General features: G+C 48.7%; 3 protein-coding genes, 1 long non-coding RNA gene and 1 pseudogene across 7 annotated transcripts; 3 read left to right on the plus strand and 2 right to left on the minus strand.

The window, feature by feature from the left end:
* Window positions 1-17,518: 17,518 nt before the first annotated feature.
* AGT (angiotensinogen) lies at window positions 17,519-25,049 on the plus strand. The gene is made up of 4 exons (XM_042907872.1): window positions 17,519-18,350; window positions 21,919-22,186; window positions 23,786-23,930; window positions 24,696-25,049. The coding sequence occupies exons 1-4, from the start codon at window positions 17,519-17,521 to the stop codon at window positions 24,885-24,887; spliced, it is 1,437 nt and encodes a 478-aa protein (XP_042763806.1). The 3' UTR covers window positions 24,888-25,049.
* A 131-nt stretch (window positions 25,050-25,180) lies between these two features.
* COG2 (component of oligomeric golgi complex 2) lies at window positions 25,181-80,460 on the minus strand. Of its 4 annotated transcripts, none has more exons than XM_042907869.1 (18): window positions 80,268-80,460; window positions 67,484-67,645; window positions 66,300-66,365; window positions 63,973-64,053; window positions 61,946-62,049; window positions 59,310-59,418; window positions 58,582-58,761; window positions 56,792-56,916; window positions 52,129-52,255; window positions 50,100-50,239; window positions 45,562-45,623; window positions 43,956-44,107; window positions 40,907-41,104; window positions 40,010-40,082; window positions 39,568-39,707; window positions 37,657-37,796; window positions 35,931-36,111; window positions 25,181-25,484 (listed from the first exon to the last, which is right to left on the minus strand). In XM_042907869.1, the coding sequence occupies exons 1-18, from the start codon at window positions 80,337-80,339 to the stop codon at window positions 25,320-25,322; spliced, it is 2,277 nt and encodes a 758-aa protein (XP_042763803.1). In that variant the 5' UTR covers window positions 80,340-80,460; the 3' UTR covers window positions 25,181-25,319. The 4 variants fall into 4 exon arrangements, with proteins under 4 accessions (XP_042763803.1, XP_042763802.1, XP_042763805.1 ...); XM_042907868.1 differs by having other exon boundaries at window positions 39,568-39,710; XM_042907871.1 differs by lacking the exon at window positions 25,181-25,484 and adding an exon at window positions 33,777-34,489.
* Window positions 71,615-76,160, plus strand: LOC122201887 (annotated as a pseudogene).
* Window positions 80,461-102,810: 22,350 nt separating the features above from the next.
* On the plus strand, window positions 102,811-103,296 carry LOC122202616 (60S ribosomal protein L21-like). The gene has a single exon (XM_042909039.1). It carries the CDS (start codon window positions 102,814-102,816, stop codon window positions 103,294-103,296), a length of 483 nt encoding a protein of 160 aa, XP_042764973.1. The 5' UTR covers window positions 102,811-102,813.
* A 33,585-nt stretch (window positions 103,297-136,881) lies between these two features.
* On the minus strand, window positions 136,882-142,403 carry LOC122202100. The gene is made up of 3 exons (XR_006194464.1): window positions 142,102-142,403; window positions 138,507-139,037; window positions 136,882-137,761 (listed from the first exon to the last, which is right to left on the minus strand). It is a non-coding gene; the product is annotated as an uncharacterized LOC122202100 (long non-coding RNA).
* Between the last annotated feature and the right edge of the window lie 168 nt (window positions 142,404-142,571).

Genomic DNA, 142,571 nt, shown 5'->3' on the forward strand with positions numbered 1-142,571 from the left:
ATAGCGGGCCATATATGGTTTCCGTGTCCAGGGGTTCAGGAATGAGGTCAGAGTGGTTGGAGCCCAGAGGACAAGGTGGGGCATGTAGTGGGGCTCAGAGAGGAAGGCAGAAGTCAGGTTGTGTGAATGGCTCCGCGTGGCAAGGATTCTGATTTGTCACTAAATGCAAGGGCTGCCATTGGAGAGTCTTGCTCCTCGAGCGAATACGATGTGATTTACACGGAAGAAAGAACTCACTGCGTGCCGTGTGAATAACAGATGGCAGGAAGCAGGGAGTCTAGGAAGGTGGCCGGTGGGACCTCCGGGGGAGCCATGCATGCATTCGACCAGCGGTGATGGGGCACCACTGGGGACACTGAATCAGAAACAGGGTCTGCTCCCAACCCAGAAATTCTCTCTGCAGAGCAGTGGAGAAAGAAAATACTTTGATGAGAGAATAGGCATTAAGCCCGAATGTGATGGGCATCGCAGGGAATCCACGAAAAGATTGCCGAGCAGACATGACCATTTACACACATGTTCTCAAGACAGACGATAACTGGTCCTCAAGTAAGAGGACTTGGCACTGTTGGTCACGCAGAGTTCATCTAACTTTCCCTGGTAACTGGGGTGACCATCTGTGCTAGCTAAGTGGCTTTATCCAAAGGAAAGACACGCTTCTCACGTCTGTATGACGGGAGGTAATTTCATAACGTGGAGCCAGGCGCCACACACGTTAGTCTCTGACTGCACACAGGGCCTGGGAGACCAGGGCTCTGTGGCCCTTAATGTTTGCATTTCAAAAAGAAGAGAAAGTGTTGGCAATGACAAGCTTTCTAGAAAACAGATGGTGGGGAGATCTCTTCTCCCATTCTCAACAGGGAGAATGGGGTCTCTTATTTATAATCTGAATTTGCCCTTACAGGGCCCCCGGTGTGTGGAGCGCAGGGCGGCTGGGCTGCGGACTAGTTGGGCGCCATCAGGCTCTTGCTGGCTATGGACGAAAGTCCAGGGACAGATGGAAAATAGAGGTCAGAGGGCAGTGTGGGAGCCCAGCGAGGTAGATGGTGGGCAAAGTGCACGAGACAGAAGCCCTATAGGGCTCCGGGTCGGGTAGAGGGTCAGGTTGGCTTTGCGTTTCTGTTTGCAGCCAGCCCAGCCAAGTTAGCTCCTTCTCCAGCCTATTGGCTTAAAAACCACATCCCCAGCTGCCCTTTCATGATTGGTAGCACACTGCGTGCCTAACACTCACATATGTTAGCCCATTTCATCCTCATTACGACTCTTGAGATAGGAATTTTTCTACTGGGGACGGCAGAGGATGTAAAAATCAGCCTGCTATGTTCCCTAACCTTAAGTAAAGAGTATATGACACGAGAGCAAGAATAATGCAGGTGCCCAAAGCGCCATAGCACGTATTATATGGTCTATCCTTTTACCATGTGCCCTGTTATGGATCATGGAAATGAACTGGCAGATGTGAAGTCTTAGAAGGGTGACCTGTACATTAAAAGTGCTTAGCAAGCAGCAACATCTTACAGTTGTTGCTATGATTCACGGGTGACATCTTTGTGCATAAATAGGACCTCGCCAGCCTGACATAAGACCCTTGAAGGCTGAAGAACTTCCTGTATTGTGCCTCCCAGTGGCAGGTCAGGACCTCATACAGAATACGTGCTCAATAGTTGTTCACAAAGGATGAGGGTTATTGGTCCCTTAGAAATGGCTAGAACTTGCCATTCCTCGCCCACACCCCCCACCCCCCACCCCCCCACCCCCCCGCCGCCCTGCCAAAGCATGGTGTCTTTCTGGAGGATAAAAGTTCAACAGAACTTTGTATGTCCTCCTCAGTTATTTGCTTAAGGTTTCTCTTACTTCTCGAGCCTGTATTGATTATTTGAATTTTGCTAGAGAATTGTCATTATCACTTAGGTTTTTATGCTTCTGGGCATAAACCCTTGTACAGTATTCTCTCTCAATTTCCTAATGTCCTTTGTAACTGGAGTCTGTTTATATGTGTTCAGTCAATATTTACTGACAGTCTGATCGATAGTTTTGGCTTATGATCATGGAAGAACCCAGCAAGCGTAGTTGGGTATTTGTCTCCGGGGGAAGATATCTGGGATTCACAGCTTGGATGCTTGGTGTTATGTGATGGTCTTTCTGCTCTGGCCTGGGAAATCACTGAAACCGGTTCAGGTATGAGAAGCAGTTCTTGGAACAGGAGATCATGAAGACTGGCACAAGGAGTTGAAGAGAATTGTATTTTTCTCTGGCCTACCATCTTGAGGAAGAGAGATCATCCTCTTCTGGGCATCAGAGTCATACCTGAGCACCACGGTGGGATTTTAGGGCCCTCCAAGGCCTACAGGGGTGCCGATTTCATGCAACTTTGCCGGAAAGTCTGACCGTTCATCAGTCACAATGCCACCTTGACTCCAGAAGGCCGCCACTGTCATGACCATCTAGGAGAAAGGGAGAAGGGAGGACTTCCGGATGCCTGATCCAAATTCCTTATTCCTTACTTGGACAGCCATGGCGTCTTCTGGGAAAACGCCTTGAGATCCAAGGGAATGACATGAGGTGGAAAAACAACAAGGATGGGGGAGAGAGAGTGGCTGAGTTCCCTCAGTAAGGCTCTGTGGAATGGGCAGGGGAGAAAACTGAAGACAAGAGGGAAAACGAGATGGCTGGTCCTGGGGACTGCTTGGAGCTCTGTGATTCCTTCAGTCTGAAGAACAGACACAGATGACTCTTGACTGAGTTATGGAGCAGGGATGTTTGGAAAGGGTGTGAGAAGAGATTCATGCACCTGTCAGACTCCCTTCTGTTGACTAAGGATACAACAAAGTAACGGAAATGGTCCGCCCAGCAAAATGTTTTTGTTTGTTTGTTTGTAAACATTGTAAGGACAAACCAGATCGAACCCTCTTCTTCTTTGGCTCATCGCATGACATCTTATACCCAGCCCTTATGTCCAGACAGCTTGACCACTTGCCAGGGAGCTATTTTTACAAGGCCACTGGCCCCGCTGTTGGTGAGATGGGCAGAGCAATTGTGGTGGGTACGTCTCTTCCTAAGGAGGTTTAGCTCTCTCCACGACAGCTGGGGGGAGGCCCCAGTGGTGACCCAGGGGTCCCGGCCTCCACTGTAGGGCTGGCTCTGGCCAGCAGCCTTTGCCCACGCTCCTCCAGTGCCTGACTCCCCCGCCACCACCACCCCCCCCCCACACACACACACTCTGACTTCTCCCCTCCTTCCTGTCTGCAGCTGGAAGTCGCTCCCTAATCGTTCTCTTCCCAAATTTCTTTGCAAAGTTTTCCATGGCAGAAAAGCTGATCATTAAGCAAATACTATTTCTGGCACTCGGTTTTCGCAAGAGATACGTCTCAGGCCCAGAAGGACAGCATTTCTGTCATCATAGCTCTGGCGCTTTGGTGGGAAAAGGGTGACAACATTTTTCCATTGGACAGCCATTCGTTATCTAAACTTATTAAATGGGGAGCAGTACTGGGTTCTGTAGACTTTTCCCAGCCACACGGGTGCCAAAAGAAACACTGGAGTCCGGCCACATCGCTGCAGTAACATAGGCGCAAGACGGTCTGCAGGGAGAAAATAGACTTAGAAAGTAATACCATCTGTATGTTCGTTCATGGTACCTCCGTCTACTGACACAGAAACGGAGCCTGTCCAGAACCATCTCCGAAACGCAGAGGAGCCCACAAAACAAACTTAGGACACCCGAGAATGTTCCCTCTTCAATAAGAATACTGTAGTCAAACTGCCGTGACTACTGGCGACTTTTCATTGAAAACATATTTTCTGGAATAAAAGCCATTAATTTTATTCCATTAATCATTTTATTCCATTATTCCATTAATGGCTTTATTCCATTAAGCCATTAATTTTAATTCATTAATCAATTTCTATTATATAGCGTCGTTAAATCATCTTTATTTTTCTTAAGTTAATGAAACATTTTCCATTTTTATTTCTCAAAAGGGATTTTCATCAGGATAAATTCTTTTCCATTTAAAATTTATCGTGAAGAGCGGATTAATCAATTCGCTCTGGTCCTCATCAAATTGTCTTGATTACGGCAGCTGCTACCCAGAGTTCCCTTTTGTTTTTCTCTCCCCTACTCACCCTTTGGTCAAGTCCAATGTCTCAGGCAGATCTGAATTTGCCAATGGTATTTTTTAAAAATTTTCTGTCGATGACAAAGTTTGTAATGGGGAGTTCTAGCCATCGTCTGGATAGGTTTTGTAAATCCTTTCTACCTGTCCTTTTCGTCATGGGGTGGATAAAATAGGTCATCCAACTTTTTTTGAGTCATTTTGTTCGGAATTTTCTGGATAGTCCTCCATTCATGCCGGCATAAAATAATAAAATTATACACAAAATAGGTGCTGTAAGCACAGTAGATGTTTCCAACGCTAATATTCAAAGAAAAGGATGACAGACAAGTATAGATCTATTACCTTTGTCACTGACGATCTGAATTAACGACATAGATTAGGTTCCGCAAACTTTTTCTGCAAAGGGCCAGGTAATAAATATTTTAGGGCCATCCATACGTTCTCTGTTGCAGCCACTCCACTCCGCGGTTGCAGCCTGAAAGCAGCCATAGACTGCATGCAAACTAATGAGCGTGACTGGGCTCAATTAAAACTTTGTTATTTATATTTTTTTTTATGGAAGTGTAATTAACATACAATGTTATGTTGGTTTCAGGTGCCTGACATCGATTCAGCAACTCTCTACATTACTCAGCGTTCACCACCGTAAAGTCACCCGTTTGTTCTCTGTGTTTAAGAGTCTGGTTTTTGTCTTGTTGTATTTTTTCCATTCCTCACATAAGTGAAATCGCACGGTATTTGTCTGCTTCTGCCGCACTTATTTCACTTCGCGCGATACTGTCCAGATCCATCCATGTTGTCACAAATGGCAAGATCTCATTCTGTGCCTAATACTCCATTGTGTGGATACACCCCATCTTCTTCACGCACTCATCTCATCAATGAACACTCGAGTTGCTTCCATAATTTAGCTATTGTAAATAATGCCGCCGTAAACATAGGGGTGCATGCATCCTTTTGAATTAGAAAGAAGTGTTTTCCTTCTTTTCAGGTACATACCCAGTAGTGGAAACCCTGCCTCAGATGACATCTCTAGGTTTAATTTTTTTTTAATGTTTATTTACTTTGAGAGAGAGAAAGAGCGTGTGCGAGCGAGGGAGGGAGGGAGGGGCAGAGAGAGAGAGGGAGACAGAAGATCCGAAGCAGGCTTTGTGCTGAGGGCGCAGAGCCTGATGCGAGAGGCTCAGATCCACGAACCGTGAAATCATGACCTGAGCCGGTCAGATGCTTAACGAATGAGCCACCCAGGCTCCCCTCTATTTTTAATTTTTTTGAGGAATGTCCATACTGTTTTCCACAGGGGCCGCGTGAATTGACATTCCCACCGACAGTGCACGAGGGTTCTCTTCTCTCCACATCCGTGCCACCACTTGCTAGATTTTGTATTTTGATTCTAGCCCTTGTGACACTTCACTAGCCTTGTGAAGTGACAGTGCACTGTCCTCCAACAAAACTTTATCTATAGAGCTGCACTCCAGATTTGGCCCGTGTGCCATTGCCTGCCAATCCCTGGAACAGGTTAATGTTGTTCTGTTACTTACTTTATCAAAGGATCCTTGACTTGCTGGGGTTGACCGTAGACTACGATGGATAGAGAGCTCCTGGAATGCACATTAGAAATGGTTTCTCTTCGCCCAGCCTCTCAGGATCAAAGCCTTGCACACCAGCAATATGTGTATCAGCACGGTCATACCCAGTTTTCTTAGAGGAGCTCATCACCCTGTGGAATTAAGTCAAGAACCGTAAAACCTCCTGGGGAGGGATAAAGGGAAGATAATCGTATTTCCATCGTACTGAAAATGGAGGCAGGGGCACCCGGCTGGCTCAGTCGGTTAAGTGTCTGACTCTTGATTGCAGCTCAGGTCATGATCTCACAGTTGTGAGATCGAGCCCCGCGTTGCTCGCGGAGCCTGTTTAAGGTTCTCTTTCTCCCTCTCTCTCTGCGCCGCATCCCCCCCCCAAAAAAAATGGAGGCAGAATGACCCTCCAGACCTTCATCACAGGGTTAATTACAAATGGAGCATATTGTACGACAAAATAAAAACTAATTGCAAAGCACAGCATGATGCTAGCCTTGTTATTCATCCCAGGCTTAGAGTTTTCATGAACCTCATCTGGGCACAACAGATGAGGTTCTGAATTTAACTGGGAAATTGTTACACTCTAGACTTAGGTTATTCCCTTAAATACAAAAACTCCATGTGCAACGCGGGCCTTGATCATAACCCTGAGATCAAGAGTCGCGAGCTCTACTCAACCGGGCCAGCCAGGTGCCCCGTGTGTCAACTGTACTTAAAAAAAAGAAAGAAAGAAAGAAAGAAAGAAAGAAAGAAAGAAAGAAAGAAAGAGAGAAAGACCAAATATTCAACTCAAACAAATGTGAAAAGGAAACCCCATTACAAAGAGGCTAAAGTTTGATGGGAAATTTACTGCACTCGGCAGAATTAAAGTTTTTGGCCTCTCGGTGGGAATGAAGGTTATGTTATTAGGGATCAAGTCCCTATTACTAGCTGAACAACTACACATTGTCATCTACAAACGCTACTATTGTGCTCAAACAAGCAGAGGTCCAGAGACAGACAATTGTTGGCGCTGGCTGGGCAGCTCTGGGCCAATCAAAAGCTCAGGTTTTCTCTAACATTCTTAGTTTGTCGGCCTTTGGTCTCTATGTTTGTTGTGTCGCAGCTGCAAGATGGCCGGCCTGTCCGCGGACATTACCCAACATTTGAGGGAGGAAGAAGGGGTAAAGTCTGAGCCACCGACTCTGCTTACACAAGGAAAGCAAAAAGACTCCCAGAAGCAAGCCCTCACATTTCTGTTCATGTCTTACCAGCCAGAACCATTTTACTTGACCATTGATGGAATTAGTGGTTATCGAGGAGGCTACAAAAGTGGCTCATTACTTTTCCCAATTTCCACGCGGATGTGGACAAAGGACAAAGGTGGAAGGGGAGAGGAGAGGTCCACATCCAACAGCATTTGGCATAAATTTCATTGCTACTTTTTACAACAACCCGGAACTGGATTCACTTGCTGTGTCACTTAATATTGAACCGGGTAGGAATAAATAACCCACTTCTTATGCATACAACAGTCATCGGTGACCAGGAAAAGCTGTTGGGCTGTCATCTCTGAAATACGCTCCAGTCCCAAGATTTCCCAGACTTTTGTTATCTCAAATCCACACCTCCTCCAGCCCGATCTTTGCTGCATCTAAATCAGCAGCCGCACCCACCATGCAAAGGCTGCATACGGAGGTGTGCGGGGCAGGGTCCAGGGCATCCTGTGATGTCTGGGAGACCTAACAAGGAGAGCAGATGCCTCCTGGTGAGGTGGGGGAGGGGGACTATTTTGTTTTATTTACCAGGAGTCGAAAGCCCATGTGAGCTGAGAAACCCGTCTTCGCGTTTGAGTACTCTTTATTGGAAGGAGATGGACTTCTCCCTAATGAGCCCATTTTACAAACTGAGAGCCCAGAGAGCTGGTCTCCTGGAGTGGAGGAGCAGCGAGGAGGACTCACAAGTCGTGGAACGTGTCCTTGTCATAAAAAGAAAAACTTGGACGCGGGACAGGGCCCGCCTCCCTGCTCCCTCCCTGGTTCCAGTAAATGACGTGCTGTGTAGTCATGTGTCCCAGACCAGGCACATCCGTGGGACAAGAGCTCTGATGCAGGCAGAGGCAAGGCCCCCGTGAAATCATTAGTTTTGTCCGAGAAGCAAAAACAGAAACCCAGTTCCTGTGTTTACCCCACATTCTTTCCTTACTTCGTTCTACCTGGTTCAGAGTTCGATTGCATCACGGACATAAAGAAAGCATCTCCTACTTTCCCGGTTTGGCTTTGTTTTGCTTTAGAGTAGGAGTTTGTTTGTGTTTGTTCCTTGGCTAGCTGGTTGGTCAGGAGCGGGGAGAGGGGGAGTTTTAACTCAGACTGATCCTCAGCTCAGTCCTCACCACAGTCCTCACCACAGAGTGGCCTTGACCCCCAGATGTCACCAGCCTGAGTGCATTGCTGCGGCCCAACGCTGCCTGCTATCCATGGCTCCCTTCATGGACCCAGTTCTGAGGGATGGCTTACTCAATTTCATGGCCAGTATTCCCTCTTTGTTCAACAGCTTTCCTGGAGCCACAGATAAACTGTACCTAACTTCCACTGATGGAGTGAACACACGAGAAATTGTACCTGTTATTAAAAGAAAGAAAAAGAGAGGGAAAAAGAAGGAAAGGAAGAAAGAAAGAAAGAAAGAAAGAAAGAAAGAAAGAAAGAGGAAAGGAAAAAAGAAAGAAAATAAAAGAAAGAAAGAAAGAAAGAAAGAAAGAAAGAAAGAAAGAAAGAAAAGGGAAAGGAAAAAAGAAAGAAAATAAAAGAAAGAAAGAAAGAAAGAAAGAGAAAGAAAAAGAAAGAAAAGAAACAGGAAGAAAGAAAGAAAAGAAAGAGAGAAAGAAAGAAAAGGGAAAGGAAAAAAGAAAGAAAATAAAACAAAGAAAATAAAACAAAGAAAGAAAAAGAAAAAGAAACAAGAGGAAGAAAGAAAGAAAAGAAAGAGAAAGGAAAAAAAGAAAGAATAAAAGGAAGAAAGAAAGAAAGAAAGAAAGAGAAAGAAAGAAGAAAGAAAAGAAAGAGAAAGGAAGAAAGAAAGAAAAGAAAAGAAAGAAAGAGAGAAATCGTACTATTAAAAAGAAATTGTTCTAAATCTGAACCAGGTCAAAAGTTGATAGCCTGTTTGAGTGGCTACTTCTTCTGGGAATAATTTACGGTCTGGATAAAATGCTCTAGCAATTTTCTGATTTATTTTAATGAGCTTAAAAGCCCGGCATCGAAAATTCACCCAGCCGATGGTCACCCTTAGGAGCTGATTAATGGCCTTTAACCAATCTCGAAAAAAATTGACGCAGACATCCTTTACTGTGTCCAACTTAACAATGATTGCTTCCTTATTTTTTCCCCAATAACCTGTCATTACCAAGAGCAAAATTTCTGCTGAGAGACCTCTCTCCACCTTGCAACAAGTCTGAAATGAACTTTGACGTGTGTTGGAACCTCTGAGACACTGCTTTCAAATACACTAAAGCCTGTAATTGTGTGGCAGGGTCTCTCAGGACTGAAGAAATTGCGAGAAGGGGGGAATCGCTCCAAGGGACTCAAGGGCATGGTTTGCAGAAGCTAGCCGATGGGGGGGGGGGGGGGGGAGGTGGCCCGGGTCTAGGGAGCCTGTGAGCACTCAGAGGCGGGACGCTTTGGATGTTCCCTTGAGGCCAGGCCACCACCGAGCCATGTGGGGCCACAGACAAGTCACTTTTGAGGGGGACTTATCTATACAAGCAAATTAATTTTAAAATTATGTGATAGAATTACATCCCAGAATTCATGGGCCACCGTGAGAGGTAGTGACTTTTTTTTAATGCAGACTTAGCACGGTGGTTACAGAAGAGGCACTTATGGCTCTATTGTCTAATCAGTGAATGCAAAGGTTCTTCGTGTTCTTTATTGTCAAGTGTGACATTACTGGATAACTTCCTACCCGCCGCAGCACATCGGTAGCGCCTCAAGCCTGTTTGTGTTGAGGCAGCACAGACCTTCCCGCCTCTGTAGTTCCCCGACACCACGTCGTCACTCTGGAAGCTGTGTCCTCAGTGGCACCATCTGGGGATGCTGGCTCCCAACGACTCACCAAGGTTGCCCTGTACTTGGTTGATGATGACAAATGCAAGGGGGCAGTCTGAATTAGAATCCTTTTTCTGGTCATGTGAACTTCACTGCTTGCAATTTCTTTTTTAGTTTATTTATTTTAAGAGAGAGAAAGAGAGAGAGAGCATTCAGGAGGGGCAGGGAGAGAGAGAATCCAGGCAGGCTCCCCACCGTCAGCGTGGAGCCCTCTGCAGGGCTTGAACTCACGACTCACGAGATCATGACCTGGCCTGGTATCGGGAATCAGACGCTGAACCAACTGAGCCTCCCAGGCACCCCAACTGTTTGGGATTTTTATGGCATAAACAGAATAACACGTCTTCTAATCGTGTCCCCTCCTGAGCTCCATGGGCCAGGCAGGAAGGGTGCGTTCCTAGAGCATCATCTCTTCCAGCGTTGACCTGCCTTCTGCACCCAACACCCGCAGGGAGGATGGGCGATGAGCCGTGGTATGAGGGCAAAGGGGGGTCTCATTGTCCCAAGGAATGTCCCTCCCTCGTCTGGCATGGCTGGAGACCACCCTGGAGGGCACAACGTCACTGCACTGATTTGAGGTGCATCGGTCAGATGGATCAGTTAGCAAGCCTGACTGGTCCAGAGCCTGTGGAGCATGTAGGGGGTGCATTCTGAGGGCCAGAGGCAGGGGGTCCACAAGAAGAAGGATGCCCGCAGTCACCCTGAGAAGGATACATGGGACATAGGTGGATGAGAGCAGATACATGGACCCACACATGGCTCAAGCCCAGGGTTTGGCAGTAGCTCTTGGTAGCTCAGAGCCCTGAAGTCCCATGTGTGATTTGAGAGTTCTCCAAAGAGGAGCATGTCAGTACCATTCTGGCAGCCCAATCTTACGGGACCCTGCTCTTTAATGTCAGTGAAAGAAACTCGTGCCCGTCGGCAAGAGTGAGCTGATTAGCAGACTGCCCTCCGAGACCTGGGATGCTCCATAGGCAGGAGTCTGAGAGCTACTCAAACATCTGGTCACCTCCTGATGCAACGTGGGGGATGAGTAGAAGGGGGGGGAGGTTGCATTAAAGGGGAGAGCCAGGACAGAGACCACACAGGCTGTGGTCCTGTCGCCCTACCAGTCCAGGCACCAGAGGACTTAAGAAGGTTAAAAGAAGGTGCTCTAGGGCATAGTTGGCAGGACCTAAGGGTGGTAGTCTTGGGAGACCCCTTCCGGTTCTATGGTCCCATGATTCAGCTCTTCATGCCTTAATTTACCCACTGTTCGGGGCCATTTTGAAATAATACAGTAAAACGTATTTTATACATATTTTGGGTTCAGGGACCCTTCCCCAGACTTCACGAGTTTAATAAAAATGTGCGCACTATGGTTTGTCTAGACAGCAGATGTCCTCCTGCCCCTTAATACTGTGAAATAGTTGCTGTCCTTTGGAGAGCTGGGCTAAGACTCATGATCAGAAATTGAACTTCAGGGGCGCCTGGGTGGCTCAGTCGGTTAACTGCCCAACTCTTGAATTAGGCTCAGGTCATGATCTCAGGGTCATGAAATCAAGCACGGAGCCTGCTTGGGATTCTCTCTCTCTCTCTCTCTCTCTCTCGCTCTCGCTCTCGCTCTCTGCCCCTCCCCCCCCAATAAAAAGAAAATAAATTGAACACAAGAATGACTGTGGTAGGAAAAGAGTAGCCATTGATGTCAGACAGACCTGGATTCACCACCTTCTTTCTGGGTGACATTTCGCAGATGGCTGAACCTCTTGGGGCCTCCGTGTTCTCTCCTTGGATGGTGGGCATGCTAACATTTGTATTGCAGACCTCTAAGAAGATGTATGCACCTGGCATGTAGCAGCATGTTAAAAAGAAAACCACGGGCCCCAAATGGTATCGCTTAGGCTAACTCGGCAAACCAAGACTGAATAGCTAACCTAACTGCAGTTTCAGCCTCCCAAGGACGCAACCTTTCGTTGGTCAACGTGGAGTTTTCTGGTCGACCCTAGGAAATTTACTCATAGACCCTTCCGCTCCCCTTCGGAGGGCAATGTTGTCTAAACAGTGAACTCCTTGCTAATAAATGCCTTTATTAGTTGTCTGTATGCCCTCTCTCTGCCTTCAAGATCTTTTGTTTGGCTCAGTGGGGCTCCCCTCTCTTTGCTGGATGGGATGCTGCCCGGCTCACGAATCATTGGGTCTTCACATTTACTTGGTAGAATTTTGATTTTTAACCAGCTGCTCAATCTAACCTTGTCCTTGTTTTGGTTATTGGTTTCATCATTCTCTCCGGGGCCTGAGCTTGGAAATTTGACTGATACCTGGCACGTGGATGCTTGTTGCAGTTAGAGGACATTTGTAAAAGCGGAAGTCTGGGGGCACCTGGGTGACTCAATCGGTTGAGCATCAGACTTGGGCTCAGGTCATGGTCTTGTGGTTGGTGAGTTCAAGCCCCCCATCAGGCTTTCTGCTGTCAGCGCAGAGCCTGCTTCAGATCTTCTGTCTCCCTCTCTGTGCCCCTCCCCTGCTTGTGTTTCTCAAAAATAAATAAACATTAAAAATAGAAGAAGGAGAAAAAGAAGTCCACGGGTGCCTGGGTGCCTCAGTCGGTTAAGCGTCCAACTTCGGCTCAGGTTATGACCTCGTAGTTCGTGAGTTCGAGCCCTGCATTGGGCTCTGTGCTGACAGCTCAGAGCCTGGATCCTGCTTTGGATTCTGTGTCTCCCTCTCTCTCTGCCCCTTCCCCACTCGCACTCTGTATCTCTCTGTCTCTCAAAAATAAACAAGCATTAAAAAAAATTTTTTTTAAAAGTCCGGCTTCATGGCACTCCTCTGCTTAGACATCTTCAGTCCCTCCCTCTTGTGGCATCGACTTTGATCTCTGAGCTGGTGTGCAGGCTCCAACCAGTGTCCTTTCTTTCCACATCACTCGGTCACACGCCCCAGACCTAGGGGTGCATGTGTGTTTCATCTTGGGCAGTTGGCTCCGATCCTGGAGAGTTTGGCCTGAAGCCCTGCATCCGGGGACACCCACGAAAGACTCGGCACCCTCGTGGTCCCTGGGGACAAGCACAGGAAGCAGCGGCAATTTTCTGTCACCCCTGCCCTCCCCTGTAGCACCTTAGGGGTGCAGGCGTCCCCCAAACAGGCTCCACGCTTCCCCACCTCTGTTCCCATCGTATAAACCTCTAAAATCCCTTCCTCAGCTTCTAAGTCCAGCTTATTTACCCTTCAAGGCGTGACTGAAATGACATTTCTGCCTGAAACCTTCCCCAGTTTGAATGGATTGTTCCCTCCCGTGATCTGAAAGCTCTTTGTTGGTGCCTTTCCATCTGGCTGTATCATTGCTGGTGTCTAACCATCTCCCCAGCTAAACCATGAGTCTCTAGAAGGTGCTTCTGCTTGGTCGTGTGTTCCTCCCCCTGCCCGTCAGAGGGCCTCTCATGGAGCAGGTGCTAAAGGCTGCCTGAGCTGCTCAAGGCCATGGGGTCAGATGTCACCCCCGGGCTGCCCCTCCTTCCCCTGCCCTCGGGGCTTCCAAGAGCACTCTTGGGGCCTCTTTGAAGCACACCCCAAACAGGGCTCCGTCAGAAGGCTTGGGTTAGGGGCGCCTGGGTGGCTCGGTCAGTTGGGTGTCCGACTCTTGGTTTTGGCTCAGGTCACGAGCTCATGGTTTCGTGGGTTCGGTCCCCACTTGGGACTCTGCGGACAATGCGTAGCCTGCTTGGGATTCTTTGTCTCTCCCTCTCTCTCTGCCCTCTCCCACTCGCGCTGTCTCTGTCTCTCTCAAAATAAATGAACTTAAAAAAAAAGAGAGAGAGAGAGAGAAGGCTTGGGTGGCTGGCCTGGGGTTGCCAAGCCTCAGGGCAGAGACACATCACACCCCTACGTGGGATATTCCTGTGTTCCGGACCTGTGGCCCCAGTGCAGGAAAACTTCAGTAAATGTGTAACTCGACGGCATTCCAGCTCATCCTGTTCAGCAGTGAAAGTGTGTTATCGATCACCCTGACTTCCTGGAAGGAGTCCCTGCATGAGAGTCACTCTGGCGCCTGTCCCCCGGCCCGGCCTGGCTGCCTGAGGCCCCCCACCCCCACCGCTGGGCCAAGTGATGTCACCCCCCCTCCTCCCCAGCCTGGGCACAGAACGCTCTGGGAACGGCGCCGTCCCCACCCCTCCCGTATAAATAGGGCCTCCGCGGCCCTGCCAGGGGAAGAGGCTGCCTCTGTTTGGGGGAACCAAAGGCGGAAGGTAAGCTGGGAGGCCCTCTCCTTACACACCCCTCCCTGTCTCTCTCAGGGCAGCTGAGTCACATGCAGGGAGGAGAAGCCGGTGGGGGGCCTCTGTGGGGAGGTGAAAAGAGCTGCTGAGGGCCAGAAGCCAGGGGTCCCTGCAGCACGGGGACATCACCATGGGAGACTCACAGGCTGCCTTTCCTCTCCTGTCACAGCAGACATCCAGACATGGGGGCTGTCCTCTCCCACAGCACAACCCAGCTCCCATCAGAGGAGCCGTCCCTCCCCAGCAGAAGGGAAGAGAGTGGCCGGGTCCTCCTGCCGCCCATGAGCGGGGCTGGGGCCTCAGGGGCTGGCACAGGAGCAGAGTCATGGTGGCCTAGAGTCCCCTGGGTCCCCTGCCAGCAGAAGGAAGAGCAAACTTGCGGTGTAGGTGGCGGAGCTGGGGGAGGTGACTCCCCCAGCTGGGGGAGGCTGACTCAGTTGGCCCCCGGGGCCACGTCCCCACGGGGCTCGGATGAGGAGTGGCCAGCGTCTGACTCCCCGCCCCTCCCTCGAGGCAGCGCTGTCTCTGCGTTCAAGGCTGTGTTCTGTGCACTCATCACGCTGTACCCCCGAGCCTCGGGTGGCTCAGCCGTAAAATGGGACAAATGGCAATGCCTGGCCTTCCTTGCTCCTGAACCAGGGTGTATGTAAATCAAAAGAGCTAATCTAACGTGAGAGTGCTTTCTAAACTTTAGGATAAACTAGAAAGACAAAGTCTTATTGTTTTGTTCAAGAGGCACTACAGATCGGTGCTGAAGCGTGTGGACTATGGCGTCTGGGAGTGGGGGGTGGGGGGAGGGCCTGGGTTTGAATCCTAGTTCTGTCTCTCTGACAGAACTGCGTGACCTGTGTGGCCTAGAGCAAATCACCGGACCTCCTCTGCAAACCCGCGGTAAGTGCTCCATTGACAATTATGTACCAAGTACCTACGAGGTCCCAGGCGCATTTCTGGGACCGCGGTGTCCATGCATCAGCGAACAAAACCGAGCGAGGACCCCGCTCTCATGGGGTTTGCTTTCATGTGCAAAGGGACAGAACTGAAAATGAAAAAATAAACAGATACATGCTGCAGAAGGTTACAGGGTGATCGGCACTAAGGGAAAAGGAAGTAAAAGCAGGATCGGTGAGCCCAGAGTGTCAGGCGTGGCGGGGGACAGTTGTGGTGTGAAACGCGGGGTCAAGGAAGCCCCAGCAGGATGAGATGAGTCTATGGAAAGCCCTAGAACACCGCCCGGCAATGATAAGCATTGTATTAGGGTCGGTTGCCGATCTCACCATTTCATCAGGCCACGGAACCATGAGGAGTCGGGATACCTGGAGGAGGGGAGGGGAGAGAGGGAGGCTGAGGGGGAGGGTGGTGGAGGAGGGGAGAATCACAGGCTCCTGCTGCGTGCTGACTTAGGACCAGCCGGGGCAGCAGCAACTGATCCCAGCTGAGAGCAACGACAGTGATCCATGAAATTGCTCCCCACCCCCCCCCCCCACCCCCCCCCCCCCCCCCCCCCCCCCCCCCCCCCGCCCCAGACGGTGCCGAGACGAGGCGGTGCAGGAGGGGTGGAGCAGGGAGGGGGCTGTGCTTACCTGCCTGGCCCCAACCCTGGACGGGGTGCCTGTTACTGCAAGATTTCTCCGGCACTCTGCTTCCACTATCTTTCCTAATAACTCAGTGTGGTCCAGCTTTTCTTTTTTTTTTTTTAATTTATTTTTTTTGAAGGGGTGGGGAGGGGCAGAGAGAGAGAATCCCAAGCAGATTCCATGTTGTCAGCGTGGAGCCCGACTCGGGGCTCGATCCTACGAGCCGTGAGATGGTGACCTGAGCCGAGACCGAGAGTCGGACGCTTGACTGACTGAGCCGCTGGCAGGCTGACAGCCCCGACGCGGGGCTCGAACTCACGAACCTCGAGATCCCGCCCTGAGCCGATGTGGGACGCTCAACCAACTGAGCCACCCAGGTGCCCCTGTGTGTGCTAGTTTTGTATTCCAAACTGGTTTTACCGCCTCCCCTGGGGCCAAGAGGCCTCCAAGAGACCGGCAGTCTGGTCCACGTTTGGTTTTCAAGGGGAAAACTTACAGCCAGGGGCGCGTGAATGTATGAGTTTGCTTAGGGGCCATATCGAAGCCCCACAGACTGGGTCACTTAATAGACATGTTATCTCACGATTCTGGCGGCTACCCACCTGAGATGAAGGTGTCAGCGGGGCTGGCTTCTTCGGAGCCTCTCTCCTTGGCTTCTAGATAGGTGGCCATCCTCAGTCTGTACAGTGTCTTCCCTCTGGATGTGTCTGTGTCTTAATCTCCTCTCTCTTTTTTTTAAAGTTTATTTATTTATTTTTGATGGCGGGGGGAGAGTGCACAAGCAGAGGGTGGGGCATAGAGAGAGACAGAGAGAGTGGGAATCCCAAACAGGCTCCACACTGTCACCATGGAGCCCAATGTGGGGCTCAAACTCACGAACCGTGAGGTCATAACCTGAGACGAGATCAAGAGTCGGACTTAACCGACTGAGCCACCCAGGCGCCCCTGAATCTCCCCTTCTTAGAAGGACACCAGTCAGATTGGAGTAGGTCCCACCCCGATTACCTCATTTCACCTAAATTACCTCTTTATGTCTCCAGATATAGTACATTTTGAGGGACTGGGATTTCAACAAATAGCTTAAAACATTTTTTGCCTTAATATCATGATACGTTATTGCCAAAAATGGTCCCTTAAACATCAGCTTGAGTGTTTCCATATTATTCTCTATTAAACATATAATTATTGATGGAAGCAGAAGATCACTGATTAACATAACGTAAAAGTAATATCAGCCACTCATATATCCTTGGAGAGAAGGGCTTCCACTATTTTGTGAAAACATTTGTGAACATTTTTACTTGATTTCACGGACGACTTCCTATTTCTGTTTAAACTCTCCAGAGGTCTTAATCCCAAGACATCCCCACCGCTATAAAAATTAGACAAAACAACCGGGGCACGCCTGGGTGGCTCAGTCGGTCGGGCGTCCGACTTTGGCTCGGGTCACGATCTCGTGGTCCGTGAGTTTGAGCCCCGCGTCGGGCTCTGTGCTGACAGCTCGGAGCCTGGAGCCTGCTTCCGATTCTGTGTCTCCCTCTCTCTCTGCCCCTCCCCCGTTCATGCTCTGTCTCTCTCTGTCTCAAAAATAAATAGACGTTAAAAGAAAAATTTAAACATTAGACACAACAAAACACAAAGCCCACCCCAAAATAAGCCCCGTGAGAGCGCAGCCCAGCCCACAGCGGCGTTTTGCACCTGCGCGGTGTCTTCCCCAGAGCTTTGAAATTTACCACTTCTCTTCGACGTGTGTAGACTTCGATAGATTTCTCCTGGACTGAACGATTGCAGGGAATATTGGAACGGCTAAAAGTCTGGCTAGAGGGCCCCTCCACACCGAGTAGAACTGTCACCCTTGACAAGAGGACATTTTTGCAGGGTCCGCGGAAGTGAGCGCCCCCGTCAGCGATGGCTCCTGGTGGTGCGAGCCTGAGGGCTGCCGTCCTCTGCCTCCTGGCCTGGGCCGGCCTCGCCGCTGCCGACCGGGTGTACATACACCCCTTTCACCTCCTCGTCTACAGCGAGAGCAGCTGTGAGCAGCTGGAGAAGTCCAACGCGGAGGCGCCCAAAGAGCCGACCTTCACACCGGTCCCCATTCAGGCCAAGACAACCCCTGTGGACGAGGAGGCCCTCCGAGAGCAGCTCGTGCTGGCCACCGAGGGGCTGGAGGAGGAAGACAGGCTGAGGGCGGCGAAGGTGGGGATGATGCTCAACTTCTTGGGCTTCCACATGTACAGGATGCTGAGTGAGTCGTGGAGCATGGCCAGCGGGGCGGCCATCCTGTCCCCAACGGCTCTCTTTGGCACCCTGGCCTCTTTCTATTTGGGCGCCCTGGACCCCACGGCCAGCAGACTACAGGCGTTCCTGGGCGTCCCTGGGGAGGATCAGGGCTGCACGTCCCGGCTGGATGGCCACAAGGTCCTCTCTGCCCTGCACACCATCCAGGGCCTTCTGGTCGCCCAGGGTGGGGCCAGCGGCCAGCCCAGACTGCTCCTCTCCACGGTGGTGGGCCTGTTCACAGCCCCCGGCCTGCGCCTGAAGGAGCCATTTGTGCGGGGCCTGGCTCCCTTTGCCCCCATCACCCTCGAGCGCTCTCTGGACTTGTCCACGGACCCAGATCTTGCTGCCGAGAAGATCAACGCGTTCACGCAGGCAGTGACGGGGTGGAAAATGAACAGCCCCCTGTCAGGAGTCAGCCCAGACAGCACCCTACTTTTCAACACCTATGTCCGTTTCCAAGGTAAGACAGACCCTGCGGGTGGGGTGGGCTCTACCCCCGGGCCGGTTCCAAAGGGTGACAGTTCCCTGCGACTGTGGCTGTAATGCCCAACATTTCAGCTCAGCAAGGGCCAGGCCTTGGAGAAGGGCAGGGTGGCGCATGTGAGGGAGCACCCAGGAGTCACTCTCGAGGAGGCGGAACTATCGGCCCACCTACCTGCTGCCCTACTCTGTGCAGTTACTAAAGTACATCCTTCTACTTTTCTCATTCAATCCCCTGGCGGTGTGGTGGAGAGGTGTTGCTGTCCCTAGAGGAAAAAACAACAACGCAGTGGCCTCCTCAAGAAAGCACAGGCACGAGCGGGTGTCCCAGGACCCAAGCCCCCACTTCCTGGCCCTGGGGCCCAGCTCTACGCTCAGGAAGGAGGGGTTCCTGTCTCTTGAGAAGGTCAACGTCCATGCAAACATAGCCCGTTTGTTTGCTTAAATCCCTTTCATGTTGGGAGGGGCCATTACTCCCTCCTCCCCCGCAAAAAAATCCCTACGAAGACAGTTCGCTCATTCAATATATAATCACGGAAGAGGTTCGCATGCAAGCTCCCCGAGTTGGGCGTCTCCGGGGGGCCAGGCGGGAAGAACGCACAGGTCCCGACCCCAGGTTGCCTATTTGAGCCTCAGCAGGGCAGCTAGGTCCCACAGGCGAATGCCCAGGGTACAGAGCTGCAGGTAAAAGTCCCCGAGGAAGGGACCTGGGGGGCTGAGCACCCAGAGGAGGGAGGGTCACTGGGGAAGAGGACAGAGGCCTGGGGGCGGCTCGGGGAGCGGGGCTGCAGTGGAGAAGAGCAAACATGTGAGCAAAGGCTAGCGAGTTCGGGGCCAGGAACCAGGGCAAGGGCGGCTCTGTTTGGCCGGAGCTGGGAGTGAGCGAGTGTGGCTGGTGCAAGGCGGGGCCGGAAAGACGGGCCGGGTTCTGACTTGGAATCTGACGTTGAGAAGGCTGGCGGGTGTTGGAGCGGGCAAAGGGTTCTGTTCAGAGGTCGCCCAGGCGGCCTGTGCCATGTGCACTGAAGGCAGGGTGGGGGGGGGAGGGGGACTCCCGGGAAGGCTGCTCAACGGGGCAGGCAAACCCTCCCGGGAGCATATGCTAAGGTAGTGGCTCTGCAAACTGAGGGGCCGGGGACGGTGCGTTTGCGAGCCAAGCGAGCAAGCAGCCAAACCGGAGCCAGAGAGAGAGAGAGAGAGAGGTTTAACAGAGCATGGCTGCTTTCTTACTCTGAAAACATTCTGGAAGCCTGTAAACCGCAAGGGGGAAGGACCTCCAGCCTGTTCTGGGTGCAGGAGGAAGCTGGCAGACCCGGGAATGCTCAGGTCCCAGTGCTCACAGGTCGTGGGAACAGAGTCCAGCACTGGGGCCATCCAGCTGAGCGGGGGGGGGAGGGGGGGCGCCACAACCCACGGAGGACAGAGGGGACTCGTGGGCTCAGCTCGCCATTCCTAAGAGGAGCCCCAGGAGGAGAGCTCACTGAGGAAGTCGTGCCCCCAAAAGGCGAAGCTAGGGAGCCATAGGTGCCAGAAACGGGGACTCATTCTGGAAAAGCCCCTGTGCACACGTTCACATGATGGGGCTGGACAAGAGGGGAGCGAGGAAAGCCACGAAGAGAAAAGCAGAACCGCGCTCAGGACTCTGACGCCCTGGATGGTCACCCAGCCCCACCACATCCCCGCTTCTGATCTCCCTCCCTGACCTTTCTGTGCCTCAGTTTCCATCCAACAGAGACGCACCTGTCCGCCGCGGCACGTCCACTTACGTCTTGGGAGCTCTGTGTTCCCCTTTGGCAATGACGTTCTATTACCGTGACCTGAGCGGAGGTCAGGTGCACGTTCCCAACTGGCGAGCACTTGGGGGCTGGGAGCCTGAGAGCTCTAGGGCGCCATTTGCCCAGGCCCTGCTGTCATCCCAAGCTGGGTGCTGGCCCTGACAGGTTCCACGACGCCAGCTGACTTAACCTTGAGGGATTTACTTAACCTCTGGACGAGGACGGTGTGCTGTGCTTTTCAGATGAGCAGACAGGACCGGGCAGCCGCCTCCGGTGCAGAGTCTCACGTCTTTCTGTCTTGGTGGGAAAAGAGTCAGTCCTTTCTTCCCCTGAACTAACGAGTCCCCTGCCAGACCTGGGGGATCCTGGGAGGAAGGACACCACGGCTTGTCGCTCCTGTCTCCCCAAGGCCCGACTACAAAGGGGGAGGGAGAGGCTGGGTCTGGCGGTCCCTTCTTGCCAGACCCAGGCCCTGGGAAGGCACCCTTGTCCTTCCAGCCCCCGCCCCTCCACTTCAGAGACCTCTGTTCCCAGAAAAGGGAGCCGTGGCTTTTGAAGCTGCCTTTACTCAGACCCCCAGCTGCTCTGTGACAGACTCACCCTTACCCTCCCCTCATTCCCCCAGAAACAACCCCGACGTGGGCCACTCACGGTGACCGAGGAGACTGCAGGGGGGAGGGGCTGTGCCAGGGGCTCCGGTCACAGGGAGGCCCCCAGGGACAGGGCCTTCAGCAGGCGTCTGTCCTGTCTCCGAGGGCAGCTGAGCCGGGTGGCAGCTCGGTTCTGCCACCACGTGCACAGCCCTGCGGGAGCGAGGGCACCAGAGAGGGTTCACCGCCCGCCGGCGAGGCCCAGTGCCAGCTTGCACGGAGCGCCTCTGCTCAGAGCCACTGGTCGCGCCGGGTCGTAGGGGTGTCCCTGGCAGCACAGGGGCCCGAGACGTGGAGCCTTCATGACAGGAGGTGTGTGCTCAGCTCCGCGTCCTAGGACTTGAGAAAGGGAGTCTCTGTCACCGCCGGCCCTGCTCGCGGGCTGGAGAGCGAGCGTGCACTGGGGGCGTGTCGGGCCGTGACTCTATTCTGGATGACGCGGTGATGGTGGATACAGGTCACTGCACGTCTGTCCAGACCCGGAGAATGTACGGCCCTGATGTCAACCACGGGTTCTGGGTCATGACGATGTGTCCGTGTCGCTTCATCGGCGTCAACAGACGTCCCGCCCTGGTGGGGGTGTCCGTGGGGCGGGAGGCTGTGCGTGTCGGGGGAGTGGGGGGGGGGACACACAGGAAATCTCTATACCTTCCTCTACCTTTTGCTGTGAACCCAACAATTGAATTTGTCAAAAAAACAAAAGAAAAAGAAAAAGAAAGTGAGCACGGCAGCCCACAGGCTTTGGGCCAGGGCAGATCTGGGGTGAGTTAGTCACTCAGTCGTGGTGGAAGGTGCCTAAATTCTCCGCCTTCCTTTGTGGGCCTTAAGGCGACAGGTGTAAAGTCCCAGGGTGGCACCTGGCGGGTGCAATGTCTTCACCGCTGGCGGCTGGCGGCACCGCGGTGATCTTGCAGGAGGAGGACTTGAATGGGCCCCTGGGGCCGTGGGGCTGGTGATGCGCTGGGCGGGGAGAATGCCCCCCTGCCCGGGCTGCACTTCCGGGATCTGCCCTCCAGGCCTCGCCCCGCCCCACCCCTGCTCAGTGGCGCCCTCGGCCCGAGCCCACCCGCCTGCCCCTGCCCCAGCTGACCCTTCCCCTCTTGTCTCCCGTCCGGGTCCGCAGGAAAGCTGAAGGGGTTCTCCCTGCTGGAGGGGCTCCAGGAGTTCTGGGTGGACAACACCACGGCAGTGCCCGTCCCCATGCTTTCGGGCACGGGCACCTTCCAGCACTGGAGCGACGCCCAGAACAACCTCTCCATGACCCGCGTGCCCCTGGGCAGGAGCGCCTGCCTGCTGTTGGTGCAGCCGCAATGCATGTCGGGCCTGCAGCAGGTGGAAACCCTCAGCTTCCAGCACAACTTCTTGACGTGGCTGAAGAATCTCTCTCCCCGGTATGGCTCCCGGGAAACCGCCGGCACCTCTGGGGCTGCTCCCCCTGGAAGCCGGGCGGGGCGGGGGGGAAGGCGAGGCGGGAGTGGGGGGGGTGAGCAGGGGCAGGCCGGGCGGCCCGTGCTGTTCTGGGCCGGAGGGCCTGGGCATCCCCCCATCACCCCTCCAGCCATCCACTGACGTGGCTCTCGGTTTACCAGCTTCTTCCGGGAGCACGAGAGGTAATGGAACCGGGGAGCACGCCTTCCTCGGGCTTGTGCTCACCCGCTGGTTTTGGATGCCCGCGTTTCAATCTGCCCCTTTTGATGCCAGCCCCCCAGCCCCGTCCCCCCCCAACACACACAATCTGCTGCAATCCAAGAGCTTGTGGGGGGCCGACTTCCCAGAAGGGTTTGTACCCTTCCGAGAGACCCGGGGGAGGGGCTTTTTCTCGAAGATGACCTTGACCCCATAGGCCCCCTGGTTTGCTCCACTCCTGCGGCGAGGAAGAAAGCAATTCTCCGCTGGGGGCGCTACACTTGACCTACCACCCAGGCGCAGGGCAGTGGGGTCCGGAAATCTGACAGGCACTCGGGGGAGGGGGCGGGGCCTAGTGGCCTCCTGAGGTCTCCTTTCTAGATCATTTTTGGTTGTGGTGGGTGGTAAACACCTAACACTTACCACGTGACCCATCTTTTAGGTACACGGCTCAGGGGCACGGAGCACATCCACACTGTTGCGTGGCCCTTACCGCCACCCATCCCCAGGATCTTTCCCTCTTCCCAGACTGGAACTCTGACCCCGTTAAACACTAACTCTCCATTCCCCCTCCCCCCGCCCCTGGCCGCCACCTTTCTACTTCCGGTCTCTGAATGTGTCTATTCTAGGACCTCAGAGGCGTGAAGGCATAGGGTATTTGTCCTTTTGTGACTGGCTTATTTCCCTTAGCATCTTGTCCCCAGGGTTCACCCACGTTGCAGCCTGCGTCAGAATTTCCTTCCTCCTTGAGGCTAACATTCCATTATATGGATGGACCGTGCTTTGTGTATCTTTTCATCCATCAGCGGACACTTGGGCCGCTTCCACCTTTTGGCTATCGTGAATAATGCTACTAGGGACATGGGTCCACTGTCACCTCTTGTGAGGGTTTGGTACGTCACTGGAAACATCCATGGGCTCTCAGGGATGCCAAAGGAAGGTCAACTGAGCTGATGTAAGGAACGTGCCCACCGCTGAGAGTGACAGGACATCCCTCCTATCTCTCTCTCTCTCCCCCCACCCCCCCCCACGGTGGGGGGTTTCTATGTCAAGGACACCACTGAAAGGTAGCTAGTAAGACAGGATGCATTATTTCAGAGAATAGCATTTTAAAGTTCTCCAGGTGATACACCTTCAGTGCAGCCAACCTAAACCCAGAATGGAAGCATAGACTGTCCACAAACACCCAGAGAGCACCGCTGTTAAATGTATGCCCTTCTCACCGTATTCCCAAGGACATGGAAGTTTTTTGTTATGTTTGCTGCTGACAAACTTTCCCCAAGATGGCCTAGCCGGGTGAGGGGGGCCCAGGGCCTCACGGTGGGGGCCACCGGGACCTCCCTAAGTGTGTGTCACCCTCCCAGGACCATCCGCCTGACCATGCCCCAGCTGACACTACAAGGCTCCTATGACCTTCAGGACCTGCTGGCCCAGGCCCGGCTGCCCACCCTGCTGGGTGCAGAGGCGAACCTGGGCAAAATCAGCGACGACCAGCTCAGAGTCGGAAAGGTACCGTGCGGGAGGTGTCTGTCTGTGTCGGAGTGGATTCCGTGGGTTCGCAGAGTGGGAGGCGTGGACAGGAGGGACACAGGGGGAGCTCCCGGGAGGCGGGCGGGGTAGGAGAGGAGAGCATGGCCAGGTAAGTGTGCACGCAGGGTAGGAGAGAAGTGACCAGAGCCTTCTAGGGCTTTCTGGGGACAGGTGGAGAGCAGCGAACCCTTCCCCACCATGTGTTCTATGGCTCTGCCCAGCCTGGCCTAGCCTCAGGGTCCCTCCCAGATCCTACAGCAGGGCCAGGACTTGGGCCACGACAGTGAGTGCCCCTAGGCCCAGTGCCGGCCCAGTGCCAGCCCTGCCAGAGGGCCACCTGCTTCAGGGAAACGCTTGGTGGTAGGCAGACTGTGGCTCTGCTGCCTGGAATGATGCACCTCTGCAGCGGGGCCGCCTGGACGCTCTGCTGGGGAGAAGAAGGGCTGCGGTTCTGGCCTCGGAGACCACTGTTTGGGGGGCATGAACCCCTGTGCTACGTGAGTGGGATGAACCGAGCACAGGGGCCCGCAGCCGAGGGCCCGGGGTTTTGCCGTGGATGGCAACAGCAAGGTGGGGAGTGGAGGGACTCTGGGGAGGAGCTGTCAGGTGGGTTGGGCCGAGTGGGGGTCGTCTACACCGAGGGGCGGGGCGTGCACGGTCTGGAGAAATGCCCTCCAGCGACAGCACTACATAGCTGGGCCCCGAGGGCCTTCGGGAGCCGTCCCAACACCTGCTGCCTTGCAGGTGCTGAACAGCGTCCTTTTCGAACTAAAAGCAGACGAGGGAGAAGAGCCCACAGAGTCCGCCCAGCAGCCTGACAGGCCCGAGGCCTTGGAGGTGACCCTCAACAGCCCGTTCCTGTTCGCCATTTATGAGCAAGACTCCACCGCCCTCCACTTCCTGGGCCGCGTGGCCAACCCGCTGAGCGCGGCGTGAGGCCTGGGCCGCCACCGAGCCGCGGCTGTCACCGTGAGCGACAGGCACACAGTAACGCCGATTTGTCACCCGTCTTCCACTTTTCCTTCCAGTGAGTCAGTGCGGAACGGGAAGGAAGCTGTTTCTCCCTGGTAAACGTGGCACTGTGTATCACGAGCAGCGGAACCTTTGGGAAGAAGGCCTCCCGGGTTCTTAGGTTTATCTTGGGCCACGTGAAGGGGGGGCGGTGCCAAGAACCAGAGTTTATTAGCACAGGACGACTGTTCAGGACAAAATGTGAACAGACTTAAAACCGGTTCGTGAAACCAAAAACTGCTTTCCTTTTTATCAGAGAACAGAAATCGGGCTTTAAAATTATAGTTTTCACGGCCCTGGGTTTATACTCGGTTACGGAATACGAACGCACGAACTGCATACGGTCTCCACGATGCCTTAGTTTTTTGTTGGTTTCTTGGTTGTCTTCCCCAGGATGCTGTGATCTTGGAAAAACACAAGCGTCTGAATTAATGTTAGAATGTTAATACCACGGCTGGTCATCCCTTGTGTTCTTAATAAACGTCTTGCAACAATACGCAAAAGAGGAAAATTCTTTTCACTCTGCAGCAAAACAAATACATGCCATTTAGCTTAACAGACTGTACAAATGCTAAGTGCATTCAAGGGCTTTGAGCCATATTTTGGATGGCACTTCCCTGGAAGGTGCGGGCCGGTACTTGGCCGTCATTTGGAGAGGTTTTAGATGATGCTTTATTCTGGACGCTTCCATCCCTAAATGGCAGATGGGCATGGGGGGGGAGGGGGGGAGAGGCCCCATGCCGCGACAGGCAGCTGCGAAGGAACGGGGCAGGTGGGCACCTCTTCCTTTCTGGGGACACAGGGTCGGATCGCTGCTCCCATCGCCCAGGGACTGGAAGACAGAGAAACGAATCCTTCCATCTGCTGAGTGTCTCTGAGCAGGTTAGACGCCCGCGTTCCTAAGCTCGGGCGGGGACTGGGGAGGAGGTGGGCACCCGGAGGCCCACGCTGTTGCTGGAACAGTGAAGAGTGAAGATGCTTCCTGATGTGCACAAAGCCCCGTCTCCTCCTCCCTCCCACAGCTGCTGAAGTAACCAGGCAGGCTCCGTAATACGGTAACCACTGACGACAGCTGCTGGACAGTCACCGGGGGGTAAGAGTGGGGATGACGATTTCAAAGTCGACCCAGTTCTTGCCGGTATGCGCTTTCAGAGGCGTAAGCAGAAGCATCCCGTGTTCTGCTTGAGCGGTGACTGCACTGCCCACTGGTGCCCAGGCCTTGCCCACCCCCCTTCCTGGGCTTCGTAGCCACAGCCCAGGGCACCGTAGCCACAGTCCGGGGTGCTGGGGCCAACTGAGCACGTGCTATGAGACGCAGGCCTGCTCCTCTGATTGAGGCTCGGACCGAACAGGAACACAGAACAGGAACGATGCCCTCCACGCCCCAGTGTCCCCCTCATGTTCCCAAGCGCCCTGCCAGACTGGAACGCAGCTCCCTGCTCTGACGTCAAGGTCAAGGGGACAGCTGGTCCCCCCCCAACCCCCTCCGCCCTTCTGTGGCAGTGGCAGGCACATGAGAGGCAGCATTGGTGGGTGCTCGGGAACGTGGGTGCCAGAGATGGGTGGGCTGAGCAGGAAGCCCAGATCCAACACGTGCTGGGAGCCGGAGCAGGGGACATCACCCCTCTGGGCTGCGCTGCCCTTCTGTGTAAAGTGGGGAATGCCCGAACGAATAAAAGAATAACAGCAACCATGTCAACGGCAGTCAGTCCACAGTGAAGTCAGGACCTCTACCCTGTCTGAAGTCCTGTTCCATAAACGTACAGCAGGCAAAGCGTCCTCCCCTAGAGCCTCCGGAGGGAGCACTGCCTGGCCAATAACCTTGATTTCGGCCAGTGACAACCATCGTTGACTTCTGGCCTTAGAGCGGTCAGGGAATAAACTGGTGGCAATGTGCTATGGCGGGGAAAGGAAACACTCAGGCACGTCTCCTATCCGGCACTGCTGGGGGACCCTCAAGGCTCTCCCCCCACATTCCAACCCCTTCAAGAGCTGATGGTCCCCCCATCCATTAAAGAGGATCACTGGCCACACAGGGACCAGCTGGGACCTGGGGGGCGGAGGAGGTGAAATGTCCCAGGGGAAGCTTCTGGGAGGGGCCTCGAGTTCGCAAACCCCTCCCTGTCTTTGAAGCTGCGGGTGAAGATCTCAGTGCCTGGAGACCTGCCTCCCCTTCCCCAGATCAGCCTCTGCTCCCTGACCGCACAGGGGCCCCCGCCGCATGGCACACAGCTATGGACGGCTGCTTTGAGGCTCTAACGCGCAGCGAATGAGCCCGGGTAAGAGTTTCCCCGCAAATATCAGTACCTCACCCGGTGTCAGGCTGAGCGACAAGGGCCCTGGCGGGACAGGCACAGCAACAGCACCCGTGCTTTGTTTGGTCGCTTGGAATAGGCAGCAGTCCAGGAGCCCTGTCGAACTGTGGGTGTCGCTGGGGGTCCCCCTGTTCACTGCTGGCAGGGACTCTGTCCCCCCAGCCCCCCGGCCCAGCCCCGCTTTCACCTGGGTTTACTTCCCATCACGCTCTGCCCTCCCTGGGTCTCTCTTCTCAGAGGTCCAGCGGGGGGGGCAGCAGCTGGCATCCAATTTCTCGCTGGTTTGGGCTTTTGGAAACGGCCACTGGATGCCAGGTCTCTGGGGGGGGGAACTGGAAGTTGAGGAAGCAGGAGCGCGTTAGAGAGTCACGACCCAGGGCGCCGGGATGGCTCAGTGGGTTGAGCGTCCCACTCTTGATTTTGACTTGGGCCATGATCCCAGGGTCGTGGGATCGAGCTCCACATTGAGCATGGAGCCTGCTTGGGATCCTCTCCCTCTGCTCCTCTTGCCCACACGCTCTCTCTCTCTCTCACTCTCTCAAGAAGTAATAAGCACAGAGTCTCATGACTCCATGTGGCCCTTGGTGCAGAATCTACAGCCCCACCCAGACCCCGTCCTCAGCATCTGCACCGTCACCGGGAGCCCAGGAACGCACACTAGACTTTCGGGTTAGGGTTGAGGCCGGCCCGGAATCTGTGCTCCCAGCCACAGGCTTCGAGAAGAGCCGGGGCCACAACCGGCAGCGCCCCCTCTTGGATTCCCGCTCTCAGGGGGATGCCACGTCTTCGATCTGAACCGGAGCCGTGGCGGTTCGCCCCGTGAGTCCTAACACAACCGCAAACGAGAAACGGTCCATCTGTGTGCGCGCCATGGGTTCAGAGCCGTTCCTCCGACCCCGTCCCAGCACCTCCCTCTCCGCGCGGACACACACTTGTGAGGCGCCCAGGGCCAGCACGGAGCCCCAGGCGCCACCACCGACGTCCTCCTGATTCGTGCACTGTGGTTTTGAAGTCGTCCCCAGTGACCTGAGGCAGCACCGTCCCGCTGCGGCTGGGGGAACAGAACAACTTTGTTTTAGAAAGCGACTGGCCGGGGCGAGCACATTTCTCCCATTTCTCCCACCGAGCAGGCTGCTGGGGCTGGAGCAGTTGCTAGGAGTACCCAGTACCCGGTTGCCAACGACCCCCTGCTGTTCTTTGTCCTCGGCTCTTTTATAAACTGGGAAGTGGGTCAGGATGTTACCAGGATACAAAACACCACCGTTTGGCAGATTACTTGACGCCAATATGTTAATTATGGGGGGCGGGGGGGGGGGTGTCTGTTTCTCCAAAATCTTTCGTCACTAAGTTCCAAGTCGTCCTGGGCTTGCAAAGCGCTTCCCCGGAAGGCCGGGGAATGATTCGGCAGCTCCCGTCCCCTCCGGCCTCAGGTTTCTGCTCAGGACCTAGAGCTTCCCACGGCCCACCCACCCAGGACGCTCACCAGATCCCGAGCCTGTACTGAGTTCAGGACCTGAACACGATTTTTGCCGGATCCGTGCGGCGACCCCCAACCCGAACAGACACGAGGCTGCCGAAGACAATCCCGCTTCCGAAGCTTCGAGTGTGAAGCGTCCTCTCCTTGCTGCAGAGACACCGACGTCGGTGACCCCCAGGTGCTGTTCCGGAGCCCGCTGGGACGCCACATGGCACGCAGGATGCAAACCACTTTGCCTTTCTAAAATCTGAAAAATTCTAGGCACCGAAACACGTACTGAAGGTCTGGGACAGGTTTTGGACTTGAGGACCATCCCGTGTGGGTTGGTTTGTCTGTTTGGTTCCTGATAGAATTCACTTTTTTTAGTGCAGTTTTAGGCTCCCAGTAAAACCGAGCACACAGTAGTTCCCATATGCTAATGATAGGTTAGATGTCCGGTGTCCTAAAAATCCTGTGTGCCCCACCTGTTCATCCCCCACAACTCCTGCCACCACTCGTCTTTCTCGATCTCCGTAATTTTGCCTCTTCCAGAAGGCCGTAGAGCTAGGATCTACACGTAGCCTTTTTGGATTGGCCTCTCTCACTTAGCAATATGCGTTTAAGATTCCCCCAGATGTTTTCATTTCTTCTCAGGACGGAACGACATCCCATTGTCCGGATGGACCGTTTATTTATCCGTCCATGAAAGACAACTTGGTTGTTTCCAATTTGGGGCGGGGGGGGGGGGTGGTGGGCAGTGATCTGTGTGCAGGTTTTTGTGTGGACACAGGCTCGCCATGTGGTTTTTAAAGCTGCAGGACGAGCAGACGTTCTGGGTGCCTCTGAGAGGCTCTCACAAACACCGCGGGTGGTGAATGTCAGTGACTCGCAACACTTCGGGGGGGGGGGGGCGGGTCCCACAGCCCACCTCCCTACATTCCATGTTACTCTACGCTTCCGTGGAGTTACCTGCAAAGTTACCCTCTGAGGCTCGCTGTGAAGCTTTGTTAAGCGGGTCCAGACCAGCCTTTGGTTTAGGCCAATCTGGTGCCGCTCCTGAGGCCGATCCTTCTGAGGGCGCCGCTTGTGGCCACTGTCAGAGCCTTTCCATCCTGCCAGCGGGAACACGCCGGGGTCCCCCGAGCCTGGAGGATGATTCTAGCCGCTCCTTTCTAGGACCGCTTTCCTTGCCTTGATAGCCTCCTGCCCCACCAGCGGCTAACCAGCACCCGGCTATACAAAGTGAGCCACCTTCCTCTCCATACTCTGCCCCCCAAGGTCTAGACTCCTTCCCCCCCTCCCCCCCCCCCCCCCCCCCCCCCCCGCCGCCTCCCCACTCCAGACTCTCTCACATCAGAGTCACCGGCTCCGGGTCCCCCTGTGCCTGGGCCTGGACCCTGGGCTGTCCACACACAGCCCACCTTGTTTCCCTTCTCTCTGGGATCCTACGCTGCTCTTGTCCAGCGTCTGCACGGTGCCGTTTCAGACGCTTGCCTTGGCGTTCAGTTGTTTAAGGGGGGACAGAGATTCAGGTCCTCGTTACTGGGTTACTTCACAATCAAAACGCCACCCCAAAGATCAAGAACACGTTTCAGTCCAACACTGACGAGAGCGAGGGAAAGAGGAGAGGAGAATCTGGATTGTTCTGGGACTCTGTGTGACAGGGGCGACGGGGCGGGTGGCACGTGGAGGCATTTCTCAAAGTCACGGGAAGGTGTGACTTCCCGTGGTCCAGACCGGCCTTTGCCGCCAACCGACAGGACGCCCGGCGGCTCTTCAAGAGGGGTGGGCAGTGCCGGGAAAGGCTCGCCCGGGGCCAAAGACAGCGTCTCCTTCACAGCTGCCTAACCTGAGGTGGTGGGAGGACGACCAGGGGAGGCCGGCGTCCTCTCAGATGGTGGAGGCTCCACCTGGGATGTCTGGTGGCTGACGAGGAGAGGTCTCTCTCACGGGTGAGGATGCCACGCGCTGACAACGTGAACGGTGCCTTCAGGTAAGAACCCCCAACAGGCCTTGCTTCAGAATCCCCCGTTCGCTCGGGGCGCCTGGGTGGCTCCGTCGGTTGAGCGTCCGACTTCCGCTCAGGTCACGATCTCACGGTTCGCGGGCTCGAGCCCCGCGTCGGGCTCTGTGCTGACAGCTCGGAGCCCGGGGCCCGCTTCGGATTCTGTGTCTCCCTCTCTCTCTGTGCCTCCCCTGTTCCTGCTCTCTCAAAATAAATAAAAACATTAAAAAAACAAAAACAAAAAACTCTACCGTTAGCTCGACATCTGAAGTTCGGCACCATTCTCCGGTTCTGAAACATGAACTTGAGCGGGAAGGTCAACGGGAGGGTCACGTGGACGCCCATTATTGCACCGCCAGGGCGGCTGCTGTCCTTAAAGCTTGACGCTGGCCTCCTCCATGCCGGAGGTCCGGGGCTGCCCTGCTTTAGCCCGCGAGGCATGCAGACCCAGGGGCCCCCTTTTCCACAGGCAGGTTCGTGGCTGAGTGGCTCTCACAGGGCAACTCCACAGAGTAGTTCCAGGGAGCTGCAAAGAAATACTGGCAAAGACCCCCAACAGGACACCGGGGTGTGTAACTGAAGAAGCTCTAAAATTTGCTTTTTTTCTCTTCTTCCTGGACACACAGCTAGACCCATTTCCAGCCCCTGGACCGTGCGGAGCTCTCCCCGCCAGGGCCGCGGGCCCCCCCCTGCCCCCGGGTGGCCCTCATGTGCTTTTCCTTTCCTGGTTGGCTGCAGCAGAGGCCAAAATGGTGGGCCCCCAAAAAGGTCCGCACACATGCTGGCCCCTGGAATCTGTGCATGTGACCTTACTGGGCAAAAGGACCTTTGCAAATGCGATTAAGTTGGGGATCTCACGACGAGAGCCTCCCGGACTACGCAGGTGGGTCCTAAATCCAACGGCACAGCTCCTGTAGGAGACAGAGGAGGAGACACAGAGAAGAGCAGGAGGCTGCGTGAAGGCCGAGGCCGAGGCCGAGTTGTGCCATCATGAGCCGAGGGACACCTCGAGCCATGAGAAGTGGGACGGGCAAGGGGGAGAGGAAGTGTGGCCCAGCCGACACCTGATTTGGACTCTACCTCCAGAACCAGGAGGGAAGAGAATTCTGTTGTTTTCAGCCATCCCGTTTGCAGTAATTTGTTACAACAGCCACAGGGAACTAACAGGAAGTGACCCCCGGTGGGGGGGGGGGGGGGGGGACACGGAAGCCACAGGATGGAGGTGGTGCCTTGCAGGCAGCCTGGGTCCCTGAGGACTGTGTGGAGCACCCCCACCCACTCATCCCCTGCCTCCCTGGTACCACATGACCAGTTGGCCAGAAAGACTCCTCTGCTTGAGACTTTTAGATTCTGTAGGATATAAAGTAAAACACTATTATAGTTTTACTGTAAAAATGTATCATTCATCTTTATAAACTTTGTTCCATTATGACTCTTCAAGCCAAAGCTCAGAAAACACACATTAAATGAAGGAGACGTTCTGGGGAGCCAGGGATGTGTTCTGGAACGTTCTGCTTTTTACTAAAGGTTCTTGTTTCTTCAGCCTAGACACAGGAGTGGGACAACACGGGCGTCGCCCAGAACGAGCCCAGAAATGTGGTTACTACTGAACCCAGGCTGAGCCTGGGGCTTGACAGGTGTCCGGGAAATGGACGCCTTGGGCCCCAACCCTGCCCGATCAGCCCCTCTGTTCTGATGCTCATATCAAGGGGGGAGAATTACCCGCTGCTGAGCAACCTGGACTCTGGAACCATCTTCCCTGGATTTAAATTCCATTTAACTATTTTAACTCCTTAATTTCCGTTTCCTTGCCTCCATAATGGGGATAAGCCGGCTGGAGTTGGAGGGGCTAATACACTGTATCCTTGTCAACCACGTTTTGAAACAAACGAGAAAGAGCAGTCAAGGAGAAAGGAAACACTGGGGCTACTGTTGACCAGCGTCGGGCTGGAGGGAGGCGCTCAGCCATGTGGCTAACCCGGGGGACCACCGGCAGGTAGGCAGGTCTCGTCACCCTGGCAGGGCTGGGTCTCCACTCCCAGAGCTCCCAGAGCTCCCCACTGGGCAAGGTGGGAGGTCTGCCTTGCCCACAAGGGCATGTCTGCACTCAGAAGCTCCCGCAGGCCCAGCCACCGGGTGGCTCACACGGCTCCCGGCACGACGCGCGGGCCCTGCTGGACCTCCCTCAAATCCTGGGCCGGGCGCACGAGCTCAACTTCTGCAGGCCCATCGCTGAACTTGGGGGACGCGGGTGGGGGCGGCAAGAGACAAACGTGGGTGCCAATCTATCCCCACTGGCTCCAGGTCGGCCTTGCCCTCTCTCACTTCACGTCCAGCTTCCTTCCCAGCTGCCCCCTGCCCCTTGCTGCCTACGAGCCCAGCACCGCGAGGTCCAAGCCTGATGCCAAATCCCTTCTGCTCTCGCACCCACGGGCCGGGGTCTGACTGGACTCCCAGTACCGACCCGTCAGTCCCGCTCCAGCCGGGGCAGGGCTCAGTGCTGAGGCTGGGGCACTGGCTCTCCAGGGGAGCACAGGCAGGCCCAGCGTGCAAGCCCCGAACACTCGCGGGGCCGCACGGCCGCAGAGGCGGGGAGGACACGCACCCGAAGCCGCTGCTCTCACCACTTTTATGGGGGTTCCTTTCACGCTCCCTATTTCCCCGCGCTGCCTCATCACTGCGCTCACACACATACAGACAAAATCTCTGCTAGCGCCCGGATCTGCTTTCTTGATTGCCGATCACTTACTTTTCCTTGCTCTCCCTGGAGCTGACCTCCGGGCCAGGAGACGGAGATGCAATGAAACGCAGGCTAGAGGGAGAAGCGCCCCTGCCTCGGGCGCCTACCTGTTCCCAACATCCCCGCGGCCTCTCCCTCCCGACACGAGGGCCGCGGCCTTGTCGCCTCCCACACCTGCAGGAGGAGGACCCGCTGAGGAGAGCGAGAGGCAGGTGCCCTCGAGGAAACATGCCCAACACGCCACCCCCCGGCCAGAGCACTCAACCCGCACCGGATTCACAAACACGAGCCCACGTGCTTCTGGCAGACACTTCTTTTATTCAGGAAATGCATCTTCCTACAGGTTCCAGCTCCTGCCGGGACAGCATGACCAGGAGCACTCTCGCTGAGCACCCAGGGGGAGAACGGAGGGGGCGCCCCTTGCCGCCTCTCTCAGGGCGTCACGAGGCGTCACCGCGCGCACCGGCTTTCCCGGCGGAGGAGGGGGAGCCATCCGACACGGTCGCCCCCCACCCCCGGCGGGCGGGCGCTTCCGACAGCGGGGTCGGGGCCCGGGCCCAGCTTTCCAGAGTCCTATGTATATATTCACTTTAGTCGTATTTTAGAAATCAGCTCTTCCGCGCTAAGATTTACAATAAAAATAAAATAATTTGCTCTGTAAACTAGAGTAGAAAGTTTCAAGTGTCTTAAAAACTATCTTCCATACAACGGAAAAAGGCTTCTGTGTTCTGTCCTGGGCGAAAGGAGACCCCAGTGTGCGGAGAGAAGCTGCCCTGGCATGTTTCTCGAGACGCCGGGCGCCGTGGAAGCACTTCTTGGCCGCGGAGACTGGGCCCGAGGACAGAGCCACTGTCTTCCCCTCGGGCTCCACGTCCAGCTTTCCCCTCCCCGCGGGCTCTTCCAAGATGCTCACGGCTGCTCTGCCGTTGCCTGGTCCTTGGTGGCGGCAACCAGCTCGGCGAGGGCCGGGAAGCTCTTTATGTCCTTTGTCGCCAGGCCCATCTTTTGTATCTGCAAAGGCCACGAGAGCAGATAAAGGCACCGCGGTGTGAGCTGAGCGCGAACAAAAGAGCCTCATAAAGAACACACGGGATGTCACCCCGATCCTCTCTGGAATCTGAAAAGGGCAGCTCCCCAAAGGCTGGCAGAGCCTTCTCCCTTCACAGGAAGGATTTGCTTATTGCAGAGCTTCGCTTTTGGGGGTTAAACATTGCGCCTTCAAAGACGCCAGTATGTTCATTTATCTCAGTCCATCAGATCAGGCTCTTGCCAGGGGAAGAGCCTCTTTTGTGGACTGCAAAGGAGGCGCACGAAAAGAAATCACCAAGCGAACTATTTTTTAAGTGGAGAGTTTTCACAAAGTGCCTGAGCACTTAATGTCTTCACGGGTCATCGACAGATTTTCTTAGAATCTGAGGGACTGTGGTTGCTGTGGCAGAGCAACTACCGTGGATTGCCGTGGTAACCGAATGGTGACAAACCACGTGCCCGCTTTTGTTAACGGCAACACACACGCGCACAGGAAAATCTGGAAAAACCCACACCAAGCATTTAGCATCTGTCGGCGTGCTGCCGTTCATTCTGGGGGCTGGCGACCAAGGAGTGCCGTCTCTTTTCCTGCACCCCCACCCCCCTCTTTCTCTGGCTTCTTTGTTCCTCATATTTCTTTACCAGATTGTCTGGTTTGTAAAAGGACTGCAAGTTTCTCTTATGAGAGAGAGAAATAGGGCAACGGACTTCCGCCGGGATAGATCTCTAAATTCACATCAAAACAGCAGAATTTAGATCTCCAGGGAGGACCCTGACGTGCAAGAGTCCTCAGTCAGCTAGAAAAGCAAGCGCTTCTGGATGGAAATTCTCCTCCAGCTGCAAGATCTTCCTGGAGGGTGTGTGCTATATGGGGACCCTAAACAGTTTAGAAAGCCAGCTTCTCAAGAACGAGAGAAGTTTCCTGATCCTTGAATGAGTCACCTGTGTGAAGAGAGGCCTGGCACGCAACCCACGTCTGCCTCCTAAGTGACACCACGTCCAGCAATGCTCCTGCGCCTGCTGGGACTCCAAAACCTGTGCTTTATGGGAACAGAGGAGACTCGGCCAGGGAAGCAAAGAGGTCAGGCTTAGACGACCTCTCAGGGGCCACACTGAGAGATCCACGGGCTAATGCTTCTCTACTTATTCTAACCGCCTGACTACGTGTCAGGCACTTCCCTGGCGGTGGACAGAAAGGACGCTGCCTCCGTCTGGGAGCTGCCCCTCCAGTGGGCTCCGTGAGCCAAGCGGATGCCAACTGCACCAAAGACCAGTTGGTCAATTTCCGGTATTCGTTACGCACATCCCTTCCCCTCAAGTATTCTGGGGCCCTGACCCCTCCCTCCAGCCCCGGGAGGACACGCTCGCCCTCGGCAGCACGTCCGGGCTCACGTGAGGCACCTGACGACGGCTCGGCGGTTACCTGCTCTCCCAAGTACTCAACGTCCAAGGCCAGCTGCAGCCTGATTTTGTCGTCGTCACTCATGCCGCCACCGGGACCGATGGGGTTGGCGGGAGTGGTTTTCCTGGCTTGTTTCAGCCGCTTCAGGCTCTCCTCCATTTTCTTCACCGAGTTCAGAACGTCGGACACAGTTTCGTAGTACCTTGGGCACAAGACACGCTTACTGGTGAGACCGAGGGGCTAGCGTGCATCCCCAGACCGACTGGCTTGGTGGGCCAACACAAGAGATTCGTAAGACCAACACTCATTTCCAATAAAAGAAATCGGCCATGGTGAACTGACCAATGTTTCTTAAGACTGAAAAAAAGGAGCCTTGACACCCTAGCATCACAATCCCTCAGAACTTATGAAATACATACGTGAACTCTGTTTACAATTTTCATCCCGGACACCAACAAGAGAACATCGAAGGCCAAATGATCTTTCCTACTCGAAGGGGGCAACAGCTGGAGCTCATTCCCCAAGTGCAAGTAACAGATTCATTTACGGTCAGTTCTAGGAACAGTTCATCTTAAGAACGGAAAGCTTTCAAATCTTTAAATAACACTAATTACCTTCACAGTGCTCTCAATATAATTTGCAAATTATAAAGGAGTTGTATTTCAAAACTTTGTTTACAAGCTGGCTACTTGGCGCTTGGTATATACTTGCCCACAAAAACAAGACTCTAATTCACTGTTATGTTCTAAATTAAGCCACAAATGTTCCTGAACTCAGAAGTAATTGAAATAAATCAAGTACCATCAGAAAATAATTAAACAAAATCCAATAGCAAAATTGAGTAAGATGCTTTTGACATAACTCAATGCCGGCATTTGGGGAAAAGTCTATTAAATGAGAAACGAAGAGGGGCGCCTGGGTGGCGCAGTCGGTTGAGCGTCCGACTTCAGCCAGGTCACGATCTCGCGGTCCGTGAGTTCGAGCCCCGCGTCGGGCTCTGGGCTGATGGCTCGGAGCCTGGAGCCTGTTTCCGATTCTGTGTCTCCCTCTCTCTGCCCCTCCCCCGTTCATGCTCTGTCTCTCTCTGTCCCAAAAATAAATAAAAAACGTTGGAAACAAAAAAATTAAAAAAAAAAAAAAAAAAAAAAAATGAGAAACGAAGAGGCATTCGACCAAAGGGATCCCAAAGACCTCCTGAGATTTTCACGGGTTGCAGGGTTTTGGATACTGAACGTTTATCCGTTACAATCAGGCTTCAGAACGTGTGTTTTCTCTTCCTTGGCCACAGTGGTCTCGCCAGTCTGCGCTTTCGGTTATCTGGCGCGAGCAGAGCCACTGTGGACACAGGGGAGAGCGGATCTTATGGGAAAACGTGTGCCTGGCCTTGCAGAAAGAGGGCCGCGTGAAACGCACCCTGCACACCAAAAGCTGGGCGTGCCGGGGGAGTGGGATGTGCCTGCGCCTCCAAGAAGTCCTTGACCCAGGAGGTGCGGGGCCAGGGGAACCCCGGGCGGCTGGGGGGCAGGTGGCCCATCGCACTCCAGGTGCGGGGGGGGGGGGGCGGGGGGGGTGGGGCCAGAGCAGCTCAGCCACCAACTCAGGTGTGAGCGCCTGCACCCGACCCGTCCAGCGACGCGGCCATCTGACGTCGTCAACAAGCCATGTGCCACCCTCCGATGGCCTCCGCAGTCTCTGACTCGGGGCTTCCCTAAGCAAGTCCGGGATGGCCTACTTCTAAGGTACTTACTTATGAGTGCTCTCAGAGAGGGCGCCTTCTAACCACTGTCGGATTACTGCCTGTCTCAGCTTATCCTTGTGCCCACTCTGAAGCTGGCGAAATGGCTTCAGGGCACTGTCCACGTAAGAGGAGGCTGTGGTTGGCACTTCCTGGAGTAATGATGGTAGGGGTTGAAAAAAAACGTATAGAAAAAAAAAAAAAAGAGTTATTCAAACTTCGGAAGGATGTTACTAATGTGCCAGTTTGGAGACATGAACGAACCCCATCCCTCCCCAATAGTGACACTAAGGTTGTCTCCCGAAAGATATCTGAGAACAGGAGGGGTCAGGAAGAGTACAGCAAGGGAAAATAATGTTTAGAGCCAGAGAGAGAGAGGGAGAGAGAGAGAAAAGGACAGAGAGAACAAGTTCTGCAGTGCGCGGTTACGGGGGCCGGGAGAGCAGTGTTTGAGGCCATGCATTTCTAACGGGCTCCCGCCAGGTCATGCTAATGCTGCTGGTCGACAGAGTGAGACGCAAGGATCTAGGGCGAGTAATTGGTTCTGTTTTAGCTTCTTCGTCTGCAAACAAGGACACTGGTGCCTACTCTGGAGAAGAGCAAACGACAGCATCTGACCGCCAGCGCACCGGATCTGACCCGCAAGCACTTGGTCAATACCCCAGACGGGAAAGCTGGTAGCTTCCGCAAAGAAAATGAAATGTATCTAGGAATACAGAGGAGGTCTCTCTCTCCCGCTCTGAAGTGGGAGCTTCAGGGCAGACCAGACAGGGAAAATCAGGTGGCAAAGTCCTCTTGCTGGAAGCGGTAATCCTACTGCACGCCCCAGATTTTGGGAAAAGGAAAAGAAGAGCCACGAGGGAGACTCTGTCCACCTCCGCTGAGCACTCACTGCCTCCAGAGCACCGAGTCACGCAGGCGGGGGGCGGTCAAGACGCCCGTGCTCGGCACACAGAGACCGCCCCAAACCAGGGACACATAGGAACTCCGGGGACGCTCCAAAACAACAGGTCCTAAAAATCACTTTGGTGCTAAACTGCCTGACACCCAATTCTACAACTGGAGAAAAAAGAAAATTCGATGGAAAATTAAGCGAGATGTAGCAAGAAGGAAAGGTGCGTATAATGCACAGAAAGAAGAGCTCAGGAACGGAAACGACAGCTCTGGTCGAAACGAATTCCCCAAGGCGCCTTTCTGCCAAATGAGACAACGGGGGAATTCGATTTTAAACCCCAGTGTGCCCGCACCCTTTTCATCTCAGAGATGCTTTTCATATTCCTGATGCAGCTTTTTGAATCTTTTCGAGTTACAGAACAGCAGAAAGCAGGTACTTGCTAGAACGATATGAAGGGAGCAAGGTCGATTCATTTTTTTCCAAATACAAGAATCAAAGTATAGGAGTTAAAAATATTTTGTTAAGGGGTCCCTGGGTGGCTCAGTCGGCTGAGTGTCCGAGTTCGGCTCAGGTCACGATCTCTTGGTTTGTGAGTTCGAGCCCCGCGTCGGGCTCTGTGCTGACAGCTCGGAGCCTGGAGCCTGTTTCGGATTCTGTGTCTCCCTCTCTCTCTCTCTCTCTCTGCCCCTCCCCTGCTCACGCTCTCTCTCTCTCAGAAATAAATAAAAAACATTAAAAATATATATCTGTTAAAAAGCTTTCTTTTCAAATTACTACCATCTTTCCTTAAGGCCAAGGGAATCCGGGAAGAGGCCGTGCTGTGTGAGTCCAATTACCAAAGCAGCTGACCATCCACCTGCAGAGTCCCCTTCTCACAAATAAGGCTTCTCGGGAGGAGGCCGGGCAGGCCTGCCTTGGGCTACCCCTGTGCACTCATTTCTGGGTCTCGCTCAACAACCCACTGCCTCTGTGGCTTTCCTGTCATGTATTTCCCCACCTCAAAAGGCTTTCCAGGGAACAGTGCTGACCTTATTGGTTCTTCGGTAGAGCCTGGGGACCTCTAGGGCACTCTTCAGGTAGCCAAAGCAAGACTCACTTAAGTCTTGGATGATCCTGTCACTCAAGGCAGGAGCACAGGCGGACAGAGACGTCTGGGAGTCCTCCAGGGCTGCTGTCCAGACACAGAGACTGAGTTTAGCCACTTACTGAAGCCCGGGTGCGAATTTTATTTTAGACACTGTCACAGTATTTAGAGAGTGTACAACAATAAGCCGAATCAAATCAACTTATTAGAATTAAACAAAATATCTCATCTGGAGAAGTTATCATCACAGAACAGAATATAGAAACAACCAAGGATTGACAACTAGAAAAGAAAATGGTAGTTTAAATATATGCTACAGGCTCTAAAGTTTTATTTTAAATTATTTCTTATTCAGAGATGTGCTGAGTCTAAAGATTCATTTTTACCTGAGATAGAAGAAAAATTCTTAAAGCCAATCATTTCAAGTTTTGGCTTGATTGTTTCCAAGAGTTCTGGAAGCTGAAATAAATACATGCACTTTACATATTCGGTTACTTTTTTATAAATCAAAGGAAGAGGCAATTCAACTTGCACCTATAAACTCTAAAATACTATTAATGAAAAATGAAACTAAACTCAAGACTTCCTACAATTTTCATCAGAAGAAAGCAAAATTCTTAACGCTTTCACTAAAACAGAATCCAGCAACACGGGAAACAGCAGTCCCCGGCTATTAACAGGCCCAGGGAAGAAGCAAAACCATTTTCTATTCTGTGGCTTTCACCGATACCAAACAAAGACCAGCGGAAAACAGACTCATGTATCAGAGCACTCAAACACAAATTTGGCCCACAAAGCCCTGTTAATGATAAAGGCCCCAAACATGGACATCCCCAGAGAAAACAGGGGGAGCAGTTTTCACAGTTCACTTTCAAAGTACACGCGAAGGTTAAGTGTTGCCAGGAAATACGTGGTCAAGTGGGGGTACAACCCGTTAAAATCCAACCCACCAGCGATCATGCCAAAACGCGGAGCTAGTGAACAGTGGGGCATGGCTCACTCGTCACTTGTGTCGGGAACACTGAACAGGCAGCAGAGACCCCCCCCCCCCCCCCCCCCCCCCCCAGGTTCACAAAATATGAGACTAGACTGACAAGCAAGGAGGCAGAGAGGGAAAGCTGGAGAGATCGCTCGGAGCGCGGGCGAACCTGTGCTCTCCGGGAGGCCCTGGGCCCCACGATTCCAAGCCCCATGAGGCCAGATGGGGTCAGACCCTCGCACATGTCACTTTCGACGAAAACACCGAACCGAGCCCCCGGACTTGTCCTGGGACACAGGCCTACCTGCTCCTGAAGCTTGTCCAGGTCGGCGACCACATATATAAGCTGCGTACTGGAAATGGAAGCCACGGGCCTTGTTTCCGCGGGGCCGCTTGCTTGGTCTTCACTGTTTCCCTGGGTAACTGAAGGGTCTTTGCCACCAGTTACCAAAGGCTTTTTAATATCCTTGGCACTTTCATTAGAGATGGGCCTGAGTAAAAGCTGAGAAACCGTTTCAACGATCAACTACTTTTCCACCTGCCACATACCTGAGCATTAAGTTTTGTGGCCCACCATCTGCAAAGTATTCAGTAAAAGTTTACCAACGAAAGAACAACAAGGAGAAACAAAGCCAAACTACAACCCCACGGACATTTGTCCTCCTTAAGCTCGCGTCTACTTTCTGGTGATTAAAAGTAACAGGCAAAAAACAAAACAGGTCCCTGAACGAAACGAAAATTAATTTCTAGAATATCACAGTTAAAGAAAAATTCATTAGCTCAACTAGGTAAATCATTTACCAGGTTTGCTCGGTAAATTTACCTAATGTCAATTATAATTAATTAATAAGGATAAAAAAAGCACAATCCAAACCTCACCATGTTTCAAATAGTATCAACAAAAGTGTTACTTGCATAATGATTTGTTACAAGGGAAAAATCAAAGAGAAGTACCCCCGGCATAAGGAAAAAACGGAATAATGAACATGGGAGGCAAAATAATTTATTGGAGACCTGAGAATTACTGGCTGGTAAGAATGCAGGACCCAGCCTACTCAGGCCTAACCGAAGAATCGCATCAACCCCGCTGCCTCCCCGGAATCAACTGCACAGGGGTCTTCAGAAACCGCTTGGTGGACAGGGGGGGTCTGTTAAGAACCCTTCTGCTCTCAAAGTAAATAAACTTAAAAAATTAAAAAAAAAAGGGGGGGGGGCGGCTGGGTGGCTCAGTCGGTTGAGCGTCCGACTCTCAGTTTCAGCTCAGGTCATGACCTCACATTTCGTTGAGTTTCAGCCCCACATTGGGCTCTAAGCTGACACCACGGAGCCTGCTTGGGTTTCTCTCTCACTCTCTCTCTGCCTCGCCTCCTCCCCGACTTGTGCTGTCTCTGTCTCTCTCAAAATAAGTAAATAAACTTAAAAAAATTAAAAAAAAAAAAAAAAAAGAACCCTTCTGAGCAGAGGAAGGCAGAAGGGAAAAAGAGAACTAGCTTCCACCGAGCTCCCAGAATCTGCCAGGCACTTCCGTCAACAATCTGCTGGTCAACAGATCCCTTTTTACTCCTCACGGATGGAAACCGTTTTGCCATTTCACAGGTGAAGAATCCGGGACCCCTAGAGCTAAGTCTCCCAAGGCCACAAAATTTCAAAGTGGCAGAACCTGGGGGCGCCTGGGTGGCTCAGGAGGTTAGGTGGCCACCTCTATTTCAGCTCAGGTCCTGATCTCACGGTTCATGAGTTCGAGCCCCGTGTCGGTGCAGAGCCTGCTTGGGATTCTCTCTCTCTCTCTACCCCTCCCCTACTTGTGTTCTTTCTCAGAATAAACTTAAAAAAAAACAAAAAAAAAAGTGGCAGAACCTCAGTCTGTCTGCCGTGAAAGCCTGTGCTCCTTCTGTTAGAAGACCCTGCAAGACAAGCCGGGCTCTCCTCTCCAACTCAAGATTGCATTCCTTCTTTTTTTCAACGTTTCTTATTTATTTTTGGGACAGAGAGAGACAGAGCATGAACGGGGGAGGGGCAGAGAGAGAGGGAGACACAGAATCGGAAACAGGCTCCAGGCTCCGAGCCATCAGCCCAGAGCCTGACGCGGGGCTCGAACTCACGGACCGCGAGATCGTGACCTGGCTGAAGTCGGACGCTTAACCGACTGCGCCACCCAGGCGCCCCAAGATTGCATTCCTTCTGATAGCTGAGGCTTTGTCACGCCGTCCTTCCTGACAACTTATGCACGCCTAGGCCCATTTTCATACTCATCACGCACAGTGAACAGGCTGCACGTCTGTCTGTCCCCTGCGACTGTCCAGGAGGGGCCAGGGCCTCTCTAAGCACGAGACGCTGGCTCGGGGCCTGCCTGGGTGCTCAGGGCTGACCCGTACGATCACCGCTACGGCTGTGTGCGCGACACCTAATCCATCTTCACAGGGATGTGGATACTTAAGAGAGTTAACTACTCGACAAGGAGAAAAGGAGGGTATTCTGAAATGAAGGGAAGGTTAATTAATTTTATTACCTTTTAGTCCAGATGATCATACGATTTTTTAAAACTTCCAAATATGATTAAAATGCGTATGTTTTTATTTCTACTCATTTTCATTAAAATGAGCATCTCTGTCTTAATTTCGAGGCATCTCGAAGATTCTGGCTTTGAGATGGGAAAATGAGCTTGTCGGGACAGTGCTTTTCCACAAGAGGAAGCACGGACAATGGGACAATAGACACCCATACAGGCAACGGTGGCAAGAAAAAGGAAACAAATACTGGATACAGACTTGAGAAATGAGTCGATTGTTGTCCTCCAGATGACCTCTCATGACAGCCTGGCCTTTAAGAGTCTTAGCGTATTTAGCCTACGGTATCTTTAATTTTTTTTTTTTTTTTAATATTTATTTTTGAGAGAAAATGTGCACATGAGCGAGGGCAGGCAGAGAGAGAGAGGGAGAGAATCTCAAGCAGGCTCTGTGCCATCAGAGCAGAGCTTGACTGACGGGGCTTGAACCTACCAACTGTGAGATCATGACCTGAGCCGAAATCAAGGGTCAGATGCTTACCTAACTGAGCCACCCACATGTCCCTCTTTAATTCTTTTTTAATATTTTTTAACAATGTTTACTTATTTTTAAAAGGGAGACAGAGTGCAAGGGGGGGAGGGGCAGAGAGAGAGAGAGACTCCGGAGCAGGTTTCAGGCTCCGAGCTGTCAGCACGGAGCCCGACGCAGGGCTCGGACCCACAAACCGCGAGATTGTGACCTGAGCCAGAGTCGGGACGCTCCACCGAATGAGCCACCGAGATGCCCCCCCCCCCCCCCAATTCCCAACGGTCGTGATTCTGGACGAGCTATGCGGCCAGCCCTCACCTCGCTGACAAACACGGAGTAGCGAGCCAAAATCTGCAGTGTGAGCCTCCACAGACGATGCGCCAGCACCGGCAAGAACATCTCGTCCGACCAGCACCTCTGAAGGCTGCTCCATGTTCTGTGAGAAGCCAAAAGGCAAAACGAACTGCCAGCTAGAGAAACAGACAGACACGTAAAGAATCTCAGGCAATTCCCAGCTAAATTCTAATAGTTCCGACGCATAATTCAAGAGTGAAGAACACGGCCATAATCCATGCTGTGTCATCTTTTGAGGCAGTGCGTTTTTCTAATTTTACACAATTCCCCCTCCCGGATGTTTGAGACTGAACATCTATGGCATTCGGCAATCACTTGTCAACAGGTATTTTGTACCAAGTCCACAAACCCAAGCTGGAGTGGTCCCCTGCAGGCGTCTCAACTACAATTCTGAGTTTGTCCAGTTTCGTTTGTCTGCTCTTCCGTTCCTCTATCGGAACTCGCTACATACAGGAAGTCAATCACTAGGACCATGTTTTGCAAAGACAGACGAAAAACCACCTTGGAGCCTAAAATGGTGCAGTCAGGCTGACTTAGCTACATAGAAGGGAGCAGAAACTTAAGTGGGAGTGGCCTAGAGACCTGTGTGGCTATCGAAACAGCCGTGCGTTACGCGAGCGGCCACTGGGAGTGACTACAAGACACAAGATCAATGAGGCTGTTAAGGAAACCAAACCTGTCTGCAACCCACCACCCACTGTCACCTGCCCAGTGTCCCAGGACTGGGGCCGAGGGCTCAGGAGGCCTGAGGCAGGAGCCCCAGTTGTAAATCATCCCCCAGGAGGGAAGGGCCATCCTGACGCTTTACCTTAGCCTGGGAGGAAAACGGATGGAATCCAGTTTTCTATAAAAAGCGCTGATCACCAGGGGCTAATCCCCTGTGACAGGTTATATTCAGAGACAAAACTGAGGTCTGTTTCTTACGTTCTTAAAGCATTTATTTTCAATCTTATTTTAATTCCAGTGGAGTCAACATACAGTGTTGGCCTAGTCTCAGGTGTACAACATAGTGATTCAACGCTTCCATACATCGCTCGGTGCTCGAGATACGTGTGCTCTTTGTCTCCATCCCCTACTTCACCCCTGCTCTGCCCCACCCCCCCTCCCCTCCGGTGACCACCAGTTTGTTCTATCTGAGAGTCTGTGTTTTTTGGTTTGTTTCGTTTTTTTCTTTGTCCATTTGTCTCGTTTCTAAAATTCCACCCTATGAGTGAAATTACATTGTATTTCTCTTTGTCCAAGTGCCTTATTTCACTTAGGATTACGCTCTCTAGCTCCCTCCATGTCGTTGCAAACGGCAAGATTTTGTTCTTTTTTTTATGGCTGCATAATAGTCCGTTCTTTTGATCCTCTCTATAAGGAAAGAAGCTCTATGGACCAAAAAATATACTTTTAGCCTTTTAGGGAAAAAAAAAAAAAAAAAAAGAGGTTGAGCCGTGTTTTTAAGCTACGTTTTCACCTACTGCGTGACAAAAGAAGGTGAAAGTACCCTCAGAAAACGAAGGCTTAGGTAAGCGCTGAGCTTAACCCCTTGCGTGACATCCGCCATTGATCGCTTTACGGAAATTACCTGGAGCGTCCTCCAACCCAGCTGTAAGTGCTGCTTCTAAAGATCCTGCGATCTCTCTAAATCTGAGAGAAAAACAAGAGCACAGATTAGGGTTTATGCTGCTGCTGCATGCCTTTACCTACCTGTTCTCCCTTCCTCCTGAGCCACAGGAACTTCCTCCGCTGGCTTGTCTCGAAGAGCGTCCCAAAGACACCCTTACAGATGCCCGGCCGGCCCCAGGAGGCCCATTCTCCCACTGTTTTCAACTGAGCAAGGAATAAATTTCTCCCGATTAAGCCACCGTCAGGCAGGGCTTCTCTGTTATCTGCGGCTGATTGGAATCACAACCAACCCCGTGTTTTTCAAACTAAACAAACCACCCGGTTAGACCGCCATCAAGGAGCCCGTGTCAGGCCAGGCCCACGTGGCTGTACTCGGTGTCGTCGCCTCGTGGCCACAAGACAGCGGGATCTCCGATCCACCTCGACTCACGCTGCCGTAGGGAAAAAAGGAAACGTCTCTAAAGTAAGGAATGGGAAGGCTGGACTCCAGATCTGTTTGCAGTTTGAGAAAAGTCACCGCGAGCAGCCGGTGAACACTACAAAAGCCCGCTGCGTGTGCTGTTCACACTGCTGCCCAGCCTCCCGTGCTGTCCGGCCCCCGCCTCCCGGGTCAGTCCTCCTGGGTGGTCAGCTGGCCCACCAGGCAGCGCCTTCTCCCATCACAGAATTCCGTTTTAGTAACTGCGTGGGCACGTTTTCAGGGCTGTGTGACATTAAAACGCTGTGTTTTGGAAACAAGCTGTGCACGTGGCATCGGGTCCCAACTACGGAACCTCCGCCGTCGGACCTTCCCCAGCACACCCGTCACCTGCCAGTTCCCTTGCTGGCAACACATGCTGACACCCGCTCAAGATTAATTTCCCTGAGCCTTTCGGGTTTTTTATAGTACACATTTTTTTTAAAGCAGATCAGAGCCTGAACTTAAGGAATCTGTCTGGAGGGTGAAAGGAACAGCACGTCAGACCAAGAGCAGCGGCCGTGCCCTCCATGAACGTGCAACACGGCCCAGAGCCCCAGGCCCCGGGCCACCCCGAACCACGAGAGCTGGCTGCTTTCCCGTGGGAAAGGAAGCCCCCTCCTAGTGCCCAGGGGAACCTGCCAGTGAGAGGCACGGGTGCTATGTCGCGGCCTCGACACAGCCATCTGACCGTGCAACCACGCTGAAAGACCCATGGAAGTAAAACTGCCCAGGTCACTTGGCAGAGCTGTGCCTCCCCAGCCGGGAGCCCAGCAGCAGCCCCTCGCACAGCTCTGCTGGGCAGTTAACTTCCAGGACTGAGGTGAGGTGCTGTCATTCTTGGAAAACGGCAAAAAGGGAGAGGCCACCTTGGGGACCCTTGAGAAGCCGCGCTGGAGTTGGTCCACGCGCGTGTGATGCCCACGGCGCTTGCTAGGGTATCTGTAACAGAGGCGACCCCAGACAGGACGTTTCTACATTCTGAAATCTGGGTTTGGGAGAGGCCTCTAGACCTATCCCTCCACGCATGCCACAGGTATGCAATCATCGCAAAGCGCTTCCGTAAAAATAAAAGCGGCAAAGGTAACACTGCTGGGCGTTGAAATCTCTGCCCCGTAGTATCCAAAGCGTCGCGGGGCACACGTCTACTCCACACACACGCGTACTCGGGGCAAAGGGAAAGCACGTCGATGCTGCAGAAAGCCCACGTTGCTAGGAGGAGATATATTATGTTCAGCATGTACTGAATGCAATACATCTACAGTGAATGTTCCGGGAGTATACAATATTCTAGAAAGACTTCAATTAAAGATGGCGGAGAACTTAGCCTAGGGCATTTCAGGGACTGAGCCCAGTCTCTGCGGAGCCACCGGCTCACTGCACTGGAGACCACTGGGTCATATTTGCATTTACTTTCTTCCTGTGAGAAACTGAATCGTAAACCTTTTTCTTGTTTTTGAAGTTTGTTCATTCATTCTGAGAGCGAGCGTGAGCAGAGGAGGGGCAGAGAGAGAGGAAGAGAGAGAATCCCAAGCAGGCTCCGTGCTGTCATCTCATGAACGGCGAGATCATGACCTGAGCTTAAATCAATAGTGGGATGCTTAACCGACTGAGCCCCCCACCCCCGCAGGCGCCCCTAAACCTGCTTTCTACTACACCTACGGGAACAAGTGACATGAAGGCCAGGCAGGGCATCGGGAACAGTGAGGGGTTCAAGTGCACCCCCGGATGGCGCTGGCTGGAAGGGCCACCTCGGTTCCTAGGATGACGGGATACAGGTTTACCGTCAGACCAGTGGCGTAAGCCTGTTCCCAAGAGAGCAATGTTCACGTTCCTCCCTACGAACATGTCAAAGTATACCACCCCATGGGTTTTGGGCCTCCTTTAAATGGCCCTGAAGTGAATCCCCTCACAATGTAACTCTGACCCTAGTCATGTTTGTGAAACTTCTGGTCATCACTCAGAGTAAACAATGTGACGCCTGGTAAAAATCAATAGGGCAGTCCTACAAAGTATTATTTGAACTTATTTTTTTTTTTAATGGAAAAACAAACATAAGTGAATACAAGTTCCACACTTCGTAACTCAGATGTGATGTTTTACAAATTTCACAAATTTTAAGTAAAATGGTTTACAGAGAAAGGCTCACCGATCCTTTTGATTGCTTACTGTTAAAATCTGGTAACGTACAAAATCATTCAGGGAACTGGCTGACTTTAAACCCAGCTCGGCTGCGGGCCCCGTGAGAGGCGGCTGAGGGGAGGCTGTGCTGTGGCTGTGGCGTCCGGCCTGGCGAGCCCAGAGCACGCCCCGAAACAGCCACCAGAGCTCCAGGGGGGGCAAGTCCGGGGGGGGGGGGGGGGACGGGCGGCGAGGGGGACAACAGTGCAGGATCTCCAAGGGTGGGGTCACGGGATCTGGGGAAATGACTAGGAAGAGGAGTTTGGAGGCAGCAGGCAGGACTACGTGATGTCACAGTATTGGACGTCTAAAGCAATCTAACTTCAAACCCGGACCACAGAAGAAATGCTAGACATTTCTTCTCCACTGCGGTCATATATATACACACACGTACATACATACATATATACATACGTGTTAGTCCCCAATTTTATTTTTTTTATTTTTATTTTTAGAAAGAAAGGGCACAAGCAGGGGAGAAGGGCAGAGAGGCAGAGAGAGTGAGAGTGAGAGTGAGTCAGAGAGAGTCAGAGAGAGTGAGAGAGAGAGAGAGAGAGAGAGAGAGAGAGAATCTTAAGCCGGCTCCATGCTCACCGCTGAGCCTGATGAGGGGCTCGATCCCATGACCCTGGAATCACGACCTAAGCTGGTATTAAGAGTTGGGCCTGAACCGACTGAGCCACGCAGGCGCTCCTCTACTGCAGTCTTATACTGTGAAAGAATACTTCACTGTTTTAAATTCCGCTCCTGCATCTAAAGGGCTTCCTGCCCTGGGCTGATCTTCATTACCCTGCAACAACCACTCCCAGTGCAGTCCATGAATACCTTAGAAGAACAAATCCTTCATATCCTACTGAGAGACGAGCTACGTGGTGATGTCACGCTGGCAAAATTAAGCATAAAATACAGTGTGGTACGAGCAAGAGCGCCTCACTAACATTCTGGTAGCTGTGATTTCATTATCAGAAGATGATTACATACATTCTCAATCACGGCAAGCAATTACAATCAAGGGACCTAATCCTTAATGTATTCCCCCCTCTGTAATTTCCCCCCAGAACTCTAGGGAAAAGGACTGCATCCTAATGAATGAAAGCACTCACGATTTCAACAAAAAGCTTGCAACTCTTTCCAGACCTTCCTAACTAAAACGCTCCAGTTAATGTCATTCGATGAAGGAACTCACCATGACCTCGTTCAAGACACTCTGCAAAAATGGCTGTTTTCGTCTGTTTTTCTAACAGAACATATGTTGCTAAGAGTTATCCTAAATGTCCCCAGTTTATGAAAGCACTTATTTACGTACGTGGTATCGTCACGACATCTGTTAGAAGTGTCACCATTTTCCAGAACAGAGAGAACAAATGTCACAGATGTCAAAGACATCCAAAAGATGTCAGAGACGGCCAAAATAATAACTAGGATTCTCATAAACCGACTGACGGAACCAGCTGCGAAGAATACGCTTCTCCCCACTCTCAGGGAAAAACCAGCACAGAGAAGCCAACAACAGACCCACGTGGGCCGGGCCTGCTGCCTGACGAAGGCGTGTGGGGAGAAGGGCAAAACGGACAGGCTGCCGCGGACGGAGCGCAGGAGGACGGAGCTGGGCGCGGGGCCCACCTCGGTCCGAGGCCGGGGTCCTCAGCCCTTTAATTACCAAATGGTTTTTCTGTCATGCCAACCGGAACGCCGGCAATGACACTTCTTGCACATTCCCACTTTCGATCTTGTTTCCCAAGGAACGGCACGATCATCTCCGAGGACTGTTTCCTGGAGGCAACACCCTGACCTGGTATTCTAGTCCCATTTCAGAAGGCTGGAGGTGGGGGGGGGGGGGGGGGGAATAAATCACTGACCTTATTTGAAAATAAACAGGCAAGTTCCACTTATTACTGAAGCTGTGATAGGCGGGATGTGCTCTTAATCTCCTCACGCTGGCCTGTGTTCCACACTGCTGTTCAAATGCTCTTACAAAATCCATGCTTACGGTGTATTTCTAAAATAAGAACAGGCGGAATTTTCACTGTGAGCAAACTAACCAGGAACGAGCACATACAGGGAAAACTGTAATCAAGATAAAGAAGGAGAACACTCTGACTCGTAGCTTCCGGAACTGACAGAGACCTGAAAGGGGTCGCCCGTCCGAGGTCCTGACTTGAAAATTCGGTACTGCCCAAAGCGGGTCGGTGACACGCTCGAGGTTTTACGTGGCAAGCCTCCCTGGAAACCCAGTGCTCTGCAAACGACAGCTCTCGTATTCTCGGCACCCCTAACCTCGTCCACTGGAACTGGCAGAGCCAGTAAATTAAGTGGTATAATTGTCACTGCCACTCCAGAGGAAGGAGTAGAACATTTTTAAAAGGAAAGAACCAAAGCAGGTGAGCCATCACATGATCTCCATAGACAAGACAGCACAAAAACGGACGGGGAGCTACCAACACCATGAAAAGCCGTGGCTGAAACTTACTTAACGTTCATCACCCACGCGCTGTGCCTAAAACTGTATTCTTTAACGTGACCCACAAAAGTACTCTCCCAGGTTAACTACTGTTATTATCATTTGAAGGATGACGCTTCCTCTTCTATTCAGGCTCACAGAGAATTTACCCAAAGACAAAGCTGAGAAATAGAGCAAACAGCACCCTGGTTGGTCAGCAGAGAACCGCAGCTGTTGGAAATGCGCATTCCTCCGTGGGTCCCCTGGTCCCCACCCCCCCCCCCCCCAGGGCCCAGGCTCTACGGGGAACATGTAGGGACACTCCATATCCTTCTGGGTCACCCAACCATTCACCGAAACTTCCTCACGTCTGCGCTTGGGCAGGAATTTTAGTTCACTCCACACTACAGGCTTTTCATTTCTTTCAACTGGTTGGGCGAGGTGTTGAGGAGTTGAGACCAAGGTATTATTCATCCTTTGGGGATAAAACTAGACAGACCTCTGCACACAACGAGATGCTAAAGGAACACGAGATATTTCTCTCCTCACGAGAAGCACGTCACAGCCAGACTGAAAGCTGAAAGCATTTTGTGAAAGGAACTGACCGACGCTGTGCTCACTGGAAACAGACCCAGCCACGTTAAGGACTGGCTTAGAATTCCAAAGTCAAAGTTCTGCGAGAAAGTTTCCTTTCTGAGCTGAAACATCTCCTGAGCATAACGTGATCAGCACAACTCCAGAGGACAGCAAAACATAAAGGGTCTTAAATGGTGAATGCTTAAGACCGCTGTATCATTCTGCTTCTGGGGTCTATTTTTAAAAGCCCTACTGTTTTCAAATAATAAAAATCACTGTCACACGATTCACTGAAAACGATACCACGTGATCACATGATTCAGCATACTGTCACGTCGCACAATTAGTCGGAACAGGGAAGTGGTATTTCTGTGACACTATGGCTCCAAATGTGTCTTCTCGTCTGTTTTGAAGGCCAGCAGGCCCCAGGCTCACCACACCTTACCGTCTGCCTCTATACACTACAAATTAATGAGGATTTTAAAATCCAATCGAGACCTTGTTTTCCTTTAAAATTATACCGTACACATTTGCAAACCTAATTTTCCATAGAAAACCACTGCAAAGGGACTGGCTTTTAATGGTCTCGAGGATCTTTTTGAAAAACTGAGAAAATGATGTGCATACACATCTTGTCACATTGGTACCTAGGCTGAACCTTACTCTGCATTTTAAAATTATAGTATATGCTCCCAACAGTATCAGAGACTACTACTTGGATGAAACATTTTGTGTATTTTAAGGAAATGCTCACTCACAAACTCAGATTTTTATTTTTAACAAAGCACAGAACGAAGTCTGTGCAGAAAGCATGATTTTTCTCAAGCCTCTGATTAATATCTTCAAGAATCAGGATGATGGAGGAAAAGTACCTCGTGAAATGCATCAGGATTTCCAGGATTAAAAAGCGAAGGCAGTTTTTCTTCTAATCCTCGTACAATTTCTGGCCAGACAGAATTCACCAAAAAATCATATCCAGGAACACTGTTGCCTTTTTCACTGTAAGAAACAGCAACACTTCAGTCAGATACACTGCAACCTCCTATTTACAAAGGGCAAAATTCTACAGTGGTATTTTAACTCAAAGTTCCTCAGCCTAAAACTTACTTCCACCTTTTTAAAAAACTGTACGTCAGTTAGCTTGTTTATAGCCTTCAACTTCTATTTTACTCCTTGATCCCAGTCTCACCTTGAACCTGAACGCCCTCTGTATTCTGACTCCTGTATTTATCACATAGGAGAGCAAGCTAGTGTCAAGGATAAGGCAAAATTACTACATCGAATTGCCTTGGCAGGATTTCTCCCTGGAAGCAGGCTATCGTATTTACACTCTATCTTGGAAAAGAAGTAGTCTAATAACACAAGAAAAGCGATCTTCGCGTGCAGTCTTTTTTTAATGTTTACTCATCTTTTTTTTTTTGAGAGCAGAGACAGAACATGAGTGGGGGGGCGCAGAGAGAGAGAGAGAGGGAGACGCGGAATCCAAAGCAGGCTCCAGGCTCTGAGCTGTCAGCACAGAGCCTGACATGGGCTTGGACCCACAAAGTACGAGATCATGACCTGTGCTGAAGTCAGACACTTAACTGAGCCACCCAGGCGCCCCTCTTTGCATTGAATCTTAATACCACTAAGCTCTAAAGCCCTGGAAATCATGCTAATTTGCCAGTTACTAACAGCTTCGTTGAAGATTAAGCTATCTCTAAGATTACCTTCAGTTCTCAAATTCTATGACTATTCCATGTAAAATCTTGATTCCAAATCCTGATGCAAAAAAACTTGTCACAGTCGTGTTTTTTTGTGTATCCATGCTTTATTTTGCCTTTTTTTTTTTTTTTTTTTTTTTTTTTTTAAGCAAAAGTCTAGACTCTGGATTTCTAATTCAGACTCAGATGAGAGGCAACACTGAGATGAAAGCATTCACTCAGGAGCCAGAGTACCTGGGTTCAAATGGTGGGCCTTTTACCCTGTTTTGTTTTCTTCATCTTTAAATTGAGATGACAGGATGGAGATCATAGCATCTTCAAATGGGTTAATATTTGTAAAGCATTTAGGCTTGTGCCTAGCATACAGGAAGTGCTGTGATAGTAGGGCTTAAATATATAAGTAAATAAATAAGTAAGGCAGATTGCTCAAGTTTTCTCTTGCACTTAAAGACACAAAAATAACTTCTAGGTAAATACCATCTCACTGAATGCTCAGTTTTAAGATAACTTTCTTTAACAATGGCCAGCAATTCAATATATAGTCTTTTTTTAAGTCTTTATTTAGGTAATCTTCACAACCAACGAGGGGCTCAAACTCATGACCCCGAGACCAAGAGTCGCACGCTCCTCTGACTGAGCCAGCCAGGTGCCCCAATATACGATCTTATTTCGGCAAAACTGGGAGTTTTGTAGCTAAGTTGCAATATGAAATTGGGTATTGAAAATAAAGAAAAAAGGGGCGCCTGGGCGGCTCCGTCGCTTAAGCGTCCGATTTCAGCTCAGGTCATGATCTTGCGGTTTGTGAGTTCGAGCCCTGCGTCGGGCGCTGTGCTGACAGCTCAGAGCCTGGAGCCTGCTTCGGATTCTGTGCCTCCCACTCTCTCAAAAATAAACAAACACTTAAAAAATTAAAAAAAAAAAAAAAATGAAAACAGAGATAAAAGCTTTCCTAATTTTCCTCCTTAGCAAAAATTGCCAGGAAAGATAGGTTATCCAGGAAGCCATGCCTTACTGGCCAGCAAGGGCTACCAAACAATCTTACTATAGTTAAGTACTGGTAAGAAATCACTGGCCGGTTGGAGGAGGGCTGGGGAGGGCCAACAATATGTCTATTTCCCACATACCCAATTCCACACCTCGCAGTCTATACTTTCAGCCACGCTAAGAACGAGCTCTATTAAGGTACCTGGAGAAGAGAAGAATAAAACTGGGAATTTTAAAACTACAGATGCACAGAATATAAGCAATATCAAATGACAAGATCCCCTCATCCCCAAAGCAAATTATCTACTTAAAGCCCCAAAGAGAAAACTTACATCTACAAGATTAACAGCTGAAACAGATGGCTAATGAGAAAAACGAATCCACATTCTCTGGAAGACAGATCCTGCATGCTGCTGGCACTACAGATATAAAAGGCATATACAGAGGGCGACACGAGGGAAAAAGAACAGAACGTGCGAGGGAAGCACCGAGAGTGGGGAATCCTGGAGGCCGGAGCCGAGCGAGGGCAGGTCAGGGCCAGCAGGACAAAGGTGCCTGAAGCAAATGACGACCTACCAACGCACAGATTAGATTCCCCAACCCTCCGAGGCTTCGACGTGAATTCTGCCACGCTGAAAACTATGGAAAGGCCTTCGCAAAGCTTTGAAACTCGGCATTTTCAGGACCAAGACTGCCCTTGTCGAATCTAATGACTGTTTTGTTTCAGAATTGCAGCTTCCTTAGTTTTACATCACGACTTCTACTGAATTCTCACCCCAAATCCAAATCCAACTAAATCTTCACGATGACTAAACACAAGCGGCAAAACCAGGCCGAAATCATGCGGTGGGAATAGAGAGGGTACTTCAAAGGTCAGGTGGCATATAGTTTTTCTTCTTCTTGTCTTTCCAAAGAACAAAAATTCCTTTTCTTTCCAAAGAACAAAAATTCAAGACCAAATGCACTGATCGCCTACTTCATAAAGATCTGAGACCTCCTCTGCCTTTCTGACGATGAAAATGGACCAAGTCTTTCATTTTGCAAACACGGGGAAGTCGCTAACTTCAAGACACGGTGACAGGTGAGGAAGGTGTGGGCAGCGCGGAAGGAGAGCACACCCTCAGCCTCTGGGAATGACCCCTCCACAGAGGTTAAGAGCCAACATGTACTGGAACCGAGGACATGGTGAATGCTGAACACCAGGGGAAAGCGGTCTCTTGAAGGAAGTGGTATCTGAGCGGGAGCTCAGATGGAGTTGACAGGTTAACCAAAAGCCACAGGCAACGGGAAGCGCAGGAGACAACGAGGAAAACCACAGAAGCCCCCAGTACAGATCTTCCTTGACTTACGACGGAGTTACATCCCAATAAACCCCACGTAAGTTAAAAATATCATGAGCTGAAAATGAAAATACACCCAACCTACTGAACATCAGAGCTCGGCACACCCTACCTAAAATGTGCTCAGAACGCTCACAGCAGCCTGCAGGCGGGCAACATCACCTAACACAAAGCCTATTTTACAACACAGTGTTGGCTACCTCACGTAACTTGCTGAAGCCTATACTCAAAGTGAGAATCCGGATGGTTTCAGTGTGTCGGTTGTGGACCCTCGTGATGGCGTGGGTGCCTGGGAGCTGTGCTCGCTGCCACTGCGCGGCATCACAAGAGGGGATCCTACTGCGTATTGCTAGCCCGGGAAAAGATCCAGATTCGAAGTCTGCGATATGGTTTCCGCTGAATGCGTATCGCTTTTGCATCATCGTAAAGTCAAAAAGTCCTAAGTTGAACCGCTGTGAAGTCAGGGATCTTCTGTACAAGTTGTGTTAGGGAAGGTCAAGTGCTATAGTTTGGCCAGGGACCATAGTGGTACGGGGTGGGGTTGCGGGGGCGGGGGTGGGGGGTGGAGTTCCACAGTAGAAAGGTCTACAGTGTCGAGAACCACCAGGACCAGAGCATCAAGGACCTCACGGGCTGTGCCAAGAAGACTGGATGTTCCTCTATAAGCAACGAGAAGCCATTAAAGACTTACGAAGGTGGCAGAGCTCTGGGCGGATATGACAACCAAGGGCTGCAATGAAGGGGGACAGGTGGAGCCAGGGAGGCCAGGAGGGGAGAGCCTGTTATTCCAGAAAACATGACAAAGGCCCGGACCAGGGCGATGGTGAAGTGGAATGGGATATTTATGAAGCAGAACTGGAAAGTCATGGAAATTAAGTAAAAGGAGGGGAAACTGAAGACAACCTTAATCACTATTAATATAAAACTTATTGAATCAAGCTGAGGGGCGCTTGGGTGGTTCAGTCAGTTAAGCGTCAGACTCTCGGTTTCAGCTCACGTCATGATCTCGCAATTCCTGAGTTCAAGCCCCGCATGGGGCTTGCTCTGACAGAGCACAGAGCGGAGCCTGCTTGGGATTCTCTCTCTCTCTGCCTCTGCTCATGCTCGCTCACTCGCTCGTTCTCCCCCTCTCTCCTTCCCTTAAAATAAACTTAAAAAAAAAAAAAAAACCCAACTTGTTGACTTAAAGCTGAATTGATATTTATAGATATCAGAATAATGGAAGGAAACCAATTTTGATTTCAAACCCGATTAAGGAAGAAGTATAGAGAAGGTAAAAGGGGTTTTGGATTCAGAGAAATGCAACCTTCAAGATTAGCTCCTACTATTAGTTCCATTACCTAGAAGCCGAGGCTAACGACACCCGCCTCATGGCATTGGTAACAATTAAATAGGAAAGCGCACTCGTTCCCAGTTCAGACAAGACAGCCAGTAAGCAGTACGCACTGGGAGCCACCAAATGCAATCGCCGAGCTGAGCTGACCGGGAAGCTCAGCAGTTTCAGTTACCTGGAGATGGCCCCTCCCGTGACTTCTCGAAGAAGGCGGCAATGGTGAGGAACAAACTCCAGGAGCTTATCATACATGATCTGAAGGCCGTTCGGATCAGACTCAACAATCTGCTCTACAATCACCTATCAAAAGGAGCATCATTTGTTTTAAAGCACCTAAAAGAGAAGTATGAACTATATACTACAGAGGAAAGAACAGAGAAAACCTTAAAAACACAATTCCTCTCTGCCCACCCTCCTCCCCAGCTGACATGCCTTCGAAACAGAAGGTAAAGCACACCTTCACTCAACATCGGCTCCTAGGGTTAAGGGACACAGCTCTGACCCGGGGGAGACACAGGCTGGGTGACAGAGACTGGCCTAGAGCCGAAACACCACACACACTCATCTGCTTCCCGTCTTGAGCTTGAAAGCAAAATACTGTGTGTCCCGACAACAGTTCTGTACTGCCTTGACCTTGGCCTAGCCGACCACCACCAGATTAGGGAAAGGGTTGGGACAGAGAATGATGGAAGAAAACACATTTTATTTTACTTTATTATTTTATTTTCTGTGGGAAGGTTGAGAGTCAAGAGGTAAAGAAAGGACAAGCACACAAACTTAAAATACAAACGTGGCCATCGTCCCTTTAATATGCCATTGAAACTTAAAATATTTTCTTAATTTGGCACATTAGATGCGGCTCAATGAAAAAAGCATACATTAGGAACTACCCTACTTTCACTTACGGATAAAGCATAACGTAGTTAATCGGTCTTTTTCATCCCCACAGAAATAGCCATGAAATATAACAGGATACACACAGGGAACTGGCAGATCATTTATTTTTAGTGATCCTAATGAAGTTGAGAGGCTTACTGAAATTAAGCCTTAAATTTCACTTTTACCAACAGGATTCACTGTCCCATTTTAAAAATGGAAGGCTTTCCTCCTGAAGTCACAGGGCTTGGAAGCTTTGTACTTACTGGGACAGGAAGAACATTCACACTGACAGGTGACTGCAAGAGGGTCTTCAAACACTGAGGACTGGCTTTATGGCTTCTATCGGTTTGAACCAGACGAAACTGCCATTTTCTAAGCCGGAAATTGTTGAATGTTGGCAACCTTGTATGATACGACCTATATTCTGGCTCCTCAAAGGCAGGATATACTCCCTGCCTGTAACTTAACTATACCCCGACAGGTGAAGGGTCCTGGACAACCAAGTTCGGGTTTAAGGTACTAATCTGCCCACAAAAGCCCTTCATCTTTGAACATTCCCTCCTTCCCACTTCCTGGCCTGGCAGACTCCCCCGTGGTTTTCAACACTTAGGTCCAATCTATTCTGGGAAGACACCTCCCTCGCGGACTTTCCAAGCTCACGGGGCTGTCCACACCCTCCGCCACCAGGCACGTGCTGCGGAGCGGTCATCGGCCTAACTGTTCTACTCCTCTACCCTGGCAGTGCAAAAATGCTTTTTCACAACCTCACTGACGTAGAACTGACACAACTTAAAACTGACCTGAAAATGTTCGGATCCAGACCTTCTCCCTAGGCAAGACCCTCACCCCTATGGTATTAGGATGATCCCTGGGTTATGACATCACTAGAGAATACTGGAGAGCATGCTCGGTTCCTGGCACTCTGACTGTAACCAACGGGGGGACCGAGCTTTTCCTACAACTGAGAGTGCGGTAACTATGAGACTGTACAGAAAGATCTCTGATCTATCCCCCCACAGCCAGTGAAGAATCCAAGTCCGAGTAGATGCTCTAGGAGCGTCTGAACGAAGACACGAGTGCACACACCTCATCCACGTAGGGTTTCACTAGAACTTGACCGACTAAGGCCTCGGCATCCCGTGTCTTGTCAATTGTGGCATAGGTCCGTAGGCAGTGCCGTATTATATCAACGTTGGAAGTCTGGAGACCTTCTAAGAGCAGGCCTTCCAGTGACTGCTGTAACATGGCTGTAATGCCGGCTATCCGCTGCAAGCAAAAACAGCTGTAAGGAAAGTTCCAGGTAGACCAATTGCTAAAAATTCAAATATGTATATAACAGACCTCCTATTCTACTAGAATATATGTAAGATTAAAAGATTAACATTTTCTGGAGAGTTAACAGTGAAATCTCTTCTCCCCACGATTTCTTTACAAGTAAATCTTTGCTTCATCTAAGAAATGACAAAGTTATTTTCTTCTTAAGCTACAGAGTAAATCCGACAAGTGTGTTTAAACCCAGTCAAGGGCTTTGGGTAAATTAATTCTGACTACCTCGTACAATGTGTCGAGTTACATGAAATTCAGAATTCATTTTACTCGTGTAATTTGGAGAATATGCTTGTGACTTTACGCAAAATCTCTCCAACATGACATGAGAGAAGCAGGGTCCCCAGAAACCAAAACTGAAAGAAAAAATTCAACGTTGGTTTCAAAGTCCTCTACAGCAACAATTATCAGGGGCAATACGAGATTTAACGAAAATCATCCAGCAAATTCCCAAACAGCAAACTGTGAAAATCTAAACCAACACTTACCGGTCTTACTTTGTCCAAAAGAGGCATGCCTTTGCTTTGAACAGCATGAAACTGTAGCTGGTTAAATTCTGTGGCAATTCTCTCCAAAATCTGTCCAGTCAAAAGCGGGCTAGTAGAGACAGTTACAGAAATTTAGTTCCCAGAGTTATTTAATTTCCAAGAGACGATATCACCCAATTAACAACAGTGAGGCTTTAGCACCCACGGTGTCGTAACTTTTCTTCAGGGTGTTTTCTCCCACAGACCCCTTGTCACAAGGTGAAAGCTAACGTACCTTCCGTGCTGTGGATTTTCACTACGAGCCATAAGCATAGCATGTTCTAGGTGTGGTGGGGAGGTCGTCACGTATAAGCAAGCCACTGACACTGCCTGGCCCCAGCCACAGGGCCCACACGAGCAGCAGGAGCTGGACCGGGGGAGTGTGGGTGCAACTGCGTGTTTCCACCACGTTCCTCAGGCTCTCCCATTCACGAGTCTTCATCTCTAACCCCCTTCTCTCTCTTGCCCTATCCCATCATTCATAGCCGAATCCTCCTCTTCTCTACCTGCCTCATTCTCCCTCCTTCCAAAAGACCTCATACGTCTCAGGCACCAAATCCTGTTGTCCCTTCAATAAAATCAAACTGGCCCTCTAGCAGCAATAAATGCAACACCTCAAAGCAGCTTCCTTTAAATTTGCGTCTACCAAAGAGCAGAAAGAGCAATCTACATGCTCCGGGTCCTACCGAGAAAACATGCATTTGTATCGGCTACCACGTGTCATAAATGTACTCCCCTCCCTCCAAACACATTATAAAGCATCAACATCACTTAAGAGGAAGCTGAATAGTGAAAGATGAAAACCATAAAGGCACTGAAAGTACCTGCTGGGCTTTTCTAAGGCATCCCACATCTCTCGAGGCACAAGCAGGCAGTGAGGGGAAAACCCACACCATCAGGAAATACAAAATGCTACATGCAGACCAGCAGTGATCCACCCGGCCCTGTTTCCGCAGCATCCAAACGAGCGTAGAGGGAAAGTGCCCAGCGTGACCAACCCCGAAGCTGAACCTCTAACTTGAATAACCTAGCGTGGACGTGTTGTTTACCAATTATCTCAACGTCTCCTGGCCTAGGAAGCATGATCTATTTACTATTCACCAACGTGGCTCTGGCTTTCCTTTGTCTACAGCTCAAAGCTGCTGTTCAAAAGGAAAGAAAAAAGCCTCAAAGGTGATTCTGAGCAAGAAAGAGCATAATATCTATTACATTAAAGGCAGAATTGCCAAAGGAACAGTATTACAGAAACAGAAACCACTGAGGGATTTCTATCAAAGGAACACAGCAGGAACGAGCAAAAACAAAGAAAACTGGAAGGCGTGCATCGGAACAACAGAGAGGCCGAATGAGGATGCGGCTAGAGGGACCGTCAGCAGAGAGCAGAGCAGCTGAAGACGAGCCGGTTCCACCAGACGGATGGGAACGGACGTTCCCGGGGTCTCTGATAAGTGACGAAGGGGTCAGGGGCACAAGGGCAGTGGGCCGAAGAAACACACCCGGCGGGCAGCGAGTACCCATTTCCACGTCTGGATTATGAAAGGAGGCAGAAACGGAGGACCCGAGAACCCCCTTCCTTTGGGATGTCTCCTTTCTTTACTCCATAATGAGAGATGTGGAGCGTGGGGTCTCTGGGGACCCTTCCGAATCTAAAACATCAGTTCCTAAAACTAAGAAATCCCCATGCCTTCTTGGTGGGACCAAGCCTTTGAACTCTAGGTATAGTCAGTTTGGCTGTGGGTGGCGCTGCCTCAATGATCCAGTATTCCTCGTGGAAAAACGCTATAGCTATCAGGGTGATTTCAAAAAGACAGCTCACGTTAAACCCAGATTTCCTAAGGGGGAGGGCTTGTGTATGCCAGGTATGGCTGACAGTCCTTCACTGGTTGAGACAACCTCGCATGTGGGGTTGCTGTCAGCCTTACACTCCAGGGGACACAGGGCAGCGAAGGACCTGGACTCGGGCTCCCCAAGCCTGTGTTCTTCCCACTGTTCCACAGCGCATCCCGCTGGTGCCGCCGTGCTCTGGCAACTCATTTTCCGAGTCCCTCATCTACCCGGCTGATTGAAAATTCACACTAAGAAGGCGGTAAGTCGCGGCGTAACACAGAGAGCGGTCATCTTTTTCTGATCTCAGAAGCTTTTTCTTCCTCGTTCGTGCATTTCACCTAGACGTGCCCTATACTGTTTCCGTTAACGATATAATGCTGGTGCAAAACACATCAATGGTTAATACTCTGGGCAGGTCTAGAGAAAATCTGAGAAAGATGAAGGCTATACCTTGAAGATCAACAAGGATTTTGCTAGCTCTTTAGGGAAGGGGATTCCAAGTGTAAAAACTTTCCACGGGAGGCACACTGCCTCTGACCCCCAGTGTTGGAACTACATGGCCTAGGACCACAAAGGGTTTAAAATGACGTATAATAAGCTTTACCATCTCGTGCGCTCTACTCTCTGGAGCTACGTTCGAAAACGCTAAGCTACAGACTTGGGTTTTCTCCTTATTCAGAAATGAATTCTAACTAAAACGAAACCAAACAATACTTAAACTGGATGTGAGGTATTAATTTACGTGCTGTTTAGTAAAAAAAAATACTTACCTGCTTGCTTCTAGTACAGATGTTTCTTTAGAACTTTGAGAATTTAAGATTTTTTCAATTTTTTCAACTGATCGAATAACTTGTATAAGCCTCAACACGCACATCTATAAAGATAAAAATTAAGCAAACAAAAAAAGTTATTATAATGTTTAACCTTAATCATCTTGTTTTCCATGCTAAGTGCCAGAAAATATAAAACCAGAAAGAAGTCAAGTTTGAATATATAGAGCATCCTACATTTTGAATATTTCTATAAAACACTGAATTGCCAAGAATGGAAATCTTAATTTTGGCTTTCTGGAACAAGCATATTTCAATATTCTACTGCAAATTAATAGTAAAAAAAAAAACACACACACAAACGAAAAACCCCTAGACTTTTGCTTTCTCACGCTCTGTACTCTTATTTCTTCTTTTTCCCATCCTGAATCTCTCTATGGGCAGTCCATTTATTTTCTTATGGCCCTTTCTTCACCTTTTCAGTTTCTGAACGTACTTATCCTCTCGGTTTACATGTACATGATGTACACCTATATGCCCCAGTCTCGATTCATTGAAGGCATTTTATGCTACAAATATTGCCAAGAGGTTGCGGGACGTTATAAAAAACGCTCACCCTTAAAAGAACGAAAAATACAAAGTCATCCGTTAAACAAACAGTACCTGAGAACCCCTCCTGGGAGCTAGACATTCTTCCAGACAGTGGGGACAGCAGTGAATAAAACTAGAAAAATGTCTGCTTTCACGAAGCTTACAGTCTTGTCTAGAAACACACCACATGAATTCTTCGGACAAAAGCTGGGAGAAGATGTAAAGGAGAAATAGTCTCTAAAATAAGCTTCTTTCTCCCCCGTGAGATTTAAGAAAATATGCTAATAAGGGGGCACCTGGGTGGCTCAGTCAGTTAAGCATCTCACGGTTCGTGAGTTCGAGCCCCACATCGGGTGAGCACGAGCCCCGCTCTGGGTAAGCTCGAGACCCACTTCGGGTAAGCCCCACTTCTCTCTCTCTCCCCCTCATTTGCTCCCTCTCTCTCTCAAAAAATACTAAAAATAATAATAATAAAATGTGCTAATAAATACACGTACAAAACACTGGATAGAGTCAGAAGTCTGGAATCCCAATTCCAACTCTGCCCTGACATCCTTATGATCACGAATACAACCAGGGCTGTGTGGAACAGGTGTCGAGGATGAAGGCGTGCCCTTGCTGTGATGAGCACCGGCTGACCTAGGGAAGCGCTGAATGACTACACTGTACACCTGAAACTAATATAACCCTGTATGTTGACTAACTGGGATTCAAAAACTAATAAGAAGAGCTAAAACCAGAGCATAAACAAAAAAATCAGGAAATAAAATTAAAATCCAGGGCCACTAAACAGTAAAGGCAGTGCACGCAGACGTGTATTTAAAGAAGGGAAACGTGGGGCGCCTGGGTGGCTCAGTCGGTTAAGCGGCCAACTTCGGCTCAGGTCATGATCTCGCAGCTAGTGAGTTCCAGCCCCGCATCGGGCTCTGTGCTGACAGCTCAGAGCCTGGAGCCTGTTTCAGATTCTGTGTCTCCCTCTCTCTCTGACCCTCCCCCATTCATACTCTGTCTCTCTCTGTCTCAAAAATAAATAAACGTTAAAAAAAAAAAAATAAAAAATAAATAAAGAAGGGAAACGAAAAAAGAAACAAACATGGCCGAGCATGAGATAGCAATACTCCGCCTTTTCTAGAACAACTAACCTGCAGAATACAGGGGTGGAGAACATTTACGTGGCTGTTAAACCACCAAGTGCTCCACTGACATCAGTTATTATTATTTCTTGTTCTGGAAAAAGTGAGGGACCTTGAGACCATGTGGGTACCTCTAAAATTCCGTCTTACTATTTCAAGTAGATAACGTGACATTATAATGCGAAATATGCACATGCAAAAGAGCTTTGAAAACAAAGCTGCATAGTACTGACTGACAAGCATGAGCGGACACGAGGAGGGGACACAACCGGCACGTAACGTGGGAAATCTACTGAGGGATACCTTTTTCTTCCTGATGTCCTCTTGCTTACACATCCGTTCATCCACTGCCCGAATGCCTTCACTGACAGATGACCTGAGGCTCTTTAAAAGCATAAACAAAGTATACTGCAGAAACTGTTCTGTAACATGATCAGGTTTATACATTTAATTCAACCTCACAGAACTTAATACCTGCAGACCAGTATTATGCAGACACTGACAATAACACGAAATATCAGACACAAATGTTGTTGAGGGTACTCATGATTTAGGGGCAAAATGACATAAAGCCAGGGTCGCACTGTATTAACGGCCAGAAGAATAATAATACATATACAGTGAATGTCATGGGTGGTCAGAGTGGAGAACAGGTAGTCTGAAGCAAAGTACAGAAGAGTCTGGAAAAGGGGTGGGACTCAAATCCGGCTCTGAAACCGTGCATGGGCGGAGACAGCATCTTTAGAAGACAAGAGGTAAGAAGGTGTAGACACGTCCACACTCAGGGTCACAGCCATGCACCCGGGTGCGCTGTTGGCTTCGTTTTGGAGAGAAGCAGAAATAAGGGAGGGGTCAACTCAGGAGGACTTCACTCAGATAAGGGCTTTAGACGGGATTCCACACATTCTGGAGAACTAGAGAATGTTGACGCACTGACCTATCGTAGGTCCTAATATTTTGGAAATATTAGGAATCAAGGAGTAAGAACAGAATGGCCAGGAAAAGGGAGAGCTCACAGGTGGAGAAAGAGGGCCGGAAGCTGAGGAACGAAACCAAGTAGAAGACAGGAATTAGAGCCAAAACAAAGGTTCACGGAAACAGCTGGGATAAACTGGACACATCACAAAAATTCTACAGAAAGGTGAATTATTTCACTCAGAAAACATCATGAAATACCTACTAGATGTCAGCTGTCGTGACAGCACATGAGGATACAACAACGAAGACAGAAACAGTCTTATCTGTTAAAGATCTTAGAATCTCTTAGAATCTTAGATCTGGTCCCTGAGTCGGGACCAGAAAGGAAGGTCAGGTCTGTGGCTCATTAGGACAAAAGCAGCTATAAAGACGGCTGTGGAAAAGGAAGGGGACACGGTGCTCGCGGGGACGAGGCAGGACGGGAACCTGTGTGCAAGGCGAGAGCAGGAGTCAGCGGAGCAAATCTACCTTTGGGGAGAGGGGTTTCAGAGAAGAGCGGAAGGCCAAACAAAGGCTGGGCTCAGGGGACACCACGGCTATGGGGCTGGGGGAGGAAGGGGCACACCAAGGAGGAGGCAGGAGAGACACGCGGCAGCAGGCGTGGAATCCAATAGTGGACCACAAAAATCACTCTTCCCTTCCGGGGGAAAGCACCTCAATAAGATTTTGTAACATTCAAACGGGACATAAACAAGGAAGAGTATTAGCTAGCTCGAGGCACGGCTCCAAATTTCCCTCTTCTATGAATTCTTTCCTGCCTACCCCTCCTCTGGGCTTCTCAGCACGGACATTGCTGGTACTCCACGTTTTTTCCAGCTCTGTCCATGCACCGGGCCTTCCCTTGGATCATCTTCCACTTCTAGTATCTCCTCAGGTTCCAGGCACTGTCTTATGGGCTGATGCACGAGGCCACTCAAGCTAGGGGTGACATACCCAGGACAGGACGGTGCAGAGCACCAAGTTCACAACAGTGCATCCAAACGGAGGGGTCAGGGGGGTGGGGGGGGACGAGTCAGGGCATCGACACAGACTGGGGGGTGGGGGAGGACAGGATGGCACAGTTTTCTGTTGGAAGTGATGCCCTAAGTTCCCCTCCGCTGTTCACCAGGTGGAGTTCCCATTCCCAACGTCTGGGAGTGGGGAGTTCTATTCCCACAGCAGGGATTTTCTCAGAGAAACATTATTAGATATTACATCTATATCATCTTTCGGTTACATGAATGATTTCATAGCTTTTGTGGACCAGTCTGGGAACCTGACCGCATGTACATTACTGTCTGGGCGGGGAGGGGATACTTACAAATTAGGAACTGTTCAAATGAGCCATTCAGAAGCTGGAAACCACTTACATAGGAGTAAGGTGGCATTAATAAGTTGAATTTGGAAATATTCTTCCTCTCCCCTGACATTTTAAGGCTGTCTACTCTGAGAATCTGTCTTCTTCAGATCGAACATGTTTTTTAGGTCATAATACCACATGCAAAAATAGAAAATCATTTACAACTTTTCTGAAGGCAAATACAATAATCATGAAACCATGAGAAAACAACCACCGCACCACGAGCTAACAGATGAAAGGAATTCTTCTTGGAGAAGGCAAACGAGGACCACATGCTTTCCAGCAGCTTGTTTTATACTATGTAGGGACTTACCAGAACTTCTTCTCTTAACTGTCCCAAAGGCACAGAAAGCTGATTGAGGGCCTTGTCCATGCCAACCTAAAGGCAAAATCACGTTGGCACACACACATCACAATCAGGAATAACAGTGAAGTATCTTTTAATGATCAAAGCAGTACTAGACTTAAGTTATTTTTTTGGTATGACTGTATTTTGCTGAGTAACTAGTTAAATAACGGAAATGTTACTGTGCCATCAATGTTCATAGAATATGAAAAAAATCTGTTGGTATACATGAAACTATACAAACAAGGGAAGTCCTAATAAATGAAACCTTCAAACAATTTGCCTTTAGATGCCATTTTAAATGAATGTGAAAAACTGTAACGGAAGGGGCACAGCTATGTGTCCGTAATTTATGATACCCAGCCAGTTGATGTGAAAGGCCAACGGGCTATGTCTCTCCTAAACATCATTATAACCCTTGAGAAAAATCTAAATTAAACAGAACATAAATCAAATTTTCTGGGTTTCTAATCCCACTGGAACATTTATGTTAGGGGTATATTTCCCAAAAGCAAATATGCCTCATTATTTTAATGCTTCTTGAAATCCCCACGGAGCTGCCGACTTTCGGCAGATTTAAAACAAAATGAAGTAAGAACAAGGGGACTTTTCTGCAAATATTATAACCCAAGCATTTCTAAACAGCTTCACAAACACTTGACACGCTCACTACAAATCATTCTTATGTTTTTATAAAACCACGCCTTCTAAATATCAATACTGGCCCACGTCCCCTCAACCTAGCTCTGCCTAACGCATCCACCTGAAAGTAAATTCAACACTTCCTTCAGAATAGTTGGTATCTGCTCTTGCAAATTAGCCTCAACCAAGTAAGACTTCAGGGTAATCACTTAGCAACTACCAAAAAACGACGACTCCGATGTTCTTATCCTCTGCTGTTGACTTATTTACTAACGATTTCAAAAAAATAATCAAGCTAGAGCGGCCTGAAATGAATTTAAACACTAAAACCAAACAAATGCACACCAAACAGTTTAGTTATTTTACTCGTGAGCTTAGTAATCTCTTTAGGTTTTTTTTTGGGGGGGGGGCGGCGCAGGGGGAATCGACTGAAAGCTTTCTTTTAGAAATCTACACTCCACTCTGAAGAATAAATATGGATGAGAGGGCCTTGCGGATTTCCGGCTTACCAAGTTTGTGGACAGGTTGACAAAATCCGCGTAGTCTTTGTTGATGAGCTCCACCATGGCTGTTTTGAGGAGTCGGTAATAGAGTTCCAGGTCACCTCTCAGTTCCTCCAGCTGCACGCGCTTCCGGCAGTCGGACACGAAGTGATCCACGTCGAAATCTTCCTGAAAAATCAAACCGCAAAGAAAAAATGACCGCCAGTGATACCACATTTTACGCATAAAAATCAAATCGGAGACAGAGAGAGAAACGCCATTCTACTCATTTAGAAGGGGCTCTGCGGCTGCGCGGGGCGGGGGCGGGGGGGGGGGGGGAGTGTCTAGGGACACACAGTGACACCAGGGCGCCTGCTCACGTCACAGAGGTGCGGGAAAGGGGGCCCCACCAAGAGCATTCTCTCCTGCTGCCTAAGTTCCACAAGGGATTTTTTTTTTTTTATTATACATTTCAGAGGCTTGTCTCAAAACAGAAACAGCCTTTGCTTCTTTGTTTTAAATGTGACAAATGCTCATGGCAAACTTTCAACCAATAAGGAAATAATTATATTAAAGAGTGTAAAAAATCATCTGCTCTCTGAAGCTCTACGGATAAGCACTGTTCACGTCGCCCGCCCACCTACTATTTAACATTGTGATTCACATCCTCCCAGACTTGTTGTATTTTGGTCTTTTCTCTTTAAAATGTTAAGTTACTTTTTCAAAAGTTGAGATACAACGGACACATAATCTTTCAGGTGTCCAAGATAATGATTTCATGGTTTCATCTACTGTGAAATGATCACAGCAAGACTAGTTAACATCCACCACCACACACACATTTTTTCTTGTGGTAAGAACATTTCGGAGTTATTCTTAGCAACCTTCAAATGTACCATATGGTATTTCCTAGAAGTACATGCTGTATATCACATCCCCAAAACTTACCTTACTAACTGGAAGTTTGTACCATTTGACCCCTTCACACACCCCTCCCCACCACCTCTGGCAACCACCAATCGGTTCTCTAGGACTTCATTTTTTGTTTTTGTTTATAGATTCCACACATAAGGGAGATGATACGATATGTGTCTTTCTCTGACTTGTTTCACTTAGCATAATATCCTCAAGGTCCATCCATGTTGTCGCAAATGGCGAGACTTCCTTCTTTTTATGGCTGATACTATTCCACTGCCTATACACACATTTTCTTCATCCATTCACTCGCTGATGGACACTTAAGTTGTTTCCAAGTCTTGGCTGTTGTAAAGACTGCAATGAACACGAGGGGCCTGTGAGCGTAAGCCTTGCCGGTCACTGGAGCCACATGACCTAGAGGAATCCCTTAGGTGGCGACTGCAAAACATGGACACCAGATGAGCATTCAAGCTCCTTTTCCGGAGATACCAGTGAGCAGGGGTGAGGCAGAGAGACGGCACAAAGGTAACACCTGCCAGTTCCGTCTTTGCAGACTACAGAGTGGGCCCCAGATGAGTGTTAAATTAGATGCTGGCCCCTCAGTGCTCTATGATAAGCAAATGGGCCTCTTTTACAGAAAGTCCGAACCTTTTTCAATCGGCTACTTCTGTGCTGAGTCCTGGAGTTGGGGGACTCCACTCACGTGACTGCTTTAAGAGCTGTTTCTCTGTTCCCCACAGCCTTGTGGGTCTCACGGATGCAAGCCTTGTTGGCTTTCAAAGCTAGATGTTCTGGGGGCTTGTCTCTGAAGTGCAGATCTTAAAAGTTGGGGTGCTGGATGTGGGGTTCAAACCATTCATTGCTCCTAGGGGTGAAGTCTGGATTGTGAGCTCCCTCCCAATTGTGGGTCACTGTGCCAGGGGTGGGATTTATGGCAGGACTGCATCTCACTTCAGTGTAGGTTGTTTCCTTATTCACCTAATGTGTAGGAGTCACTCAGCTAGTTTTGGGTATTTTTCAGAGGAAACTGTTCCATATGTAGCTGTAGGTTCAGGGTATCCGTGGGAAGAGAGGAGTTCAAGATCCTCCTATACCGCCATCATGAACTGAAACCCAGACCTTCTTTATGTGTCTACACAGACACACACAGACACACACAGACACACAGACACACACACACACACACGGCAGCTTAATATTCATGTTCTTCTCAACTGTTATTTCCCATTTAAAAATGTAACTTCAATGTCTTTTCATAAAACGTATACATTTGTATTAATATTTTACATGGATGTTAAGTGTTCCATTGAACAGATGTTCAGAACCTTTCATAATCAATTTCCAAGTACTGGTCTCACAGATTAGTTACACGCTTGTTTCCCCTTTACTACATTTTGGTGCCCCTGGCATAAATGTTAACATAAATGCTAAGAACCATGTGCACCATTCCTTAAGAGTACTTGTTTCAACTGACTTTCTTAATCAGCCAAACACCCACCCTGATAGTGTCAGAGGAGAGGAATTCATACCAAATCATAATTTCACAGCCATCTACTGAAAAACCACCTGCTTCTTAAACTGGGGCCAGAATTAGCCTGGACTTTTGCCTCTTGAGACCACCTCAGACAACACCTTACGTTCATGGCTATGAAGTACATCAGAGAAGGAATGCAGAGGCACAACTCAGCTCAGAATCCTGGCCGTGCTACTAACCAGCTGTATGCCTTTAGGTAGATCATTTTTCCTGCCTCATTACGTATTCTCTGAAGTTCTGAACTTGACGATGGCATTCTAAATCATGTAACTCAGACCCTTGAACAAATGCTACCAGGTAGCATCAGTTCTCAACCTGCCATTTATGTATTTGTTCTCAGATAAACAAATGTTGCTCAACACAAGACTAAATCACTTCCCAGTAATCTGTGAATACTGAATTAGGCAGCTTTTGCTGTGACAACAAGCCCAAACTCACAGCAGCATCGAGCAACAGACACATTTCACTTACCAGGAATGGTTTTACTCTATAGTGTAAATCTGCTAAACATTTAAAAGGAAGACTTTGCAACCCATAGACTTATGGTCAATTGATTTTTCAAAGGATGCCAAGACCAATGACTGGGGGAAGAAACAGTCTTTTCAAGTGCCCACCACAGGGACAATAATCTACACACAAAAGAATGAATTTGGAACACCAACCTCACACATGCACAAAAAAGTAACTCAAAGTGGATCAAAAGCTTAAATAAAAAAGCAAAGACTATAACACTCTTAGAGAAAACAGAGGTGAAAATCTGTGTGACTCTGAATTACATAATGCTTTCTTAGACATGACACAAAAAGCATAAAAAATAATCAGTAAACTGAACTTGATCAAAATAAAAACTTGTGTGTCAAAGGATACTACTGAGAGAGTAAAAAAGACGACCCACAGAATGGGAGAAAATATCTGCAAATCGTATATCTGACAAGGATCTAATGACCTGAATATGCAAAAGCCCTTATAGCTCAACAATAAAAAGAGAAATAATCTAATTTAAAAACAAGCAACAGACTTCAAACTGATATTTTCCCAAAGAAGACGCACAGATGGCCAAGAGCACATGTAAAGATGTTCAACATCATTAGTCTTTAGGGAAAATGCAAATCAAAACCACACTGACCTACCACTTCCCACCCACCAGGATCCAATAAAATAAGAAAAAAAAAAAAATAAAAATAAAAACAAAAAAAAAACCCAGAAGACAAGCGTTGGCAAGAAGGCAAAGGAACTGGAACCTCCTGTATTGCTGGCGAGAATGGAAAATGGTGCAGCTAATGTGGAAAACAGCTCAGCGATTCCTCAAAAAGTGAAACATACAACTACCCAGTGATTCTACATCTAGGCATATACCTGATAGAACTGACAACAGATGCTCACACACAAAAAACACTCACAGCATCATTCATAACCGCCAAAAAGTATCAACAACCCAATGTCCATCCATTGATGAGGATACTTTAAAGGTGGCAAAGCCTATCACGCAGCCAAAAAAAAAAAAGGGGGGCGGGGGGAGAATAAAGTACTGTTACGTGCTGCAACATCGATGAACCCTGAAAACATTCTACTCTAAGGTTAAAGGAAGCCAGATACAAAAGGTTGCATATCATATGATTCCGTTTATAGGAGATGTTCTAGAACAGGCAAATCCATAAAAACAGAAAGTAGATTAGTGGTTGCCAAGGAACGGGGGGAGGGGAGAATCAGAGCTGATAGGTTTCTTTTTGGGGGGAAGGACATGTTGTAGAATTAGACAGTGGTGATGGATGCACCATGGAGTAACGTACTAAAAACCAGTGAAGAATACAGTTTAAAACGGTAAATTTTATATCACGTGAATTACATCTCAAGGAAAAATGAAATAACTTAAGCATCAACAAGTCAAATGTGCAGATACTTTAAAAAATCTAAAGTAACGCTACTTTAGGGGCGCCTGGGTGGCTCAGTCGGTTGAGCATCTGACTTCGACTCAGGTCATGATCTCATGATTCATGAGTTCTAGCCCCACATCAGGCACTGTGCTGACAGCTCAGAGCCTGGAGCCTGCTAGAGATTCTGTGTCTCCCTCTCTCTTTGTCCCTCCCCAGCTTATGCTCCCGCTCTCTCGCTCTCTCTCTCTCTCTCAAAAGTAAATAAACATTAAAACCTCCCATGTCTGAAAAGCTGGAAGGAGTCAAGACTTGTTGTCTGTAAGCCCCGAAGTAAGAAGAAAAATAGTTTCTCTTTATACTCAGCGGTATTTCCTACTTGAACCCAGGTAAAGTACAAATGCCCCAAAAGGCCAGAAGTTGTGAAATCACAAGACATGCTAGAACACAGGATATTAAATCAGCAAAACAGACCAGTTGCAGACAATTTAAGAACCATTAACCACTAGAGTAGCGGTGACATCACTCAAATTTAAAACGAAATAGAGTTTAAAAGTTGAGCTACTTTAATGCCTTTGCATTCCGGGACGGCAAACAAAGACGAATACAAAATAACCAGGGAATTAAGCATTTAAAACTCACCAAAGACCCAAATATTAGTATCCTTAACACGGGGATAACTGCGCAAAACTGTGGAAAGGTCAAAATGCTCTAAGCTGCCAAGCAGTATAACGTTCCCCCAAATACATGGAAATGTAAAGTCACTACCTACCACATCCACAACAGAACCAGAGACACCCCCCCGCCCCAGGCACTATCATTCTGAATCTACAAATTATGGGAGGTATGAAGAAGGCACACAAAATTTATGATCTCTGCCCTGAAACAGATTCCGTTTCGAGACACAAATACAAAATAAATGCTAACCCACACATTACATAAAATACAGCTCAAAAGACCTAAGAAATTAGTGTGAGCCCATGTGTGTGTTACCAACCTTCTTGAAGACCAGAGGACAACAGAGACGAATAAAAGTCCTTGTATATCCCCAAAATATTACTTAAATATTGGCCACGCAACTCGAGCTCTGCTCTAAAACCTGGGGACACAGCCATGAGAAGGTCTCCGCTCTTAAGGAACATATATTCTAATGCAGAAATGAGAAAACAAACATGTAAACAAATAAATGTGATACTAATGAATAGTGATCAAAGTCACAAAGAAAATGGGACACTGTGAAGGTGAGTGATGAGACAGGGAGGTACCTGAACTTGCATGACCAGGAAAGACGTAGAACAAAGACATCTGAGTTGAGATCCAAATGACATGATGGAGCTGGCCTGGGGAAAGTGTGGGAACAGTGTTCCTGCCCGAGGGAACAGCATGTATGCAAGAAGGTCCCTGGAGCTCTTCCCTCGCGTCCCTGTCCTCTAATCTCTCACTGTGGCAGGGTGACGGGCACATGACATGGCCTACTAGGACTTGTGTCTCCCAAACACAACTTTATTTGGTTACTAAGCTATTCAAGCTTGAGAAGTTTAAAAACATACGCTAACGAATTCTTTCCACCATCTATAGACAGATCATCTTAAAAGTATCATGAAATAGTAACACTTAAATTCTAAGCAACATCTGTTCTAACATTTTGTTGCTGTTGTTCCAACATTATTTTAATCAATTTTATATCTAACTCCTTCATTCCATATATATATATATGTATATATACATATATATATATATATATATATGTATATATATACACACACACCCGTTTGACATACTTATGAGAAGGCAAAGGAAACCTATATTCTGTAAATTTATTCACCCATCTAACAAGTATTTGAGCACCTAATTATGCTGTTCCAGCTGATTTCTTCTCTTTCTCTCTCCTTTTCCCCTCAATTTAACACTAATCATAATCTATGTTGGGTTTTAGTTTACTTTTTCAACTTAATTTCTTGAGCTACTTAGTGGAATTATCTGGTTCCAGCGTTCTCAACATCGGTCGTACGTTAGAATTGCTTGAGGAACTTAAAAAAAAAAAAAAAAAAAAAAGCCCAAGCCCAAGGAGCACCTGGCTGGCTCAGTCGGTACAGCGTATGACTCTTGGTCTCAGGGGCGTGAGTTCGAGTCTCACGTTGGGTGTAGAGACTCCTTAAAAACAAAATTTAAAAGAAAAAAGAAAAAAAAGAGCCCACGTCCCAGTTTGTGATTAATCTGTTTAAATGTTTTAAGAAATTCGATGCTAAACGCTATCAAACTAGTTAAATAACAAAAAGATCTTCTTGCTCTCAAAATTTGAGTATTACTAATAATCAATAACTCGGTACGCTAGAAGTGCAACATTTTATTCAAATGAGAAATTTTTTAACAGGATTACAAAGAGTGGATTCGAAAATCAAAAGCAAGGAAAAACAAGACTGCAGCGTGAACACGGGGAAGCAAAAGCAAGCAAGAAAGTACGTGACCATGAAGCGAATGCTCAGTCTCTGAGATCAGAGGCTTGAAGAGAAGGATTAAAACCTAAAAAGAAAGAAAAGAAAAGATCTCAGTGCACTCAAGGAGAAGTCCCCCAACACCCTTCCTGCTTATTCTTGTGATGCAACCACATCCTGGCTGATGCCAACTTCACCAACTCTTCCACGAAAGCCAAACTTGGCTTAGTACAATCAGTGATGGACCGTGTGTATGCCAAGTGTATCCCCTGTAGAACGGACTGTGCAATGGCTGAAACTGAGGAATTAGGGCAGAACGGGTGGCTCTAAGGACTGCCAAGGATCCAAGATGTGAACGACGACCACGCACACACAAAGGGACCCATGCAGAGGACTGCTTCGTCCAAGGGAGTAATTCAGTACAAGTTTGACACTGTGGCCTCAGTGGACCCAGACCTTAAAGGAAGGATCTGGAAGATCCCTGGAGTTCCCATCACGTACATTTCTAACCACAGGTACAGTGTTGAGCGGATGCCCGATGATTATGGAGCCCCTCAGTTCTATTTCTTAAAAGAGAGGGTTCCTGAGCCTTCCTTTACCAACTTTTTGTTTCCATTTTGTACAGCAATATGCCACAGCATGAATTATCCTACTTACCCACTTGCTCTGTTATGAGCGGAGTACGGTTAAATACACTCACTTTCTGATGTTGTTTTGAAACTGACGTTTTGTATCATTTTAAATTTTGTTGGATCTTTTTATAAATCAGAGGACTGCTCACATAAAAAAAAAAAGATGAAAATCAAAAGCAAGGACAACCAAAAAACCACTTTTTTGCAAGAACCTCGTCTTGCAAAAGTGCCAATCAAATAAACTTTGTCCAATGTCACTTACCTATCATCCAAAGTAGTTCACATCAGTAAACTTTTCTATGAAAATGAAATGTAACCTAAGTTCTAGATGGGGCTAATCCAAATTTTTTTGTGGCAGTCAGTCTCAAAAATATTATGATGTCTCAAACTGATGCGGAAGAGAAAGGAATCTTTTCATCGAGACGTGGCATCAAACTAAGAACCTACAAGGTTGAGCGCTCAGCTCCTGTGAGATGAAGGCACTCCCCGGGGTGGAGGTCACTGGGCATCGGCCGCGGACCCACTTTCAGACTGTCTGCGTTTTGCCACTTTCCTCCTTTCCTTCTCTGTCAGTCACTCTGTCAGTTTCTAGGTGCCGTCAACGAAGTCCACCTCGAACAGGCCACCTTTTCCCTCTCGTCTCCTCTATTGTACCTAAGCTACAGGCCAAGAGTCCAGATCACCAGCCTTGTCAGGACTTCTTCTAAAATAGGAGGCAGCCCTCGGTCTCTTCCGTACTGGTGGGATGCACGCATTCAGACTCTGTGCCATCTTCTGGGCCGTTCTCAATATTCCGATTATCCCACTTCCCAAAGTTCCCACCTGTGGCCTCTGGAAAGGAACAGGTTATACAGTATTATTTCCCAAGACTGAAGCATGGGGGTCAGGAGATAAGGCCCGCGATGTGCCCCCAAATAACCGTGTGACTTTAGGGGAAGTCACGACACCCCAGGCCTCAGTTTCCTTGTCTTCGAACCAGAAAAAGTGACTACCGTCCTTCTTTCACAGAAGCATGAAATGTCAAGGGCTGGAAGAGGCTGCAGAGATTATGCAGATGCTGCGGAAACCGAAGCCCAGAGGCAAGTGATCGGTCCCAAGTCACAGGCCAACGGACAGCAGGGCTGAAAGTGAGACCCACGTTTCCAGGTCACAGCCACTCGACCAGCAAAATACAAGATCTGAGCAGCTGGTCATTTTTCCCTTTTCTATTTCCCCATTAGAATACACGCTCCTTGAGAACAGGAACGCCCTTGACACACTTCCTGCTTCAATATCCCCAATTCACCCAATTACAATAAGGGAGGAGCCTCAGAGACTCACCCCCTAGATCTGTATTCTCTTGTAGATGCTTACAGTCACCATAAAGAGGGTTCCTGATGGCGCTTCTCATTAAAAAGGTATTGTGTGCCTACCCAGGGTGCCAACAAAGCCACTATGCGCTGGGGGTGCAGGAAAGGAACTGATACAGTTCAGAAGCAGCAGACTGGCTCAGCATAGAAACGCACTACACTGCCTGCCAATCAAAACTATCCCGCAGGGGAACGAGCCTCTTTGAAATAGGTTCAAATGTTTTGGAAAATGTTTCCTCATGAGCCTGTGGACTAACCAACCACCTGTTACACGAGACCAGATACATGTTTCGAAAAGAGCGCTCTGCCTGTAGTGTAGATGAGGGACTAGAAACAGGCGAGGACGGGTGCAAGGAGACCGGGTAAGAGGCCTTGATGGTGTGATGGCCAGATAGCACCGTGAAGGTACGCGAAAAGATGGAGAGTAGATGGATTCAAGAGGTATTCAGGAAGTGAAATCCACGGGACTTGGTAACAGACTGGATTTTGGAAAGGCGACGGAGGGAGGAAGGGACTTCCGGTTTGCGGACTTACAACTCGATGCATGGTGGAGCATGTACTGAGACGGGCAATAGGACAAGAAAGCTGGCTTTCAGGGGAGGAGGTGCTCACCAATTCAGTTTCGAACGTGGTAAGTTTGAGGGACCACAGAGACATCCAAGAAGAGACAACAAATGCAGTACATAGGTTTGGAGCTCAGGGGACATCTGGGCCAGAAAGAGGCATCTGCCTCCCCTGCCTACAGCTGGTCACTAAAGCTGCATGAAGGGCCATCTGGGGCAAGGAGAGGACACGTGACTGAGCCCATAACCAGCCATTCATCAGCTACAGGAGACAGGAGACGGACCAGAGAGAGAGGAAGACAGAAAGCAATGCAGAGCATTTGGTCTGCCGGGAGGGCAAGTAAGGAGACAGAAAAAAGGCCAGCGGGATTGACTTACATCCGGTTAACTTCGTAAGAACTCTTTAGTGGGATGAGCGTCCCCTAAGAGTGACAAGTGAGAAAGTAAAGACGACCCCTGAGCACCGGCTGTGATGTGCTCCAGTGTCAGGGCGACCCCTCGAGGCGGGAGGGCCAAGTGGAAGAGGCTAAAAGGGGAGCAGGGGTGCAAACCAACAGGAAGGAGTGCAGGAGAGGGTACGAACAGGGTGCTGAGGAAGCAAGAGGGCACGGGCTCCAGGCGTGGGTGAAAAGCTACCTGGAGGAGGGAGGAGAGCCCCTCCACAGACCAGGGAAGGAGGGGAAGGGAACAAACACAAGGATGGGCTTGTTATCAGCAAGACGGAGGAGTTCCCATTTGATGGCCGCTATTTTTTCTGTCAAACTGGAGATGAGGTCATACATCGGGATGGAAGGAGAGGGCCATGACGTCAACAGCACACCCACGCAAACAGGTCTAACTTACCTTGGTCGGCATCGCCACTTTCTCTCCCTACTGCCAACACCTTACGTCCTATTCGTCTATGAGTTGGCTGTCAGGCCTAAGGATCTTGGTATTTTTAAGGTCACAAAGAATGATGTTGCCACCCCCTCGGCCCCAAGTGGCCCTTCCGGGTCTGCCGCTCCTGTGTGTTGACCACCTACGTCTTTCACAAACCTTTCCCCTCCTCTGTGTTTCTCCTTAGGTCTCATAAAAACCACGGAAATAACTTTGTAAGTAGTCTCCTGCCGCCACTCAGCTCCAACGCAACAGGCGGGACCATGAAACTTCCCGCTTTAAACCTGACCGTAACTCCACGATGGGTAGTGTCTCCACTTAGACCCCTGGCTGCAGCCTTCAAGGTACAACTTGCAGCCCCACCCCATGCACCTGGCCTCCTTGCTGGTCTCATTCCTGGCCACTCTTCCAGGCCCCGGCCTCTCTGGACTAAGGGTGGATTCTGGGCACACACGTTCGTCCTACCACCACGCTCAAGAGCCAATGCCGTGTGTTCCCTGGCTTTGTACCACCACGTCCAAATTGCTGGCTGGCACCCAGCAGGTGATCAGTGAGTGTCTGCTGACCGATGAGCAACTGCTACCACTGCCCAAGGAGGTCCACCTCGCGTGTGACCGACTGAGGGCCCATTTCTAGTCAACAGACCGGATTGCAAGTTACCTCCGCTCTCCCAGGGAAAATACGATTTTCTCTCCCTCTCCCTCGGGCACAAAACCTCTCCAGTTACAAAACGTGTAGAAACAGAACCCCGACGGCAAGCTCTCCACCCATCCTTTCTGCCACCGAACTGTAACTTCTAAAACGTCCCTCTGAAGGAAACCCACGCTGCAGGTAACCTTTATCTCCAGGTCCCACCCAGAAAATCAATAGCAAAATACACGGAACAGCCGTTCCGTGTATTTTCCTTCTACCAACGAAGTGGTCACGGTAATTAGCCCTACAGATTGTGTGGCATGTTCGGAAGTTTCAGAGCCGTGAAAGAACACGGAGCCGCTGGGATTCCAGCCACTTGGCCAGTGTGCTCTCTCCCTACCTCGAAGCGCTACTTTAGGACTTCTATTCTGAGAGTTCTATTTTCTGAACCTGCTTTGACCAAAAGCATTTTGTCAGCTCACAGTGAGAAACATGGCGGGGCTAGGGAAGTCTGAGAAAATGCTCCTGTGATCTCTCCTCATCATGTATCCTTAGTTAGCAAAGGGCTTCCGGATCAGTGAATTCACTTTGTACTCTCTTTTAGACGTTCCATTCGAGGGGCACCTGGGTGGCTCAGTCGGTTAAGCGTCCGACTTTGGCTCAGGTCATGATCTCACAGTTCGTGGGTTCAAGCCCCGCATCAGGCTCTGTGCTGACAGTTCAGGGTCTGGAGCCAGCTTCAGATTCTGTGTCTCCCTCTCTCTCTGTCCCTCCTCTGTTCATGCTCTATCTCCTTCTCTCTCTCTCTTAAAAATAAATAAACATCAAAAAAAAGTTTAGACATTCCATTCGAGTTACACCTTTTATTACAGTGGTTTAGAAACACCACTGTACAAGAACAAGAGTACCTTCTTCCTCGGTCTAGACAGCCCTACATATTAAAAACAACAATGGCCACAATACAGAGGATCCAGATAGAAATGCTTTTTAAGGCCAGAGTTTGGGAGATATGATCTGAATGCAAATATCAAAAGCTGGTTAACCTTGAAAAGGAAAAAAAAAAAAAAAAACATATTAGGAGTTGAAGCCACCAAAAAATAAGACACTTAAACTCACTCTTTCAAAATTTTAGGTGCCTACAGAACCAAAACTTTTTAACTTTTTAACACCGAAGCCAGCTACTAAGTGGTGTCAAAAATCCCAGTCCTTAAACAGTACACATATTTTTTTTTGATAGTTTAAGTACAGACCCAGAGGGATACACAAACTGGGTATGCAAAGTTCCTCCTGGCTCTGATTCAAATCTTGGACATTTTCAAGGCTGTGCTTTGATGAACCTTTATCGTCAGTAAAACGTTCTCAGTTTAGATCTCTAATCAGTACGTTTATGTCCTACAATTATCCGCAGACAAGTTTCAAGTTCACCTTAGGAAGAGAAATAGGGCAACTTTAGAAAAGGACAATGGTCCGCTCTGTAGCCCTGAAACAGAAGTAAGGACAGTACAGTCTTTATATCTCTCATTCCAGGAGCTGTAGACGAATGTCAGGCAAAAACTTTAGATTAAGGGCCTTTTTTACCCGACCCGATCCCTGGGTGAGCACGTACGCTTAGAGACGTTTTCAAGACACGCTCACGAAGCTTCTAGGGGCAAGGCACTGGCAACAAGCTGCTGTCAGACAAGGGGGCCGGCAATCTGACCGCACCCCGCGCGGTAACAGAGTCGGGTCCTAACAGGGGCGTTTACGTTTAGCTCAAAACTTTCAGGCCTTTTCACTCCATATGCGCGATTTCACAGAAGTGCTGTCTCCACGCTGCACCTACCAAACCCGAGGCCAAGAGACTCACTGCGAAGCGCAGCGAGGTCCCCGCGCCGAGGGCCCGTCCGTGGCGGGCGCGGCCCGGGAAGCGCGCAGGAGAGGCCCGAGGAGAGGCCCCGGAGGGCAAAGGAGGGCAGACCACCCACGGCCCGGCTCCAGGGAGCGGAGCCCCCGGCGCGCACCTTCATGAACTCGTCCTTGTCGAAGCAGAGCGTGTCCGGCCCCTTGGGCAGGTTCATCCTACTTTTCTCCATCCCGCCGGCCGCCGCCTCTCGGCGCCGAGACTCGAGCGAGGAGAGGCAGGAGGCTGCGCGCTCGGACGCTGCGGCCGCAGCCACGGCCAGTTTCCACGGCACAGAGGCACCGCTTCCGCCAACATGGCAGCGCCCGCGCCGTGGCCAATGAGCGAGGACGCCGCGGGTCCGCCTCCGCCTGCGGCCGCCAAGAGCGGCGCGCGGACCGCCGCCGCTGCTTCGGCGGGTGTTGCTGCCCCCTTGCGTCGGAGGGCGGCCCTGCGGCCCCGCGCACGCTTCCTCCGGGTAGCCCAGCTCCGGGCCAGGCGGGGTGAGCCCGGGAGGGGACCGGCGGGAAGGGTCAGGGGCGCTCCCTCCCCACCCCACCCTTTCCACTGGAAAATCGGCTCGCAGCCGGTGTCTTCTCCCTGAGATTGTTCCGCGGAGAGCATAGCCGTGGCCGGATGCTGGCCCCTTGGTTCTGAGGCCGGTCTCCCAGAGTTGGGCACATCACCATGTCACTCCTCCGGTCCCCGTGCGCCGCCGCCGCCGCCGCCTGGGCGCTGAGGCCTCGGTGGGAGACTGGGCCACCGCCCTTAGCCCCGGCAGTCGCAGGCGAGCGTAGCTTCTCCTCCCGTGGGCTCCGATCCTGGGAACTGCCGGGAGGAAGGTGGGCAGCTGGGCACAGCCTTAGGTCCTCTGGGCAGCAACCTGCTCCACTTCGGGCTCAGGTCCAGGGTGGGCAGCTTCGGAGAACAACTTTGGGTCGTCAGGGTTCTTAAAACCTCGAGATTTTGTCGCTACCTGCTGACAAAACACAGCCGACAAGTAGTGCATGCGTATTTTTTTTCTAATCTAAGCCAGGAATTAGCAAATGTGTGTGTTTGTGGCCAGTATTGGTGCAATCGCCGCACCTCCCCGCAGTTTCTGAGACTTTCTCTCTCCTCCTCCCCGCCACCCATCCCCAAAATTTATTTTGAGGTTTTCTTTCTTCTTCCTTTGTTCTTTCTTCCACTGCTGCCCCCCCACCCTTTCGTGTGAATGCCATGGTCAAATGATGCTTCGTTTTTCTTTTTTTTCTCCTTGAATTTGTGACAACTCAAACCACAAATCACGCTTCACACTCTTCACCCTGCAAGTCTTTGCTTCCTGCAGCCTTGCTTTAAGAAACCAGGCCTCGGCTGCTGTTGGAGATGCCATTAACCCTTAATAGTCCTAAAAAGGGGGTGGAACAGTGAAAGACAATGCCTTACAAAGACAGTCTTGCGTTCAAGTCACTCCAGACAGGAAACTGGCCACGTTTTAAACATGTGGGTATGGAATCTGCAACAATCTATTCCCTACCATCGGGCCTGGCAAGGCTTCGCGAAGGAAATACTTCCTGCCAATACTCAGAGAATGTGACAGAGGATGAGAGCTGGAGTCAGTCCAGAAAATCAGAATAAATTGCCAGAGGAGCAATTATGAGGAGTGCACTCTGTGGCCCTATTATGTTTCTGTGGCTATAGGGAATGAAAACCTCATCATTTGGTTTTCGTTCGTTTACTCTTATTATGAAATTTTGCAAACATGCAGAAAAAGGGTGGAGAGCACAAGCCTTCCCGAGCCTGTCCACGAACAAGGGGAGGGGGGAGTGTCTAAAATACATATTTTAAGTTTATTTACTTATTTTGAGAGAGAGAGCAAGCAGGGGAGGGGCAGAGAGAGAGGGAGACAGAATCTCAAGTAGATTCGGCACCGTCAGTGCAGAGCCCCATGTGGGGCTTGAGCTCACGAACCGCGAGATCGTGAGGTGAGCTGAGATCAAGAGTCAGACGCTTCACCGACTGAGCCACCCAGGCGCTCCTGGAATATATTTTAAAGCAAATCCCAGGCACCACATCATTCCTGGCTCCCAAATACCTTGGTTTATAGTTCAAAGAAAGCTGAGGAACTCTAGCTGAGCCAGGAGTTGAACCGCTCCTTATCTCCATTATAATTCCCTTCTGCAAGTATTGCCAGGCCTTTGGTAAAGAAATGAACCTGAACGTGTGCCTCCTGGGGTGCTGATGTCGGGGATGCTGAAGGGGTTAGGTGGCAAAGAAGGATAAAGACCCTGCTACCTGCTCTCCTCCCAAGAGTCAATAGGGAACAGCCAAGACCCCACAGAGTGGGCTTGGAATCATAGGCTGTGGTAATGATGCATCCTATCAAAGCCAGGAGCTGCAGGAAAGACCCCAGATGCTAATGGAGAGCATCTCACTTCGGCTCACGTCATGATCTCACAGCTCGTGAGTTCGAGCCCTGTATTGGGCTCTGTGCTGACAGCTCAGAGCCTGGGGCCTGCTTCCGATTCTGTGACTCCCTCTCTCTCTGCCCCTTCCCCCACTTCCAATCTGTCTCTCTCTCTCAAAAATAAATAAACATTAAACAAAGAAAGTAGGTACGTAGCCTAATCAGTAAAGACATGATCGGCAGTCAGTCTATCCTAGTTTCTCCTGTCTTCTCCGATCTGTACTTTCCTCACGAGAGAGACTTGAAATTGACATTTTTTTTTTAATCTATTCCCTAATTTGTCTTTCTTGCCTTAATCTCATTCTAAAGCTTGTGCCTGCGAGTTCATTTCTAAGTAAATGTTAACCCCCTGTGACTTTGCATCTCTGGAAAATTCTCAGTTCCCTATTTTCTCTGCCAATGTGACAGGTCCCCATTTCTCCTTCCCACTCTTCTCTATTTATACTTTTCATATTTTTGGCAGCTTTGCTGCGGAACACTCAAAAATCGCAAAGAGAAATATTGTGCTCTGGGAACTCACACGAGCGTTTTCTCCAATATCATCCATCTGCCCCTTCTGATCCTTTCCTGAACTGTTGGACTGAAGCAGCCAAATCCTCCAATGGCAACCAGAGTTGTCTTTGTTCACTACTGCAGGAGAGGAGGGTTTCCATTTTTTTTTTAAAAAAAGTTAATTTTTTTTTTATTTTTGACAGAGAGAGAGAGAGAGAGAGAGAGAGAGTGGGTTGGAGCAGAGAGAGGGAGACACAGAATCCGAAGCAGGCTCCGGGCTCCAAGCTGTCAGCCCAGAGCCCGACGCCAGACTCGAACTCACCAACCGGGAGATCGTGACCTGAGCTGAAGTCGGATGCTTAACCGACTGAGCCACCCAGGCGCCCCGAGGAGGGTTTCCATTTTGAACTGGAACTGAATGTATAGTCTGGCAGCCCCAAATTCCCAGGAAAGCAAGCGTGAGGCGGGGTGTGGAGGACAGACATCGTGGCAGAGGGCTCCATTCAACTTGAAAATCTCACAATGAGCCAAGAAGACCATTTCAACATCTTCTGTATTTGAATTATACCCTCTTTCGTTCCAGAGTGGATTGGAGGTCATTTGGTTTGATTCTTAAATATTTCCCATTCCAACTAGAAAACAGATTAATCCTAAGGGATCCCAAATTCTGCCTCTTCCCCCCCAATCAGTGAGTACCCAAATGGGGTATGACAGTACCGGAATATTCTCCCATGTGAATTTTATAACAGACTAACATTTTATCGGTCTTATTCAAAGAATAGAAATGATAGCGATAAATTTTTAAAAGCATTATGGGGAAAATCATGAAAGACTATGTCTGATTCTGTGGGATATTCTGTGCCTTTCTTGTGTTTGAGCTATTTTGCAACTCTGTAAATCGTACGTAATTGTGGTGGTAACATCTTAGTGGTTCCCTTGTTAATTAATGAATTAAGTAAAATCCTTACAAGCGTTCATCTTATGTTTGCATAAAGGTCATTATTTTATCTTTTTGAGAAAATTATTGGGGCGTCTGGGTGGCTCAGTCGGTTAAGTGTCTGACTTTGGCTCACGTCATGATCTCACCGTTTGTGAGTTCGAGCCCCGCGTCGGGCTCTGTGCTGACAGCTCGGAGCCTGGCGCCTACTTTGGATTCTGTGTCTCCCTCTCTCTCTGCCCCTCGTGTTCTGTCTCTCTGTCTCTCAAAAATGAGTAAACATTAAAAAAAATAAAAAAAAAGAAATACGTATTTAAAAAAAGGAAATTATATACAAGCAGCATTTCAATTAATAAACTATGGTAGGATTCTAGTAAATGAAAGTGCAGACAAATCAAATCAGAGTGAATTTTAGAATCACCTTCTGTGCCCCAGTCCTATACCCAAGGGAAAGAATGGATGAAGTTCAAGACCAGGCATTGGCCCTGAGGCCAGAATCTGTGTAGACACTGTCATGCATGACAAATGTATAGGACTCTTTCCCATCAGTGTTCCTCAGGGTTCGGTTAACCTTTCTCTTCCCAGCTCCCCTCTCCTGTAGTGAGATCAACTGTGCCCTTGGTTTCAGCTCCCGTTCACGAGCTAATACCTCTCTAATTGCTTAACCACCATCGGCTTCTCTCCTCTCCACCAGACCCATGTAACTGACCACCTCCTTATACTGTTTCACTTTCATATCCCACCGGTGCCTCAAAACTCGGCATGTTGCAAAGATCATCCAAACGATGATACATCATCTTTTCAGAAAGGCTTGCTTCTCCTTCATTTTGTTTCTTTACAAATGGCCTCCACCAATGCCAACTGCATGTACCAGAAAGCCAGGAATCAATCATACAACTGAGCCAACCTGTTGTACTTTGAAACACTTGACCACAAACCTGCGATGGGTATTCAACACTGACTACAAACTCCCTTGTCTCTCCAGGGGGTTTGCTCCCCCTCTAATGGATGACCATCTTCAAGACTTGCCTCAACAACCCCCCCCCCCCCCACCTCTTCTGAACAATGTCTCCTACTCTAAGCTCATGCCTACTGTCACACTTCAAGGAAATAAAAACGAATTATGGAGGAATTCCTCTTGTCACCATCAAATCAAACCTATACCTGCATTTGTATCCATTTTTGTTCATTTCTAAGCATTTATTCCACAAATATTTAGTAAGTACCTGCTATGTGCTCCACACTGCCCTGAGTGTTTGCAACTCTGTGGGGAACACTACAGAAAAGTCCCCGTCACTATGGAATTTACATTGCAATTGGAGAAATGTACAAGAAACAAAGACAATGTTAGCTGAAGGTAGCTCAGGGTTATCGAGAAGAGCAGTGAGAGACTATTAAAGGGGAGGACTTGCCCCAGCTCTAACCTACCCAGCTGGGTGCCCTTTCTTGTGCTTGGGATTCTTCCCTCCGGCATTGCCAGGGACATCAAGGTCTCCTTTCCAATGGATTGTTGCCGTCAGCATACAATTGACCTTCTGTCTTCAAAACAAAACAAAACAAAATGGACTTCCTTTGACCTTACATCTTCCTATAGCAACCTCTTTATTTCTTTCCCCACTTCATTCACAGTATAACTTGTAAAATATTTGTCCATACCTGTGGGCTCCTAATTAGGGTACTGTGTCCCCAAAGATACTTGAAAACTCTCTAAAGAATCCTTGAAAAGGGGCACCTGGGTGGCTCAGTCAGTTAAGCGTCCAACTCTTGGTTTCAGCTCAGGTTGTGATCTCATGGTTAATGAATTCAAGCCCCATGTCGGAGCTAATAGCGTGGAACCTGCTTGGGACTCTCTCTCTCTCTCTCTCTCTCTCTCTCTCTCTGCCCCTCCCCTGCGCACACGTGCGTGCGCTCTCTCTTTCAAAATAAATAAACTTAAAAAAATGCCTTGTGCCCAGATCATTTTAAGGGAGTCCATTTCCAGATCCATACTCCATATATCCTCTGTAATATAATTCTATGTCCAAGAATGGGTCTGATATCATGATACTCCCCTCACACCCTGGGACAGCAACATACACCTCCCAAATCTTATTAGAGTATATGACTTGGGCTGATACCAAAGTTGAAACACCGCCTTTGTTTTAAGTAATGCCCTTCAGTGAGTAATCTTGAGGCTCCGCATTTAGTGCTTCCTGTCCTTATTAAGGTTGAAGGTTAGCATTGGAGAGAAGGTATTTGGGCTGATGTTGACATGCTGTGAAATCAGAAGGACAATCAGTTCGGGTTCGTGACACGGATGCCTTTATATTTAAATTAAACTATATATATATATATATATATATATATATATATATATATCCTTTAGGGACACAATAGGAAAAAAAAAAAAAAACACAAGTAAGCATTGTAATGATTTCTTTCCATTCCAGTGTGGTTCGGTAAGTAAAATAATAGAAAACTAGCTTGTTCTTCTTTTCAAAAAATGAAATGGTATCAGGAACATGTTATTCCAGTGAAGTCAATCCTTTCCTATGTTATTTTTTTAAATATTGTCGATGTCTAGTTAATAAACTATACATGAGCTTGTGATGCAAAGTCTCTAATTACAAATTTCAGACGCCAGTTTAAAAATGTTCAAGGCATGGGGCGCCTGGGTGTTTCAGCTGGTTAAGCATCTGACTCCGGCTCAGGTCATGATCTCACGACTCGTGAGTTCGAGCCCCGCTGCATCAGGCTCTGGGCTGACAGCTCGGAGCCTGAAGCCTGCTTCAGATTCTGTGCCTCCCTTGCTCTCTGCCCCTTCCCGCACCTGTGCGCGCTCTCTCTCTCTCTCTCTCTCTCTCTCTCTCTCATAAATAAATAAATAAATAAATAAATAAATAAATAAAACATTAAAAACAATGTTCAAAACACCAAAAGTGTCCCCAGCTATTGTTCAATCTGCCCTGGGAGCAAAACCCCCGGCCTCCCAACCCCCGTTTGAGAATCACTGCTCTAGATGATTCCATCTGGCATTATTGATTTCAGTACTTTGTACAGACTGAAGGCTCTGAAGTTAGTGTCTCCAATCCTGACCTGCCCTTGGAGCCCAGACTCACATGTCCAACTGCCTACAGCATTTCTCCATATGAATACGTAACAGAAGTCGTATTGTTTTAAGTTTATTTATTTATTTTGAGAGACAGAAGGAAAGAGAGCAAGCATGCGCGGGGGGAGGGGCAGAGGGACAGAGGGAGAGAGAGAATCCCAAGCAGGTTCCATGCTAACAACACAAAGCCTGACTCAGTGTTCGATCTCGAAATCCACAGGATCATGACCTGAGCCAAATTGAGGAGTCAGATACTCAACCTACTGAGCCACCTAGGTGCCCCATGAGAGTCATATTTTCAACACGATTTTTTTTTTAATTTTTTAACATTTTTATTTATTTTTGAGAGACAGAGACAGAGAGAGCGTGAGCGGGGATGGGTCAGAGAGAGAGGGAGACACAGAATCCGAAGCAGGCTCCAGGCTTCGAGCTGTCAGCACAGAGCCCAATGTGGGGCTCAAATTCACGGACCACGAGATCATGACCTGAGCCAAAGTCAGAAGCTTAACCGACTGAGCCACCCAGGCGTCCCTCAGCATGATTTCTAACCTGCTTTCTCCTCAACCAGCTCATTTCCCAGTCTCCTCATATTAGTAAATGGCATCCCCATCTACCTAGTGGCTAAAGCCTCAGCCCCTGAGATGACTCCTTCCTTTCCCTTATCTCGTATCTAATCCATCAACAAAACCTGCTGATTTTACCCCCAAAAGTGAAGTCAGACTTGATCACTGCTCTTCATATCCACAGCTCCCATTTGAATCCAAAACCTGAAATTTTTTTTGCACTTCAGATACTGCAGACAGGCTCTGGTCCCGCGACTACACCTGTACAGGTGCATCACAAGACCGTTAGGAACTACCACCTGGCCGAATCCGATGATTAATTCCCAGATCTCAAATGACTCAACCCGTCCATCCTAAATGACGCACAAGTCCTTTCACTTTGCTTGGAATGTTACACTTTATTCATCTAGATTCTGACTCTTCCTTCGTTTTCCACCCTTGTCACTGATGGCTGCTTTCTGTCGACTTGGCTGGGTTCTCCTGAACTTCCTGACCTTTAAACGTTGGTGGGCTCCAGGACCCAGACCTTCGGTCTGAGTTTCCTGTTGCGTTAAAAACCAAAATTCAACTGAGTAAGTTTTAAAGAACTTACTGGCTTTCTTTAATGATTCATGAAATGGGAAGCATCCCATCTAACAGATCAAAAGGAGCTCTGAGGAGCTGTATAAAATGAAAGGCTTGTTCGGCACAGGGCAGGAGGAGCATAGAAGTGACACCAGGCAAAAACAAAAACAAAAACAACAACAACAAAAAAAACAGGTTGGTTACGGCCAGGTGACTTTCCTTCAGGGGATGGCAGAGGTCTATCATGCAGATGATCTGGTGGCTCCTGATTGACTCGTTTGAGAGGGGGGAGCCCATGCTGTAATTAAGTCTCAGTTTGGTGACATGGGCTTAGCCTAAGCGACGCCATTTTGGGCCTGTTGCCTTGTTTTTCATGGTTACTTCATAACAAATAACAGCAAGTTTAGTAGCTTTAAACAACCCAGTTTATTAGCTCATCATATGTCATCAGGAGTCCAGGCACAGCCTTATGGGGTCCTCCCCTCAAGCTCTCACTCCAAGCAGAAGTGAGGCTGTCAACCAGGCTGTTCTCACCGACGGGCTCACCTGGGGAGGAATCCGCTTCCAAACTCACTCAGGCTGTTGGCAGAACTCACTTCCTCGCATCTGTACGGTTTGGTGGGAGGTGGGGAGGAGATTCCGGCTGTGAACCAGACATTATCCTCAGCTCCCAGGGGCCACCTGCAGTTCCCTGCCATAGGTGGCTTGAAACATGGCTCTTTGCTCCTTCAAGGCCAGCAGGAGACCTTCCTACTATAGTGCGAAACCAGAGCCTGATTTAATGTGATGTAATCATAAGAGTGATAACCTCTTACCTTGCCAACTTCTACTAGGTTAAGAGCAAGTCCTAGGTCCCGTCCACACTCAAAGGACGTAACACAAAGGGACAGACACCACGGGGCTGTTGAACACACCTCTGTCCGTACTCACTGCGTAGATAAGCCCACTCCTTCTCACGTCCTGAAATATCACCTCTATCCTAATGATGCTCGTATTTGTGTCTCCAGTCTGGACCTCATCCCTGGACTCCGAACGCGTGTACTCAGCTGCCTGCTTGGCATTCCTGTTTGGGTTCAACCGCCATCTCAAATGTAATATTTCCTAAGCCAACCACCCCTGTTTCCCATCAAACCTGCCTCTCCTGTAGTCTTTCCCATCTTAGCAAATGGCACCTTGGCTGTTCCAGTGCCTCGGGCCAAAGAATCGTAGAATCATCCCAATTCTTACACCCTTTCCATACACTCTGCACTTAATTTATCTACAAATCCTGCGAGTTTGCCCTTCAAAATACACCCAGAATCTCACCACTTCTCCCCATTCTCACATCTACCACTCCGGTCCCTCCACCACTCTACTCACCTAGGTCGGTGGTCCTCGACCAGGAGGGTTTTGTCCACCGAGGGGACTTTGACAATCTTGGAGACCATATTAGTTGTCACAACTGGGGGAAAGGGTGCTGCTGGCATCTAGTGGTCAGAGGCCAGGAGTCCTGCTAAAGAAACATCCCGCGGTGCACAGAATAGCCCCCACGACAAAAAAATCTATGTGGCCCAAAATGTCAACAGTACAGAGGTCATGAAATCTCCATCTACGTTAATGCAAATAACCTCCTAACTGGTTTCCCTGCCTCCACCCTTGCTCCCCACCCCACAAGTCTATTGTGCACACAGTAGCCTGCATAATTCTTTTCTAATCTAAGTCAAGTCAAGCCTCTTCAAAGCCATCCAACAGCTTCTCATCTGGCACAAAGTTGAAGACAAATCCTTCTCAGGGCCTTTGAGACTGAACACGACCCCACTGCCTCCCTTACCTGCCTCTTACCACTTGCCCTCTTGCTCTTTTTCTTTGTCCAGCATTATTGGTCTCTGTTCCATTCTTTAAACGCACCGGATGTGCTCCTACCTTGTGTCTACTGTTTGCTTTGTTTGGAATGTTCTTGTCCAGACGGCACAATTGCTCGTTCCTCAATTTCCTCCAGGTCTTTGCTCAAACGAGAGTCTTCTCTGACACACTCCTCCATAAAATACCAATAAAAAATAAATACGAATCTGCTCCCTTAAGCCCCCAGCCTCCGTGTCCCCTTACCCAGCTTTACTTTTCTTCCTAGTCCTTGTCAACATCTCATATGTGTGTGTGTTTATTTGCTTATTTTCCTACTCAGCCGCTAAAATGGAAGCTCCATGGGGGCAGCAAATTTATTTTTTCTATTGTTAACTATTCTTCTCTCTCTCTCTCTTTTCTTTTTTAGTGTTTATTTATTTTTGAGAGAGAGAGACAGAGCACGAGCAGGGGCAGAGACACAGGGAAACACAGAATCCAAAGCAGGCCTCATCTGTTCTCTACACAGCAGCCAAAGTGAACTTCTAAAAATGCAAAAGGAGGGGCGCCTGGGTGGCTCAGTCAGTTAAGCGTCCGACTTCGGCTCAGGTCATGATCTCGCAGTCTGTGAGTTTGAGCCCCGTGTCGGGCTCTGTGCTGACAGCTCAGAGCTCGGAGCTTGGAGCCTGGAGCCTGTTTCAGATTCTTTGTCTCCCTCTCTCTCTGACCCTCCCCCAATCATGCTCTGTCTCCCTCTGTCTCAACAATAAATTAAAAAAAGAAAACCGTTAAAAATGTAAAAGGAGGGCACCTGGGTGGCTCAGTCAGTTGAGCATGTGACTCTTGATTTCGGCTCAGGTCATGATCTCATGGTTCCCGGGATCGAGCCCTGTGTCTCTCTTTTTCTCTCTCTCTCTCTTTCTTTCTCTCTCTCAAAATAAATAAATAAACTTAAAAAAAATTCAAAAATAATCCCATCACCACCTTCCACTCACCAGGGTAAAACCCTTCAGTCACTTTCCATTTCACTCAAGCCCCAGCTGACAGTCTACAGACCAGGGCAGATCAAGATTTCAGAGTTCTTTTTTTTTTTTTTTTTTTTAATGTGTTGTTGTTTATTTTTGACAGAGAGAGAGGCAGAGCATGAACAGGGAGGGGCAGAGATACACACACACACACACACACACACACACACAGAATCCGAAGCAGCTCCAGGCTCCGAGCTGTCAGCACAGAGCCGACGCGGGGCTCGAACTCACGAACCGCGAGATTGTGACCTGAGCCGAAGTCAGACACTCAACCGACTGAGCCACCCAGGCACCCCAAGATTTCAGAGTTCTTAATCACGGAAAAGATTATGGTGTCATCGCCACCAGAGAAAATTTAAAAAAGTTTAAATATTAGATCCCAAAGTAAGTGTGTTAAAAGCCTAACAATTTCGGATTTCACAAAATCGCATTAATCTTCCCACCCTGTGTGTGTTTAATCTTTCCACTGCCCCTTCTTCCCTTCTGCTTCCGGCACTCCCCGCACCCTGCCAGAACTACCGTAACTAGCCTTCCAAGCTGTCTTCCCATCTCCAGCCATACGCCTTTCTTCCTTCCCTCCCCACACCAATCTATCCTCTACACTTCTTCCAAAATGATCACTCTAAAACACACATCTCATTATGTCCATCTCCTATTGAAAATAGAACCTCCTAAGGCTGTCCAAGTTTCCCTAGTGTAGGACTTTTGCAAGACTCTTTGATGGCAAGTGACAGCAATCCAAAGCGAAGTGGATGGACCGAAAGGGAAAAACAAACAAACAAACCAAACAAAACAAAGGGATTTCCAGGTTCGCATAGGGAAGGATACTGTGGTTCATCAAATCAAAAGAGCTGAAGAGTTGGAATTTCAGAGTCAAGAACTAGGGACTGGAAATCAGCAGAACACATGTTCTTTCTATCCATGTCTCATGTTTACTTGTCTTCATGTGGCTGCTTTCTTCTTTGGTCAGAGTCTCTTCGAGTGTTAGGGAGGATGGCCGTTGCCAAGTCCTGAATCCCCACCAGCAAGGCCGGTAAGGTCACTAAAAAGATAACCTCTCCTTCCTTCTATTTACATATCAATCCGAGGGAGATTCTGATTGGTCCCTCTTTGAGTCAGGTGGACCCACCACTGTGTGTGTTTATGTGTGTGGTCCCCAGACCCCGTAAAGCATGGAAGAAATTACCCAGGGTCAATGCAATGCTGTCCCCAGAAAAAGGAAGGTGAGAAAGCACAGTGGTCAGCTGCAACATAATGGCCACTAGCTTCCACTGCTTTCCAAACATGGCACATAACGACCTTACAGATCTGGTGCCTAAAGATCTCTCCAACTTCACTTTATCCACTCCTCCCTCATGTTCAATGTTCTTTTTTTTTAGTGTTTATTTTTGAGAGACAGAATGTGAGCGGGGGAGGAGCAGAGAGAGAGGGAGACACGGAATCCAAAGCAGGCTCCATCCAGGCTCCGAGCTGTCAGCACAGAGCCCGAAGCAGGGCTCGAACTCACGATCTGTGAGATCATGACCTGAGCCGAAGTCGGACGCTTAACCGGCTGAGCCACCCAGGTGCCCCTTGGGTTCCGTATTCTAACCACAGTGAACTGCTGTGAGTTCTTGGATGCCTTTGGCTATCTCTTACCTCCAGGAGGTCACTCCTACTGTTCCCTGTACCTAAAACACTTTTTGCCGGCTTGTTTTACAAATATAATCCTTCCATGGCGTGCCTGGGTGACTCAGTCAGTTGAGCATTCCGACTTCAGTTCAGGTTGTGATCTCATGGGTCGTGGGTTTGAGCCCCACGTAGGGCTCTATGCTGACAGCTCAGAGCCTAGAGCCTGTTTCAGATTCTGTGTCTCCTTCTCTCTCTGTCCCTCGCCTGCTCCCTCTCCTCTCTCTCTCTTTCTCTCAAAAATAGACATTAAAATCTTAAAAAAAAAATACTCCCTGACATTCTTCAGTATTCTCCTCATACATCACCTCCTCCAGGAAGTCGGTTTTGATTTATGGATTTTTTATTATTTAGGGATAGTAAGGCCAACAGATCAGGAGATAACTTTCGTTGAAAAGACCCTTGGTTGCTAACAGACCCCATACGGAGGGAGCATGCCAAGTCACTAGGGAGGGATGGGACAGGACACAGGACAGCAGCAGCATCTGTCAAGATGGGGCTGGGGATAGAGCCTTTATTGTGGTTTTTGGAGGTAGAATGGGGGAAGCAGGGGCAGCAGGTTAGGACCGGCTGGTTTGAATACTTTCAGCAGGTGCTGGGGCATAGGGGCTGTCCCTGCTGCTACCTGGCTCTGGTATGATCTGGTCCCTGAATGTGCGAGCTCCATAGGAGAGGCAGTTAGGGATCCGACTCTGGATTCATTGCTTTGCGTTTAAAAAGCACCCCCCACCCCAGGTGAGTTGTTGACTCTGTCCGGGAATTGACCAACCCTGGGAGGGGCAGTCCTTCCGGGGTGAGCAAGTCCCCAGATTGTCAAAGCAGCAGAAAACAGAAAATAAAAGACTTGGTCACTAGTCTGCCCTGACATTTTTTTCAGCCTCTTCCCCTAAATCAGATTTATGCAGCTCTTCTCTGCGATCCTATAATCACTTGTACAAAACTCTGTCACAGCAAAGTGGAGGTGCCAGCAAACAGCTCCAGCAAACTTTGACCCTCGAATTCCTTCTAGGGAAGTGGCTGAGAAGTTTAAGCTGCTTGAATTTAGATTTAATGGCTATGTGACCTCACTTTATGCTGATAGCCTATAAGACTGCACATTGAGTCGTCACTCACGCGTCTTTAAAATATTTTTTCATCATGTATTTTATTAAAGTGATGAAAACAACACTCTCGATGTGCTATAGCCTGAATTTCGACACAGTACCGGCCGCCCCCACATTGACTCATGCGGCCACCGTTCATTCATACGTACAGAAGCTGTCTCTCTTCTGTGCATTGTGGTGCGTATATTTGACCTTCACAATACGCAGTTCATTAGCAATATTTAAACTCTGAGATGCCCTTTTAAACCGTTCAGGCCTGTGGATATCTGTGCATATAAAACCTGTAAAATCTTACGCCAGGATGCGACGTGTGTACTTGGTTTGTGCCAGTGGGCATAGCTCGATTCGTGTTCGTCCCTGAGGTCTTCGTGCTTTCAATGGGACGCGATAGCCAGCTATACGATAGCAAGTGAGGGACTAACACATCACGGTGTACATGTCAGCTACTCTCCGTTTAGGGACGTGAGCATGCATTTGGCATTCTTAGGGATTCAGCTTTGAAGCAAAGATTTCTATCATTCTTTTCTTCAAGCTTTTGGGTCACTTGAATTAAGGAGTGCCCCGAGATTGTCATGAGTCAACATTTATCTGCAATTCCTTATCTCTATAATCAAAATTTTCTGAAGAAACACAAGTAAACACAAAAGAAAGCACAGATATAGTTTGGATTCTGACTCAAATTGTCGACCACAACTCCCGATTCCACATTTTATCACCTCAGGGTTCTCATTCGTTGACTATTTTAAGTAAATACATTTTATACATTTGCAGTTATAAAATGAATTTATAGTAATAAAATGCACTTTTATGGCTTTTCTATTAATGGATTTTGGTTAATTCCCCCCCCACACTTTTAAAAATAGAATTTATTTAGGTTCTGCTATGGACTGAATGTTTGCATCCTCCCTTCAAAATTCATATGCTGGAACCCTAATCTCCAGTGCAATGATATTTAAAGATAGACCCCTTGGGAGGTAATTAGGTCACAAGGGTGTGGCCTTAATAATGGGACTAGTGCCCTTGTGAGAAGAGACAAGAGAGAGCCAAATTCCTCTTTCTCTGATCTCTACTATTAGTGTTGAATTATATTCCATTGTATGGATGCGCCATAGTTTATCTATCCATTTCCCTACTGAAGGACATCTTGGGTAGTTCCAAGTTTTGGCAATTATGAATAAAGCTGCTAGAAATATTTCTGTGTAGGTTTTTGCGTGGACATATGTTTTCAGCTCATTTGGGCAAATACCGAGAAGCACGATTGCTGAATCTGATGATAAGAATATGTTTAGTTTTGTAAGAAACTGCAAAATCGTCTTTCGAAGTGGTTGTACCATTTTGTATTCCCACCAGCAATGAATGAAGGCCCCTATTGTTACACATTCTTGCCAGAATTTGACGTTGTCAGTGTTTTGATTTTTTGCCACTCTGACAGGTGTGCAATGGTGCTGTAGTTTCAATTTGCACTTCTTAATGACACGTGATGTGGAGCATCTTTTCATTTGCTCTTTGCCATCTGTAGATCTTCTGTGGTGACGTGTCTGTTCAGGTCTTTTGCCCATTTTCTAATAAGGTTGTCGTTTTCTTATTGTTGAGTTTTAAGAGTTCTTTGTATATGTTGGATATCAACTCTTTTATCAGATATGTGTTTTGGAAACATATTCTCCCATTCTGTGGCTTATCTTCTTATTCTCTAGATCAATTGGTATTTTTGCTCAAAAAAAAAAGGGGGATGCCATTGATTTCAAAAGTCAAAAAGTGCTGTTTTGGTAGTTTTCCAGACTACAGGTGAATCACCTTGTTTCATTGATAAAGTTTCATTAGAAGTTAAGTGTTCACATGGGGTGCCTGGGTGGCATCTGACTCTTGATCTCAGCTCAGGTCTTGATCTCAGGGTAGTGAGTTCAAGCCCTGCATTGGGCTACATTCTGAGAGTAAAAAAAAAGAAAAGAAAAAAGTGTTCACAAAAGACATACAGCAAATAGTCAAAACCGTGACTAGAACATATGTCCCTAACTACCATGTGATGATTCTTTCTTCTATTTTCTTCTATGAAACACTTTCTTGGTTCTTTTTTCTTACAAGATGATGAGACACAATCATGAGTGCCAGGATTCGCCCCTAAATTAATCTACGGCCTTCCTTTTGCATAATCCTCTAGCTGTTGGGATTTCTGCTCAATAGATTTTCAAGGTGACAGAGAGACTCAAGCAGACTTAGGGCTTCTGTCCCTTTTTTTTTTTTTTTTTTTTTTACATTTATTTATTTTTGAGAGACAGAGCACAAGTGGAGGAGGGGCAGAGAGAAAGGGAGACACAGAATCCCAAGCAGGCTCCAGGCGCTGAACTGTCTACACAGAGCCTGACACGGGGCTTGAACTCACAAACCATGAGATCACGACCTGAGCCGAAGTCGGACGCTTTACCGACTGAGCCTCCCAGGCGCCCCTTCTGTCACTTTAATAAAAACTTTTTAGGGGCGCCTGGTCTGGCTCAGTCGGTTGAGCGTCCGCCTTCAGCTCAGGTCACAATCTCGCGGTCTGTGAGTTCGAGCCCCGCGTCGGGCTCTGGGCTGATAGCTCGGAGCCTGGAGCCTACTTCCGATTCTGTGTCTCCTTCTCTCTCTGCCCCTCCCCCGTTCATGCTCTGTCTCTCTCTGTCTCAAAAATAAATAAACGTAAAAAAAAAAAAATGTAAAAAAAAAAAAACTTTTTAGAAAGTATTTCCTTGAGTTAACATTGGCATTGTCAGACAGATGTGTGAGTCTGAAGCTATTGTTTCTGAACCCTCACTTATTTCACCGATATTTATTGGAGTCTGCTTCAATAAATATTTAATACTCAATATGAATATCAGTTATTATATAACAAAATATTACTATATGTATTAATATGTAATAACATAATGCAGAATTATAAAATAATATATAATATTAATATAAATATGACACACTAAATATAATATGTGAAATATAATCATCATATTATATTATCATATCAATAACAAAATGCAACAAATAAATAGGTAGGCAAGTACTATACAAGACACAAGAGACAAACAGTAGCAAAGAGGAAGTTCTCCCGGCCCTTCTGACGTTATATATTTTTTCCTATGATATTAAAGACAGTTATTTTGTGAATTGGTGGGCTAAAATAACTGATTTGTGCGTAAGCCCCTCCTAAAAGTGTTCCCAATCTGTCATTTACTTTGAATACTGTACATTTGACTCAAAATCATGGAAAATGGGAAGAACAGCTCTAGTCTGGCATGAGCTAGACACAAAATAAAGTGAAATGGCATGACTTACAGAAATCGCTTACAGAAATTTATTGGGAGACCGGGTCCTTGAGAGAACGCAGGTGCAAACCGAAGGCACTGAGGATATTTGTGGGTGTTTCGGAAGGAGTGTCCGTTCAAGGACTTTGGTTCGCGTATTACTGTGCCTTCCAGACTTTCAAAAAGCAGAGATCGGGAGTGAACTGGGCCGTGTGAAAGGATTGCGGACTTCATCAGCGATTCAGGATGCGGGGCCAGGACGTGAGGGTGATCTGGCTGTGACGTCTGTCACCCCATTGATCTCCAGGGCTGATTTGGCTGATCTGGCTGGCTAGGCAGGTGTCCCCTTCCTCCCTCACCACTCCGTGCGTGTCCCTCCGGAAGCTGCGCGCTAGGTCGAACCAGACGACCTTCCCTGATAGAGGAGGACAGTTCTTCGGTCAAGGGTATACGAGTTAGAACCTCCAAACAAGCTCTCACAGATGCAGGGCCAGAGGTGCGGACGTCGTCAGTGAGGCAAGGAGCTGGGGAAGGTGGCTAAGTGTTACGTATCCCGGATAAGCCATTTGGGGGTTGCTGGCAAGTTTCGGTTTCTGAAGATGGAAACATCAACTTACATTTTAAGTCCTTAAAAAGACGCTAAAAAGCTAAGCGAGTATCCATCCGTCATTTGACAGCGAGAGTATAAGCAGGTGTTTTCACCTAAGTAGAGCTCCCCCTACCCCACATCCGCCCTTCCCTATGGTCACTGAGGTTTGCTGGGATTGCGTGTGGAGATACGCAGAAACAGAGCAGAGTGTCCCAAAGGGAAGGGGACAGCAACTCTCCGTGTTCTTTTTTTATTTTTATTTTTGAATCTTCGTTTATGTATTTATTTACTTTGAGGGGGAGGGGAGGGGAGAGAGAGGGAGAGAGAGAATCCCAAGCAGGGATCGACACGGAGCTCGATCTCACAACCGTGAGCTCATGACCCGAGCTGAAATCAAGCGTCAGACTCCACTGGCTGAACCACCCAAGTGCCCCAGCTCTGCTTGTTCTAAGACTGACATCAAGTAAAGGAGACCATCTTTTTCAAAAAGGAAGTCAACGTAATCCCACTTGGGCCTGAGGTGACGTTCCCACGGGGACTTCCGTCCCTATAGCCGGGCCGTAAGCCTCAGGGAAGACCACAGGTACCACCGAAATCGAAGAAGTGGTTCACCATCTGAGTCGCAATGTTGAGATTGTTTTTTTTTTGAATCCACAGTTAGAAAAAGTCTCTTCCTTTTAATCTTCTAGAAGCCAGGCCTAGGAGGAGCCAGTCCCTAGGAGGGACTCCAGAGGGGTGCTTCTTCCCTAGTGTGGGGGGAACGTTCTTCTTGTCATGAAAGTTGGGTCAAGACGCTTAGTGTCTGGGTTGAGGAAGGTACGGTGGTGGGGGGGGGGTGCGGAGTTGGCTGCACAGAAGAGGCCGAGGCAAGCTCCTGGCTCCATACGGCCTGTGTGTGGCATACAGATGACCCAGTGTTCCTCCAGCTTCTGGCGAGGAGCGGGACAAAACCAAGAGGAGCAGGGCTGGGTTGAGGGGCCACAGGATGCAGGGACTTGATGATAGGAGCCAGTGTCCAGCAGGGGGAGCCCACGAGACCCGCCCCAGGGCCGTCCGCAAGCCAGCACTGTGAGGAAAGACCCCCAGTGCCACAGGATACAGCGGGAAACCAAAGGCTTTGGGCCCCACTGCCTCCAGTCCCAACCCACCCTACACCCAGACCCACGATGGGGAGGAGGATGAAGTGTCTAACCCCACCTAGGGTGGGAGCTGCACTTGGAATGGTCTGCAACATTCTACTTAAACAAGAAAGTGCTGAGATGCGGGAAGTTTTCCAACTCACTCTCCCTACAAGGCAGGGCGCCACAAGGAAGAATGGACGAGACAATGGAGAAGCCATGTTCTCTTTTTCCCACTGATGGCAGCATGCACCCTCTCCCTCCACCGAGTGGGGGCAAACACAGACACGTGCCAGAGTCACTCTGATAATCAAGCCCCCGAATCTGCGTGGGGCAATGAGGCCGTGAGAGAAAAATCGCCGTGGGAAGGCAAGGAAGCAGACTTCGTTCCGGGTCGTGTGGCAGCTGACACAGAATCGCTCTGTCCGCCATCCCGGCAGGCTGTGGTAAAACGAATTGAGAGACCCATGTCAGAAAGAGCAGCCTAAGCGTCCATCTCCAGATGAACGGACACGCAAAATGTGGTAAAGCCGTACAATGGGATATTATTCAGCCGGACAGAGGAAGGAGCATGGCTAATGTGTCTCACGGTTCATGCTGGTTCTCGGCTGGCACCTCAGCCAGGGCGAGCCTGAAACCCTGCACGGGCCCACCAATGTGGTGTTTCCTACTGTCTGCCCTCCCAAAGGACAAGTGTCCAATGTCAGAGCACGGGGGACAGGAGTGGTCTGAGTTAGCTCTTGTCCTAAGAGTAGCTTCGGAAACTTCTGAAGACCCATCTCGTCATCCCGGTAAGACTCCCTGCCATGTGGCCATAAAGAAACACCTATGACATTTATCCCGTGACCCACGTATTACTTTCTAGAATGCTGAATGTTCAGCAAAGCTAGTGAGTGGTCGACTTATTGGCGAGCTTGGGTTGATGCTTCTTGCCTTTAAAAGCCAACTACTGTAATTGTTCCCGTAGATGGGTACAGCCTTTTACAACGTTCAAAGCACTTTTAGTTCTCCCCCTATCATTTTATTATTTAGCTTCTGAAAATAACGCTTATCCATCAACGTTCTAACTAGTTTGGGCAGGAAAGGACTTTATTAAAACATTATCAGGGGCCTCGAAGAGCCTGCAGGGGGCCGAGGCCAAGTTTGGGGGCTGTACCACCCCGGGACTGCCCAGGGGAGATACCGCAGTGACACCCCAACAGTGCACCCTGGATGGAGCCCCGACGACAGCTGCTCAGAAAACTCCAGTCCTTTGCCTCCATTCTTAGAAGCAGATCCCATTGGTGCTTCTTGTTCTCCCACCAAAGCCTCACGCGGGTACATCTGATCGGCGGGGCTCAGGTCGCTAAGCTTGCATCGGGGACAAGGTAGAGTGAGAAAGTGCTTTTCTGGCTTCTCCTCTGGGGACAAAAGGTACAGTGGGAAAATTCCTCAGATGTAGGAAGAGTGTCCAAGGGATGCTGGCAGTCACAGATGATGGCAAACACGATGAAGTGTCACCAGACCAGCGGAGGCGGGGTTTTAAGGCCTTGAAACGGTTATTGTTGAGTTCTTGATGATTACAGACAATCATTTACTGTAGAGTCACAAGAGGTCTGATAAAAGAGCACCAGTTTAGATTTCTGTAACCAGTAATGTCCGTGTACTGACCCTGTGAGAGTTCTTTGAAAGACCTGGCCAGCTTTGGTTGCCACAGTTTCCCGGTTGATTCTTTCAAACCCCATTTGAAGCAGAGCTCAAAGCTCTGTGCTCACTGGGTGGCTGCATAATTGCTTTAATTCGTTTATGAAACACAATTCTCTCTCCTCGCTTCTGCCCTGCTCCTTTGATACATGCTCTGCAGCCGGGTCCCGAACGGATAGGATTAGTGCTTCCCACCGCGTGCGGCGTGGGAGGGATGGGGTGTTACATCGCTAAGCCGGGGACACGTCTCCAGTTTAGGTGGCAGGGACTCAGGCTGTTTCTTCCGACACGCGGGGCGAAGTCAGCGAGAGAATTCTTTAATAGTTTCATGCGAGCGCATTCTGCTCGTCACACGCCAAAGGGGAGCTGGAGACCAGGGAGGAAGATAGAGGGCACAGAACAGGTGAGGCGCCTTGTGTCAAATGACCGTCCCCTCACCGCCCCCACCACCAGCCCAGGAATTTAACTGTGTGCATTTGAACACACACATCCCAAGACAGATCGAAGACAGGTCCTTGGCAACGTGTCAGAACATAGAGAGACGAGGGAAGGTGCCAACGAATCATCCTTCTGGGTTCTAACCCAGACGATAGATACAGCTGAATGCAATCAAATGTGATAGGCATTTAGGGCAAGATGGGTCAACATGGCTTAGGCTTAAGACTGAAACAGGACTCCTTGCTTCCTGCACCCTGGATTGAAAAGTGATTACCAGGGAGTAGTCTACCCAGCCCAATGCACCTTTGCTTGCCCCAGTGATATGAAGATTTTTGTCCCGCGTTTTCTTTTGGGGGTCTTCTGGTTTCAGCCTTTATGTTTAAGCCCATGATTCATTTCTAGTTAATTTTTGGATATGGTGTGAGGTAACGGCGATGATTTGTCTTCCCATGCATCCAGTCAATGAGAGAAATGCTTTCCAGCCAGTCCCCGAGAAGAACAAGTCTGGATCTTTCCCAGTGTATTCCTGGCAGTGGTCCAGCATAGCTTCTCCTCTGAGCAGGCCAGTGGTAACCGATCGAGTAACTGGAAGAAAATCCTCAAATTTAATAATACCCTACTGGGTTTCTAATCAGTTTCAATGGTGGTTCATGCGTTTGATCCATTTCCCCTTTTCAAACTGATTCCTGTAGACCACGTCAATTCACCTGTTTAAATCAAGCCTGAGAAAATTATAAGGCAACAAGTTAAAGTACACACAAGAGTCATATTGGGGCGCCTGGGTGGCTCAGTGGGTTAAGCGTCTGACTTCGGCTCAGGTCATGATCTCACGGTTTGTGGGTTCGAGCCCCACATCTGGCTCTGTGCTGACAGCTCAGAGCCTGGAGCCTGCTTCAGATTCCGTGTCTCCTTCTCTCTCTGCCCCTCCCCTACTCGCACTCTGTCTCTGTCTCTCAAAAATACATAAACATTCAAAAAATCAAAAAGAGGGGCGCCTGGGTGGCTCAGTCGGTTGAGCGTCCGACTTCAGCTCAGGTCATGATCTCGCAGCTTGTGAGTTCGAGCCCCGCGTCGGGCTCTGTGCTGACAGCTCAGCACCTGGAGCCTGTTTCAGATTCTGTGTCTCCCTCTCTCTCTGTCCCACCCACTCGCATTCTGTCTCTGTCTCTCTCAAAAATAAATAAAAATTAAAAAAAATTTTTTTAAAAATCAAAAAGCATTTCATTAAGTACTGAACTTTTATTCTTAACCCCATGGCTGGACAAAAGCCCTATTTTTTTTTTTTTTTTTTTTTTTTTTAGCAGAAATAGAGCAGGCACTGGTGACTTGGTTGGTTGAGCCTCTGACTCTTGATTCTGGCTCAGGTCATGATCCCAGGGTCGTGGGATCAAGCCCCAGATTGGGCTCCCCACTGAGCATGGAGCCTGCTTAAGATCCTCTCTCTTTCTCCCTCTGCCCCTCTCTCCATTCATGGCCTCTCTCTCTCTCTCTCTCCAAAACAATAAATGAAAAAAAGAAAAAGAAATAGGGCAGGCACCCTTTTCCCATCCTGTGCAATGGTGTGCGTAGAAGCCATGTCCAAATAAATCCTAGAACCTAGATGTCATAGAGAAGAGAACAGCCATCAGTTTGATGAACCACTGGAAATGGGGATCTTTGCAGCTTTGGCTTATAACACTTGACTGGTACATTCTTGGATAGAAGTTCATTATTGGTGTGTATAAGATTACTTAGTTTCCCCTGAGGAGCAGAGGTGTGTTGTAGCTGTTTTAGGAAGAGTCTAGAAATTCCGCTCTTAAAAACACCAGGTCTCTAGCCTTCCTTTCGGCCGGAACTGCCATCTTCCAGTAATTCGCCAAAATGACCCACACAAAGGGAAAGAGGAGAGGTACCCGCTGGATGTTCTCTCGGCCTTTCAGAAAACACGGAGCTGTTCCTTTGGCAACATACATGCGAATCTACAAGAAAGGTGATATTGCGGACATCCAGGGAATGGGCACTGCTCACAAAGGAACGCCCCACAAATGTTCCCATGGCAAAACTGGAAGAGTCTCCGACGTTGCCCAGCGTGCCGTTGGCATTGCCGTAAAGAAACAGGTTGAGGGCAAGAGTCTTGCTAAGAGAATTAATGCACGTGCTGAGCCCGTCAAGCACTCAAAGAGCCGCGACAGCTTCCTGAAGCGTGTGAAGGAAAGCGATCAGAGAAAGAAGGAAGCCAAGGAGAAAGAGACTTGGGTGCAACAGAAGCGCCAGCCGGCCCCACCCAGCGAAGCACACTTCGTGAGAACCGACGGACAGGAGCCTGAGCTGCTGGAACCCATGCCCTATGAATTCACGGCATGAGAAATGTAAAATAAATAAATAAATAAAAGACTTCGAGACTGTAAGAAACCAACAAGAAAACCCACCCGGCATAGGAGTATCGAGGAGAGGCTATGATGCTTTTGAGTGGTCAGGGAGAGCTCGTGGAGGATTCGGTGCCTGATGCGATCATTGAGTCCCGAAGAGGGCACGACAGAAGGGATGGCGCGGGGAGCAAGGGCACAGAAGGAGAGTGGCGTGCCTGCGGCGGGTGGCGATTAGACTGGCGGGTGGGGCATGGAGAAACTGTGGTCCCGGCAAGCAGCCCGGAGACAGGCAGCCTCCCTAAATCCTGAAGGCACACACACCCTGTTTCCCTGACTAGGATATCACGATTATGAGATGCGTGAGTATTTTGTATGGTACGGAATGGGAATTTTGCCTGTCAAACCGTGATATAGCTTTCACGGTAAGACGCGTCCCAATTTCAAAGATGTAAAAAGGTGTGGTAAAAGCGTCGTCAGTCAGTGTGGGAGCCAGCCTCTGGGGTGACCGCAAAGATTTCCACGTCCTGGTATCAGCACCCTGGGCTGTACCCTCCCACATTTGGCGGGACGGACCAGACTTTCTTATGCCGAAGGCAGCTGCAACGATTTGGGGGCATGAGAGCTAGGTGATAATAACAAGGTTTGGGAAGACGGAAACCGATCAGGGCTTGCGATAGGAATTTGAGCTGGAGAGGTTATGAACGCCGTGGCTTATTTCCAGCAGGAGGACGTCAGTTTCGACTTAGCATAATCCTCATTTTCTTGTCCTTCAGGCCACGTGCCGGGCTCAGCATCGAGGCGAGCCCGGCTTCTCCATTCCCAGTGCCTTGCTATCAGCTCACCCCAGTTAGAAATTTCTCTTCTCGTTGCCACGCCCTCCCTCATAACAGTCCTTCCATGGGACCATTCCAGCAGCTGAAGTCCATCTGGGGCAAGTATGCTGAGAGCCCAGGGCCAAAGCGGGACCAGGCTCTAGGAGAGGATACGGTGCGTGCTAAGTCCCTGCAGAGGGAGGACAGGGCAGGAGGAGGTGCTGAAGGAGGAGTCAAACAGCTGACTCTAGATGAAAGTCTACAAGAACAAAAGCTCCCTACAAATAAATTGCACATAATCTGATTCAGCTCATACTTTCGCTAATAAGGCACGGAGCCTCGGCTTAAACACGCGATCCGTGGAAGGGTCTCGACTTCTGGTCCCCAGTCCCCCAGGCCAGCCTAGTAGCACCTGCAGACCACCTCTGCCTCCATAAGAAGAAAACTCAGTGTCCACCCGCACTGAAGTGGAACATCCATGGAGGGGGGGAGACAGCACCTGGTTCCTTAGAAAGCAGACTCCCACTGGGGTGTTTTGCTCACTTTTTTGATGAGTTAAAATAGGAGAGCTCGGCACGAGAACTTGGAGGAGAGCTCCCGCATTCACCTGGACAAAAATCGTTTTTATACGTGGGCGAAGGAGAAAAGGATTCAAGTCTGGTTTACTTTCTGTGACTATACTCAGGGGGAAGTTAGCAGGTGAACTCTACGTATTTTTATAAGTCTGATTTAAGAGTGTCAGAAGACTAATGTTATTGGTTCAAGACTATTTGTGTAATTAGCGAGGGCTGGCACAGATTCCTTCACCTTGCCTTAGGAATTGTCACAATCCTAAACAAGGGGAAGAAATCCACTCGCTTGCATTTTGTAATCTATTTCCTTCTACGCACGCCTTTTCTCCCTTCCTTAGGAAGTCACACGGTTGACTGTGGTACATCCCACCACCTAGGAAGAAAGCAAAACTCACTTTGTGTGTTAGTCACACAACCTGATTGAAATACCTGTTTACAAAATTAATAGCAGAGTTTTATTTAGCAACCTGCACATTTTATTAAGCGTCATTTTCTTTTTTTTTTTTTTTTTCAACATTTTTTTATTTATTTTTGGGACAGAGAGAGACAGAGCATGAACGGGGGAGGGGCAGAGAGAGATGGAGACACAGAATCGGAAACAGGCTCCAGGCTCCGAGCCATCAGCTCAGAGCCTGACGCGGGGCTCGAACTCACAGACCGCGAGATCGTGACCCGGCTGAAGTCGGACGCTTAACCGACTGCGCCACCCAGGCGCCCCTAAGCGTCATTTTCTTCGCTCTACGTTTCACACAGACCAGCTCTGCGGGGTTCTCTCTCTGGCAATATGGCAATCTAATTACCCAAATCACCCTTCTGGCTAAAAATAACTATAAAAGGGTTGAAAATCAAAGTCTTCTTCAAAGTGCTGATGAGCTGGCAAGACATCAAGACACGGACAGTGTTGCATCCACACGACTCCTGACACAGAATGCTACGGGCGCCAGTGACAGTCACAACAAAGTTTATTGCAATGAGAGGCAAGGCCGACCGATCGGGACCAACACTCTTGATAAGAGTGCGGCCTCGAACAGCCGGGGTGCAGAGTTTTTATGGCCGATCACATCCTTTTATCATCACCTGGGAACGGAACAGAGAAACAGTTCCCAGACGAGTTAGAAACAGTTGCCAGATGAGGTGATTATTTTAGACTTTCTGCCGCTAAGTTGCAACCAGTGGATCTCCTTGACCCTGCCTCTGATGCTCTTTTCTTTGAGCTTTTGTTTCCTTCATTGGTGAAGCCCGATTTACAAGAGTAGGGCGCGTAATTTACAAGAGGAAAGCAAGGCTGTTATCTCTTGACCTTCAATGTCAGAACAAAGCTGTTATTTTTCAAGCTACAGTGTTGGCCCTACGCTACAATTTAACCCTTACAGGCAGGACAAAATCCAAGGGAACACGGAAACAGGGAGAAGAAGCAAGAGTCACCTCTCGGCCTGGGGCGTTTGCCAAACTTGGGGACGCTGAGCTCCAGTTTACACTGCTTCGCGGAGCCAAGGGGACAGCGACAGAGCGTGGGACAAAGTGGCATATCCCAGAAGACCCCTTCCCACAAAGCTGGGACCCCAGAGAACCGCACCTTCCGTGCAAGCTTGACCTGGAAATATACCCAGCTCTCCTTGCCACCACACCGCAGCACCACAGGGAAAATCACCCAGTTCCTTGGTGCGCAGCAGCAGACGGGGAGACCACACCCGCAGGAAGTTGTATCGACAGACCAGACCTTGCACACATTTGCAGCAGCGTCACACGGCCCGAGGTAAAATGCAGCTCGCAGAGATACCCCGCTAAGAGTCTCCTGGGCATCTGACAAAGCATGTGAAAATCTGCTTGAATTCCAGAAGAATTAGGAGCTCTTAACTCTCAGAGAACTTCCTATTTCCAAGGAAAACAAGCAGCTCACAGAAAAATATCACAGATGTTCAAGGAAACACGGTAGCATGAGCGAGAGCCATCAGAAGCAAACAGTAGAAACGGACCTGCAAAGATCTCAGATCCTGGAATTACCAGACGCAGAATTAAAATGACCATGTTTCCGATGTTAAAAAATAAACAGGGGCGCCTGGGTGGCTCAGTCGGTTAAGCGTCCGACTTCGGCTCAGGTCGCGATCTTGAGGTCTGTGAGTTCGAGCCCCGCGTCAGGCTCTGTGCTGCCAGCTCAGAGCCCAGAGCCTGCTTCGGATGCTGTGTCTCCCTCTCTCTCTCTGCCCCTCCCCCACTCATGCTCTGTCTCTCTCTGTCTCTCAAAATAAATAAAAAATCATTAAACAATTTTTAGAAAATAAAATAAACTTTAATGGTTTGGAAAAGAACGAAGTTGCATGTCTAGAAGGAAACGTAGTAATCGCAGTAAAGAGCGGAACGCATGAATTCAACCCCACATTAGACATGACTGAAGAGAGAATTGGTGAAGAGGAAAGCAGATCTTAAGGAGTTACTAAATGTCCCACAGAAAGAGGAAGAAATGGGGCATTTGAAAGCAAAGTCATGAAGCCGCAACGTGACAGGGGTGTAACAAAAACATCAGAAGGGAAGGAAAGAGATAAGACAGAAGAGATGAAGCATTTTTAGGCTAATAAAAACTGAGCTTGCCACCAGCAGACCCTGGAGAATTTAGGGAAATTTTAAAGCGTGTTCTTTAAGTAGGAGGAAGGTGATACTAGATGCAGGGAATAAAGGGCAAAGAGAATGATAATTATAGGGACACCTGGGTGGCTCAGTTGGTTGAGCATCTGACTCTTGATTTCGGCTCAGATCACCATCTCACAGCTCGTGAGATCGAGCCCCGAATACGGCTCGGTGCTAACAGCAGGGAGCCTGCTTGGGATTCTCTCTCTCTCCCTCTCCGCCCCTTCCCCACTTGTGCTCCCACGTTCTCTCTCTCAAAAATAAACAAAAAAACAAAAAAGAGAAAATGATAATTATATGAGTAATTTTTTTTAAATTTTTTATGTTTATTTATTTGAAAGAGAGAGAGAGCAGGGAAGGGGCAGAGCGAGAGGGAGACACAGAATCCGAAGCAGGCTCCAGGCTCTGAGCTGTCAGCACAGAGCCTGACGCGGGGCTCAAACCCACGAACTGTGAGATCATGACCTGAGCTGAAGTCGGACGCTTAACCGACTGAGCCACCTGGGCACCCCATGGATAAATATTTATAAGGGGTGCTTAACAGTGATGCTTTGCGGGTCTAAATATGATGTAAAATTAAAATACATAAAAACAATAGCATGAAATTCGGCATGTGACAAATGGAGTTTAAGTATTCTGAAATCCTTGAAATGACTGGAAGGAGATAAAAATATTTATTAACTCTAGGCTTTGATATATTAAATAAGCATTAAGGAAAGAGCAGAAGAATAAAAAGAATGTATTATTTCTACAAAGGAAAACTTAGAGGAAAAATCATATTAGAAAAAAAAGGGAGGATTCCTGGCTGGCTCAGTCAGTAAAGCATATAGCTCTTGATCTCTGTAAAACATTTTGAAAGTGATATAGAAAAATATCTTTATTTGGGGCGCCTGGGTGGCTCAGTCGGTTGAACGGCCAACTTCGGCTCAGGTCATGATCTCGCGGTCCGTGAGTTCGAGCCCCACGTCGGGCTCTGTGCTGACCGCTCAGAGCCTGGAGCCTGTTTCAGATTCTGTGTCTCCCTCTCTCTGACCCTCCCCTGTTCATGCTCTGTCTCTCCCTGTCTCAAAAATAAATAAAAACGTTTAAAAAAAATTAAAAAAAAAAAAGAAAAATATCTTTATGACTTGAGGAAAGAATTTGGATGTAAATTATAAATTAAAAAAATTAAATTAAAAAAAGAATTTATTAAAGAAAAAGCAGAAACCATAACTTAAACAAACTCAACAATTTGAAAATTACATTTTCTTTCAAATCAAAGACTCAGACTAAAGAGACAGACAACCTTTGAGAATATATTTGCTACACATCTAGTCAGTGAATGATTAGTGTATGGAAAAAAGATATATATTATTGAACATTTTCATACCTTTGGGAAAATGTCTATTCAAGTCCTTTGCCCATTTTTAAATTGGGGTGTTTGTGTTACTGTTCTTATTGAACTGAAGAAGTTTCTTACATATTCTGGATATTAATCCCTTATCAGACATACGACTTACCAATACTTGACAGGTTTTTGTTTTTTTGTTTTTTTTTTTTTGCAGGAAACAAAACCCAAAATGCTCTGAAAATGTATTACCATTCAACTAAACTCCTATACTCAAACTGAAAGAAATGATGTGTGAAAGAAAGGAAGAAAGACCAGATACCAAAAAACTGGATTTCCCTGCTTCCATTTACCTCTTTTCTTAGAACAGCTTTTCTAGATTTTCCTCCCTCATTTTATCAGAAATGGTTCACACATGAGCAAAAGTCTCTGTTCCATAACCTAACTGATCTTCCTGACCTACGATGCTGGAAGCAGAGAAACTGATGATAAGAAAAATAATATGGCAGTAGGACTATTTATGGAACCAGTTGACGGAACACATATGATTTGTCCGTGTACCAGGGTTGGGCACCACGCCTATAAGGCACAGGTATTATTATCCCCATTTCACAGGCAAGGAGAATGGGACTCAGAAATGATAAGCCTTTTGCCCAAGGTCACGGGGCTGTAGGCAGAGAAGTCAGAATTCCATCTCGATTCCAAAGCCTGCGTTCTCAAGTACTGAGTGGTACTATCATCCTGGTGCCCAAAGAGAGGAAAATCCTACTGAACATTGGCTGTCCACCCACTAAGAAGGTCTCTCTGTTGGTCTACCTACTGGGGAAGGCATGCACTTTGACCTTGCCCTGCTGTCCCACAGCCAGTAATAATGACCAACACTAATGAGATAGAGTGCTATACGCTTTACGTCTATTATCTCATTCAATCTTCCAAAGGAGCTTATGAGGGAGTTGCTAATACTATTTCCTTTCATTGAAGAGGAAGCTAAGGTTTCGTTACGTTAGATCATTCGCTGACAAGTGCAAGGGAGAAGTATACCCAAGCTGCCTGATGCCCAAGTCCACGCTGAGAGCCAGGGGACGGAGCCGGTGAAGACGGGTGGGGGTTGGGTCTCGCCATTGGCCCCCTTGAGCAGAGCAAGAGATAACAGACCCGTCCACCTGGCCCTTCTGCAGTTTTGCCTGCAGCTGCGAAGCAGGAAGGAGAGCACATATCCAGTCATTAGGATCTAATACTGATGTAGCCAGGGCCCCATGTTACATTTCCCCCAGGCTTTGGGTTCTGTGCCAATCCTGGGACAGGCCTCTCCAGGAACAGACGGTGGGATTCTTAGATGCTTCCACTTGAGCTGTGATAGGCACATCAACATGGAGGCCAGATGCAGACCCTGAGTTGGGCTAATTTATTGCCAAGACACGGAGCTAATTGGCACAGATGGTCAGCTCTTGTTTCAAGAGGGGAAGGTCATCCCTTCTCAGGATGCCTGGCGGTAGCATAAGGTTAGGGTCAGCCTGGGGGAGCTTGGAGGGACAACATGGCTGCCTTTCATCCCATTTCTCTTGCGACTTCCTGCAAATCCCTGGGATGCGTGTTGGAAAGCACTAGAAAACTAAAGCCCACCAGGAGAGATTCAAGGATGAAAGAATAGGATCTTGGTGATCGTGGTGGAGAATGCTTAGTCACTCTCTTGAATTCTTGACCTCTACATGTTACCTTTAAAACTCTTTGTTTCAATATCTTTAGTATTAGCTTCTAGTAGCCACGCTGTTTATTTGGACATTTATTTCCCATTGTCTGCCCTCTGCATTCTAAGGTAAGAGAGTCCAGATGGAATTGTCATTTTTCAAACCCTGGGAGCCAGGGACCAGCCGGAGAGCGCTGGGCAGGTCACTTCTGCTCTGTTCACTCCAGTCCATCACCCCCCACCCACATTCTTCCCCCAAACTATAACATGCAATAGCTAATGCCTTCGAAACACAGATGCTTTGAAGATTATGATGCTGCATTGGAGAAAAATACGAAACCCATGATCTCCCTATGACTGAAAGTTGTTAATGTCTTAGAGAGGTTTGGGAGTCTAAAGTAAACGTTGAGGGATGCACCCAAATCACTCTTAGCTCTCTCTCTAACCCACAAATCCTCGGTTCACGGAAAGAGTCCTCCCACAAAATCACTGGAAATGCCATTCTGGCGTTGCTGCCGAAGCTCCCTGTGTCACACAGATCAGAAGCGGGTTAAGCTGTATTTAAAGAATCAGATGTGTGATGCTGAGAATCAGCTTATGACAGTTCATGTTAAGAGGTGAAGTATTCTCACCTTCTTTCATTTGCAGACTTAATGATCTCAGGGTCAAATTTGAAGCATCTGTAATTCCGTGCAAGTGCAGTTTATAAAACTCTTGCACATTCTTAGGCAAAGGCAGGCCATAAATAACATTCTAGAAAACCTAGGTAAAGAATGCCTTACAAAGGCAAACTTGTATAGTTTGCACAAGATCGAAATGGTGCAGGTGGGTGGCTTTGTAAGGAAAAGGCGCCATGATGCATCAGGGTGCTTGGGGAAAGTTCTAACGCAGCAACATTGCGGGGGTCCGAACAAGCTCCGTCTGCCAGCATCCTTCTCAATCCTGGTACCCCTGGTGCCTTGATGTGGACACCCAGCCTGTCCCTTTCTCTCTCTCAATGTTACCTTCGGGAATTCTGACAACATTCTCCCTATATTTAAACAGACGTTTTGAAGCCAAGCGATCCTAGTTTCCAATTTCATCAATAATTAAAATCCTTGAGAGTGCTTAAGGAGCTCTTTTATAAAAAAAAAATGGTGTGATATAAACATATGATATCCATTTTAACAGCTGTTGTATTATTATTTGCCGAAAGGCTGGTTAGTCAGACCAAGAGCCTTTTAATCCGAATGTGAGTGAATCTAAGAAACAAAAGAGATGAACGTAGGGGAAGGGGAGAAAAGGAAGAGAGAGAGAGAGGCAGACAAGTCATAAAAGAGTCCTAACTATAGAGAACAAACTGAGGGCTGCTGGAGGGAGTTGGGAGGGCACGTGTTGGGATGAGTGTCAGACGTTGTATGTAAGCGATGAATCACTAAATTCTACTCCTGAAACCAATGTTACTCTATGTGTTAACTAGAATCTAAACAAAAACTTGAAACAAACAAACAAAAAGACCGAACAACAACAACAACAACAACAACCCCGAATATGAGTTAGAAAGGGGAAACACCTACCTGGATAGAACTATTATGGAAAAAAGGCAGTTATAGCAAGGAAATGGGTACCTGGTGATTCACATGAGAAAACACTAAGGAAGAGAGCTGGATGTAAGACTTAACGACCGCGGATGTTTATTACATAGAATTTGCGGAGTAAATAAAGTGCACTGAGTTATAACAGTGAGTCGTAAATCTGATGATCCTGGAAGATTTGGACGATACTGTTTACCATGGAACCCAGGACAAAGGGGCTTGTTCTTGGCAGAAGAAGCTGTTGAACAGCATGGATTTCTACTGTGTGTCTAGAAATCTGAACCTGGAAATAGGGTCTCGGCGGGGCATAGAGGTAAGGATTGGAGAAAAGAAATGACAAAAGCAATACCCCAGGGGCATATTCTGCCGGCCACCTGATCAGGCAGAGGAAATGGGTAGTAAAGTTCTAACGCAGGGGCGCCTGGCTGGCTGGTTCAGTTGATAGAACGTGCAACTCTTGATCTTGGGGGCATGAGTTCGAGCCCCACATGTGGGGAGCCTACTTTAAAAAAAAAAAAAAAGTTCTAATGCAGTATGTTACAGCCAGTGTAGCCGAAACTGCAAAATCCACAAAGCTCTGAAAAGCTCAGTTGGTAGCAAAACCTGGCTCGACGTGAAGCTTTTCACATTCTTTTGGTGGTGGTGGTGGTGGTGCTCATTTCAGTAACTTTTAGTTAAGCAAAATACACACACATCAGAGAAGAAATTAGGAAAAACAAGTTAAGAGTAAAAAACGAAAATCATCCACTTATTAAAATTATCAAGGCTTTGGGGTGTCTCCTGCCAGACTTTTCGTTTTCTAGCTAACTACGTATCTATGTTTCCACCTGCTGCCTAGCATCCATTTATCTTTTAAACCTAAACATGTCACTCTAGCTGTATAAACATAACTCTTTCTACAAAGACTAAATTATACTATACGTATTATTCCGTTCAGTAGTAGATCACACACAACTTTTTGTAGAATTAACTCTACACTTCCCATTGTATTAAAGTGGCTACACTTGTAGGAATGTACCTGATTTATTAATCAGTCCCAATTTTATAACATTTAATTTTTTCAGAAAGGTCACTCTCGAAAGCAACCCTGTGATAAACATGCTAATAACTAGATCTATGCAAATAATTTAAATTATTTCTTTAGTGGAAGCTTCCAAATGCGAATACGTCAAGAATACTTGGATAAATTTGCCAAATAACTCTTTTAAAAAATTGTGTCAATATAATCACCCCACCAAGATGTTGGTGCACTAAATATTTAATATGTTGGTAATATGTAGTATACCAACATATTAAAATGCTCATTTTCCCCACGATCTCTCAACACCGAGTAACAAAGTTAAAAAATTTGCCAATTTTTAGGTAGAAATGGTGTTCACTCATTTTGATTTTCATATCTTTGATTCCTAGCTGTGATGGTTAATTTTTTGTGTTAACCTTACCGGCCACAGGGTGCACAGATTAAATGTTATTTCTGCGTGTCTGGGGGGGTATTTCTGGATGAGATAGCATTTGATCTGGTGGATTCAGTAAAGCAGTTTGCCCTCCCCAGTGTGGGTGGGCACCAGTCAGTCTGTTGAAAGCCTGAACAGAACAAAAGGTGCAGGAAGAAGGAAATTCACCCATTTTATTTCCTGCCTCACTGCTTGTGCTGGGACTTCTCAACACTCCTTCTCCAGCTCCTGGCCTGGGACTCACCATCGGCTCTGCTGGTTCTCAGGCCAAATCTCTGTGATAATTAGACTGGCTCCCTGGGTCTCCAGCTTGCAGACGGCAGATGGTGGGACTCTTCAACCTCTCTTGAGCCAGTGTGCGTGTGTGTGTGTGTGTGTGTGTGTGTGTGTATACAAATACATATTATACATATTTGTATGCATACATATTTGGTTTGTTTCTCTGGAGAACCCTAATGCACTTTCCCATGGATTAATCTGCCGATTGTATACGTAAGTAAACTTCTTTTGTTGAGGCAGAAACACATGTAAAAAGTGTACAAGTCATCAGCACAGCTCAAGTGAATTATCTCAAAGTGAACACAGGCGTGTAAACCAGAACAGAGGTCAAGAAATAGAATTACCAACTCCCCAAACACTTCCTTTGTGTCACTTTCTGGTCCTTGTCCTCACCTGCCTCCCCAAAGGAGAGGGTACAATTTCTGAACCAGTTAGCTATCGTCACAAAAATGCAAAGAAACCATTCCAAAATACAAGGCCTCTTTGAAGACAGCAGTCACTCTTGTCATGGATGTGCGGTTTAGCTAATTTCACTTGGGTTCATTTATGTGTCTGGAGATCAGTTGATTTGGACTGGGCTTAGCGGGGCCACTGCCCTAACAGCTAACATAATAGTTAAGTTTTATTTCTCTTAGTGCTTTCTGTAGATGAACTCATACAACAAGTATTCTTTTATGTCTACCTCATTTCGTCCAATATTATTTTTTTGAGGTTTGTCCAGCAGTGTGTCTCATAATAACTTGGAAGAGCTGATTGTTAAGTTTTGAAAGCCAGTTGTCAAACAGAACTTACTAAAAGTTAAATTATGGGGTGCCTGGGCGGCTCAGTCAGTTAAATGTCCGACTTCAGCTCAGTTCATGATCTCACAGTTCATGAGTTTGAGCCCCACATTGGGCTCCGTGTTGACAGCTCAGAGCCTGGAGCCTGCTTCTGATTCCGTGTCTCCCTGTCTCTCTAACCCTGCCCCGCTCACACTCTGTGTCTGTCTCTCGCGGTCCGTGAGTTCGAGCCCCGCGTCAGGCTCTGGGCTGACGGCTCAGAGCCTGGAGCCTGCTTCCGATTCTGTGTCTCCCTCTCTCTCTGCCCCTCCCCCGTTCATGCTCTGTCTCTCTCTGTCCCAAAAATAAATAAACGTTAAAAAAAATTTAAGAAAAAATCAAAAATAAACATTAAAAGTTAAATTATAAAAACTCATTATGAAACAAATTGCATTAAAAACAGAGGTACAGAGGTAATAAATACTCAAAACTCCTTGCTTCCTAATGATTCAACTACTCTTTACCATTACCTCTGCTCTTGGGGTTATTTATATCAATTGTAACTGCATATAAGTATTGTAGAAAGGAGCAGTATTGTGTATTTCTTCCCAATCTTGTGTTCAACAGTGTCACATTAGTGGCTTGAAATTGACCACAGTGGGAGTATTCACATCAGAGAAATTAGCAAATGCTATAAATTAGGGCTTCATTGTAGTGTTCTGTTGATTGTTTGGACTTAAGAAAGGGATGGAGAAAACGCTGATTTTTTTTTTTTAAGTTTCTTTTTTTTTTTTTATTTTTTTTTATTTTTTAATATATGAAATTTACTGTCAAATTGGTTTCCATACAACACCCAGTGCTCATCCCAAAAGGTGCCCTCCTCAATACCCATCACCCACCCTGCCCTCCCTCCCACCCCCCATCAACCCTCAGTTTGTTCTCAGAGAAAACGCTGATTAAGAGAGCAGGTTAAACATAGAGGCGCCTGGGTGGCTCATTCGGTTAAGCAACTGACTCTTGATTTCAGCTCAGGTCATGATCTCACAGTTGTGAGATCGCGCCCCACCTCGGACTCTGCACTGGGTGTGGAGCCTGCTTGAGATTCTCTCTCTCCTTCTTTTGCCCCTCTTACCACACTTGCTCATGCTCACGTTCTGTCTCTCTCTCAAAAAAAGAGAGAGAGAGCAGTTTGAACATAAAAGTATGTTGTGTCTATAGCCATTACATTGTGAAAAACACACAAAAAAAACCTGAGGAAATATTCTTCCGGTATTCAAAACTATTATCCAGTTCAGTATAGAGGATGGTCAGTCATTGACAAGTGAGAGAAGTCTTGACAAAAATTTTTATTTCCTTTTGTCTCGTTTTTTAATGTCAGTAAAACGATCAACTAACATTCATGATGAACTGATTTGTTCATCAGTTGGATCCACAGGCCGGCCACAGACACAAGGGTTCAGCTGAAAAGCAACAAAATTGACCGAGAATCGATCGGAAATACAGAATTTCCAATAAGCATTATAGATTTTATTATGTGTGGATTGTGTCCTATATATCCTTTGTAATAGTAAAATTTATAATTAGTATAGATATATGTAGATTTTTTTCCCCAGAAAGATAGTTGTTAGACATTTACCAGTATGCCTCCGAATTCATCTACATGACATATTTTGCAAGGAGCAGTTCATTTATTTCCACTTGCTGCATGGTATTATACTGCCTGATTATTCTGCCATGTTTTTATCCATTCTACTGTTGATTAATGTTTGGATGATTTCTGGTTTTAGATTTAACAAATAATGCTCTTGAAACATTCTTGTTTCAAGTAGACATCTGTACTCATTTCTATTATGTATTATATTAACTGCTTATTGCTTGTACTATAAATTAGCACAAATTTAGTGCCTTAAAACAACAAAAGTTTATTATGTTACAATTCGGGAGATCAGAAGCCCAAAATGGGTTTCATTGGGCTAAAATCAAGGTTTGGGCAGGAATGCATTGCTTCTGGAGAGTCCAGGGGACAACCTGTCAGCCTCTTGCAGCTTCTAGATACCTCCCATGTTTCCTTGACCTATGGCCCCTTTCAGCCAGCAATCCAATCCCTGCTTCAATTGTCACAGCTCTTCCTCCAAATCTGACCCCCTGCTCCCTCCTGTAAGGACCCATGTATTAGACTGAGCCCATGTGGATAATCCAGGATAATCCCCCCATCTCACGATCCTCAATTTACTCACAGCTGCAAAGTCCCTGTTGCCATGTAAGGTAACCTAATCACCAGTATCGGAGATTAGGACTTGCACATCTTTGGAGGGGTGGCGAGGGCGGGGGGGGTTCTTTATTCTGCTTGACACAGACCTATTCTAAAAGTGAAATTGCTATGTTAACTAACTAAAATTTAAATTAAAGGAAAGTAAATAAAAGTGAAATTGCTGCCCCGTAAAATATGCCTATATTCAGCCTTAGATAATACTGCCCCGTCGTTTCCCCAAGTGGTCCCAATTTACCTTCTGGAAAAATAGCAGAGTATTTCAGTTACACTGCATTTTTGCTTGATAGGGTCAGTCTTCTTCATTTGGGTCATTTCAGTGGATTAATATCAGAACCTTACTGTAGTTTTAACTTAGCATTTTCCTTATGACTAAAGCAGATTTTCATAGGCTTATCGACTCTTCGAATGTCCTCTACTGTGAAGTTCTTGGTTGAGTCCACTCTGCCCATTTTGATATTGGTTTGACATTGGGTTGTTTGATCTTTTATTTTCTTTTGCCGTCATCTCAAATACTTTTTATATGAAAATGGAACTCATTTAGTTCATCACTCTGTTCTCATTTCTTTTTTTTAACGCGAGTGTAATTAACACAGAGTGTTGGGGCGCCTGGGTGGCTCAGTCGGTTGAGCGTCCGACTTCGGCTCAGGTCATGAGCTCATGGTTTGTGAGTTTGGGCCCCGCGTCCGGCACTGTGCCGACAGCTTGGACCCTGGAGCCTGCTTCGGATTCTGTGTCTCCCTCTCTCTCTGCCCCTCCCCCACACATGCTCTGTCTCTCTCTGCCTCTCAAAAATAAAGAAAACTAATAAAAAATTTTTGAAAGTAATTAACATATAGTGTTATATTAGTTTTAGATATACAGCACAATGATGCAACAGTCCTACACATCACCCAGTGCCCATCACGATATGTGTTCTTAATCCCCTTCGCCTGTTTCACCCATCCCCCTACTCGCCTTTTCTTTTCGATGTATTGGAATTTTTAGAAAGTATGTATTCTGGAATCGAGACTTTTCTCCTTATGATTATTACAAACATTTTCTCCCACTCTGTGTCTTTCTTTTTTTATTCGCTTTACCATGTTATTTGAAGAACAGAAGTTCCAATTTTAATGTGATATACTTTATCTCTTTGTGCATGGGTAATGTTTTTTGGGTTCTGTTTAAGAAATTCTTTTGCCTAGGGGCGCCTGGGTGGCTCAGTCGGTTAAGGAGCCGACTTCGGCTCAGGTCATGATCTCATGGTCCGTGAGTTCGAGCCCCGCGTTGGGCTCTGTGCTGACAGCTCAGAGCCTGAAGCCTGTTTCAGATTCTGTGTCTCCCTCTCTCTGACCCTCCCCTGTTCATGCTTTGTCTCTCTCTGTCTCAAAAATAAATAAACGTTAAAAAAAAATTTTAAAAAGAAATTCTTTTGCCTACTTTGCCCACTCAGCGTCTTGAAGTTGTTTTCCCACATTATCTTCTAGAAGCCTTATATTTGGTATGTGGTGTGAGTACCCCCCCCCCCTTTGGATATGCAATTGATTCAGCATCATTTATTGACAACAGCATTCCTGGGGCACCTGGGTGGCTCAGTTGGTTAAGCGTCTGACTTCGGCTCAGGTCATGATCTTGTGGTTCTTGAGTTTGAGCCCCGCATCGGGCTGCCTGCTGTTAGCACAGAGCCCCCTTCGGATCCTGTCTCCCTCTCTCTCTGCCCCTCCCCTGCTGTCTCTCTCTCTTTCAAAAATAAACAAACATTAAAAGAAAAAAGATAAAAAGCATTCTTTCCCTTCATCTTTGCATTATTGTGAGTGTGTTTATTTTTAACTGAGTACTGGACTTTGAGCATAAAAATTCTGAGGGATAATTTGAGGCTTTGAATGATTTAATCTTTTTCCAGGAAGGATTAGTTTTTATGCTGCAAACAGATCAGGGCAGATTATCCCAATCCAATCAAGGGTGGAGCTGATTGGAAGCGAGACCTTCACTCTTGGGAAAGCAGGTATATTTCCAGGTTTCCCTTCCTTCTGTGGTATAGCCTCTGGGGTCCCAAATGCATCCCCTGGTGGTATACCAGGGACTCTCCTTTTTGGTGGGTCATAATATTTGTCTCTCCGGCCCCATGGAAGCACTGGAAACTTTGCTCAGTTTCTCAGCCTTTTCGCTGCTTTTTCTTTTTAGCTGTGAGTTTAGAACTAACAAAGGACTCCAGAAGAAAAGTATGGGTCAAGGTCAACTCCCTCAAAAGGACACGGTAGCCCTCCAGCCAAAACAGAGGTTTATGGTGGTCAGGTGATGATTGGAGCCTAACAGTGAGCCCATTCTGTGCCTACTTCTCCAGTTCCTGAATACTTGGCAACAAGGGACATTGTAGTAGGAAATGCTAAGCAGAAATCCCCGGAATTTCCCCTCCTTACCACAATAGTAAGCCAGAAGCAATACTGTACTCCTGGTGGATTACAGAGATTACTACCACCGTCGAAGGCTTGAAAGGGGAGCGATCGCTATCACGCTTAACTCACCAATCAGGCCTGTGTAGAAGCCACGTGGACCCTCGAGAAGGACTGGGGATCATCCTAAACTAAATGAAGTGGTAAGACTCCACATGGAGCTGCCGAGCCCAGGGTGACATCATTACTGGAGCAAATCAGCATAACTCCGGGCACTTGGTCTGCCATTATTGGGCCAATGGTAAGACGTCACAGTGTTGTCTCGGGGCCACATCGGTTGCCCTGCTTTCTGCCATAATGTAGTCTGCGGGGATCCTCATCATCTTGACATTCCACAAAACATCACACAGGCCCACCACACTGATGACAGTATGCTGATCGGCTGAAGCGATCGATCCCAATTAGCTGGGTAAATTGGGCTGCTGCTATACAACAGAGGCACACAGGACTCTGTCTGGGAGCCAGGGGGCTTCACTGAATCTTCTCTTAGTACTACGTGGCCAACAGTAAAGATTAATGGAAAAGTACATAGCAACAACAACAACAACAACAAAAAGGCAAGACAACTGGGGCCCTTTGAGAATGAAGATCTGGGTCACTATACCAGGTAAAGGATCCTGAGAAGCTGAGGTGTTAGGAGGGAGGGCAAGAAAGACATGAAGTGGGCAGTGGAAGAAGATAGCCGAAGATAGCACAACCATGTGACCACTTATAGAAATGAATTCTGTGGAAGCTTTGCGTATTTTTTCTGCGCTTGTTGTGTGCCTATGTTTTTTGGCATCTACCAGCCCTCTTCTCTTGTATCCCTCCCATTTTAATTTTTTATACAAGTTGTTGGAAGTCACCTTTATCATTTAGTCTTTAGGTAACAGAATGTTCCATGGGACGATGACTACATTTGAAGATTTAGCCAGCGATGGATACAAGAACTCTAGGGAGTCTGTGTCTTCTCTTGAGGGAAAGGTGAGAACTTCTCTTATCAGGAGGAATACCATATCTTCCTACTGAGAAACACTGAGTTGTTTTGGTTTTGTATGAAAGTCACGCGTGTGCAAAAGAGTGCATGAGGAATCCAAGTAGTCCCAAGGCTGAGGCGGCCGGGTATCCACTTCTAGCCTCCCAGCTCCACATTCACCCTTCAGTACCTGCTCGGCAGTAATGGACACAGCTCTTGAAGCTTTCCTCTTTTTACGGTGACTGTGATGTTAAGCTTTGTCGGTAGAGGGCACTGGAAGAAAGCCTTTCTCCTTAGTTCCAGTTGCTGGGTGTTCCTTTTGCGTGTTCCTCCCCCACTGCCCACCAAGGTGTTCGTGTGGAAACATCAGTGGTGCTCTGCCCCAGCCACATGCCCCGAGCATGAGCCCCTTGGAGACTTTGCTATTCTGGTTGGGTCCCAGGGACCATCTTTGTGTCCTTCCTGACACAGACACTGCACGACAGGCCTGGAGACTGCTGTGGGGCCTCAATTCCCTCTGTGTGCTCATCTCCAGCCTTGGCTCACTTGCAACCAGAGACCTGTTTTCTTCTTACCTGGGGACTGTAGGCTGGCTCCGGCCCAGGAGCCCAGCTGACTTCTCTGCCATCCGGGGACTGCAACCACACCTTCTCCAATGAGGAGGCCCCCTTCCATGTTTGCCTCTCCAAGGGGACTCTCCCTCAGCTCCTGGGGGACCCTCTTCCATTTTCTTCACATCATTGTAGTTACTTTCCTGAAATAGTTTAATAATCCTTTATATTAAATGCCCTGATTTTACATTTTATTTATTTTTGAGAGACCAAGAGAGGCGGAGCACAAGTGGGGGAGGGGCAGAGAGAGAAGGAGACACAGAATCTGAAGCAGACTCCAGGCTCCGAGCTGTCAGCACAGAGCCCGACTCGGGGCTCAAAGTCACAAACCGCGAGATCATGACCTGAGCCAAAGTCAGACACTTAACCGACTGAGCCACCCAGATGCCCTTAAACGTCCTGATTTTAAATTACTAGGTGGTTTCTGTCTTGGTGATTGGACCCAAACCGGGTGATAATGAAGGGAAGCCCCAAAATATTAGCAGGCAGGTGGCCAACCAATCAATTAGTTCAGACTGGAACAGGAAGCCAGAGGCCTGTGGAAGGGATGTGGCTAGAACGGATAGATTTTCTCATCACACAGATAATGTAATTGAAAGGCTGTGGAGGGCATGGGAAAAATTGTCTACCCATACATAGAATCAGAAGAATATTAAAATTTATTTGATGAGGTGGAAAATTTTTCCGTGAGGCTGTGGGAAAAGTGAGAACCTGAGCTACAGGTACCTCAAAGCCTAAGCGAAAATGAAAATCATGCAACTGTTTAACCCAGAATTAACAATTAATTATACAGGAGAGGAGGGGCCCCCGGGGGGCTCAGCTGGTCCAGTGTCCAACTCGATCTCCACTTGGGTCATGATCTCATGGTTCATGAGACTGAGCCCTGTGTTGGGCTCTGCGATGACACTGTGGAGACTGCTTGGGATTCTCTCTCTCTCTCTCTCTCTCTCTCTCTCTCTCCCCTCTCTCTCTCCCTCTCTGCCCCTCCCCCGCTTGCTCTCTGTCTCAAAATAAATAAATAAACCTAAAAACATTATAGAGGAGAGGAAATACAGGCGTAATATGCTACCTGGATGTGGAGTTAACAATATTTATGAAGTAGGGGGCGCGTGGGTGGCTCAGTCAGTTAAGCGTCCAACTTCGGCTCAGGTCATGATCTCGCGGTCTGTGAGTTCGAGCCCCGTGTTGGGCTCTGTGCCGACAGCTCGGAGCCTGGAGCCTGCTTCAGATTCTGTGTCTTCCTCTCTCTCTGCCCCACTCCTGCTCATGCTCTGTCGCTCTGTCTCTCAAAAATAAATAAACATTAAAAAAAATTTTTTTTAAAAACCCAGTATTTATGAAGTAATAATTACAATGATTCGATCCACACTGTGTTAAACCTGTGGTCGAAAGGGAGGGGGAAGGAAGCACAGGTGTCGATAAAGCTATATAAGAAGCTAAGTCTTCGGTTTAATATAAAAAACAGATTATACTTATAATTGATAAAAGAAATTTCGGTCTAAGCATAAAAAAACAGAAACATAAAGTTAAGCATCTTAACTTAAGCATAAATAAGAGCGGGTGCTCATCGTAGGCAGAGACTACCCCTAATCCTTTTCTGTTACAAATGATTCAGCGTTATTTGACATTTTAACGATGTGCGCATCTTACGCAAACTTATTTCAGAGGAAATATTGATTTGGGAGGACAGATGAGAACGTTCTTGGGTCACGAGACGGTAAAGAGGAGGCAATCTTACAGGTTTGAAAGGTCCCCCGATAGAATTCTAACAATGCATTTGCGATTGATCTTGGAAGAAAAGCGGGTGGTACCTAGCGAATAAACCCCCACGTGCAGAGAGCATAGCACTGAGCCAACAGTTCTGAAGACAGCATGCAAACAATGGAAACATGGCCGGTGCCACGCACAAAGGGAAAAGAACAGTCCAGACACGTGGGAGTAACAGCAGGAAGCAGGTCTCAGCGCGAGAGGGTTTGTTCAAGAGAATAAAATAGCTGAGGCAAACCCAAGGGACCTTTAAAGCTTGTTTCGTTGTATTTAATAACGTGGGCGTTGTAAGATCAATTCTTCGATAAGAGCTGCCATTCAAGAGGACATATGAGGAGAGATCACAGGAAACGTGAACTGGTGACAAGGACACAGAACACAACTCCCCCCGCTGTTGTAAGAACACGGCAAAGGGGCCCTTCTGTTTTGGAAAGGTTAAGTCTAGGCGTCTGAAACTTTAACGTGCAGATCACCCGAGGTCCTGTTGACATGCGGATGTGTCTTCGGAAATTCTGGGATGGAGATGGAGATTCTGAATTTCTAACGCGTTCCCCGATGGTGCCACTCTCTTAATATCAAGAGTCTAAGCCACTCCGGGTCAGCCCTGCAACCAATCACTTAAAAAAAAAAACAAGCATGAGGCATTGACTGGGAAGGTTCAGAGCCTGGGAAACACACATGTACGCGTCACACAGGGCTGGTTCCCGCCAAGTGCGGTGGGGAAGCTCCGACCGGATGTGCCCCGCCTCTCAAGAACCCAGTCTTGTCAGAAGAGGAGAGAAAGTTGAGACACTCCACCAAGAGTCTTTACAAACTCCTTCCCATCGAGGAAGACTACACAGATGAGAAAATCACCATCCCCCGCAGTGCTGTCAATGGTGATGGCTGCACGGGGTCAGCGAGAACCAGTCACTTAGAAGATTTTTCTTCTCCCTCGATGGCCTTGCTCGACAGGTAGGTCCGGAAAGGGCACCAGGAATTTGACGATTTCTCACGACATGCTTATGGGCTGTGCAAAGAAATATGGATTATATGCTGTTTATAATTAAGTGGAGAAGTCACTGGTTTAATAACCATACCCGAGTGTATTGATTCATTGACGGATGTCCGCTTCAAGGGAGGTTTTAAAGGAGCTGTGGGCACAGCTCTTTCATGTTCAACAGCATCCGTCACGATCGGTGTGAAACGGGATGTAAAAGGTGTACAGAAGGACTCCCCTGCAAAGTCACAGAAAGACCGACCCACACAGACTTAGGCAAAAAAGGAATGTCGTTAATTTTCTCAGTTTTTTTTTTATTATGGTGAGATGCATGTAATGAAGAACTTACTATCTTAACCATTTCTAAGTGTACCCCTTCCACGGTATTTCATACGTTCGTAAGGTTGTGCTGCCATCGCACCGTCTCCAGAACTCTTTGCATCTGGTAAGACTGAAACTCCATGCTCCTGAAACACTAACTCCCCATTCCTTCCTCTCCCCGAAGACCCTGGAAAGCACCACTTTCTGTTCTATCTTTATGATTTTGACTACTCTAAGGATAAGTGGAATCACACAATATTTGGTTTTTCGTGACTGGCTTATTTCCCTCAGCATAATGTCCTCAAGTTCATCCATGTTTGTTTGTTTTTTTTTTTTTTAGTTTATTTATTTATTTTGAGAGAGAAGAGGGAGACAGAGAGAGCGCGCACAAGCAGGGGAGGAGCGGAGAGAGAGAGAGAGGGAGAGAGAGAATCCCAAGCAGGCTCTGCACTGTCGGTGCGGAGCCCGATATGGGGCTTGAAATCACAAACCCGTGAGATCGTGACCTGAGCCAAAACCAAGAGTCGGACGCTTAACCGATGAAGGCACCCAGGCGCCCTGAGATTCATCCATGTTGTTAGCCAGTGTCCGAATTTCCTTCCTTCTCAAGGCTGAACAAGATTCCGTTAGGCGTATAGACCACATTTCGCTTGTCCATTCACCCATCAGTGGACACTTGGATTGCTTCTGGTAGAGTGGGCAGTTCGACGTGAACTGGAGAGAATGGCAGTGATAAATATGTGGCACATGAGGAGCCTGAGGGCACAGCATCCTGACTTTGTGGCTTTTAAGCATCTTGGCCTTATGGCTTCCCACACCCCGGGGCCAACAGACCAAGAGCCACAGAGGCGGAACACAGATGCGCCCTCCTCTTCAACCGCTACCTCAGGGTAACCTATAGCTTCATTAGAATGTAGTTTCATTGTGGTTTCAACCTCCCCTTCCTCACCTCTACAGCACTGGGTAAGATGGCCACGAGGGTTCCAGCAAGAACCTTGTGGGGCCAAGCTCCCCACCTCCCAACCAGTAGGAGGTGTCCCTTTGGTGACCAGAAACAACCTCAGTGGGAGACCGCCCTAGCTATGACCCATAACCTATGTGAACATGAAAAGAAAAGACATCCGTGGGGCGCCTGGGTGGCTCAATCGGTTAAGCATCCGACTTCGGCTCAGGTCATGATCTCGCGGTTCGTGGGTTCGAGTCCCACATCGGGCTCTGTGCTGCCAGCTGGGAGCCTGGAGCCTGCTTTGGATTCTGTGTCTCCCTCTCTCTCTGCCCCTCCCCTGCTCATGCTCTGTCTCTCTCTGTCTCAAAAATAAATAAATTAATTTTAAAAACATTAAAAAAAAAAAAAAGAAAAGTAAGACATCCCTAAACCCGGTGCAGTGGCCACTTCTGAACCTGCCCACTCTCCCACCTTGGGAGTGTACCGTCCTTAATAAACTGCTTTGTGCTCACTACCTTCCTCCTGGTCATCTTTGCTCCAGCACAGATCCTCATGGAACTCTCTCGAGGGGAATCCAAGGACGGAGGCCGCCATCAGCACAACACAGCCTCTCCTACCGGTAACACCTCCACCTTTGGCTCTTGTGATTCATGCCGCTACGAACACGGGTGTACAAATACCTCTTTGAGACCCTGCTTTCAATTCTTTTGCGCGTCTACCCAGAAGCGTAATTGCTAGATCGCATGGTATTTCTATTTTTAATTTTGGGGGGGTAAATACCACTCTGTATGGCCACGGTATACCCAGTGACTACACCCAGTGGAACCTAATAACGTGGTTAACTCTGGAAATCAGATTCTCTCCCTCCCCCGGGGCCTTCTGGCTTTTCTTATCGATTCTACTTCCTGTTTTTGATTTTTCTTTTCTTGTTGTAGGCTGTCTCTGTGCTGAGGACCAGCCTGAAATGTAAACTTCGGGTCTTCTCAGAGATCTTTTCCAAGCCTTTCCCTGGGCAAGTACAATCACTTTCTGATTTTCCCCGTGTATGTAGTTGCTTCTGAATGTTCCAGTCTTTAACATCTGGCTCCCAAAAGGAGAAATAGAGAAAAATAAAGGGAAGGGTAGTAACAGCACTAGCTTTTTAAATCTCCAAGAAGTCACTTGAGCCAGATAGGGTCCCAGGGGGATCACTTGCCGCAGTGAGGACAGGTACAAAGCAATGACTGCCTGCTTCTTTGTCTGCACATCTGTGATCAGAAGCAGCAACCAGCAACCTGATATTTGGAGTACTGGGTCCTTTTTGTCGCCCCCCCCCGGCTCCCACAGGCTCTGGACAGGTGGCTCCAGAAACACACACGTGACTGCCTTCCGCAGGGTGGAGGTGGGGGATGGGTAACGCTCCGGTGAAATTAACTGCAATTTACTATTCACGGCTTCCGCAGGAAGTTGCGATCTTTCAATAGTCTGCAGAGTTCCAAAAGAGGTATAATCTGGCAAATTCTGCCAGTGCAATTGTCTTGACGGGAAGACAGATGTCTGGTGCTTTTTACTCCGACACCTTCCCAGACTCCACCCTATTTGGCTTATTACTAATGATTATTATTATTTCCAACGTGATAAGTGTGCTCTTTAATCCCCATCACCTATTTTACCCATCCCTCCCCCCCCACCCCCATAATCATCAGTTTGTGCTCTGTAGTTCAGAGTCTGTTTCTTGGTTTCTCTGTCTCTCTCTCTTTTCCCCTTTCGGTCATTTGTTTGTTTCTTAAATTCCACACATGAGTGAAATCATATGATATTTGTCTTCCTGTGACTGACTTATTTAGCTCAGCCTTATGCTCTCTAGCTACATCCCTGTTGCTGCACATGGCAAGATTACATTCTCTTTTATGGCTGAGTAACATTCCATTGTATATGTGTGAGTGTGTATATTTAAGTAAATACACACACATACTTGATGAAGTTTGGAAGTATCGGGTTCGAGAGCAAACGGCTAAGAAAGAATTCTTGAGATGTTTTTGCTGCAAAAAGGTGATTTTATTACAGCACGGGGACCGAACCCGTGGGCAGAAAGAGCTGCCCTGGAATTGTGAGGAATGACTGACTATTCTTTTAAGTTTGTGGAGGGAGTGGGGACAGAGGGTAAAGGTCTAAGGAATTTTGAAGCAAGGCTTTTAGGACCTTGAGGGGCGAGCTGTTATTAAGATAAGGTGACTCGGGGTGCCTGGGTGGCTCAGTCGGTTGAACGTCCGACTTCAGCTCGGGTCATGATCTCACAGCTTGTGAGTTCGAGCCCCGCGTCGGGCTCTGTGCTGATGGCTCGGAGCCTGGAGCCTGTTTCAGATTCTGTGTCTTCCTCTCTCTCTGCCCCGCCCCTACCCACGCTCTGTCTCTCTCTCTCTATCAAAAATAAACATACATTTAAAACAATGTTTAAAAGGTAAGGTTACTCTTAGTCTTTAATAAAATATAGATATCAAGGCACGAAGGCAGCCGTGAGTTGCTTGCGGAAGGTCACGCTCTGCCTGTTTCAGGTGCCTGTGGGCTGCAAGCTGGAAGGACATTTCATTTAAGCTGCATTTCTCTTGCCTTTGCTTTCCTCATCAATACATACCACTTCTTTATCCGTTCATCAGTCAGTGGACACTTGGGCTGCTTCCATAGTTTGGCTGTTGTAAATAACGCTGCCATAAACATAGGGGTGCACGTATCCCTTCGAATCAGTGTTTCTGTATTTTGGGGGTAAATACCCAGTAGTGCAATTGCTGGATGGTAAGGTAGTTCTACTTTTTAACTCTTTGGGAAACCTCCATACCCTTTTCCACAGCGGCTGCACCAGTTTGCATTCCCGCCAACGGTGCACGAGGGTTCCTTTTTCTCTACACCCTTGCCAACCCTTGTTGTGTCTTGTGGTTTTTATTTTGGCCATTCTGACAGCTGTGAGGTGACATTGGCCTTGTTAATTTTAAAGTCCGGAGCTAGGGGAGCTTCTAGGAAGCTTGGGAAGTCCTACTGGTTCTCGCACGAGCCCCGGCTCTCTGCAAATAAACAGAGCACGGAGTGAACGATATGGGCGTTGGGAAAGAAGGATGTGTAGGCACAATCGGGGTATAAAAGAAAGAGAAATCAGATCCACTTGGCGAGAAGTTCAGGAAAAAGTTTTTTCTATGAAAAAATTGTACAAGAGTCTTGACTGAGTCTTGCAACATGGATATACAATCTTCAAGAAGCCAGAGGGCCCAGCAGAGTAAGAACGACTTAAAACTCAGACAGGGGCGCCTGGGTGGCTCAGTCGGCTAAGCATCCGATTTCAGCTCAGGTCGCGATTCGGCGGTTCCCGAGTTCGAGCCCCGCGTCCGGCTCTGTGCTGACAGCTCAGAGCCTGGAGCCTGCTTTGGAATCTGTGTCTCCTTCCCTCCCTGCCCCTCTCCCCCTCTCAAAAATAAATAAACATTAAAAAAAAAAAAAAAGCTCAGAGGCAGTCCTCATGCTTTTAACCATAGAGTCCTCCAGGGTTCTGTGAAATATTTGTAAAACATATAGAGTGTCAGCGGGATGTCTGACACCTAGTAAACACTCCGTAGATGTGAGTTGTGGCTGCTGTCGCTTTTGGCTTGCCATTATTGTGGTTACCTCCGATCTCCTTGAAACACGCCTCTGCTCCAGCCAGCTCAGCCTTCCTATCTCGCTAGTGGCCTGGCAGATAGCGACCCCCTACCTTCTACCATATCATCCTCTATCACACAAGACTCTGAGACACGTATTCTCCTCCACGCCCGTCACATAAAACCCAACTCTACCTCCCACACCCCCGTCAAGGTCAGATGAAACCAAGGTGCGTAAAGCTGCTCACCCGGCAGAAAACCTTCTTCCGAGAGATCTGTCTACTTCAAAAATCACATAGGATTACTTCTCGGGGGTCAGATGTCTCATACATGCTGTGGTCTGGGGGCACTTTCTTTCGGGCAAGGAGGTAATGCTCACAAAATGGGCCTCTTGTTCTCAGGCCCAAGGCGTTCAACAACCTTGAAAGTGTTCTTCCGGCTCAGCCCCGGGTGACGCACGGCTCACTCTCGTGTCCCTCCTTTTCTTCCTACTTCCGTGAGGACATCTGTGCCCGTTCCCCTCTGGGAGTTGTTATTCATAGCTCTAATGTGGCTGATTGTTTCTCTGTCCGGAGATTTGAAATACACAAAACATCCATACCTTAAATGTTTACCCTCTGGGGAGAAACTGCCATATAACCTTAGGTGAGTCCGGTGGTCCCAAACCCCAGACAGGGAGGGAAGACCCAGGCTTGAAGTGGGTTTGCTTCGTGCTCTGGGGGAGAAGAAGTTGGACCGTAGAGTTTTGCAAACAAAGTTCTAGGGTCTTGGCTTAGGACACTGGGATTATCTATCTGAAATCTACATTTATCCGTGGGCACCCACAAAATAAGTTTAGAGTGCCAACGTAGCTGGAAATCTCAGCTCCATGTTAAGGAGCCAACCTTAACTTCCATCCCAAAAGGTGAGGTGGTGATAGAATCCAAGCTTACTTACCCCAGCAGACTAGTTGCACCTCTCTGTCTCTCTGTCTCTGTCTGTGTGTGTCTCTTTCTCACACACACGCCCCTCTAGACATAGCCTTCATTTCCTTTCAGCCTATGGTTATTTTTCAATTTAACATTGATAGTGGTCCTCTGAGACAGTAACTTGACTTATCTCCAAAGAACCCCAAAGGACAGATGGAAAATAAAGATCGATAACACACCCAGATAGGCTCATATTCTCTAAAAGCAGAAAAGTGATGGGTTTCGTCTGTAGCCACATGAGTGGCAGGAACGTGTCCACACCCTGACTTGCCTGTTGCCCCGTTTCCAGTCCCTTCTCTCGCAGGGACTGAATGTGAATTTTTGGTGCATGAAATTCACTGAGCTTATCTTTACTCATCTGATAAGTCTTTAAGCTTGCAAATGAAAAATCATCGCTTCCCAGTGAAATTATAGTTCCATAAGAAGCCCTTATTCATTTTTAGAATTTTGATATTTTGGAATTTGTGGGCTATGTTTTTCTTTACCGACGGTAATCCAAAAATAGCTACGCACGTTCTAAACAGAGCAGGTATTCGTGGATGCTTATTACTGAGGATGACTGCAGTTGTGTTTCTGGAGCACAGTGGGAAGGGTTGGAAACTTCCCTGGCCCGAAGAAAGACACACGGGACCTTGAGAGAACAAAGAAGAAATGTGTTTCTCTCCTGTATTCTCTAAATAGTAGAGGGCACCATCATTCACCCAGTTACCAAAGCCAGACAGCCAGAAATCACAATAGTTGCTGAGCGAATCCCTGATTCGTCTCTATTCACGCCACAGGCACTGAATCACTGGCGTTCATTGATTCTACCATTGCATAATGGTCCAGTTCACCCCTCTGTTATATCTCTTGCCCCTACCTCTTGGAGTTAGGCTCTTTCCCCTCTCTCTCTTGAAGACAAGGGCAGTCAACCTTCTTGAGCATTGTCTGTGTACCAAGCACTGTGGTCGGTGCAAGGCATACAAAAAAATAAGAAGAAGAAGACATGAATTTATGCATTCAAAGGAAAAGAAAAAAGTACTGAAAACATTACTCAGGTATTTAGTATGTGCCAGGTGCCGTGTTAGACGCCAGGGGTGGAGGGAGTGAGGGGACAAGCGCCACAACATTTCTCTCCTCTTTTTAAGAACAATAAACCCTCCTCCCCAAAGCAGGCAGACAAACCTGCAAAACCCAGCCTCAACTCGCTTGGGCTCACAGAATCCGGGGAAAGTCTCAGCAGGCAAAAAACAAGAAAGGTAGGTTGTATCCAAGCCTCAGGAATGCAAATACCCCGCACAAGATTTTCCACCTCCTTTCTCTACGTGTTGGCTTCACTTGGAAGCCTCCACGTGGCAGCTGCATTCTCTAGAGTCTCATCGTCTACGCCCCTCTACCCCAGAAAGCATCCTTCCTTAGGTGACCCGGTTTGGGGCTTGGAGTAGGTCTCTAACTGGCCTCGCTTGCCCTGAATGCCCACCCCCGGCAAATGAACTGTGACCCAGGGGGCAGGGGCAGAGGAGCACGGCAGTTCCTGGACAGCCACACACGGGGGTGGGCGGGGGGCCAGCTCCTAGCAGAAGAGGAGGGGGACGTGGTGGACACAGACGTCCGTCACACTGGGGACCCAGAGGGCTATAATGCCGTATGGTGGGTGCAATGGGATGGGTGTTCCAGGACACCAGGGGGTAACGAACGAAGGAAAACCCGGGGTGGCGAGGTCTGAACCAAGAACCGAGCTGACATTTTTGCAGAACGTCCATGTGGAGATCAGGGAAGGTTTGGACTCAAGATAAGGACCTGGAATCATCAAAGCCGACGTCCTCAGATATTAGCTGACTCTGGGGGGGGGTAATGAAATTAGCAAGAGGGCAAAGGAAGCAGGGAGGAGATAACTACCTGTCAGTCTAGTGTTGGGAGAGCCCAGACCTAATTTCCATATGAAACCCTGTAAAAGTGCTTCCTCATTATTACTTTTCAGAGAAAGCAGAACTTTGACATTTTAGTGGCTAATAACCATTCCCGGAGTTCTCCTTGAATCCCTTTATTTAATAAAGTAGGCGATTCAATTGGAAAAAAAAATTGCACTTTTATGAAGCTCGGTGAAGTTATTTTTATTTTTGGATGAAAAAAAGAAATCTCAGCCTTAAGCCAGAATCTAGGCTGAAGGAGGTGACTCCCATGGTCCACTGGAACCCAGGAACGGGGGGGGGGGGGGGGGGGGGGGGGGCTGGGGGGCGTGGGCGCAAGGGCCTGGGGGGGTGATGACGTTATCGGCAACGGAGTGTGAAATAACCCGAGGTCCAGCCAAGACCCTCTCTCGAGACACAGTGAAGGGCTGTGGAAAAGCTAATCGAAGGAGGATTTTAAAAAAACGGTGGAGGCATAGGAGTGTGGGAGGGACAGGGTGTGTTAGTCACACTTCTTTTGTGCTCCCCTGAGACTGTGTGGCTCTGCTGAGGAATGGAAATACACTGAGGGGGGCGCCCAGTGGCTCAGTCGGTTAAGCTTCGACTTTGGCTCGGGTCATGATCGCGCAGTTCATGAGTTCGAGCCCTGCGTTGGGCTCTGTGCTGACAGCTCAGCCTGCTTCAGATCCTGTGTTTCCCTCTCTCTCTGCCCCTCTCCCACTCATGCTCTCTCTCTCAAAAATAAAATAAACATTGAAAGAAAGAAATGGAAATAAGCTGAGCTGACTGATAGTAATCACTACTGTGCAAACCATACATTCCCAAGGGTCTCTCCAGGTAATAAATGCTTCCCCACCCAGAAACGGGGGAGCCTTGTGGATTACCTCGGGAAATATCCTGGGCTTCGGTATAAGGGGAATTATGACTGGTGTTTCAGAGGTTATATCCCAAAGGGCGAACCTTGGTTCCCTCAGATGGAAACCCTTCCCAGAGGACCCAGGATTTACTAGAAAACAGCCTCAGGTGGAGGGACAAATTTCCTGTCGTCATATCCACAACTCTGTCCCTGGTCGCCTTGAAGCAGCACGTACATTCGCTAACCAATGCCACGTTCCAGCCGAGAACACCCATCAGGCTGGGTGTAGCCAGCGGTATTTGGTGGTCAATTTTCTCAGTGTTCTCCTGGAGGTAAACTTCCTATTTTCCAGACTGATGGGCTGCAGGCTGTCACTCTAAAGAGACGTGACAACTTGTCGCAGGCAAGTCTGGCATGTTCAGCAACCCACAGTGACAGGATGGTTTGCATTTAGACGCTGGGCAGACGTTTTGCTCATAACTGAGCGCCGTGGAGCGCTCGCTCTGAGAAGGTCCCCTCCCCAGGGGACAGCAGGGAGCAGCAGCCTTGCCCCTCTCCTGGCTGGTTACTAAGGGCTTCTGGAAAGACCTAGTGAAGGTCTGGCATCCGGATCCTTTGAGATGCCTTAGACTTTTCCGACATATGTGGTTGTGAGAACAGAAAATTGAGGGGGACCGTGTGTGGCTTCTATTGGGAGCTTGAAGTCCACCGCAGAAAAAGGACAAAGTGTTTCTGAGGAACATTCTCACCCTCCCTTCACCCCTCTAATTTCAATATGCAGAAGGTGAAGGACAGAGAAGTCCAGGTGTCGCACAGTGGGTGTCAAGGGAACAGTCAGAGAGAGCAATGGCCCCGACTGGGGGCTGGTGGGCAGGGGCTGGGTACTCTTGAACTTCGGCAGAGGCCCGGGCACCCACTGATTGCTGAGATGCGCCAGCCCGTCGGTGACCTGGGAAACCAAGAGGCACGTGGGCCGTAGGGGAGACAACGTCAGGCACGTTACACCTTGCAGCCCGAGGGCCACATCCTTCTCTTCTCCCCAGCCATCGTTCTCTGCCATGGGGAGGGCTGCGTGTGGAAGGGACACTGGCAGGCCAAGCTACGATCCAATCACTTCACACATGGTGACCAAAGAATGTGCCAAGAAATGTGCCAGGCAGTGGAATGTCCTGGTGGCCATTCCTGTGGAAATTACGTGTCAGTGGGGCGATTTGCTTCCAAACCCCAAATAAATAAGTACATTAAATAATCATGAATCACAGTAGGTCATGAAGGAAATAAACAAGGTGTGGTGGAGAATAATGGGGGGGGGGTGTCTCTTAGAGATCTCCAAAGGGTTGTGGAGACAGAATGAGAGGGAGCACACTGTGCAAGAGAGAAGGGGGAGGGGAGGGGAGAGGGAAGGAGAGAGCAGCAGGTGCAGGTGAGAGGAGAGTGGGAACAGAGCCCTTGGTGAGGTCGCAGAGAAGAAAACAGTGACTGATGGAGAGGGAGCTGGGGTAGGAGTGGCTGAGATGATGCTGGATAGACGGGGGCCGGGTCGTGCAGGACCTTGGAGCCAGGGTGAGAAGTTTGGGTTTCATTGTAAAGGCAATGGGATGCTGCTGAAAGGGGGTCAGGCTGGAGAGAAACTCCGTATGGTGCATGAAACAGAACGTAAGAAAAAAACCAGGGAGATGGCAAGGGCTGGTGTAACAATGGCTTCGTGTTGATATCTCAATGACTTGAGACGCTGCTCACTTCTTCCGGTTCCTGGTGCCTACTTTATTCTTTGCACCAGTGGCTCTCAATCCTGGCTGATTAGAATCGGTTGCTGGAGCTCTGAAACATTTACTGATTTTGCCCACCCTTTACCAATTAGGTCGGAGTCCCCATCACAGTGGGCAGATAAAGGAAGAACCGGAATAAAACACCGTAACTTAGGGAAGACAAAGGTTTAGCATCCATGAACTAGACACGCGCCTTCTCTTTAGAGTCAGTAAGAACGGGGTTTTTAAAACCTAATAGATGAGGCCAGGAGATCCTTCATAAGGAAGAAACAGATATGGCCAGCAAGGTTCAAAAGACACTCAATTCCTCCAGCGATCAGGGAAATGCAAAACGAAATGGCAATACGGGGCTGTTTTTCCCCCCCAAGATGGATTTTTAGAAGGAAAAGGATCACAACGGGTAAGGAGGCATGGGAACTGGTGTGTTTAGATCCTGTGGAGGCATAAATTGGTCCAGCACTTTTATTTTATTTTTTAATATTTATTTATTTATTTAATGTGTGTGTGTGTGTGTGTGTGTGTGTGTGTGTGTGTGTGAGAGAGAGAGAGAGAGCCAAGCAGGCTCCAAACTGTCAGTGTGGAGCCTGACGCGGGGCTCGAACCCATGAACTGGGAGATCAGGAGCCAAAATCAAGAGTCGACGCTTAACCGGCTAAGCCACCCAGGCTCCCCAGTTCAGCACTTTTGAAAGAGTTGGCAATACTCATTTAATGACAGAGAGCCTATGCCCACCAATCTAATCCAGTCATTGCCCTCTGGGTCTCTCCTCTACAGAAATACGTGTGTGTGCACTTAGAGATACTCGGACAACTGCGGCATAGCAGGTGTTTTTTCTGAAAGAACCCCCACATCCCCATTAAGAGAGAAATGGCACAATGACTTAGGGAATAAAAAAAACTGCTCGTTTTGTTTGAAAAAGGAGATGTTGATGTAAAGATACTGGCAGAGAAGCATGTCTCGGATATTCTTCCGTGAAAAAAGCGAGCTAGAGAATATTACGTAGAGTGGGAGCCCTTTGTGCGATCCCGTTATATTCGTGTGTGTGTGTCCTCGGTGCCTGGGGGCCCCAGTTCTTTAAGCATCTGACTTCAGCTCAGGTCGTGATCTCACGGTTTGTGAGCTCGAGCCTCGTGTCAGGCTCTGTGCTGACAGCTCAGAGCCTGGAGCCTGCTTTGGATTCTGTGTCTCCCTCTCTCTCTCTGCCCCTCCCACATTCTCATTCTGTCTCTCTCAAAAATAAATAAACATCAAAAAAATTTTTTTAAAAAGAATTAAAAAAAAAAAAAAAGAAGCAAGAGCTGGCACGAACTTTCCCGCCATCTGAAAAGAGCAGAAGGTAAGGGTTTGGAAGCAGAGGAAAACCTGATACTGCCCCAGGGATAGCAAACATCAGCAAGGATGGATCCCCATGGGCCCTGTGGGGCACGACCCAGGGAGTGGGTACCTCAGTGTGCCAAAGATGCCAGTGCTCCTGAGACACAGAATCAGCGGGCCACTGGATCTGAGAGGACCCCTGGGCTCACGATGGGGGATGTCCTCCTTGGCTGGCATGGGACCCCGGGATCCCTGTGTCATTCTTGGGGCGAGGAAGCCTCAGTGACGGAGGATGAGGGCTTGGCGTCAGATTTAAATTTGATTTAAAAAAAAAAATAAAGGAATGTAACATTTCAAGTGACCTCTGATTTGGGAGGAAGAGGTCTCTACATGTTTCCAAATACCCGGAGAAAAGACCAGAGGGTATATGTTTACTGCTGGTAGCTCATAGCGGTTACCCTGGGGAGAGGAGAGAAAGGAGAGAAATTGCTTGAACAGGAAGGCGGGGACTCAACCCCTTCCTGTTTTACTCTCCCCCTTCTCTGTTGTTTGAATTTTTGACATTGAACATCTATCACTTTTGTGTGTGTGTGTGTGTGTGTGTGTGTGTGTGTGTGTTACAGTTGAGAGTTTTCCAGTTCTGGACAGTCCCAAGTTACCCCAACAGGCTGCCTGGCCCCGGAGACGCTCCTGACCCCGTCTCTTGGGGCCCTGAGTCCTGAGATTCATTTCGGCTCTTCTCTAGCGCCCCATGTGTCTCTCCGGGGTCTCTGGTCCCCTGTCCTCGGCTGTTTTCTGTGCCCACACCTGCCGCGACAGCACCAACCGCAGCCGCCACCGCTTGGCATCCTCTCGGTGTCTACTCTGAGCCACAGAGACTTGACTGGCTTGTGTTGGCAACCTCTCTCCCTGGGTCTAGTCAAGTTAGTTAACAGCTGCTTTCTCCCGCTTGGGGGAAAACATCATCTGCACAGGCACTTCTGGAAAGCAGTCGTGGGGAAAATACGAGATTGGGAGCTTTGATATCAGGACCCCAAAGATCAGAAGTCAGGGCCCTTTGGGGGCTTGGAGTAACTTAAGGAAGGCAGCTATCAGCTATCATATAACCCCCTCTGGCTCCCAGTCTCAGAGAGGATTATGTGATATCACTTGTTGGGGTGGACATGATTGGACCTAGGGTTTGGATACTTGAGGAGGTATTCTGAAGTCAAGTGTGTACGAAAGAGAAAGCCTACTCCTTGTTTCCTCTCCAAATACCACGTCACTATGAACAGCATAAGCACCCGCACTGCCCGACGCCGTGCTAACAACCTTGGGAAGGATCAGAGAGGGTGGCCTGGGAACTTCGCCTTTCACTTAAAAGCGTTTGTTGTGGGAGATTCCTTCCCAGCTTCTCCTGGGGAACCCTTGCTTTCTGGGGATATTCAGCCTGCCCCCTTGGCATTTGAGTCTGCCTTGTAGCAAATTTGCAGAATTACAGGGATCCCACATTACCAAACAAGGGAAAGGGTCAACATCCTTTGCAGAGGCAGGGTCTGTGACGGGGGCGCATTTACGGAGGAGGAATGAAACCGACAGGACTGGAGCATGTTCAAGCCTGGAATAGCTGTGAGGGCGGATTTTGCTGCCCCGTTTCTGAGGGGGCCAGCCTCAGTAGCATCAGATTTTTTTTTTAAGTTTCTTTATTTATTTTGAGAGAGAGCACATGCGCAGGAGAGGGGGGAGAGGGGGCGCGGAGAGAGAGAATCCCAAGCAGGCTCTGCGCGGACGGCGTGCAGCCCGACGCGGGGCTTGAACTCACGGACCTGAGCCGAGATCAGGAGTCAGATTCTTAACTGGCTGAGCCACCCAGGAGCCCCAGCATCAGACAGACTTATGGTTGGCCTCTACCTCCTAGCAGGTGTGTAACCTCCAGACGGTTCCTCGACTCCCACAACCTCAGTTATCTTAGCCTCCTGAGATAGGTCGTGGGTACGCTTCTGGGGTGTTTGAGGGTTAATGGAGAACAAAGAGCCTGCGTGCCTACGTCTTTGATTGCAGTATTGAAACAAGAAAGCACCGATTGTTTCCTTCAAATCCCTGATGGGCTGGAAGGCTCTCACCATCCGTCTTTCTTTCTTCATTTTGTTTTATTGTGGCCGATACAGACAACAGACAATTTTCTAATTTGACCCTTTATGTGTACGTTTCAGCGGCATCAGGTACATCGTTGGCCACTGTCACCGCCGTCCGCCTCCAGGACTTCTTCTCAAACTGTAATTATGTACCAGTCAACGAGGATCCCCCTGCCCCGTCTCAGCCCCTGGCTTCCACCATTCCACTGGCATCTCTATGAATTCGGCTCCTCTTGGAAACTCATGTAGGCGGAATAGCACAGCATGCACCCTTTTGTGATGGGTTTATTTCACTCAGCATAATGTCCTCCGAGTTCATCCAGCTTGTACCGCGTGTCAGAATTTTCTCCAGCCACTTTTGCAAGGAGAAACTCCCTCCCCTCCGCATTAGCTCTCTGTTCCCTTGAGCAGTCAGGAAAGAGGTGTGGAGGAGGAGGGTGGCTGATCCGTGCAGGCCTGTCCTTTTTTGCCGGTTGTGAAAGGGTTACCTTGGCAACGAATCACTTCTCTAATGTCTTTAAGGTTGTAAACAGATGATCAAATCACAAGAGCCAAAGATTATGAAAGCTGAGCGTACCTATAGGGAGGGGAACATTGAATTAATTAAACAAAACAAAACAAAACCAGAAGGCGATCGTGACATGGTTCCTACACTTCACCCTGAGTCCAAGAAATATATTTGAGGGGCGACTGGGTGGCTCAGTCGGTTAGGCGTCCGGCTTCGACTCAGATCATGATCTGACGGTTGGTGGTTTTGAGCCCCATGGCGGGCTCTGTGCTGACAGCTCGGAGCCTGGAGCCCGCTTCGGATTCTGGGTCTCCCTCTCTCTCCACCCCTCCCCTGCTCATGCTCTGTCTCTCTCGCAAAAATACATAAACATTAAAAAATTTTTAAAGAAGAAATATGTTTGAGCACTCCACTACGTCCCAGGCACTGTGCTGGATCGTGGGGTACAATGGGGAGCAGAATGAGATCGAGCGTCCACGGAGCCCGCAATTGGGGGGGGGAGGGGGGGAGGGACACTGACGCAATAATTACAAACACAGCTGAACTCTTGGAGGGAAAAGATCATGTCTTCACAAAAGCAGAGACCAAAGGGGCCTGACCTCCACCGCCCTGAAAAGGTTTCCCTGGGGAAATTAACACGTAAATGGAGACCAGAAATATGAGTAGGCTTTGTGCTGGCAGCTTGGGGAAGGGACCTGCAGCCTGAGGCAGCTCAGCGAGCCCCCCCCCCCACGCCTGCCCCCGGCACCCGAGAATACTCATCCACTTCTTAGATCAGCGATTCCAAGTCCTCCAGGAACAAAGGCCACCTTACCTTGCCCGCCACGGACGGAGGCCAAGGTAGGAATAACACTTGGCTGGAAAATCTCTTCCTGAGGTTTGAGGTTTAGTCGATGCTGCCCCTGGCTCCATATGTTTCAGAGGGGGGGCTCCGGGCTGGTTGCCACCAAGGCAGGGACCTGGAGGCAGTGTGCTAGCGGGCAGCTTGGATCAGGGGCGCTCAGACGGGGATGCATGTGACTGGCCAGGAGGCCCCTGGGGACGGGGAGAAGAGGGTCCGGCTCTCGGGGAAGACGGGAGCCATGGAGTAAGAACAGAGTCTGGAGGTCAGGGCGCAGGGGGCGGGGTAGACTTGAGTATAACTAGAAAGTCAAAGAGGAAGCCACCCACCTGACGGACGGGCTGTGCCTGGTGGGACACGGGTGCCCTGGCCTCACAATATTATCCTTGGGGGGCGAGATTAGGCTCGCTCACAGCAGTGCACGCAGACACCCTGGCCGCTCGGTCAAGGCTGACGCGGGCCTGGAGGGGGCTCATCTTTGATTCTGCAGGATCCGGAGGCCAGCTGGACAGCATGGAAGTGATGAAAGAGAAGGAGGGAGGGCAACGTATTTCACGGTTATCTGGGGGGCTATTGGGAGGAAGACGGTCTGTGCTGGCGATAAAACAACATGGTGATCAGGGGTCTCCGAGACCACCCTCGAGATAAATGGAAAGACCACACCTTTAGACAGAAGGGGTGCCCGCGATTCGCCAGAAGGACTTAACGGAACCCGGCAAAGCTGTTAACAGTCACGGTTATGGTTCGCTGCGGTGAAAAGACGCAGATTCAAAGCAGCAAAGGGAAAAGGCGTGAGGGGATGAGGTCCAGGAGGAGCCAGATTCAAGCTTTCAGGTGTGCTCTGTCCCCGAGCTGTGTAGACAGCAGTTACTTCTGCCAGCGATGACCGGTGACAGCACGCATGGAGCACTGACCGTGGGGGCTGGTCACATCAGTGTGGGACACCCACATGGCCGACCTTAGTCCTCCGTCTCCAGGACTCAAACTGATATGGCATGGCCCAAGGTCCCCACCACAAATCCTGCTGTTACTACCATGGACTATCTGCTGTGGCCTAAGCTCTGGGTATACAAAAGTAGTCTTACCAGGCGGCGTATCCGAAGGGGCTTAGAACCCGCGTCTCCAAGGGCTAGTTTCTTTAGAATGTGCGAGGTTCGAGCCCCCTCCCCCCCACCCCAGACCTGCTGAACGGCCACAAGCATGAACAGCCAAGTCAACAGACTGAAGAAAAACCTCCACCAGAAAAAGGAAGAATTCTCATCATCACTTTCAAAATTTTGCTTTGCCTCACCCTTGAATCCTGGCCCTTTCAGGCCTCCAGAATGCCAATCACAACTTCCCTGTGACTTCGGCCAGGTGCCCTCACCACCCGTGCCCTCCCCTTGGCCGGGAACTGGGCCGGGCTGGGGTGGGGCAGGGAGGCATGAAATCCACCAGGATCAGATATTTTAGGCCCCCCGCTCGGAAGTCACCATCAAACTAGCCTGGCTCTGCAGGGATGCATATGGAAATCTGTGGGTTTCTCCCAGGGTTCATTCCAGCATTTGCCACACCCACACAGATGGTGTGAGCGAGGTGTTTTATCCCCCACCCCGTAATCACTGCGAAGCTGGGATACGCACTGTCTGGCCATCTCGCCCAGCATGCTCTCCCGTCTCCCTCCCCCCACCCCCACCAAATAACGCTTATTTTAGGATGAAACAGATTTCTTCATTAACTTACAGGCCTCAGCATTTTACCAAACTGTTTCTACTTGCAACTTTTTAAAGGCATCTAACCGAAGAGAAATTATCTTCCCTGGGAAGGTTTCAAATATATCCAAGCAAAACAAAAAGGGTTTCAGACCGAATGAAAAGTAACTTTGCCCACCCCACCCCCCCAAGGTGATTTTTACCAACAAGCCGTGTATCTCCTCGTGACAGGAAGCCACTTTACAGTGAGGTCCTTTTCGGCAGCAAACATGCCCATGACTCTGCCGTGGACTTTATCCTTTCTTTCAGGTCGAGCTTTCTAGAGATGCTGTAAGGGTTAAATTGTAGTGTAGGGCTAACCTGTAGCTTGAGAGATAGCAGCTTTGTGTTGACACTGTAGCTTGAAACATAACAGCTTTGTGTTGACACTGAAGGTTAAGAGATAACAGCCTTGCTTCACTCTTGTAAATTACGCTTCCTACTCTTGTAAATTAGGCTTCACCAATGAAGGAAACAAAAGTGCAAAGAAAAGAGCATCAGAGGCAGGGTCAAGGAGATCCACTGGTTGCGACTTAACGGCAGAAAGTCTAAAATAATCACCCCATCCGGGAACTGTTTCTAACTCATCTGGGAACTATTTCTTTGTTCTGTTCCCAGGTGATGATAAAGCGATGTGATCGGCTATAAAAACTCTGCACCCCGGCTGTTCAAGGCCGCACTCTGATCAAAAGTGTTGGTCCCGGTGGGTCGGCCGTGCCTCTCGTGGCAATAAACTTTGTTGTGACTGTCACCGGTGCCCGTAGCATTCTGTTTCGGGAGTCGTGTGGATGCAACAGTGCGATGCCATCATTCACACTAATGACTGCTGTTACAGGAATATCTGGGCTAAGGACTTTTGGTATTTATCAAATCATTTTGCCTGTTCCGTCTAAAAGCCGGGGCCACAGGTCAGCGCTGAGTGGAGACGATATTCAGCAGGGGCACACGAGGCTCCGTGCTGGTCCGGGTCGGTATGCCCGGTGACTGCTCACACCAGCTGATTGTTAAATGCTTTGAATGTCACATCAAATTCCACGTGGGAAGTGTGAGCATGGGAGGCCCTGAGTCATACCCTATTTGGCGGAGCATATTATAAATGGATAACAAGATTTTCTTAACCAAAAGTGTGCAGAACAAAAGGCTTAATTCTGGGCACCATCGGCAGATCCCAGAACAGTAACACATCCGAGCGCTTTCATGAAGCTAATCTTAGTATTTATGATGGCCTACTTATTCCTGTTTTGTTTTAGAATCTTTGTTCACCGCTCGCAAAAATGTATATACCCGCAGCATTTGATCTGTGATCAGGGTGCAATTTCCTCCAGGACACGTTGCTAATCAGGGCTTTAAGTTATAAAGGGCAGAAGGCTGTGGGTATCTCTCCCCCCCCCCCCCCCCCCCGTGAAGTGAATATTTTTCTGTACCAGCCTTTCTCAAACCCATGCTCGGTAGGATGACAGGTAAACCGAAGAGAAAACTCACACCCAAAAGTGTTTGCAACCCAGAGCCCCGTGTCACGGCCGGCTCACATCTGCCCACGCCCCAGACCTTGACTCTGCAGGTACTGGTCACATGCCTCTGCCTCAGATCCCAACACCAAGAGGGGTCTCCTTGGCTGTGACTACCCCTTGCCGAAGAAAATGGGTGCAGGAGGACCCCAGCAGTCCTCACCTCCACCGCAGACACCCACAGCCTTGGCCACTGAAGACCGGGAGGCTGTCCGCAGCTGATCGAGCTACCCCAAGTCTATACTGCTGAGTTCCTCTGGACAGGGGCCCCCAGGCTCCCCCCCGAAGCGGGACCACATGAACCTAACAGGCCTATACAGAACTTCTCACCCAACAGCAGAAGGACGCACATTCTTCTCAAACGCACATGAAACATTCTTCAGGATAGGTCACACGGCTGATCTCAAAACAAGCCTTGACGAATTTAAGAGCTAAATCATTCCGAGCAGGTTTTTGGACCACCGTGGAATGAAACCACAAGTCCAGTGGGAAAATTCACAAATACGCAGAAACGAAATACCACACTCTTGAACGGTCACTGGGTCAAAGAGGAAATGGAAAGGGAATTTACAAAGTAGCTCGAGACAATGGAAAACGGAAACACATGTATCAAAGCCTAGGGGATGCAAGGAAGGTGTTCTCCAGCCCCCTTGCCCCGACAAAAACATTCCACCAACAAGATACAGGAACATTTCTACATTCCTAATTCCAGGAAAACAACTCCAGGCTTTAACCAAGGATGCCCCACAAAGGGCCATCTGCAGGCTGGCCCTGGCTGGATGTGGGTTTGACAGATACAG

The sequence above is a fragment of the Panthera leo genome, chromosome D2 (genome assembly GCF_018350215.1).
Source record: "Panthera leo isolate Ple1 chromosome D2, P.leo_Ple1_pat1.1, whole genome shotgun sequence".
NCBI classification, from domain to species: domain Eukaryota; kingdom Metazoa; phylum Chordata; class Mammalia; order Carnivora; family Felidae; genus Panthera; species Panthera leo.

What these genes read in the sequence shown, in the direction of transcription:
- AGT (XM_042907872.1), top strand. Translation starts at nt 17,519, where the DNA reads ATGGCTCCTGGTGGTGCGAGCCTGAGGGCTGCCGTCCTCTGCCTCCTG. An exon ending in CACCTATGTCCGTTTCCAAG is followed by an intron (nt 18,351 to 21,918) that starts GTAAGACAGACC and finishes CCGGGTCCGCAG; the next exon opens with GAAAGCTGAAGGGGTTCTCC. An exon ending in ACCAGCTCAGAGTCGGAAAG is followed by an intron (nt 23,931 to 24,695) that starts GTACCGTGCGGG and finishes GCTGCCTTGCAG; the next exon opens with GTGCTGAACAGCGTCCTTTT.
- COG2 (XM_042907868.1), bottom strand. Translation starts at nt 80,339, where the DNA reads ATGGAGAAAAGTAGGATGAACCTGCCCAAGGGGCCGGACACGCTCTGC. An exon ending in CCTGTTTATTTTCAAATAAG is followed by an intron (nt 45,624 to 50,099) that starts GTCAGTGATTTA and finishes TTTTTCTCTCAG; the next exon opens with ATTTAGAGAGATCGCAGGAT. An exon ending in TGGACAAGCTTCAGGAGCAG is followed by an intron (nt 40,083 to 40,906) that starts GTAGGCCTGTGT and finishes TATTTATTTCAG; the next exon opens with CTTCCAGAACTCTTGGAAAC.
- LOC122202616 (XM_042909039.1), top strand. Translation starts at nt 102,814, where the DNA reads ATGACCCACACAAAGGGAAAGAGGAGAGGTACCCGCTGGATGTTCTCT.